We start from the raw sequence: 124,131 nt of genomic DNA on the forward strand, positions 1-124,131 counted from the left end.
TACAATGGCACTGAAAAAAGTGACTTAAAACCATTTTTCATATTTATGACCATTGCAGCATCCCCATTGTCATGTGATTTACATTCAGCAGCTTGATAACTAGTTCATATTTATGATGGTTGCCATGGTCATGTGTTCCCCTTTTGCAAACTTCTGACAAGCAAAGTCAGTGCGGAAGCCAGATTCACTTAACAACTGTGCTACTAACTTAACAACTGTGGCAAGAAAAGTCATAAAATGGAACAAAACTCACTTGACAAATTTCTCACTTGGCAACATAAATTTTGGTCTCAATTGTGGTTGTAAGTCAAAGACTACCTGTACTTTCGGAATAGTCATTCAATCAACTGGGGGTCTTGCCAAAAATGAGAAATATGGATTTACACAATTGTATGAAACTTGGAGCTATATTTTGCCTGGGACTTGCCCATGGGTGACATCTGGAGCAATTGCAGCTTTAGTGTTGAGTACAAATGCAGGTTGATGATGGTGATGAATGTTAGCTTCCAGAAAAGGATAGCAGCCTGAGAAGGACTTAGTGTACCCTTGGTCCTTAGGAGATACCCCTACTGATGCATGGGACTACAACAGTGGTGAAATCTGGCCAGATATATCCGGTTCGCGCAAACCGAGAGCACCAGTGACAGGAGCCTCCGCCCACCTGCCAGGACATCATTAAGTCCCGTTTTTGACCCTCTGCGCATGCGCAGAAGAGGTGCGGGTGCTCACATTCCCGAACCGGTAGCGAAGGTAAGTGCATTTCACCACTGGACTTCAACCTCCATTGGTTGCTGCTTCTGCTGGCTGGAAGGTATTATAGCTATAACCCACACATCTGAAAGTTACTTGGTTGGGAAAGGCTGGTTATCTTTTGGGAATTGGGAAAGTAATTTATTTCCAGAACTGTCTATTCAGCCCAGTTGCTTAAGCTCCTTTCCTTTCTCTTCTCCTCTGATACAAGAATAGTTTTTGTCTGATACATTTATGTTTTATTGTTAATTTCATGTGGAAAAAACTAACTCAGGGACTTTGATTTCTTCCTAAGGGAGAACATGCAAGCATGAAAAAGAACGGAAACAAGAAGCATGACAGTTCCTCCTCAAATAACTCTAGGTACTGATCTGGGACAGAGGTACAGGATGGACATCCCAGCTTTCTGAAACAGCTTCCTCCCAGCTGTTTTAGAAGCTGCGCCTGAATGACTTGTAAGAGTTAAATAGAGATGAAGTCGTCTTTGAGGTTCAAAAACATCTCCTCCCCATGTTCCTTTAAGTGGCCAGGTTGAAGTTATCTTGACTGCCAACTCCCTTGCCATGGGTGTTTTGCTAAACAGAAACTGTGACTTTCTTCTTGGGTTCAATATTTCATCTGGAACTCCTACACCACTTGTAGTCAACCAGTCTCTGAAGGACAGTGAACTGGTGCAGCCATATTCAGAGGGCACCCAAGCGGATGACAACTCTCCGGGTCCAGCAGTTTCCTTAGTGCTTCCCATCATCTATGCCTTCATCTGTGCCTCGGGTGTCCTGGCCAATGGGCTGGTGATGTCAGTGGTCCTGGGCTGCAAACAGAAGGTTGCATCGGACATCTACATTCTGAACTTGGCCACGGCTGATCTGCTGTTCCTGCTTGGCATGCCTCTCATCATCCATCAGCTGCTTCAGGAGCGAGGCTGGGTATTTGGAGACTTTCTGTGTTGGGCTGCAACTACCATTGATCTCAATAACCAGTTCAGCAGTGTTAGGTGTTTTGTGCCAGCCATGGCAGTCTCTTCAAAGGCCACCAGATGGGGGCAAAGAGGCACCTTTGATCCCACTGGTGGGTCAAGGGGCTCCGGCCCCTGCAGCCCCATTGGAGAAAGTTAATGGTTCTCCGGCCCCCTCACACACCTTGTAAGGGAGGGGCCAGGGGCCCCTATAAGAACCCTGCACAGGGGCTGCTCCTTCCCTTTCCTTTTTTACCCTTTCCCTTTTGCCTGCTCTTGTTCTAGTCTCCTATGGGACTGACCCATGGGCTCAATCCAGGCATGGATGCCTCCATGCCTGGGACCTTATTTTACCCCACTTTTACTTCTAAATAAAGACTTAATTTGATTGCATCCTTGCGTGCTGACCTTTTCTTGGAAGCGCCCTCAACGAACCATCATTCTTCGTGAGATCCCTCACAAAGTGGTAGCAGAGGATGGTTTGAGGCAACACTTCCAAGCCAGCAGAAGCAAGATGCCAGGAGGTTCCAGCAAGAACCCCCAAGAGATGGATGGCAGGACTTCCCCGGTCATGACCAGGAGTCTCGGAGCAAGGTTGGCAGCCCTGCATCCAGTCCCTGATGCGAGCTTCGATCCAGAGGAGAGTACAGATGATCTCTATGCCCCCAGAGGACCCAGCGGAATGCAAGGGACCCCTTTGCATGCTTCCTTGCAGCTGCAAGCCACAGAGGAAGGCATGGAAGACCAGCAGTCCACCCAGGACTGCCAGGACACCGGGGAGGAGGCCAGGGACCAGGCCACCCCCAGCATAGACCAGCTCACTGGTGAGGAATGCAGAGAGCTGCTACCCGAGGGACGCCAGGAGCCCAGCCACGTGGGACACCAGCGCAGAGGGCCTCTGGACACCGGGTAAGTCCTTCCCCAGCGCCCAGGAGGCTCCCCAACATGGCGGCCCCCAGGCCACCTACTCCAGCAAGGCTTGGTAGGCCTCAGCTAGGCCACGAGGCCCAGCAATGGATGGCAGCCAGCCAAAGCAGCATGCAAACTGCTCGCCCCCCCCCCCCCCCCCGCATAGGCAAGCCTCGAAGTCTGCCCAGCCGCTCCTGCTGCAGCAGGCATCAGGGCTGCAATCCAAGTCCTGGTCGCAGCCCTGGAGGCCACAATGACCATGGCCTCAACCTCGGGGGCAGCCAGCCTCCCTCAACACCCACAGGGGACCAGCGGGGGGGCGTCTAGTCCGGAGCCCCCCAGCCAGGGCCCAGGCCTCCAGAGAGCCCCAGAAGAACGCCTGGGGGCTCCGGCCTTCCCAACACCCCCACCGAGGCAACGGAGGACTCACCTGGATGACTTCAGGGGGCCTCCCACCTCCCAAGATGGCTGCCTCCTCCGGAGTCTTCATGGCCAGCGGTGGGCCCCTCCAGGCGATCCTCAGCATTTTCGGGCTTTTCCAGCCCCATCCTGCAGCCTTCGCCCCCTGGTAAGTGTTCCAGTACCAGGGGGGCTTCCAGAAGACTCTTCAGAGCCCCACAGGCCTGGGCCCAGGCCTGGCCCTGAAGCACAGAGGGAGAGGTCTGCCCCCATCGGCTCCTGGGCTGGAATGAGATCTGGGCATGCTCAGCAGTTCGCACATGCTCAGTTCGCTCCACCTGAAAAAGAAAAGAATAATCAGAGAAAAATACCTACACCGGCCAGCAGAGGGATCCCTCTCCCATTTACTTCAATGGAATCAAAGCAAAGATACCTTGGACAGCAAAATATATCAGCATTTTCTGCCCCAGCTGTGTCTGTTCTCCCAGATACTTTTCAGAAATTACATCTGGCAGGGGATAATTATAATATATGGAACAAAGAGATTCAAGTATGTCTCTGAAAAGAGGGGACCCTAGAAATGGTTTTAGACCCCCCCCACCTTTCCCTTGGGGACCTCAAGAAGAGTGGTACCACAGGAGAGCCTATACCACTCTACTGAGCTCACTGGATGCTAAATTGTACCCTAGCATACCAGATGGGCTCACAGCTGGTGAAATTTGGGGGGTTGTTATATAGCCTATTTAATAGTGATAGCTTGGGCTCCACCACAAGACTCACAACGGAGTTCTATAACACCAAGCTAAAATTTGGGGCTAGCATGGCTGAGCACCTGGGAAAGTTGAAGGCACTCAGGGCAGAACTGGTGCTCAGGGACTACCCCGTGACTGAGGCCAACATGATCGCTGTCATTCTGGCATCCCTGGACAAAAGTTGGGGCAATTTTATTGTCTCACTAGAGGGAACCAGAAAGGAAGCCATGACTCTGTCCTACCTCACAGGGAGGCTCAATGAGGAAGACAGGAGGCGTAGAGATGCGGGAGAGTACACCAGGGCCACAACTCATCGCATCAACAGAAGGCACCAGAGTTCAGAGCAGGTTAATGCTCTACCCAAGTGTTTCATCTGTGGCTCTGAGGAGCATCTGAAGAAGGACTGCCCCCATTACCAGCAAGGACCTAAACGTGGCTCCAATCAAGGAAGGGGCAGGGGGCAGAGAAGGGGGCCTGGCGGGGGCAAAGGTGGTGCTAAGGGCAATTTTGTGAATACTAGCTATTTCACCCCCGCCACAAAGGCTGATGGCCCTACTGGCCTCTGGTTACTGGCCTCTGGGGCTTCATCTCACATTGCTAACTTGAGGCAAGGCTTTAAGAGGTTAAGGAGAATTAACTCCTCCGTTAAGGTTGCAAATGGTAACAATGCTTTGGTTGTTGGGGAGGGCACTGTCTCTGTACCAGGGCTGGGCAATGTCGAAGGTGTATTACACGCTCCCTCTATAGCCAATAACCTGTTAAGCATAACCAAGCTATGTGATGATGGCAGGGTGGAGGTATTGTTTCGCAAAGGGGGAGGTCATGTCACTCGAGACAAAAGGGTCATTGGGAATGTTACCATTATAAATGGTTTGCCATATCTCTCCCCCGAGTACCCAGCCACAGAAGACAGCTCACAGGGTGCCACCCCAGAAGGGGCCTGCGCGCAGAGAGAGAGAAAGGCTCCACAGCCAGATCCCAGGCTGTCAAAGATGCACAAGACTGAGGCAGTTGTGCCCACGCCGCCTCAACCAGTACCACGGCCTTCCAAGGCCAATGCGGGCAAGAAACCCGAGCCTCAGCAGGCACCTAAGGCAGGTAAGCCCAAAGAAGGGCCTAAGGTGCCAGCATCGCCCAAGGCAACCAGAGCCAAGGGGGTGTCAGTGGGAAAGCCGCTGCATACTAAATGTGCCCACCTCTTACATCGGAGGTTAGGCCATGCGAGCTTCCCAGTGGTTAAAAAGATGGGGGAATTTGCTGAGGGGATTCATCTCCAGGATTGTGAGGTGTTTCTGGACTGTGCCATCTGTAAGAGGGCAAAGAGGAAGGCCGCCCCAATACCTAAGGTGTCACTGCGTAAAACTCAATACCCATATCAATTAATACATGTTGATTTGGTTGGGCCATTTACACCATCCCTAGGAAAAAGGCAGTATTTCCTCACTGCTGTCGATGATTTCTCGAGGTATGGCCATGTGTATACCCTCACAGAAAAGTCTGAAGCCTTTGATGCCATAAAATCATTGTACAACTACGTGGAAACTCAGTACAAGACCAAGATCGCACAGCTGCAGAGCGACCGGGGGGCTGAGTTCATGTCCCGAAAGTTCCAGGACTGGATAAGGCACAAGGGCATACACCATTTTCGTACAGCGCCTTTTACACCTGCACAGAAAGGTGTGTCAGAAAAATGTAACGGCATTCTGCAGACCATGGATGCAGCCTGATTGCGGATGCTGGGGTTGTGGAATCGTACTGGGTGGAGGCGGTACACTACGCCAACTACACCCTGAACCGCACCTGGAGCAGCGTTGTGAACCAGACCCCATATTTTCTGGTCCACGGTAGGAAGCCAAATTTGGGACACTTGCGTGTGTTTGGCTCCTACGCTTGGGTGCACATCCCCAAGCAGCTGCGGAAGAAGGGGAGATCCGTCTCCCAGAGACTGAGGTTCTTGGGCTATGCCCCTGGCTCCAAGGCCTACCGATTCCTGGGAGAAGGGGGCAGGACTGTGATCCCTTCTGAATCTGCCTCCTTCGAAGAGGACTTCAATTGGACCCAGATCCACTCAAATGATCTGGGTCCATACATTAACCGGCCCAGCAAAGCTGCACCAACCATGACACTGCCTGAGACAACCACAGACCCTGCCACCGACGAGAGCGAGGAACAGGATGAAGAGGTCAGCCTACCTGGTCCAGATGAGGAGGATGAGCCGTCCAGTCCTGAGGGGGAAGACACGCCATCTTCACCTGACTCTTCGCCTCCAGCGACGCTCCAGAGGCCCATGATGCCCAACGCCTGGGACCGAGGGCCTCCACATCCCGGTTGTGAACAGCCAGTTGGCGAAGAACCCACAGAGGAAAAGGGTGGTGAGTGGCAGGAGGTCAGAAGGTCAAAGCGGTCCAACAAGGGGGTCCCACCTAAGAGAATTGACATTGGGCACATCGCATCCGTCAACAGCGTCGTGGTCACCCCAAAGACTTTCTCTGCAATCCAAGAGCTGCCCATTAAAGAGCGGGAGAGGTGGCAGGACACCTGCTCACCCTCTCAGACATATTCACTGTCACCTGTCATTGGCTGGCAAGAAGGGGAATTGTTAGGTGTTTTGTGCCAGCCATGACAGTCTCTTCAAAGGCCACCAGATGGGGGCAAAGAGGCACCTTTGATCCCACTGGTGGGTCAAGGGGCTCCGGCCCCTGCAGCCCCATTGGAGAAAGTTAATGGTCCTCCGGCCCCCTCACACACCTTGTAAGGGAGGGGCCAGGGGCCCCTATAAGAACCCTGCACAGGGGCTGCTCCTTCCCTTTCCTTTTTTACCCTTTCCCTTTTGCCTGCTCTTGTTCTAGTCTCCTATGGGACTGACCCATGGGCTCAATCCAGGCATGGATGCCTCCATGCCTGGGACCTTATTTTACCCCACTTTTACTTCTAAATAAAGACTTAATTTGATTGCATCCTTGCGTGCTGACCTTTTCTTGGAAGCGCCCTCAACGAACCATCATTCTTCGTGAGATCCCTCACAAGCAGTGTGGCTATCATCACTCTTCTCTGCATAGACAGGTAAGGGCTAATCTACATCTAAGATGGGATAGGTGGGGCTAAAACCTTTTTCCTGAGAGAGGTAGAACAGCAGGAGTCAGCAGCCACCTGAGTGTGAGGAATGGTTATAAGTCACTTTTTTCAGTGCTGTTATAACTTTGCTCACTAAATGAATGGTTGTAAGATGAGTACTGCCTGTAACCCAGCAGCCACTTACCACCAACTACAGATAGTCCTCAACTTACAACTACAATTGAGACCAGAATTTATGTTGCTAAGCAAGGTGGTCATGTCTGATTTTACAGCCTTTTTGCCATAGTTGTTAAGTGAATCATGCAGTTGTTTAAGGAATCCAGCTTCCCACATTGACTTTGCTTGTTGGAAGCAGGCTGGGAAGGTCACAAATGGGAATCACATGACCCAGGAATGCTACAACCATCATAAATACGTCAGTAGCCAACTGCCTGAATTTTGACCATGTGACGTGAATGCTACAATGATCAAAAGGAAATGGTTGTAAATAACTTTTTCAATGCTGTTGTAGCTTTGAATGGTCACTAAACAAATAGTTATAAGTTGAGGACTATCTGCATATCTTGGATCAGGTCCTTCCAGAAGGTCAGTCTGGCAGAGCATTAGCTAACCTTCCTCTGCACTTTGGCAGCAACCACGTGAAGGAGATGGGAAATGTTCTTGCTGGTCAGAGGAATAAGGGAATGCTGGCATGTCTTACCAACAACATAAATCACATTTTCACAACCTTGTGGTTCTTGAAGTGCTTTAGCACCCTCAATATGATATGTTTGGGGGAAGGCGGCTGACGGGAAAGTTTCTGGCAGTTTCCAGAGGAGCAGGGAGGTCAGAGGAAGGAGGGAAAGATGCAGGGAGGTTGGGGCTGCTAAGTGAGACCATCAGCTCAGATTAATCTGTGCACTATTAATGTGCACAGTGTGCACTATTACCAGCTTTCCAGATGTGGGAAACAGCATATTGTTTTTAAAGAATTGTAAGAAGACATGCTGGCCATATACATTGTATATGTTTCTAATCTCATGAGATAGGCTGAAGCTTAAGAATTGTATGAAGGAAGGCCTCTGCTGTGCTAGAAACCAGCCTTAACCAGAATTTGCTGATATGATAGTTACTCTAGAGACAACCCCTAGGAACTAGGATCATAAAAGGTAATTTGTAAATAAGAGCAGGGGGTGATAGAATTAGAGTAGTGGCAGGGGGTGGAGATAATGTATTCATTTTAGACACTTTGGATAGGTAGTGACATGATTACTGAGCCAATGAGGAAAAGGTGGGAGGTAAATTTGTAACGACACTAGAGAATATAAAGCAAATGTATTGATGATTTAGAGCAGGGTCCTCAAACTTTTTAAACGGGGCCAATTCACAGTCCCTCAGACTGTTGGGCCAGAGTGGGTGGGTGTGGCTAGGTCATGTGATTGGGTGGGCGTGGCCAATTTAACAGTCCATTAAACTGCACACAAATTAAACTTTAATTTGTTTTGCTCCTGGAGGTGTTTTATTTGCTTTTGTTTGCATGCTGCTCTTTTGGTTGACTTTTCTTTTTACTAGATCATTTTTTCAGTTGTTTAGGAATCTAGTTGTCCACTTCAGAAGACTCAGTTTTGCAGCAATTCTTCTCAGCCCCGAGGAGCTTGAGAAATCTCTCTCTGTCTTTCTTCTCTCTCTCTGCCTCTGCCTCTCTTTCTCCCTCTTCCTCTCTCTCTTTATCTATCTTCTGGAGGTGGGGGAGGTGAAAAACAGGCCATTTTCAGAAGTTTTTTGGCCTCCTGGGGCATCTGTGTGCCCCGTTTTTCACCTCCTCCGCCTCCAGCAGCATTCTGCAGGCCAAAAACAGGCAAATACAGCCCATTTTTTGGCCAAAAACTAACCGTTTTTGCCTGTTTTTTGGCCTCCTGTGGCATCTGTGCATCCCGTTTTACACCTCACCTACCTCCAGAATGTCTCTGCAGGCCAAAATTGTTGGCCTTACCTTTCAGTTCCAGCCCACAGGGCTAGCGAAGGTATGAAGGGTAGGTGGGATGATGTGGACAGAGCAGGCTCGTGGTCCTGCGAGGGCCGGATTAATGGCTTTGGTGGGCCGCATGCAGCCCACGGGCCATAGTTTGAGGACCCATGATTTAGGGTGTGTCCACTGTATCTGCGTGTGCGTGGTCCACCGTCTTTGCAAAGTGAAGAGTAAAATTACCATTGTTTTCTCTTGGACGTTTTGGCTGGTTTTTAATTTTTATTTATAACTTTATTTCGAAACTAGACAATGAATCCCACACAGGGTTTTATATAAGCATGTTCCCAGCTTTATTTGAAAATGTCAGAGATTGAATCTGTAACCCAAGCAGGCCTCTAGACCAGTTTCTCAACTCTTACACTGTCTTCTATCTCCAACATTGGTCTCATTAACTGCCCTATAGAAAATGCATGTAGGCATGCAGGTAATCACAAAGGATGAGTTTTCTTATCCAATCTATGTTTGTAATATATATTTAGTCATGTTTTCTATAAGTGATGAGCCTTCATGTCTCTTCTCCAGATACGTAGCAGTGGTGTACTCATCTACCATTGCCCAGAGAAGAACCTTGCATTGCACAACGATGATCAATGTTGGCATATGGGTTGGAAGCTTGATTCTGGCTACTCCCGCTATGCTGTACACCCGGATATTTTGTGACAACAAGACGGAGATCTGCCTTATAGACTTGCCAGGTCCCCATAGCGTATACTGGTACACCCTCTATCAATCCTTAATAGCATTCCTCCTGCCTTTGCTGGTCATTACTGTTGTGATCGCGGCTGCCCGGCAGCTGGGATGCCGCCAGCGGATTGGCTAGAGGGGTGTGGTTAACACGCGCGGGAGAGTTACTGTGTTCTTATTGGTTAGTTCACTGACAGCTCGGGGTATAAAAGAGCTGTCAGTGCAGAAGTTGCTGTTCTGTTCTGTCTGTTTGTATCGTTGCTGTTGAGGTAAATAAACAGTTCTTGTTATGCAACCCCCGTCTCATTAATGTCTCAGCTAAGGACAGAATACTGGCGACGAAGGTGGGATTTAACCCCTGCTGAGACCCTATAGAGAGACTGAGATGGCCCCACCAACGTTTGCTCCCTATGATGCCCTCACAGAGACGTGGGATGCCTATATGGAGAGATTAGAATGCTTCCTGGAAGCAAATGATTTCACTGATCTCTCCAGCGGCAGAAAAAGGGCGCATTTCTTAAATTCTTGCGGCCCTGAGGTGTTTGCAACCGCCCGAGCCTTATTCGCTCCCGCCCCTGTGCACACCGCTTCTTGGGACTCGTTACACAAAAAGCTGAAGAACCATTACTCCCCGGCCCCTTCTAAAATAGCCCGTCAGTTCCAGCTGTGACAAGTTATACAGGAGGAGGGGGAGTCGGTAAACCATTACATGGCTCGTCTGAGAACGGCCGCTCTGGATTGCGAATATAGAGATTTGGACGACGCGCTGGTGGAACAGCTGGTGTGCGGGGTGAGGGACATTCGACTGCAGAGGCGGTTGTTAGCTAAGAAAAACCTAGATTTGCAGACCGCCATAAAAGAAGCCCAGGCAGCGGAGATGTCTGAAAAATCCACCGCTGACATCAGGAAGTCCTTCCCTGCGTCATCCCAGGCGGCTGCCTCAGTTCACCAGCAGGACATCGCCTCAGACGACTCCACGGATGAGGAGGAGATGGGCGTGAGCCGCCTGTGAGCATCAAAAAACCGTCGGAGCAGCCCCCGAGTGAAGGCGGAGCCTCAAGCCGGTTGCCTCAGTTGTGGAGAGGGGTACCCCAGAGCGACCTGTCGTTTCAGGTCAGCTGTTTGCCGCCATTGTGGTAAATGGGGAAATCGCGAAGGTCTGCCGTTCAATGGCAAAGTCGTCTGCTGCATCAAAGCCTTGCCATCCGGGAAAGGAGAGCTGTGTTCCCACCTTCCGTGCATGCTGCGTTAATGAGGTGACCGCACGCTTCTCTGCGCTGAATGGCGCCAAGCTTTTGATGACAGTAAAAATAGAAGGCGCCTCCTGTCAGATGGAATTGGACACCGGGTCTGTGAAATCCATAGTGTCCTGGGGGGTTTTGAGACGTTTGATCCCGACAATTACCAAGAGTCAGCTACAGCAGTGCCCCATCAGACTTCGGGACTATCAGGGAAATTCTATCCGCATCCTGGGACAGGGGCGATTCCTAGTGGAATCAGATGGTTTTGTGGGGCATTTACCTTTAATTGTGGTCAAAGGGGCCCTGCCTAGTTTATTAGGCATGGATTGGTTCAGGGCGCTGGGATTGCAAATATCTGGCGTACACACTACGTCGGTTCTGGGGGCGGAAGGCCTTTTCACTGAATTTGCCGACGTTTTTGCAGGTACATTGGGAAAATATGTAGGGTCCCCCATTTCTTTGAACCTGGATCCTAATGTGGCACCAATAAGGCTTAAGCCACGCAGAGTCCCTCTTGCTCTTAGGCCTAAAGTGGATGCAGAGCTGGACAAGCTCATTGCCCAAGGGGTCCTAGAGCCAACTGACCACTCCAAATGGGAAACTCCCATAGTGGTTCCCATTAAGCCTGACGGCTCCGTGAGAATATGCGGTGATTTTAAATGTACCTTAAATAGGGCCATGCAAGCAAATTCCTACCCAGTACCTGTAGTCCAACATCTGCTACACTCTTTGGGGCCCAGTTCCATATTCGCTAAATTAGATTTGGCCCAAGCATATCAGCAGCTCCCGGTGGACGATGCCTTGGCCGAGGCTCAAACCATCGTCACCTACCAGGGAGCCTTCAAATGCCGGCGCCTACAATTTGGGATCTGTGTTGCCCCTGGTCTTTTTCAAAACCTCATGGAGCGGCTGCTCCATGGCCTGCCAGGAGTAGTGCCCTACTTTGACGATGTGCTCATCTCGGCGTCTTGCCGAGATGAGCTCATCGAAAGAGTTAGGGCTGTTCTACGTTTTCGGTCCTGCGGCCTCAAATTAAAAAAAGTCCAAATGTGTCATCGGGGTTCCCAAAATTGAATTTCTGGGCTATTTGATCGATGCTAGGGGAATCCATCCTACCCCTTCCAAAGTGGCGGCAATCAAACACGCCGCCACGCCCACTTGCCATGCAGAGTTGCAATCCTTCCTGGGGCTATTAAATTTTTATAACATATTCCTGCCCCACAAGGCCTCAGTGGCCGAGCCTCTTCATAGGTTACTGGCCAAAGACATTCCTTGGTCCTGGGGCTGCGAACATGAACGCGCATTTAGGAATGTGAAAGACCTGCTCTCCTCCTCTGCGGTCTTAGTACAATACAGTTCTGCCCTGCCTCTGTCACTAACTGCCGACGCCTCCCCTTACAGGATTGGCGCTGTCTTGAGCCATCGCCTCCCAAACAGGTTAGAGGCACCCGTAGCATTTTATTCCAGGACATTGTCCGCCACTGAACGTAGGTATAGCCAGCTCGACCGGGAAGCTTTAGCAGTGTTAGCTTCAGTGAAAAGATTTCACGAGTACCTTTATGGCAGATCCTTCGAGCTGGTAACCGACCATAAGCCCCTACTGGGGCTTTTAGCTAGTCGTCGCCAGACTCCCCAAGTTTTATCACCCCGTATGGCCCAGTGGGCTGTTGTTTTGGCTGCGTACAATTACACCTTGATTCACCACCCCGGAAAACTAATTCCCCATGCAGATGCCCTGAGTCGCTGCCCCTTACCGGCGCCAGTGTCTGACCCTGCGCCTACCCTACCTGTGCTGTTAGTGAGTGAGGTCGCTTTACCGGTGACCGCCACCGACATCGCCGCCCACTCCTGCCGGGATAGGATCCTGTCCCAGGTTCTTGAGTGGGTGGTCAGGGGCTGGCCATTAGGGCAGGTGCCCAGTCAATTTGACCCATACCGTGCCCGTCAGCACAAGCTTTCTGTACAACTGGGGTGCCTCCTGTGGGGAAATAGGGTGGTCGTACCACCGGATCTAAGGGTTAAGGTACTGGAATATTTATACGCTGGCCACCCCGGCATCGTCCGCATGAAGGAGTTGAGCCGTAGTTACATATGGTGGCCTGATTTAGATAAGGAAGTCACGAACTGGGTGTCGAACTGTCCTGCCTGTCAAGGATCTAGGCCGGCACCACCCTCCTCACCTCCCCGGGAATGGGAAACCCCTAGGGGCCCCTGGTCTAGACTTCATCTAGATTTCACCGGCCCGTACATGGGCCAGATCTTCTTGATTGCTATAGATGCCCTGTCCAAATGGGTCGAATTGGAGATAATGAATTCCACAACCTCCGAGGCGACCATCCAGGTCCTGCGCCGCCTTTTTTTTTTTTTTTTTAATTTGATTTATATGCCGCCCTTCTCCGGAGACTCAGGGCGTCTTACAATGCGTTAAGCAATAGCCTTCATTCTTTTGTATATTTTATACAAAGTCAGCTTATTGCCCCCACAAACTGGGTCCTCATTTCACCTTCCTTAGAAAGGATGGAAGGCTGAATCAACCTTGAGCCTTGGAGAGATTCGAACCAGCAGAAATTGCAGGCAGCTGTGTTAATAACAGGGTGCATTAAACCATTGTACTATCAAGGCTCTTTTTTGCCACCCATGGCATTCCTGACGTGATAGTAACGGATAATGGACCACAGTTCACGTCCGCCACGTTCCAATGCTACCTTGCCAGTTTGGGCATTCACCACGCCCCAGTTTCCCCTTACCATCCGGTGGGAAATGGTTTGGCTAAAAGGGCCGTGCAATTGGCCAAAGAGGCCCTCGCCCGACTATCTCCGACAAACTGGCAAGAAAAGGTGGCCGCCTACCTGACTGCCCAGCATATGACCCCTTGCCCAACTACGCACAGAAGTCCCGCCGAGGTTTTGATGGGACGGCGTCTATGGACAGTCCTAGACCGTATACATCCCAATTATGCCCCGGTGGGGTCCCAGAGTTTGGATAAGGGATCGCGGGTTTTTGTAGAAGGAGATACGGTTTTTGCACGGAATTTCGGGGGGGGGAGCCTCGCTGGCTACCAGGACTAATAAGTGCTGTAACCGGCCCCTGCTCTTACAGGATACTTTTGAATGACGGCCGACTGTGGCGTCGACACGTGGACCAACTAAGGAAGCGACTGGCAACGATCCCAAGCGCGCATGACACGGTGACCCCTCGCACGGCCCCCCGAGCAGAAACTACCCTCCTGCCATCGCAAGCAATCAATCTGCCATCGCCGGCACCTGAACATCATGAGTTGAAATGGGACGTACTGGTAATTGTCATCCCAGCCGGCGAGTAGAAGGGGCCATCCACAGCATCATCTCCGGAAGCTGAACCAGTTCACGTAGAGCCGGTGCCTGCGCTAAGACTTTCAACTCGAGCGCGCAGGTGCCCGGAGTATCTAAAAGACTATGTATGTTATAGCCGGGGATGAAGGAGTGTTGTGATCACAGCTGCCCGGCAACTGGGATGGTGCCAGCGGATTGGCTAGAGGGGTGTGGTTAACATGCGTGGGAGAGTTACTGTGTTCTTATTGGTTAGTTCACTGACAGCTCGGGGTATAAAAGAGCTGTCAGTGCGGAAGTTGCTGTTCTGTTCTGTCTGTTCGTATCGTTGCTGTTGAGGTAAATAAACAGTTCTTGTTATGCAACCCCCGTCTCATTAATGTCTCAGCTAAGGACAGAATAATTACGGTGTTGTATTCTTTGACTCTGCAGCATCTATTCCGTGCCATGCGCCGTGTGCATTGGAAGGCATCCGCCCGCAGCCAGAAGGTGACTCGCATGGCGCTCACAATCATTGCAGTCTTCTTCATTTGCTGGACACCCTATCATGTGCTGCAGTTTAATCTGCAGATTAATCTGACAGCCACTCCTTCAGCAACCTTTTTCTACTTGTACCAAGCTACTATTTGTCTCAGCTTTGCCCACAGTTGTGTCAGCTCCATTCTTGTTATTTTCTGCACTGAGTTTTTCCAGGAGAAGATGGCCCAGTCCAGGTAGGGATAAAGAACTGGAGGTGTCCTGGTGGGAGAGCACAGTCACTAGAGGGTCTCCAGGTCATGATAGAATGGCTTATCTTCCCTCCAGTAATGAGGGATTGCAGCTATATTCCTCCCCAGATCATCCCTTCCTATGCTGAGAATTATAGGTACCATCATCCAATGCATTTGAAAGGTTGACTGTTCTTTCTAGAAATTGATTCATGTATTGTGGAAAACTTCCAAAATAGCAATAGCACTTAGACGTATAGTGCTGTACAGTGCTTTACAGCTCTCTTTAAACAGTTTACAGAGTCAGTATACTGACCCCAACAATCTGGGTCCTCATTTTACTGAATTCAGAAGGATGGAAAGCTGAGTGAACCTTGAGCCAGTGAGAATTGAACTGCCAATCTGCTTGCAGTCGGCAGAAGTAGCCTGCAGTATTGCATTCTAATCACTGCACCACCATAGCTTGTAGGAGTCTGCAGTCTGCATATGTGCAGGAATTTTTCCTATCTTGGATGGCAAACCTCAGATAGGGAAGGTTACTTGCACGTAGGCACCAGGAAATGGCATTAGAAGATAAAGACCCTAACTCTGTAAATAAGAGGAACAGGAGGAGAGGAAATGGGATATGTGTGTTAGAATTTAACCATAGCTAAATATTAGAAGTGCTTAAGCAAGCAATAAATGGTTAACCAAAGATTTTAGTTACCTGGAAGATTCAGTGAGCCAATGATATTCTGCCAAGTACGCTGTAATTTGAAAGTAACAAACTATATAATGTCACTATGTAAGGCAATAAACTACCACATTTATCCTCAACCTTTGTGTGTGTGGTCACTCAACAATAGCTCTTATAAATAAATGTGATAAGCTGATATCTTCTATTTTTTCATAGGTACTGCAAGTGTCTCACTAGGTGGACAGCAATACGGGAACATCTTTCTTTTTCTAATGCAGAAATCACAACTACCATGTATAGTCCACAAGTGAGCTATTCTGTGTCTCCGTACAGCCACCATCACTTTGGGATAGAAATACCATTACGTTCCAGCTACAGTATAGCTGTCAGTGGGAATGGGGAGTGTAATGGATTTTAAGATTGCCCTATATGATTATTGATTATTTGGATGTAAACTCAGGGTATTTTTCCTGAAAATAAATGCTTTTCATATGGTCTTCGTATATGAACACACAAGAAAGTCGTTATTGTGATGAGGAATCATATGAAGAGAAAGCAAAATGGACCATTAGATCCTTGAATTCGAAAAGTAGAGGGGCACTGAGATAATGAACTCCCAATAATTGTATTCTATCAATATGTTGACTGTCTACTCATGGAACTTATAATACTCCAACACATCTTTCTAATATGTTCTTCTTCCAAAAGTGATTTCCCTCTGTCTAAGGGCTTTTCTGACAGACTTTCCAGGCAATCAATTCTTCCATGTCTTGCTGAATATGTATTTTTTCAAGCTGAGATAACAGTTTTTACTTGTTACCTGAAGAAATAAGCTACTTACAGTTGTAAAGAACTTTTCTGTCTGCCTTGTGAAACTGAATTTGTGAAATTAATGCAGTTGAGTTTTCTAAGATCAGGTTAGAAAATTGAAAACCTGTGAAAATAATGATACTGGTTGCCAAAAACACAGTGCTGTTTAGCATCTTTTATGTTTCTCACAATTGGATATATTATGGAAAATTAATGCTACTCTGCCATTTGCACATGAAACCAGCTTCAGTGTAAATCCTTCTTCCTGCTCAGTTCAAAATCTGTTAATGTAGGATGCAAATGCACCATTTTTAAAAAAAAAAATTGATTTACATGCCGCCCTTCTCCAGAGACTCAGGGCGACTTACAATGCTTTAAGCAATAGCCTTCATACTTTTGTATATTTATACAAAGTCAACTTATTGCCCCCATAATCTGGCTCCTCATTTTACCTACCTTAGAAAGGATGGAAGGCTGAGTCAACCTTGAGCCTGGTGAGATTTGAACTTGCAGTAATTGCAGACAGCAGATGTAAGTGGATGTTAATAACAGTACTTTAGTCTGCTGAGCCACCAGAGCTCTCAACCAACAGGGATAATTTATTACCTCCCAAGTTCATGCTGTCTAATGGAGAGATCTAAAGACCTTGAAAACTTGCATATGATTTGGTAATTTGATTAGTAAAGGTGCCGTTCTAAAACAGACTGGAATTTTTCTTATAATTAATATGGATATCTTTATTTTGTGTGGGTATCTGGGTGAGAAATGAAACTCTAAGTATATTATACTAGGAAGTAAAAGGATCAAACCATAAGATAAATAAAATCTAAGAAAATATTAGCTTTATATATGCCTTTCCTCCAATTCAGACACAGTAGTTGATAGAGCAATGTTTATCAGCTTTAACTACATTAAGATAGGTGGATTTCAGCTCCCAGTATTCTCCTACCAGCATGTTTTAATTTGGATGGACTTCAACTCCTGGAATTCCCTTGTTAGCATGCTGGAGGGGGAATTCTGGGAGTTGAAATCCACACATCATACAGCTCCCTACACTGAGAAACATTGATCTAACTCAGCAGGGCTGTCGTCTGCACCCACTTTCATGTTTCCTTCATTCAGCCATGGAGATGCCAAGCAGAAAAGAGCTTCCAGCGGGCAGGGTGCTCAGATTGGGGAAAAATACTTTTTGGCAGTGGTTTACTCTCCAAGCTTGTTTCAATTTAGTTTCTGACCATTTCATTGCCAGATTAGGTAACATAATCAGTGGGATTCTTTTATCCTATTCCCCTAAGCTTATTAATGTATTGTGTGTCAGAATGGACAACCAGATGGATTTCCGGGTGATGTCGCGGCGATATCAGACACAGAGAACGGGGCTCTGTGTTCTCTGTGCTGAAATCTCTCCTGTTTGTGGGTTCTGAGAGGAGCCAAAGCAGGGGTGAAATCCAGCACGTTCTGACAGATTCTGGAGAACCGGTAGCAGAAATTTTGAGCAGTTCGGAGAAACGGCAGCAGAAATTTTGAGTAGTTTGGAGAACCGGCAAATACCAGTCTGGTTGACCCCCAGAGTGGGGTGGGAATGGAGATTTTGCAATATCCTTCCCCCAGGAGTGGGGAGGAATGGGGATTTTGCAGTATTCTTCCCCTGCCACACCCGCCAAGCCACACCACGCCCACCAAGCCACGCCCACAGAACCGGTAGTAAAAAAAATTGGATTTCACCACTGAGCCAAAGTGAGATCACAGAGAGTTGCAGCTGTCCTTTCTGACCCAGGGTTTCTTTTCCCTCTCAGCCATGGCGAGGAGAAGAGGCAGCCTAAAGATGGCCACCACAAAGCTGGGACAACTGAAAAACGATGACTGGTGCTGGAGCGAAGTAGATGAACTGTGACTGGAACTGGGGGAGAGGATTTTATTTAGCCTTAAACCCTTAAACCCCAAGGAATAATTTAGAACTATTGGCTCAGAACTATTTGTTAAAGTGGCATCTAAGCATTCTGAGAAATTACCAGATTGGAAGTGAAAGATGTAAGAGAAAAAATTATAAATTTTGAAACATACAAAAAATTGGACTCTTAAATTGGGAAGACGTGGTACTGGGAAGGCATTTTAAAATGCTGGAATCATTTATTTACAAATCTTATTCTGCTTTTATAATGGATTTATAGCTAAAATGATGATTGACTATTGGCAATACTGAAATTTAAGTTGAGAGTGCCACTTGCTGACAAAAGGAAAAGTAACAAGTCTGGGAATACCTATATGAAGGACTGAAAATATTTACTGGATCATCCCTAACTCTACCCCATGACTACTGGAGACTCAAATACGAAAATAAGGAAGCTATCTAATTAAAGGGACCCCTGAATGTTATGCTAGAAGATTGAACCTGTAAAGGGAACGCAAAGAGGTTTTGGATAAACTCTGGGAATTGATTGTATACCTATGGGATATAAAGAGCTGTGATTAGTGCACTCCTTGAAGGGCAATTTAAGGACTGAAGAAATAATTCTTGGCCTGCTGGATAAAAGTTGAACTGTTAAAAACAAAATAAGATGCTTTATAAGGAAGAAATTAGTGGAATTTAGAAGGCAATGGTGTTATTTTTTCAAAACACAAAGGATATAATGGAGAAAGGATTTAAGCAGATTATGGAAAAAATGGAAAATACTATATGAGGGATGATGAGTAAAGACCAAGATGCCCAGGAAAAGGAGGAGCCAACAAAAGAAATGGAGGAAAAGATTGAGCTGAAGAACCAGAGAACAAAAGAATATGATAAGGAGATAACAATGAAAATAACAGTGACTGATGAATTAAGAGCCTTGCTACTACAGTGGTTTAAAGCACCCTGTTATTAACACAGCTGCCTGCAATTTACTGCTGGTTCGAATCTCTCCAAGGCTCAAGGTTGACTCAGCCTTCCATCCTTTCTAAGGTAGGTTAAATGAGGACCCAGTTTGTGGGGGCAATAAGCTGACTTTGTATAAATATACCAAAGGATGAAGGCTATTGCTGAGCACATTGTAAGCCGCCCTGAGTCTCCGGAGAAGGGCGGCATATAAATCAAATTAAAAAAAAAAAAAAATGAGGGAGAAAACATATTAAAAGAGTTGAAAAGAGAATTGGAGATACAGGAAGATACTCTTGAAAGGGAGATAGGGGCTTGGGTAGAAATTTTGGAAACTAGGCAGTGGAAGAGGGTAGAGGTGGGAGAAACACCTAGATTGAATAGCCAAGAAGCAGATGCAGACAGGGATAAAGATCCAAGGGAGGAATATGGGAGGCAAGTCAAAAAAAAGCATAGCAATTGAAGTATTGAAGCGGACAAGAGATGATGGATAGATGATTTATCCTTTTTGTTGTTCTGATTTGCTTTTCTTTTTCTCTCTCTTTGCTTTTTTTAGGTAGGTGACATGATTAGAAGTTAGGTAGGATAGAAAAAACTTTTTTAATACAGGGTGACATGACTAAATGTTAGAATAAGAGATAGAAATAAGAGAAGAGGGAATATTAGTGTATATATCTTTATATAATAAAATAAAAGTAATGAGAAAACAAAGAATTGGATAATGACAGATTGCAATTTAATGTAAATGTGTATTATTAATAGAAATATATGTTGATTGAATGAAATAACTATGATTAGTTCTACTAGCTTTATTTGTATTAGAATGTATGACACCCAGGTGCCACACTGTTCATGCATTGATGTTTGTAAAAAAAAAAAAAAACCTTAAAAAAAAAAAGAATGGTCAACCAGACCATTTGAAACACCAATCGAGGAGAGAACCTATCAGCTGCTCAGAAATTAAAAATAACTCCAAAGAACAACTAATCACATAACCAATAACCAAACTGGCACAGAAGACATTTATAAGCTAAGAATAGGACAAGAAAATCTTGCTGACGATGTTACCTAGTCTGGTAATGAAAGGTTCAGAAACTAAATAGAAGCAAGCTTGGAGAGCAAACCACTGCCAAAATTTAAAACTCGAGCTACAAGTATTTTCAATTATTTTAAAAAATATTTTTTTTCCTGGGGTTGCACCCTCCTGGAAAAAGGATGCAACTTTGGAAAAAGCGACACGTCTGAGCAATAGACCTGGATCCCTTGCCCTGACTCGGATCCCTATTGCTGCCAAGACCTCCTTTGAATCGCTCTTTGCTCTTCCATTCCTCGACTTTTCAACAAACTCTTGCAACTAACTAATAAAGGAGAATATTTATAGCTCAGGGTTGAAATGAGGGCTCCTTGGTGCCCTCTGAGCTTGGTGATATTTTGGGGGAGACGTTTCATTATCAAACTAGGCAACCTCATCAGTGCTCAGCTCAGCACCTAGTTTTGATAATGAAACGCCCGTAAGAAAACCACCAAGTTCAGAGAGCACCAAGGAGCCCTCTGGCAAATAAACCCGTTCAACAACATTCGCGTGGGAAGGGGGGGGAGGATCCCCTAAAACAGCCCAAAGAGTCCCCTTTTGTTTGTGTGTGTCTAAAAGCGCTTCCTTCTAAAGCTCAGCCAAACCACAGAGAGGCGCGGAGGAAAACTTTTTATCGGGAACGGTAGCTCACACTCAACCGGAAGTTGACCGGGGAAACATTCGGGACAGGACCGGAAGGGGCGTGTCGGTCACGTGACCGCATTGCCTTTAGGGTTAGGGTTGCCCTGACAGCAGAATCGCCTTCGCGGGTTCGCTCAGGCAAGGCGGCGGCGGCGGCGGCGGCGGCGGCGGCAGCGGGGGGGTGGGGGGCAGCTCTTGCCTCTTTCCCGGGAAAGGCGAGTGGGGCCTCCGCGTCCGGACTCGCTTTGTCCCCGCCTGCCTCATGGAGCGCTCCGGGGCCATGACGGACATGTACGACCAGGCGTTGCTGGGGATTTTGCAGCATGTGGGCAACGTCCAGGAGTTCCTGAACATCCTCTTCGGCTTCCTCTACCGCAAGACCGACTTCTACCGGCTGTTGATGCAGCCCTCGGACCGGCTGGGCTTCCCGCCTGGCGTGGCCAAGAGCATGGCCGTTCGGGTAAGCCTGGCTGGGTCCCTCTCCCCGCCGGCCGATTCTGCTTTGGACGCCCGAATTTTGTCCTCTCCTGCCGGGTGTTTTAGGCAGCCTCTCAAATCAAAACCCCAGGACGGCCCCGTGAAGTAGGCCAGGCAGAGAGAGCTGAAGTGGGGCGAGGAATTTAGTTCAAACAGGTTGCGGGAACTGGGCTGTTAAACCGTGAAATAATTGGTTTGGATTGGGCACTCGGTGTGAAGACAGTCATGGTGTTTTATTGATTGAGATTCAGAAGTTGTGGGTTCTCCAACACTGGTCGCTTTTAAGAACAGATTGGACAACCTTTGTTTGAAATGGTATAGGGTCTCCTGCTCCAGCAGGGGGTTAGACTAGAAGACCTCCAAGGCCCTTTTATTATTCTGTATTCAGATTGGAGCATAGGTTTTTACCTATCTTTAATAGTGTTAGCTACCCCCAGTCTTGTATTTCAGATTGGTCGGTGGCTATATAAATCTAATATATAAATATGTGGCCTGGCTGCTGGGTTCATAATGTGCTACATGAAAATGGATTGTACTGTACAATATAGGACAAACTGAGGCAGTTAAGACTTAAGCACAGACCATGGCTTGGGATAGTGTATATAGCAAAAACTGGCTATCGTCAGTATGATTTATGCTGAATACAATAAATGTTTGGATCCAAGTATGCTTATGAAATAGCCATATCAAGTTATGAGTAGCAAGAGATTCTTCAGGGTGGCTAATTTGGTGTTTGGGAAGTGCAGTTATAGGGCAGTGGCAGACCTTTATTAACCTTTTACTCTGCATTTTTCTTTAAATCCAAATAACTCAATTTTCTTTATCCATAATGGACTTTGTCCCTCCTTTACACTCACCATAAAATGCACTGGATTCACTGCTTATGACTGTCAGACAAGTAGATAAATACTCGTTCTTAGAGCTGATCTGACACATAGAGCAATACTGTTATCTCCTTGAAATTGAAATGCAGTGTGTTAGCTAATCTCTAGTGATGGTCTGTAGGTTAATTATTGGGTTGTTGCTTGATTGCTGCATCACTTTCAGGCATTCAAAACCTTTGAACATCTGGCCCGCCAAGATGATGAGAAAAGACAGCAAGAAATTGAGGGGAAGTTGAAGAAAAGAGAGGCGGACATGGTGGCTGCAGGAGAGAGAACAAAGGTGCCTCCTGCTGTTGAGGAGGTTGAAATCACCTCGGCAGTGGAGCAGGACTCTGGATTGGAAAGTGGAAAGGCTGCAGATGCAGAGGAGCCTGTAAAAGCAGAAGAAACCATAGAAGCACAAGTTGCTGATACAACAGCAGAACTTCCGGTATCTGTTGCTGCCCCTGTAGAAAGTGAACAAACAGAATTCCCCAGGTGAGTGGCTCTAGTGGTGCTTGGTCCACGTCAAAGAGTTAGTGACAAAGCGCAGCCATAGTGACCTAGTAAACTTGGGATAGGTTTGCCTTTGCTAAAGAGGAAAGACTATTATGGAAACACATTGGTGAACAAGCCATGGTCTTGCTGCTTTAAGTGACTGATTATGTACCATTGTGGTAGTTGTATATTAAAATGCACAGTACTTCCTACCTTTTTTCTGACCATGTGGCTTTTGTGGGAATTCTAATAATGGAGCTTAATCTATGCAGTAGCAGTCTCTGAATGGCAAAAACAGATCTCAGCAGTCAAAATCTTGGAAATCTGCCTTTTATCTACAGTAGTCAGACTCTGTTCACCTAATCCAGAATAATGTATTCTAATTTGGCAAGCCTTTCTTTTAAATCCATTTAATTTTTGTTTTGCGCTCCCGATTTCTAAAGTTTTCCATTTGCTGTAACATCCATCCCTAGCTTCTGAGATAACATTAACATATTGGGTTTTTATTTCTACAAATACATAGTGACGAAACTGGAAAGCTGTTATGCACATTTAAAGGCAATGTATAAGAGATATGTCAGTAATATGGGTTATTACAACATTGAGAAGCCAACATGTGACAAATATGTTTGCCTGGTAACTGCTTAAAATTGCTGTTCTAACCATATACTGGTATATAATGAAGTTAGCCTCTCAAAATTAGCAAGTGTTGTAAGTGTTGAGATGTATAGCTATAAATCATGTGATTTAGTATCTAACTATTCCACAATTCATGGGGCTGACAATTACTTTAGACATATTGAGTCACCTGAATCTCTGTCACTTTGTTTTCCTTGGCTTGCAGGATTTTGGGGCACTATTAAGAAGGAAGTAAATATCATCTACAGTGTCTATTAATACAACACCCATTATGTGGCTGAGATTTTATGGTTCACAAATCTCAAATCCTGTACTCGGAGCAAAAGGCTTGGCAAGACAAAGTTACTATTTTACTATGAAATTGTTGCTTACATCCAGTTGTTCAACCTCTTTTATGTAATCTGTGGTTTAATGATAATCTGGCTCTTCTCGTGATTTTTAAAAACTAATAAAATGTATAATACTACATGAATGAACAATAAAGGTAACATTGGCTTTAAGTCAATGTTTAATTTATGGTGTTAATAGTACTGTACTGACTTAGTTATTATCAAATTGAAGTAATGAGTGAGACATTTGGATGTCTGGAACAATTCCTTAAAATGCATTATCACTCTCTCCTGCTTATGGATAGTAGCAAGTAATATCAGATTTAAAATCCAAGTTTCAAATAGGCAGTAATATAGTTTGCATTGTGATGTCACTTTATAAATATCTTCCTATCACGTTATCACTTTATTGGATGCATATAAAATTGTTCTAAAGTAGTGTGCAGATTTCTTAAAATACTGGTATTTAAAACAGCCATTTCCCCAATTAAGTTGGAAAACACCTAGCCAAAAGCCTATTTAGCTGAAATTCCATTCTTTAGCATCCAAGCACTATTCTATATTAGAGATGTTTAAAAGGATTATGTGATTGTAGTATTAGACTAAGCGTAGTGAGATCAATGTTTGTTAATTCACCCTTACCCTGGCAGCTCACTGTGATTTTGAGTTGACTACTTTCTCTGAACACAGACTACCAGAGAAGGTGGTTGCTTCAAGAAAAGATTGGAGAAAAGAGCCACTTGAAATGAATATAGGTAAAACAGCTCTTGAAGTGACATGTATACCTGAAAGTAAAATGGGCTTTGAAATGTCTGTAAAACTGTAAAGAAGAGATGTTGCTATAGGAACTGGTTTTCTAATTAAAGAGGGTGGGGCATTTTTGATCTGGAACCATGCTGACTTTTAATGTATTTGTCAAAAGCAGAACAAGATGGCTTCCAAATTTTGATTTAGCTATTGCCTCAACCTGAAAAACATAGTTTGGAATACATGGTGGCTTTACAATCTGTTTTCCAGAAAGTAGAACTCTTGAAATGGTTGGTATTTCAAAAGGAAACTTTTATATCAGAGAAAGTGATAGCAAGACAAAGAAGGCAGGATCTGAAGATTCCAGCGCAAAACGGTTAGGTTAAAAAGGATAGAGACCACTCCCCTCAGTCCAGTGCAGAACAAGCCAATCCCCAGATGCAAAGTTGTTTTGAGAACTTCAGGCTGAGAAGGTGATAAGGAGCTGTTCTCAGGTGTCACTTGCTGAGATAAAACAAATGGCTCTCTAGCCATTTCCTCCCCCCCCCCCCCCGCCTTACATTCCCAGGAAAGTAAATCAAAGTACAGGATAGGCATGCAATAGGAAAAAGGTTATAAAGTGAGGAATGCATCCAGGCCTTCCCCACCAGAACCTGGTGGGGAAGGACCTGACATGTTGTATATTTGAATCAAATTTATAAATTAACAGTACAGATTTCATGAAAAGTTAGGCTAGTACAGTATGTGATTATCTGTTGCCAAAGCATTCATGATCAGGGTTTTTTGATGACTACACACAAATTATCTTTGCTGCATACATCTCAGAATTATAGTACCTTTTTCAATGCCTCCACTTGGTGGTGTCAGTGTCCACTTAATGCATCTTCAAATGCATATTAAAGTACTGTATCTTTGAACTCTTCTAAGCTTCCCTCTAGATATTCAATCTAAAAGCTTGGCTGATAAGATGCTATGAATAATGCATTTTTGGACACAGATTGATGGAAATTGAGATACAGTGTGATCTCCATCTGTTTAGCTGAAGGTAGTAAGTCTCAGTGATGAAAAACAGGAAATAGTTAATAAATGAAGGATGGAATCTTGCCTCTTCCATGTTGTTCTTGTCACTTTGGAAGTGTTAAACAAAATTGCTCATTATTTCTGTATGTCAAGTTCTAGTCCAAATCAAGTCTATATTAAGTGAAAAATTATGCATGATTACTTGAAAGCAAATGCCATTAAGATGGGAGGTACATGGACATCAAGTTCCGAAGTGTTTACATTTTACCTTTTTCAGTATTTGAGATTCAAACATTTATCTTTTTAGATTAACCCCAATATATGATATATTGCAGTAAAGTAAAACTTGATGATTTTCTACCTTTCTACTGGAGATGAGATATTTTTGGATAATTTTCCCAAATATTTTATGACTTTAAGAAAGGCAGTGAATATCTGTTTTTGTGGAGTATTCCACCCTTCAAAATAACTGAAAACATTGTGTGAAGCAACATTCTGAGTGGGAGTGGGCAGGATGGCAAAGGCTGCGCTCATCCACTGTGGGCCCAGCGTGTACTGCAAATCCTGGAGAGATGCTGCAAGTCAGTATAGAGCTGTACTCGGCAACATGGAGAATATTTGTAGCTCAGGGCTGAAATGAGGGGGTCCTTGGTGCTCTCCGAGCTTGGTTGTTTTCTTGCAGACGTTTCATTACCCAATCAATGCATTGGATAATGAACCGTCTGCAAGAAAACAACCAAGCTCAGAGAGCACCAAGGACCTCCTCTTCGGTAGCTTTTGAAAACTAAATACTGTATTCCTCTTTCTGGTTTTGCATTGGACAGCTAGCTCCAACTCAAAAGGGAGCTTGGCTTTTCATTTTATTTACCCTTCCAACACTGTATGCCAACTTTGGTAGATGCACTACAGCTCTTTAATACAGAATCAATATGATCCTTTCTACTCTTTCTGCTTCTCATACTATAATGTAATACTTGAGCACACCAGTTAAATAATGCTGAGCGTTATGAAATTCAATGTGACAATAGATAAATTTCAGTTGCTGAGCCCTATTAATTTGGTTTAACCCTCTGCACCATTCTTCATGGCAATAGACAGTCAGTGGTCCCATGTCTCCAAGTTCTGAACAATGAGGGAAGAGTTGTCTATTTCATTGCCATCTGGTTGGTGCAGAGCTGTTCTTTACACCCTTTCTTCTGGGCTCAGATATTTCCATCTGTTTTGACAAGTAGTTCTCTTCATTCTCTATGTCTGAGCTCATCTGCTTTTTATTTTGAGTGCCCGCCTTCTCACTTAGCCCACTTATAGACTTGATTCTGCATACATTTGCCTGGCAGTATTTAAAATAAAGTTGCATGTGCCGCTGAGCTTCCTGCCTTCTTATTTCTATTTATGTTCCTTGACACGGATTCTAAATTCTTTTCTTTTTAACATACATAGCTGCATTCATCCACTTGTTCTTTTTGTTGGTATAGCCAACACTTGAGAAGAAAGCCCTTTTACCTGATAAATAGATCTGGCCTGGAATTAATAGATTGTGAGGAAGTCTTTGATAGAAAATTGAATAAATGGTAGAATAAATTTGTATTTAATTTAGAAAATTTAAAAAATTTAAATTGTGGAACAGTATTAATAAATTAACATCTGTACCATACAAAGAAAATGCTTATAAACTGTTCTATAGGTGGCATCTACCACCGGCATGAATTTCTAAAATGTTTCCCAGTATATCTCCACTCTGTTGGAAATGTAAAGCGCATAAAGGGACATACTATCATATATGGTGGTCATGTCCCAAAGCTAAAAAATTCTGGAACAATATAAAAATGCAACTGGAACAAATAATAACTCAAAAGGTACCATTAAAACCAGAAACTTACTTATTAGGAATACCTACAAGCAAATATGAAAAAGAAATAATATATTTAATAACACACATTTTGACTGCAGCAAGAATCATATACGCACAAAATTGGAAACAAGAAGAGGTCCCGACTCAAGAGAAATTAATATCCAAAATTATGGAATGCGCTGAGATGGATAGACTCACCAAGGAGATCCAAGGAAAGGAAGAATCTGAATATTATCTGGTCTGGCAAAAGTGGTATAAATGGTTAGAGGGAAGTGAAAAAAAGAGAAGAAGAAAGAAAGAAAAATTAAATAAAAGAAAAGATATCAATAGAATAAAATAAATTTTTACATCAAATGAAATTTAAGAAAGAGACACCAGATATCAATAAAATAATATCATTATATAAGGTGAGAGAAATAATGTATACCAGTGGTTCTCAACCTTCCTAATGCCGCGACCCTTTAATACAGTTCCTCATGTTGTGGTGACCCCCAACCAGGGGTGGGTTCTAAATTTTTTTACTACCGGTTCTGTGGGCGTGGCTTATTTTGTGGGTGTGGCTTGGAGGTCATGTGACTGGGTGGGCGTGGCTAGCTGGTCATTTGACCGGGTGGCCATGGCTATATGTATAGGGACTACTCAGAGGGCTGAAAAATGTCATTTCTGACAGGTCCTCACACTTTTGACTGGTCCTCACACTTATGACCATCCTCACATTTATGCCTGTGCAGCATTCTTAACAACCATGTCACTCATTTCACAACTGCTTCTCTTCAACATGGTATAAGATAGGGCAAAAAACGTAAAATGTGAGGACAGTCGTAAATTCGAGGACTGGTCAAAAGTGCGAGGACCAGTCAAAAATAACTTTTTCAGCCCTTTGAGTAGTCCATATGCATAAAAGGATACAGCAATAGAGAGGGATGAAGGAAGGGAAGGGAAATTAGAGTAGGAGTGAGGGTAAGAGAGGGAGGAAGAGAGGAGGAGAAGGAGAAAGGAGGAAGAGGAGAAGAAGAAGGGGAGGAAGAGAAAGTAAGAAGAAAAGAAAAGAGAGAGGTGGTAGGTTTGAGGAGAAAGATTGCTGTACAATAAAAAAGATGAAAGGGAAGAAAGCCAACCCCAAACAAATATTAAGATATTAAGATAAAGAATGAATTGTTAAACTTTAAAGAATAAAAGAGAACAAATAGCAATAAATAGCAATAATTAGAAACACACATACAAACATACAACGTATTTTCTTTGAACTGAGTATTTGGCCGGTTCACAAATTTAAACAGTTGTAGGAGGTTAGCATCCACCCCTTTCCTAGAAGAATGAAATATTTTGGGAAATATTAAAAAGGCAGAATATTATATTTCCCTACCTGGATGAGAAATGGAAAAGCATATTTTACAGACAAAGCAACTCCCACCTTCCTGCCCCCCACCCTTTGTTAATGGGCCAGAGGCAGAAACTCAATCCTTTGTCAAAGGACATTTGCAACACAATAGCAACAGAAACTAACACAATGGGCCCCATCAAGCCATGTGATCCTGTCCACCATTAAACCATCTTTCCAAGCAGTCTCCATGTTTCCAGTGTCTTTTTCCCCACTTGGAGCAGAACCCAGAAGGATATTTCTTCCAACACAGTATTTAGTCATTTCAATTAAATTTACAATTTTTATATTTCCTTTTTACCATATTTATTCCTCATCTATTTTTTAAAAAACCAATATTACCCTTCATCCTCATCTCTAATCTTAATCAAATTCAATTTTTCCCTTCTATTCTATGTTATACCCCTTCCCATTGTCATCTATTTTTATATCCATCCTCACATTGGTTAATTATGTAATACAGTTGTTTAATACAAATTCAACATTTTAATATAAATCAATTAGTTATATAGCTACCTTTTTTGTATATTAATCAATATGAACATGAATATTCCAATTATTTCCATGCAATCCAATTTCTTACAAATCAATTAATTATATTTACCAATAATAATAAACCAAATAATTTCCCCCCTATATTCCTCCAAACCACAACTTAACCATTTCTGCTTTCAACACAATATACAATTAATAGTATCTCAATTATTACAATTCCCTAGTTAAATAGAGCTTTTTTTCTTCTGTGTTTTAAAATCTTGAACCTCCTCTTGCCCTAAATTTCCCATTGTTTGCAGTTTGCACCTACCTTTTTTGGTGAGGAAAAAGAAATCTCTCTGCCTCATTTTGTCACGTTGCAGCCAAGACCCTGCTTACTTTCAATTTCCCTTTCTCAGCATAGCTAGGGGGGAAAAAATCTGCTCCAGGAATTTACCTCTTTGCAGCTAGCTAGCAACAGAGCCCTCCGCAAAACAGTTGAGAGTAGGGTGGCTCTTTGAAGCCCCGTGGCAAGAATTTAAAGTTTTTTTCCCCTCTAGCCATCAGCTGGGACTCCGGAGGCAGCAATAGATTGGGAGTGGGCGGGGTAAGCGAATGGCGAATGGGCGATCCGGCAGAGGGTGAGGGTGAGTGAAGGCGTGGGGGGGGGCGAGAGAGGGCTTTGGCGACCCCTGGGAAATGGCCGTTCGACCCCCAAAGGGGTCGCGACCCCCAGGTTGAGAACCGCTGATGTATACTGAAGAATATAGGATATTGATATTGTAACAATTCAGATATTATAGGTAGATGTCATTAAGATGATGCTTGTTGTAAATTGTTTTACTTGCATTTATAAATGTATTATGTGGTTTCTTAAATTAATAAAAGTTTAAAAATTTAAAAAAAAGAAAGAAAATCGGAGTTTACTTGGCATTAAATTGAAAATATTTTTAAAAAGAAGTTGAAGTTTCCCAAGATTCTCTTGCTGTTATTGCTTTTTCATCAACCTGTCCAGGAGTCAAACATTATTTATTGGTTTGAAACAATGAAAGAGAAAAGTTTCCTGCCAAACATAGACTCTGAAACTGTAGCAGCTAATCTCCCTCCGCCTTTTTAAACCAATCAGTTGTCTATTCCAAATGACCTTCATATTTATTGGAATTTTTTTCAAAGCAGCGAACATAAATACTCTTTCCTTCTCCCATTGGAAGAGTTGGAAGTACAAGACTCACTTGAAGTTCTTGGAAATAAAAAATAAAATTGCAGCACTAAATGGGACATGGTAGAAGTAGTAGATGTCTCTGAAGACAAGCCAGGGCTAATGATGGCAATCATCATTATAACCACAAGGGATTGTTTGCAAGTAGAGCTCATTTGAGCTCTTCTCTGTGGCAGGAAAGAATAAGGAGGAGTTGATAGATAGAGCAAAAGTAGGTTACATTGGTAGAGTAGAATTAATACACCTGTGAGACCTATTTATGACTTGGTTGCTTCCCCAAAGATTTGTCTGCCTTGAAGTTTTCTGTGACCCAGAACTTAATTGTCCCCCCCCCCCCATGATTACTTGAATTCAAGGACATAGTTCTAGTCTTGTAGTAGGTTCTCAGATTGAAGAGAATCAATTGTGTTTAATTCTTCCCATTTTGTGGCGTTGGAAGGAACACACGGTATGAGGGTATACTTTTTCTGTGACTTTTGCTTAGTTCTTCCTATTAAGTCTTCCACACTCATCTGCTAGGAACATGATGGCAAGGCATATTTCTGTAACACATTTTTCGTGTTGTGTTGTTGAAATAGGCATGCTCCTGATTTTCTTTGGGCATAGAACCATGGTTCATTATGCTTTCAAATGTTGTGTGTGAATTTCAGTCTGTAAATGTTGTAGGGTTGGGACTTTGTAGGATAGATAGACCTCATTGCCCCAAAGATCTGTCAGCAGATTTAGATATTTCACTTGTCCCAATAAAATGAAATTGTATGGCAATTTGGAACCTGTCTACCATTTTTCGTGGATTATTTTGGCAGGTGCTCTTATGTTACATTTATGTTACATTTGTAATCATGAGACCTTTACAGTTGCTGCAGAATCACAACCAGCTTTTTCACTTGTCAAAGGATAGATCTTTAGCCAGATGCAGTTTTCAAAATGCAACTGTAATCATGTCTTTTGTCTTGTGTTATGTTGTTTGGTTGGGAGTTGGGAATGAGGACACGAAAACCATCTGAAACATAGGTTGAATTTACATTGATATTTCCCCTGCTGGCTGCTTCATTTAACTGAGATACACTTTTGGCTGTAAATCAATAAAAATGACTTCTTTGCTTACAATTGACACTTATTAAAAAGGAGAAACTTCTAGAATCGTCACCAGAAGAGCCCCAGTCCTATTGCAGTATTGTGGCTTTGGAAGGGGTTAATTCAAGTTACTTCCTGTTGTGCACGGTTTAGGTTTGTCTAGGCTTGAAAAGGCTTGCCTTGAAATCAGAGCTGGCAGAAAATACATGTCTTTCTTAGGCATTCAAAGCTTATTTTCCTTCCAATATATTCTGCACAACTCTCCCCAACAGCTTTTGCCTGTAGCCATTGTGTGCTCTATTAAGTTCCCAAGCGTTGCTTCCTGAACACAGCAAGTCTTTCTGCTTTTAGCCTTAATTTCTTAAAAGAAGTAAACTTCAGTATCCTGTCAGGGATCTCCTGGAGCTGCTTTGCCTACTAATACTTGCATTTTAATTCTTTCGATATCAGAAAAGGTCTCTTGCTGCAAGCCCTACCATAAATAAATCTAGTAACTCTCACTAGTCCAATTTGAAAGTTGGGTAAAAGACGTGTATTTCTTCTGTCCAGAACTTTTATTGATTTAAAGTGATCGTTTTAAACTTATAAAAGAGTTGATGCAAATACGATGCTCTCCTGTATGTAGGACATGTTAGTACTGGTAAATAGCCCTACCCATGTGCTTTATAGGTCTGACCTAGTTGGTTGTGTAACGTAGGTTGGCATTTATGCCCATTTCTGGAAAATTTTCTCAGTTTTGAATTGGTTGTTTCAAGAATGCTTATCTCATTCTTTCTGAAGGGTATTTTGGGTTGGGAAAGGCTGCTAAAGATTACAGGTAGTCCTAATAAAAAATTTAAAAAAAAGATTACAGGTAGTCCTCAATTTACAACAGTTCATTTAGTGACTCAAAGTTGCAGCGGCACTGAAAAGAGTAACTTATGACCATTTTTCACACTTATGACTATTTCAGCATCCCCAGGGTCATGTGATGAAAATTCAGACACTTAATAACTGATTCATATTTATGACGGTTGGAGTGTCCCAGGGTCATGTTATCATCTGTTGTGACCTTCTGACAAGCAAAGTCAGTGGGGAAGCCAGATTCACTTAACAACCATATTATTAACTTAGTAACTGCAGTTATTCACTTAACAATTGTGGCAAGAAAGGTCATAAAATGGGACAAAACTAACTTAACAAATGTCTCACTTAGCAATAGAAATTTTGGGCTCAGTTGTGGTTGTAAGTGAAGGACTACCTGTACTTTGGGAATAGTCATTCAATCAACTGGGTAAAGAGTTCCTAGAAGCTCAGAAGCTTGCATAAGGTTTGTAAACCTTTGGCTAGCTCAATAAAGCTGTCCTAATCTGGAGTTTAATTTGTTGGAAAGAGGAACCCTGAAATGCAGGACTTCAGCCAGACCTAATTGATGTTGAAATGCTCCTAAAACCCAAGCACTTTGGGTTCATTAATATTTATGAGGAGGCTGTTTGGGTGTACCCAACTTTTTAATGAAATCTACCTTATGCAACTGTAGGGGCAGTATCTCAAGGGCCATACTAGGCATACTTAGTGGAAGCATCAGTTTTCTCGTGGAGTAGACTTTGTTTTGGAAGAACAATTAAGAAATAATTGAGGAAACATTTCATCATTTATTAGATTTTTTGACCTTGATGTTGCTCCAATATGAAGAAGAAATGTGATAAGTGGGATACTGGTCAGTAAATAAGAGATGAGATTTAGCAGGGGAAATCTGCTAGCCAGCCAGCAATTCTTTCCTTTTAGATAAACAATTTTAATTGCACAGGTTGTCTATAACCAGCTCTTCCCAATGTGTTCTGTGCCATGCTATGAGCGAAGCTAATTCCTCTTTAAACAGATAAAGCTAGGTGCCAACTTGTAGCATTTTAATAAGTCAATTATGTACTATTACTTGCATTGAATCCCTTTCTAATTTTGTTGGGTGACCATGTCTTAATATGAGGCAGGAAAAACATCACCTATTTTGTTTACACTGGGTGTAGTTTTGCTCAATGTATGTGTTTATTTTACAGTGTTTATAACCTGTTTGTTATAAGAGAATCTATGTGGGGTATAACTGTAATCAATTTCTATAATTTCTTCTCCCCAAAACAATTAAATTGAAAATACTTAAACTTTCCTTAAAGAGACTGTGCTTTCTCATTCATTTTGATAATTAAAAAAAATACTTTCCAATTCTACAATTACAGCTTCTATTTTGAAATGCAGTAAAATTCATTGTAAACTTGATTAGATTGTTCTTTAGGACTAGTGTCTTGAAATCTCAGCTAGATTTAGGACTTGTGGCTCTGTTAAGGTTTCTAAATTAGATCACCACCATGTGGCATCTAGTTTTGAGCCAAAAATCGACTCAGTAATGTGATTTTTCCTTGGTTCGAGGTTTTCATTTTATGAGTTATTTTTCTTGTGTGTTGCACAAAGGAACATTATTGAAAGTGTTCAGTGATAGAAGTGTTAAGACACAACCTTTATACCGTCTCCTTCTGGAGGGATAGAGACCCTTTTTTTCTTTTTCCAGTGATTCTTTTCTGGATCATGGCTGAATAATAACCATCCTGGTTATTCTTCTATTTACCAGTAGATGGCAGTAGCACATGCTTTTATGAGATCTATGTCACTTTAATTTGTAGCTCACTGCTTCTAAAGTGACTCAGATTTCAAAGAGCAGCAGTGTTTACCCTAACATACCTAAGCTTTTATGGACCAGAATCCCTTTAGCAAATACATAACCTATCTATGTAATTAGCTATGTACATAGAAGAAAACAGATTAGAACAAACAAAATAAATTGAGTCTTAACAGACAAATGGTCATGTTACTCTGTGGTACATATCTCCTTTCAAACAATCATGGCTTTATGCATGTAAGTGGGCTTTGGTACTTTGATATTTGTGAGATAAAATAGAAAAGAATTACAACTAGAAGAAGATAATTTAGCTGCTGATAATTTAGACAGATTTTACATAAATACAGTTATTTCTGTGCTTAGAGGTGAAGTGTATAAAACAGTGATGTTCAGTCTTGACAACTTTTAAGACCTGTGGACTTCAACTCCCAGAATTCCCCAGACAACATGGCTGGCTGGGGAATTCTGAAAGTTGAAGTCCACAGGTCTTAAGTTGCTAAGGTTGGACACTACTGGCCTAAAAGTAATGAAAAAAATGAAAGAAACTTGCTTAAGAATATAACTTTAAAATACTATTTAAATTGGAAGGTGACATTACATAGTCCCGCTTCACCAACCAGGAGTTTTCTGGATATATATGGACTGCAGTTCCCAGATTTCTAGCTAGCATAATCTTTTGGACTATGTAAGGAAATTGGGAGTTGCAATGTCTGTGCAAAATGTATATTGCCAGATTGAGGTTAGCTCAATCTGGGGAGGGATTTGGGGAGGGATGCTATTTTGCTATTTCACCCTGAAGCTATGTTGTATGTAGTTCAAGATCCCAATTTTCAGAGTCAACTTTATTATTCTATTTATGTAATCATAGAAAATGGTGCTAAACATTCCAGCAATTTTGCACAATTGGTTGTTTTATTTAAGAGGGTCATCTGCCCAAGTTTGAGAATTCTTTCATACTGTAATAAAGAAAATAGAAGAAAAGTATTTGTTGTGAAATTTTGGATAATAGATTATGCATGAGGAAAGGTACAAATAGTGTTCGACTTACAACCACAATTGAGCCCACAATTGTTGCTATATCAGACATTTATAAGTGAGTTTTGCCCCATTTTATGATTTTTCTTGCCACAGTTGTTAAGTGAATCATTACAGCTGTTAAGTTAGTAACATGGTTGTAAAGTGAATCTGGCTTCCCCATTGAATTTGCTGATCAAAAGGTCGCAGAAAGGGATTACTTGATCCCGGGACACTGCAACTGTCATAAATATGAACCAGTTGCCAAGCATCCAGATTTTGATTATGTGACTATAGGGATGCTACAAGGGTTGTAAGTATGAAAGACAGTCATAAGTCACTTTTTTCCGTGCTGTTGAAACTTTAAACAATCACTAAACAAACTAAGTCAAGGACTACCTGTAAAATGGAGCAGCAAAGGATGAAATTGTCTTTTCCTCTGATTATTGAAAAGCACTTTTAGGATTCCTACCAGATGCTCAGGATATACATTCATACATTTTATAATCTTGAACCCAGGGCAGATATAAATATGTATAGGAAGTTAGCACCCACCCCTTTCCTAGAAGAATGAAATATTTTAGGAAATATTAAAAAGGCAGAATATTATGTTTCCCTGTATGAGAAATGGAGAAGCATGTTTTAAAGACAAAGCACTTCCCACCTTGCTGTCCCCCCCCACCCTTTGTCAATGGACCATCATCTGCAACACAATAGGACCCATCTAGCAACAGAAACTAACACAATAGGACCCATCTAGCAACAGAAACTTACCACATGGCATCTGGGAAGATTACATCAGCCAGCAAGGCTAGCTAAGACTCCCACCCCCTGGGAGTCTGACAACCAATCAGGATACTTTTTCGGGGCCCCAAGAAGTTCAAAGTCAGAGAGGGCATAAAACCCGGGACTCGCTGCATCTCGCCCCTTTTCTGTTCAGGAACTCAAACCATTTGATCCTGTCCACCATTAAACCATCTTTCCCAGCAGTCTCCATGTTTCCAATGTCTTTTTCCTCACTTGGAGCTGAACCCAGAAGGATATTTCTTCTAACATGTGATTTAAAAAAAGATGTGAGGGATGAAAGTGGGAGAAATCAACTAGGCAAATGAACCTATTTGAACAAGGTTCATTTTGGGATTTGCAGTATGATCTCTCTCTTCAATCAGGTAAAAATCCAGTGGACACGTCTATGGTGATTCTCAGTCATCCAGGTCCTGGTTGTCCCAAAGGTGCTTTTATTTCAAGAGGCAACTGGACTTTCTGGTTTTTCTTTGAAGATGTTTCACTTCTCATCCAAGAAGCTTCTTCAGGTCTGATTGGATGGTGGGGAATGGAAGGATTTATACTGCTTGCATTCAGCTGGTAATTTGCATTCTTTTAGCGAGTTATCAAAGTCACCTGATTTTGGACAAAGAAGACTGCTGGTTTGAAAGAGGGAGTCAAAGAAGCCAACTATGTCAAAATTGAATAGTCCTCTCTCAACAAAGGCGGAGGGATATGACATCATCTATCTCCAGTCTACAACACAGTCCTTTCAACCTTTCCAAGAAGGCTTCACACACTCATTTGCACCATTAAGGTGACTTTGATGACACAGATAAACCTCCAGCTGGCCTTAATGACTCGCTAAAAGAATGCAAATGGACAGCTGTCCAAGGAGTATAAATCCTTCCATTCCCCACCATCCAGTCAGAGCTGAAGAAGCTCTTGGATGAGGAGTGAAATGTCTTCAAAGAAAAACAAGAAAGTTTTTCTTGTTTCGTTGGCACCTTTGGGACCCAGCAGACATGTCACCTTTCCTGTGGGTATATGCAAGAGAATTTCATGTAGACCCATGCTTAGAGCTTCATGCAGATTAGTGTGTAGTTTGGTAGAGACAAGATAGAGTTACAGTAATTGCCCCTTTTATTCCTACCATTGGGTGAAACATCCTCAAAGCCTTGCATAGAAACTAAATCTTTCCTCCAGCTCGTACAATTTTTTTGTAGGCTAGTAATTGCTATGAACCTTTCGGCCTTTTCTGTTATCTGTTGGAGGCATAGCCTCAGGTTAAAAAAATCTAGGTGTTTTATATTTAATAGCATCTCTGTCTTGAACTTAATTTGGGAGGGAAATCTTGTTGCTTGAGGTACTTATTATCACAGTACTGTTCATCTGTAAATGCAAGCGTTGCCTGTAAATTCTTCGTGTCATCTTCACTGTATTGCCCAGTTGTTGCATTGGATTTAAATGATGATCCTGAAAAGTAACTTAGTCTTGGGCCTTTTTTCAGCCCTGGGCAACTGTTAAGCTAATGCTAGAATCCAAGAGAGGGCCACAATGTGCAGGATGCTTCTGATTCCATTTCTGCTCTCTCCAGTTAAAATAATTTTGTATCGGTTACTAGGAGAAGCTCTAATGCTGGGAAAAGCGGAAGAATGTAGAAGATCAGCAGCAAGGTAGATGGACTCAGTTATAATGGCAGTGAAGGCACTGTTGGAAGAGCCAGTCAGAGATAGATCATCATGGGGAAAAAACGCACACAGTCACTAGGAGCCAAAAATGACTTGATGTCACATAATCACTTGGAGAGTTTTTGTGACACTGACAAGTGACAGAGTTCTGAATAGAATGGAATGGAGCAGAACAGAATATTTTGTCACTTTAAATGTACTTGTTTAGTTAGTTAATAGCTTAGTTAGTAGGCAAATGTTCTGTTCTGTCACTATCATCCCCCTTTTTCTCGCCGCTCCCTTTTTTTTTTTACTTAAGACTTAAGTTGCTTTTTTTAAAAAAAAGAACATCTCAGTCCTAAAATTTTGGTGATTATGAACAATCACTTGGAAGTAGCAATAGCAATAACATTTAGGCTTATATACCGCTTCACAGTGCTTTACAGCCCACTCTAGGCAGTTTACAGAGTCTGCACATTGCCCCCAGCAGTCTGGTTTTTACCGACCTCGAAAGGATGGAGTCAACCTTGAAACGGTGAAAATCGAATTGCTGGCAATCGGCAGATTTAGCCTGCAGTACTGAACTCTAACCACTATGCCAACCACGGCTCTTCTTTACTTTAGTATGTAAGTATCAAATATATATCAAATGAGAACATTACATATATTTTTTTAGAAAAGAATTCTTAGATGTTTTCTATCATATATCAAAGATATATTATCATATATTAAATTATGTATTATTACATTCAGGCAAATTAAACCCCAGATTTTAATGTTGAATCTTGATATACAGCCAGTATTTCCATGTATCACTACCCAGTTCTTCTTCCTGCAGAGGAAAGAAGATAATTGTCCACGCTCAAGACAAAAGCAAATGTCAGGGAAATAGTTGTTGAATCACTTCTTAGATATTGACCAGGATTCAGGAAACTGCAAGAAATTGTATTTGTTCTCTGAACATGTAAAGACTAAGCAGACTCCTGGAAAATTTCCCCATTCTTTTCTAGGTTCAGGGACAGTGTGGCAACTCTTCTTAAATCTATTAAGTTAAGAAACAAGCTCTCTAGTGGTGAATTGAATAGCCTATTTGCAGATCCTTGGTAGAAGAAGAAATAGGAATACATACATAACATAGAGCTGCACTGATGTTGATAGGAGTTGATTTCTTCATGCTCATGTTTTTAATGATTTCACTTTCCCCCTAGAGATACACTCGTGTGCAAATAGAACAAGACAAAATAGTGGGGTCCTTCTGTCCGCTAAGCATGAGCAGCACTCATCCCTTTATTTAAAAGCTAATTTTTTCCCTACTGTCTCCCATAATGTCAGTGCCACAGGGTTTATAGCTACTATTGTACTGCTCTGTTCCCATTTAGCTATCCAGCTTTGTTAATAGTTCAAGTGCTAGGACTTAACTTGGTTTGCTGTGACCTTTCTTTTTTGAATCTCCATCTTTTGAGTTTCCCTAAACGCCAAGGCTTTTGTATTGAACAGATTTGTGCTGCTGGGGGGAAGTGGTACAACAAGCTGATATCTGCTTATGTAGATAAACAGGGGTCAGAAAAAAAATAGATTTATTCTCCTGAATTGTTTTTTTCTAAGTCCATCATTTTTTTCAGGTAACTTCCAGGAAAAGTATGCAACCCACTTTGAAAAACCAACACTGTATTATGGAGGAACAAAATGTCTGAAACTGAAGATAAAATTTGAGTATATGTTTTGTTTTTAAGAGGTCTAATTTCAGCATTAACACTGTCTATAGCCGTAAATAAAACACAGATTCAGGTGAACTAAAAATTAACTACTGATCATAGTCTAGAAAAATATTCTTTTAATCCGATCCCAGTCAATACAATTTGCTGCTTAGCATTGGCCAATTCCATAGTCTAAAAGTCACAATCAATCACATTATTTTTAAATTAAGATTCATATTCGGCCAATGTCAGCTTTGAAAACTATTTGGGGCTACATCATATTTATGGGAATTATATGGCTGCCCAACTTATACATAATAATCCTAAATGGCTCACAACCTTCAATAAAAAGAGAAAGATAATAACAATCCACCCTGCAAAAAAACCAGCACACACCATATCATGATGCCACAACCTCCCATCAATTCCCTAGCTCTCATCCTAGCCCAACGCTTGAGGGAAGAGCCAGGTATTCATCGCCTTCTGAAGTTAAGAGGGTGAAAGTCCTTCTTATGAATCAGAAAACAATGTATTTAAAAGGCCAAATGAATCCAGCACCCCGTGTTGCCTCCATGAAATCATTTATATTTCAGCCTTGTAAAAATGTTCTTTCCCAATGGAATAATAAGTGTGGAGCCTGGAGGTAATCTGCAGCTCCTGTGGGGCAGACCAGATCTCTTCATTAAGATATTCTAGAAATTGTTCTAGAATCATTTTGGTTTTCTGTGATCTTCTTTCCTTCCTTGTCCAGAGGAGAAAGCCTTCTCTTTTCAGCTTTTGAGAACGAATGAAAGTTAATTACTTCAGCCATGGATGGGCCTGCAATTTCTTTTTCATTTCAAAGTGTGTGGGCATGTCCAATGTAGCCCCTATATAGCAGAAAATAAGATATGGGGGCCTTTGAGGGTTTATTGACACTGGTAAGGTCTCATATTAAGACCTACCTAGTGGCGATAAAAGCGGCGAAATCTAGCTATTTTGCCGCTCTTATCGCGTCATCAGATAACCGCCCAGCCACCCTGTTTAGGGTGACCCGCTCCCTCCTCCATCTGGGAGCGCGGGAGGACCCCTTGCAGGGCCAAGCTGAGGATTTTGTACAGTATCTGGATGATAAAATAACTCAGATTCGGGAAGACTTGGCCGCCGACTGGGTTAGTTCAGACGAGATGACTGAGGCAGGCCTTGAGAGTGTTATCTGGGAGGAGTTCGATCCTGTGGCTCCCGAGGACGTGGACAGGATCTTGGGACGACTGAACGCAACCACATGTTTATTGGACCCGTGTCCCTCCTGGTTGGTGCTGGCTTCCCGGGAGGTTACACGAGGCTGGCTCCAGGGGATCATTAACGCTTCTTTGAGCGAGGGTGTCCTGCCGGCCGCCTTGAAAGAGGTGGTGGTGAGGCCTCTCCTCAAGAAGCCATCCCTGGATCCGGCTATTTTGGCTAACTATCGTCCAGTCTCCAACCTTCGCTTTATTGCGAAGGTTGTTGAGAGTGTGGTGGCGCGACAGCTCCCCCAGTACCTGGATGAAGCTGTCTATCTGGATCCGCTCCAGTCCGGCTTCAGACCTGGGTACAGCACGGAAACGGCATTGGTCGCGTTGGTGGATGATCTCTGGAGGGCCCGGGATAGGGGTTATTCCTCTATCCTGGTCCTATTAGACCTCTCAGCGGCTTTTGATACCATCGACCATGGTATCATGTTGCGCCGGCTGGAGGGACTGGGAGTGGGGGGCACTGTTTTGCGGTGGTTCTCCTCCTATCTCTCCGACCGGTCGCAATCTGTGTTGACAGGGGAGCAGCGGTCGACCCCAAGGCGCCTTGTTTGTGGGGTGCCGCAAGGGTCGGTCCTCTCGCCCCTCCTGTTCAACATTTATGTGAAGCCGCTGGGTGAGATCATCTGTGGTTTTGGGGTGGAGTTCCATCAGTACGCTGATGACACTCAGCTGTACATTTCCACCCCAGACCATCCCAATGATGCCTTGGAAGTGATGTCCCAGTGCCTGGAGGCCGTGCGGGTCTGGATGGGGAGAAACAGGCTTCGACTCAACCCTTCCAAGACCGAGTGGCTGTGGCTGCCGGCGTCCCGGTATAGCCAGCTGACGCCATCGCTGGTTATTGGGGGCGAATCATTGGCCCCCACAGAGAGGGCCCGCAACTTGGGTGTTCTCCTGGATGCGCGGCTGTCCTTAGAAGGGCATATGACAGCCGTGGCCAGGGGGGCTTTTTGTCAGGTTCGCCTAATACGCCAGTTGCGCCCCTTTCTGGACCGGGACTCCCTACGCACGGTCACTCAAGCACTCGTCACTTCTCGTCTGGACTATTGTAACGCTCTCTACATGGGGCTCCCCTTGGGGTGCACCCGGAGGCTCCAACTGGTGCAGAATGCAGCTGCGCGGGGGATTATGGGAGCGACGGGGCGCTCCCATGTGACTCCTCTCCTGCGCGAGCTGCATTGGCTTCCGGTGGACTTCCGGGTGCGCTTCAAGGTGTTGGTGATCACCTTTAAAGCGCTCCATGGCTTAGGGCCAGGGTACTTACGGGACCGCCTTCTGCCACCAATAGCCTCCCACCGGCCGGTTCGCTCCCACAGAGAGGGCCTCCTCAGGGTGCCGTCGGCCAGACAATGCCGGCTGACGACCCCCAGGAGGAGAGCCTTCTCTGTGGTGGCACCTACCCTATGGAACAATCTACCCCCAGAGATACGAGTGATCTCCGACCTCCGGATTTTTCGTCGGGCCCTAAAAACTCATTTTTTTCAGCTAGCCGGTCTGTCCTGATTTTAGGGTTAGTTTTAAAATTTTAATATTTATTTTAATTGACAAGTTTTAAATTATGGGCCAAATTTATAAATTATTTTAACTTTATTTTTAACTGTGATGTTTGTATAGATGTTTTTTATCTGGCTGTTCACCGCCCTGAGTCCGAAAGGAGAAGGGCGGTATAGAAATTCGAATAAATGAAAATAAGTCAAAACTATCAGAATTGGCCCTGAAAATCTAGAGCAGGCAGATACAAAGGACAGGTCTATCACAAGCCCTTTAGCAGAGAAACTGCAATGTTTAACATAATAGTATATAATAGTTTCTCTATTATTCAGTTATATGAACATTAACCAGTTTCATGCTCTTGAAGTTTTATTTGTTGTCCAATTATATTTACTGGGGGGTGGGGAAATGGGGGGAGAGAAAGATTTGTATTTATTGGAAGCATAATACCTTCCCTCTGCTTTCCTATTTTCTTTGTCGTCCAATCTGTTTGGCTCATGAAATCGCCAAGCATTTTAGGACGCTGGGATCAGCAAGGTTTGTTCTGTGTTGCCATAACGACTGTCTCCATGGAAATGATGATCCAATGAGAGAACTTCTGTAAACTCCGTTATGGCCCCTTCTTTATTTTTGCACCATTACAGAACCTGCTTTTGTTGTTGTTGTGGTTGTTGTTGTGGTTGTTTGATTGATTGTTTTGATAAATGTTGATAGTCAGCAGCAGGGCTTCTGGTCCAGGTCACCCACTTCTCTTCTGCTTTTTCTCTCTCTCTCCCTTTGGAATTGCATTAGACAAGCAAAGGTGAAGCACCACATTGGAGCATATTCCTCAATATGAACGACAGTGTTGCCAATGCTCCATACTTCCTGCCAGCCAGGAAGAGAGTGGGAGACTCTGCACAATCTGGCACTCTGCCTTGGACAGCTTTGAAAAAGCTAGAGATCAGCTGTCTGTCTTGCAAGGCTATCTGAGGCTTGATGCTGGCAAGGAATATTTCCCTGTACTTATTGAAAGGGAGGGTGAATCTGCCAGATTTTATTTCACAACTGAAAAGTGGACTGGAAGCTTGTACATGCATTTTGTCCTCGTGCTAGTAGAGTTCTTCAAGAGAAGATTGCATTGTGATGTTTCATCTTGGCTATAGTGAAGTGTGTGTATGGTAGTAGTGATTGAGGAAGAAATAATTTTGTATAGAGTATGATTTCCTCCATGAGGAATCTTGTTAAGGAGATACCGTAATCAATTTGTCTTGTCTCATAGATAATATATAAACACCTCTAATTCTGTTGCTTACCCATCTGCACAAATATAACTCAGTCTCCATCTGAGGTTTTTTAACTCTTCTGGATATCTCACAAGCAAATCATGTTGAAGAGCCTATCTCCTATTGCTTCATCGGAGTAATGCTGCCTTTGAGCCTGTAGCTCCCTTCCAATCATGTTTGAGTTGCTAAATAATTTGACATTTTCTAGATTTACCTTACATGACTTTGCATCCAACTGAATATATCATCTGAAAAGCACTAGATTGGAGAAGCTGCTATATAAATGCATAATCAAAATTATTGTTATTCTCAGTGTTCAGAAGTGTGTCATTACTTCTGGAGCAAAAAAAGGTACCAACCCACAAACTTACTAAGAGGAATTGCAAAGTTTATAGAAAGTTTTTAATTTTCGTTTTTAGTTAATCTTGAGTACAGGTAGTCTTCTATTTATGACCACAATTGAACTCAAAATTTCTCTCGCTAAGTGAGACATTGGTTAAGTGAATTTTGCTATATTTTATTACCTTTCTTGTCACAGTTGTTAAGTGAATCACTGCAGTTGTTAAGTGAATAACCCAATAGTTAAATGAATCTGACTTCCCCATTGACTTCACTTATCAGAAGATAGCAAAAGGGAATCACATGACCTCTGGACACTGCAACCGTCATAAATATGAGTCAGTTGCCAAGCATGTGAATTTTGAACACATAACCATGGGGATATGGCAACGGTCGTAAGTGTGAAAAATGGTTATAACTCACTTTTTAGTGCCGTTGTAACTTTGGTCACAAATGAACTGTCACTGTTTTTCACATGACCATCGCAACATCCTCATGGTCACACTCATATTTATGACAGTTGCAGTGTCCCAGGGACATGGGATTATCTTTCGCAACCTTCTCACATGCGAAGTCAGTGGGGAAGCCAGATTCGCTTCACAACTTAACAACAGTGATTCTCTTTAACAACTCTGGTAAGAAAGGTGGTACAATGGGGCAAAATTCACTTAACAAATGTCAAACTTAGCAACATAAATTTTGGGCTCAATTGTGGTCGTAAATTAAGGCTACCTGTGATCTATGCTATGCTTTCACTCCACGTATGCTGGTTCCCTCTGATTTGTCATCTGTCAATTTAATTGAATGGCCCTTCATTTTAATACTGTAGGAGGGGAAAATACCCCCCACCTCCCTCATTTATTTGATTGCCCCTTAACTGAAAGGGCTTGGTCTCTTTAGCCTTTCCTCACAGGGATGATGATTAATCTGTGATAATTTTAGTTTCCTCAAACTACTTTTTTTTAGATGATTGCACACCGTATTCTAACTGTGTTTGAACCATTCTGGAAAGACCATTTCTGATATTATCCTTCTTTTCCTAATCTTGACATCGAATTCCTAGTTGTTTCAGTAGCACAGAAAAATGAATTGAATTTTTAATAAATTTTTAATAAACTTACTCCTATGACAAACAACCCTCTTGGACATTAGAAGCCAATTAAATTTGGTCAGTATAGATGCAACCTATGTGTTTTGCACTTCATATTAACTTCAGCCTGTCACTAGAAGTTAACTGAGTTAATGGTTTGGAGCAGATGGTTTGAACATCTTGAACCCGCTGTTTGAGCATTGAGTGTCCTGAAATGCTGATCATTTTAGGGGTAAGCAATACCTAAACATTTCTTCTGGCTTAGCATTTATTTATAAGTGTGAATTCCTGTCCTTGGCAATTACTATGAAAAACTGAAAGATTGAGCTAATTCTTATACTTTATAATTTCAGTTCTCTTTATTTAAGATCCTGGTTTGTATTTCTGCACAAACATGGCTAAATGATAACTTTAATTCCATTGTGTTTATTTCTGTTAGAAGCAATAAAACAAAAGACTTGCTTGACATTTCAGATAAATTGGGCTGGACTTATTAATTTCATCTTAATATTGAACCAAGATCATTAAGGTAAAAATATGGGATATTGTTTCTAACTGGTGTTCTAACTACTGTCTAGAATTAAACCAAAGTATTTCTACCTAATTCCATTATACTGTATCTTGAAGTACATAGCTGTTTTTTATCCAGAGTACTGGCCATCACTGGAGTTTGCCATCCTTGGCCTGGTGCCATTTGGTAGTTTTGGAGTAGTTAAAAATGCACACTATTTTTTTTTATTAAGCATAGGACATATCATACATGCACTAACAATATATATTAATATACACACTATTGTGCCTTCTATCTAATACATTTTGCACATCAGTATTACTTTAATATTCAATTTTATTTGAAATGTTATTCTATGGACATTGATTTTTTTATCCACAATAAATCTGCAGTGACTAAGATTATTTTTAATACTTATAACCTGATAACATTTTACTTACCTTTTTTTTTTTTTTTCTGTTTTGCTCCTTTTCCCTCATTTTGTTTCTCTGATATTTCACAAATTCTCCTCACTGGGTATACATGAATGTATGCGTGCAAACATTACTTGGTATCTAAACTCTGCTCGGTCCCTTAATTTGGAGACCACTTGAGAACCAGTGGGATGTAAATGTAATATTTTTCATTAAAATATGTAATAGGATAATAAACAGATACACTAACTTATATTTGATTTCCAGTGAGAATTGACGTATAATCACACAGATCCCTGTAGCTAGACAGAAACAAAAGGAAATTCCCACTTTAAATATTGCTCAGGTATAATTTATGTAAGTGGCTTATTTTTTTTTCCTGAGCAGTTCAACACCCACAGTTCTTTTGGATTAACCAAGTTAATTTCTTTTCAAAATGTTTGACATTTTAGTTTTGGTAAGCTGAAAAGTGGTTACATACTTCTCTTAGTGAATTTTATACTTTCGAACTTTTCTGTTAATGTAGCCTTACAATTAAGTAGAATTAGCGCACCTGGTCGTGTTTCCTGTCTGATCTACCTGTAAACACTGACGTTAATCTTGCAAGTCTGAAAGTACAAATCTGCCACCATCTCCCTTTTAGCCTGAGAGCTTAAAGAAGGGAGTCTCTTCTAAGATTTTTTCCTCTGCACCTTTATGCAGCTGCGGGCTTTGCCTTCTTTTATCCAGCCATTCCCTAGGCAGGTCTGTGACAACCCACCATGGCCAACTTACTGCAGGAAAACTTGCTGCGGGACAAGAATTGCATTAATATTGAAGAAATTGTGGATTCAAATTATTAAAGAAAGGATGCCAAAGGAGGGACAAAATGAAATGTGAATGACAAAAATTAAAATTATTTTTAAAATTATTTTAAATAATGAATTGTCCCTCAGCAAGTTGTCCCATGTCAAGTTGGCCATGGTGAGTTGCCTGTAGCAAATTATCCCATTCTTTCCCTAGGCAGCATCTCTTCACCCTATTCCTCAAGAATGTTCTCACAAATCCATTACAGGAAGCCAAGGCTACTTCTGTATCGCAGCCCTGGATGACCCCAGACCAAGGAAAGTGTGCCTGGATTTTCCAATGACTCAGAAAAGGCAGGACCAAGTATTTTCTGCCACTGTGATAATTCAGCAAATTTAAATAGTAGAATTAAATACAAATGTCAAACATAGGAAAAAGAAAAACTGAGGGGAAAGTTAGTTTTCCACTCAATTTTTTTGTGGTTTGGGGGGTTCCATTGTCTTATGCTGTCCCCATGTTATGATTCTGCCTTTGGGGAAGAACAGATTTCTCTCCCATGTTACTAAGTCTGACTGCATTACCCTTTTGTTATGCTATTTTTAACTTTTCCTTTTGTCTTGGAGGCTGCCCAGAACTAGACAAGATTTCTGTATGTAGAGGGGGTGGGGAGGGGAAGATAGTGAAGTTGAATAACCTAAAGAGACATAGCCACCTTCTGAATAAAGACAGTTATTCTTGTCTAGCATAATCAATTTCTGTTATTTGTTGCTTTCTGCCACTAAAGAGTGTCAAAACTTGTCTTATTTCTGGGAAAGCTCCAAAGTTCATTTTAAGCTGGCACATCAGCCAGCCTTAATGGAACTTGATGTAGACTAGCTTCTTCACCTTGGATGTTGGATATTAGAATAAAGTTTTGAATCTCTGTCTGTAGCCAGTATAATTCTGCTGCCTAATAATACTGAGAGTCAAAAGCCAATAATGTTTCAGGTGTGCAGAAGGCTGGATGTAAATCGTCATCTAAAGGTGATAATAGGAGCAAGAGTTGCATCTTGGGAAAGGTTTTGGTAAAGGTGGACTGAGAGCCTCCTAGAACTGGTATGTTCCTTATAAGGGTTATTGATGTTCTTATGTCGATCCAATTCATTCTTTTCTCTGTTTTTCCTTAGGAAACAGGAACAATTCCAGGCAAATCCTGACAGTTATAATGGAGCCGTGCGAGAAAACTACACTTGGTCTCAGGACTATAGCGACCTGGAAATTAAAGTTCCAGTGCCCAAGCATATTCTGAAAGGGAGACAGGTAATGAGAGTATGAGAAGTTTTTTGGCCCACTGGCTGATAAGAGTCCCCGCCTCTCCTAATAATATGTCCACTGTAGCTCTGTTTAGAATTCTTCCCTTGCTGCTTTTATGGCTAAGAATAATGATGCTATCCTATAGCAGTCCAAACTTGCAGAATGTTGCAGTCGTTTCCAACCATCCCCCAGCATTAAACAAGCCTGGATTGCCATTAGCCAGATTAAAATGTAAAGGGAAAACCACAGTATATTGATTGCATATCGCAGGTCTCAATTCCTGGTGTCCTCAGTTAGAAGAGGTCTAGATAGCTTCTAGGATTCATACATTCTTGCCAGTTTGTGGAGATTGTGTTGTCAAAATTTGGGGAGAAAAACCCTCCTTCCACTTTTAAATTAAAACTGCAATGTGGAGGCTTAATGGGCTTAATGCTGCTACTTTGTTTCCCTGAAAATAAGACCTGGTCTTATATTTTTTGGGGCTCCAAAATAAGCACTTGGACTTATTTTCAGAGGAGGCCTTATTTTTTCCATGTATGGTATGCCCACTTCTGCTTGCTCATGGCTGCAATGGAGCAGGAGACTAGGGGTGGTGGTGGAGCTAACCGGCTTACCTGAGGGCCCCTACAGCCAGGCCATCCACACCCCGACACCTGCCTTGCCTTGCGATTGTGGCTCTAGCAGCCCCATCTAGCAGGACCCCGTATGGCTACTGGCCAGTTCTGCTTCCTTACAGCCGCAACAGAACAGGAGGCCAAGCAACACACCGGTGAGGCAGGGTGAGGTGAGGCGGGGGTGGTGGAGGCGCCCTATCCACCCCACACCGACTTACCTCAGGGCCCTCGCAGCCAGGCTATCCACACCTCACACTAACCCACCCCCACCCCCAAGGCAACCACAATGCCAAACCCTAACAAATCCCCCCTCTTCTCTCAACCCCCCCCTCCCCCCAATACAGTCATATCATCTTCTGGAACATCATAACTCTCCAAACCTTGAATTCCAGCCTGAATTTCTTGCGACTCCATTTCCTATAGAACCATTGTCCCAATCTCTCATGTCTAGCAAGAGAGGTCTCCTTAAATGAGCACTTCTTGTCCATGTAGCCTGCTTGTATTACATTGGCAACACAGGTGTCAGTCATTTTATCCCATAAATTCTTCACCCAAGTCACAACGTCTAGCAGGCTAGGCTTCACAAAGTTTTCACACTGATTTCTCTCCATTCTATTTTCAATGTAGTCATTGATTTCCATGTGCAAATGGTCCTTGAATGGCTTGTTTATTGCAATATCAAGAGTCTGGAGATAGATTCCTGCAGAATCATTATTTGATCTATTTTTCTCTCTGCAAGGAACTTCTTCATGTCTTTAGCGCAGTGAGTGCTGGCTGAATCCCTGACTAGCAGACCTCTTTGGCCACCTCGCAAAACAAAGTGGCAGTATTAAATCGACCCACTTCCTTTTAACTGCTTTTGTGCACCAGGCTTTTTTGGTTTCAAGAATATAAATGCCTGAAACATTCAATCTTATCTTTCTTGCCCTTAGTGATGATTAGAGGTGGGGCTTTGTTTCCATCCAGACGAATTGCCAAAATACAAGTAACACATGCACTTTCATAACCAGTGGAGGGAATGTAGATTGATGAGGCACCCCTCTGATCAATTGTCGTTTGAGATCCTTGGCCCATAAATACTACAGTTTCATCTATAGCAATCATGTTGGAGAGCTGGTATTTAGAAAAGTCGATGCCATCAACAAAGGACTTGAATGCAAGTGCACTTTTAATAAGTATAGTATCTTCCAGCTTAAACAGTGTTGGCGATCATCTTAGAGACAGTTCATATCAATGAAGGAAGCCATCCAGCCAGTGTTGTGATGCTTTGAATTATTCTGGGGATATTTCTAACTGGTGCCATTCGGGTCAGTTCTACTTACCTTTACTACCAGTTTGCAACGGGAGCGCATGCATGCAGAAGCTTCTGCACATGTGCAGATCATCCATTATGACATCCGGGCAGGTGGGCGGAGCCTCCTGCTGCTTTTACTACCAGTTCGCAAGAACCAGACAGAACCGGGAGCAACCCATCACTGGTGCCATTGCAAGGGCATATGTTTGAATATCAGCCCTGCGCACAACCAAAGCCTTTGCCGTACTATCAGCAATCCATTCACAGATGTTGCCTTCCAATTCAGGAAATAACAGTTGCCGATGTGTTCTCCTGCAAGGTCCCAGGAGTGGCCAAGAATGGGTTGAATCGTCTGTTTCCTGTTGAGACCGAGCTGTCTGTTTCTTTTAGCCACGCCTCCTGCCTCCACTTTCCTGCCCCAGTTTCGGCTCGGTCTTAACCTGAACAAGACATTTCAAAGCATTCCTGGTCACTTCTGATCTTCAGGATCGTGAGCTTTATAAATTTTTTTCTCCTTTTCTATTTTTCTGCCTTTAAGGATTAGAGGTGGCAGCTGGCTTTTAAAGCTGCTGCTTTAAGGACTTTACAGTCCTTGAGGGCCCATTTTCCTCGCTGGAGCGAGAGGGAGTCCCTGCCTAGTTTTGGCTAGGCATACTCAGTGGCAGTGGCCTCAAGAGAGGCGTGGAGTCCCTACCCAGCGGCTGCTGGACATACCTAAGAGCCACAGCCTCAGTGGAGGCCATTGGAGTCCCTGCTTAGTCTCGGCTAGGCACACTCAGAATTCCCTGCTAGCCTGATTGGCTCTAAGTCCCTGCCTGGTCTCGGCTAGGTATACTGATTGCAGGAGGTTTTGGGCTACAGGAGTCTGCAAACAGTTTGTAACGGCTGCATTTTTCAACTTGCAAAATGGAGGGAAGAGCTACTGGGCATAGAGCCAAGAAGCAAGGTTCCAGTAATTTGAATCTGGCAACTAATGTTGCAGTGTTTCCAGAGGCCACTCCCCTAACTGAGGCCCAAGGGAAGCAAAAACATTCCAAAGCTTCTGAAAAAGATGCCAGCAGAAGACATAAGGCTCTGGAAAAACAATTTCACAGAGCAGAGAAAGATCAATCCCAACACATCCATGCTAGGACTGAACAAGGTACTTCTCGCCCAGCTTCTTCATCTTCTTCCTCTGAGAGATTGCTGACTAATCAGCCTGTAATTGCTCCGCCCATGTCACCAGAGGATGCAAGTGAGGCTTCCCTTAACTTGTCTCCTAATACTAATGATTCTCTTGTGCAAGATTGTTTTCTGCCCAGCTTCTGCGGCTGCTCCTATTGCTGCTGCTGCAACTCAACATTCAGCTCCTCGAAGAGAAGTGTCAGCCACCCTCACACCGGCTGCAAGTGGTTTGAGACAAGGTGAGACCTATACTTCTGATTTACCTGCTGATCTCAAATTGCTCATTGCGCAAACTGTTTCTCAGGCAATTGTGGATAAATTGAGCAGTATTCTCAGGCCTATAGCCCCTCCAGTTGAGGCTCTCACCAGTCTTCCCCATGGAGAGCATTTGGCAAGAGACCTGTCTTACAGGCAGAAGTCCCAATCGCAGGATGAATCTTCTGATGGCGAAGATTCACTTACACAAGAAGGGAGTCAAGGAGTGGTGGATTTATCAGAGGATGAAGGGTTAACATCCAATGTTTTCCGGCCTTTCCTCCTGTTTAAATCTCTTCTGCACAAGGTACGTGTGACAGCAGGGATGGGGTTAGACCCTTCTCTCAGCTCACCAGGACCCACAAATCCCAGTGACCTCCTTTTCTCCAAGCCGGCGACCGTACAGGAGAATGTTCCGGCGTCACAGTTTTTCATTGATGTAGTGCAACAACAACGGGTGCTATCAGCATCCTTCCCAACCCCAGGCGGTCTTACCAGCTGACACCAGCATTGGAAAACCAACTGCTTTTGCCCATGGTAGATTCTCCAGTGGCATCACTTGTCTCCCCCTCATTGGTATCTGGCGATATAGTGGAGGGGCTGAAACCAGAGGATAAAAAAGTGGAATTGACATTGCGCAAGGCGCACCAGTCCTCAGCCTGGGCGATTAAGGCCGCATCTGTAGCCTCATTTTTTAATCCCAGTTCGTTACTGTGGTTCCAGCAGATGCAACAGAGGGTTCCACCCAGTGAAACCAGGCTCCACCAGGACTTGAATAAATTGATTGCAGCAATACAATTTTCTGCAGATGCAACATTAGCTGCGGCTAAGTATGCTTCTCGATCTTTGGCCTCCTCCATCACATCAAGGAGGATGCTCTGGCTCTGCAATTGGCAGGTGGATGCCACGTCTAAATGGCAGTTGGCCTCGGCCTCTTATACAGCGGGCTCCCTCTTTGGGGAGGCTCTATAGCCTTTATTAGTTGAGAACAAGGACAAGAGGAAGGCTCTGCCATCCTCCCTTAAGAAGGGCGAGAGGCGCACGGTTCCTTATTATCGCAGGTCTTTGTATTGGCCTGATTCCAGCTCTTCTTTTCAACAGTCTCAATGACCTTTTCCTCAATGTTCTGACCGCCAAACGGATAGGACAGGGTTTCGCACCCAGCCTAGGCAGACCCTCCAGAGCAATCGGCCCTTTTGAGGGGCAGGAGGTCACACCTTTCGTAGACCATGATGACTACATGCCAAGCGCACCCATTGGTGGCCAATTGGCTCTTTTTGCGCCCCAATGGGAGATGATCATGAGCGACTTCTGGGTCCTCAATGCAGTGAGGCTCAGCCTCAGCTTGGACTTCCTCTCCCTTCCTCCGAATCACTTTGTCAGCTGTCCGGTATCCCAAAGCAGTGAAAAAGAAAGACTTCTGGAAGCTGCCATCCAGCATTTGCTGGAAATTCCGGAAATTGAGGCGGTTCCGGAGGACCAGAGGGGTCAGGGGTTTTACTCCACTCTGTTTATGGTTCCAAAGTCTTCGGGGGGATGGAGAGCAATTCTAAATCTAAAAAAATTAAATTTGTTTCTAGTCTACAAAAGTTTCAAAATGAATTCCCTAACCACCATCATAGAGAGAATTCAGGAGGGCGACTTCCTGGCATCGATCGACCTTACGGAGGCTTACCTCCATGTGCCAATCCTCCTGGCACATCATCAGTATCTCCGCTTCTGCTTCAAGCAGTCTCACTACCAGGGCCTTCAGACTAGCGTCAGCACCCCGTCCCTTCACCAAGGTTCTGGTGAACCTTGATAAGCATTAGCAGCTTATCTACGATCAATTCCTATTTGTCTACAATGTTATTTAGACAACATTCTTGTGCAAGCGTCCTTCGAGGAAACCAGGGAGGCATTGCAGACAACAATCACCGTTTTACAATAGCACAGATTCTCTGTGAACTTTCCAAAGAGTCAGCTGATTCTGACCACGAGACTCTTACACTTAGGGATGGAAATCGACACCAGGCTGGGACGGGTCTTCCTGTTGTGGCTCCGTCCTCCGAGCCTATCTTATCGGAGGAAGAAGGCTCCGAACATGAAGGAGAGGAGACGGCCAGGCCTCCCTCTCCAGGACCCTCCTCTCTGGCAATGCCTCAGGTGTCTCTCTAAGGAGAAGAGATTGGCCAGGAGCCAGGTGTTTCCGAGCCGTCGGATAGTGACAAAGAAACATTGTGGTTGGACCCACGCCAGCGTCGGAGAGACAAGCATGCGCAGCAGAAAAGGAGGCGTGCCAGAGATTAAGCTGAGTCACTGGACCACACCCCACAGGCTATAAAAGGGAGTGTGGTGGCCATTCGGACTCTGTGACGGACAAAGCTAATCTCTGGCGAGTTACTTTGCACCTTTGGACACAACGCCTATTTTGCTGTGGATTTAATTACAAACTGGACTATTCAAACTGTGTGTATTTTTGTCTGTGTTATCAGAGTAAAAGTTCTTGGCAGGCAGCCACAGAGTTGCTGCCAAGTTCCTTATCACTGACGTTGAGTGTTTGAAGAGTTTATTTAACCCTCGGCTGGCTGGTTGGGTGTGCACGTGGTACAAGGACAGAATACTTCCTTTCCCAGGACCGCAAGGACAACCTGACATCCCTCCTCAGACAGGTAACAACAGAGCGTCGGGTCCCCATTGCCCTATTAGCACGATTGTTTGGGATGTTTGTGTCATGCATCTCGATAGTGCCTTGGGCTCGGCTGCACGCAAGAACCCTTCACTGGTTCCTGTTCCCATACCAACAGTCAGGCAACAGCAGGTCTCAGACTAAGGTATGTGTTCCCTCAGAGGTGTTGCTCTCCCTCAAGTGGTGGATGTCTCCAGCGCTGGACAAGGGCTGTCTCTTCCGGGAGCCCAGTCACATCACGATAACATCAGATGCCAGCCTCTTTGGCTGGGGGGCTCATCTTCAGGGCCACATGGCTCAGGGCCGCTGGACCCCAGCGGACTTGACCCACAACATCAATTGGCTGGAGCTTTGGGCGGCACACCTTGCCCTTCACCACTTCAAGACCTTAGTACAGGGCCAACATGTTCTCATTCTTATGGACAACGTCACAGCCTAGGCACACACAAACCGTCAAGCATTGTAACCATACAACCGTTACGCATTGTAAGCCGCCCTGAGTCTCCGGAGAAGGGCGACAGGAGGCACTCATTCCAGGAGCCTCATGACGGAAGCGGAGCTCCTGGGGAAGTGGGTAGAAAAGCATTTGTTTTCCCTCAACACAGAGGATATCGCGGGAGTGGCAAACACTCAGGTGGATTGCCTCAGCCGGTCCACAATAGACAATGCAGAATGGCAGTTACACCCCACGCTCTTCCTGGAACTGACAATCAGATTTGGTCAGCCAGTAGTGGACCTGTTTGCCTCCCAACAAAATGCTCAGCTTCCCAGGTATTTCTCCAGGTTCCCGTCACAAGGGGTGGAGGGAACCAATGCCTTACACAGCCCTTGGCCAAGCAGCCTACTTTATGCCTTTCCACCTCTTCCACTGATCCCAGGTGTTGTCAGGAAGGTAATTCAGGAGAGAGCGGAACTCCTCCTAGTTGCCCCTCACTGGCCCAGGCGTCCATGGTTTGCGGACCTGGTGGGCCTCTCAGTCTCCCAGCCCTGGAGGATTCCTCAGGAACAAATATCACTCAGCCAAAGTGCCTTGCAACATCCGGAGCCCCAGTGGCTCAACTTAACTGTCTGGCACTTGAGCGGCGACTCCTGAGATAGCGTGGGTTCTCTTCCAGGGTCATTGTAACCGTCCAGGCCTCTCGCAGAACTTCTACGAATCGTATTTACGATTCCACATGGGCAGCATTTATCGCCTGGTGTGGGGCTAGGGATCTCGACCCCACCTCTGCTACAATTTCACATGTTTTAGAATTTTTGTAGGACAGATTGGACAAAGTCTGTCTCACAACACGCTCTGCAGGCAGGTTGCAGCACTGTCAATGGTCTTGTGGTGTGGGAAGAGGAATCATTGGCCCATGAACCTATTCTTAGGCGATTTATTAAGGGAGCTGCTAATCTCCGACCTCTGGTGGTCCATCGCTACTCCACATAGGATTTCTCTCAAGTTCTTTAGGCCCTTACATCAGCCCCGTTCGAACCTTTGCGTACTGTGTGCTTGCGCCTCTTAACATTTAAGGTGGCGTTTTTGGTGGCTATCACCTCTGCCAGGTGCATTTCCGAACTGGCTACTCTTTCAGTACGTCAGGATTTGTGTATTTTCCATCCTAATAGGGTTGTGCTCTGGATGGATCCATCATTCATCCCTAAGATGAATTCTAAATTCCGTAGGGCTCAGGAGGTCATCTTCCCTGATTTCTGCCCAGAACCTTCCCATGTCCTGGAGCTACAATGGCACACCTTAGATGTTAGGAGGGCTCTTAAGGTTTATATTAAGAGAACATCACAGTCTCGCCAGACAGAAGCTCTTTTCCATCCCTCATCTACAGGTTCCAAGGTGACCCCATCTACCATAGGCCGTTGGCTGCGGGCTTGCATTGCAATGGCCTATCAGGTTCAAGCCTTACCATCTCCTAGGGGGATTACGGCCCATTCCACCCGCAGTGCTGCCATATCTGCAGCATGGGCTACGCAGGCCTCTATTGAGGACATCTGCAGAGCCGCCACGTGGGCTTCCCCTTCACCCTTTATTTGTCATTATAAGGTTGATGTCTATGCCTCAGCTGAGGCATCATTTGGACGAAGAGTGTTACAAAGTGTTCATGGGGAGGCTTCAGGCTCTGGCCAAGCGGCTTCCCACCCATGAATAGGGGGAGGCTTTGGTAAGTCCCATTCTTGGCCACTCCTGGGACCTTGCAGGAGAATGGGCATTGGTCTTACCATGATATGCCCTTTCTTTGCATCCCAGGAGTGGCCAAGCCCCACCCTGCTTCACTTGGCCTGTGATCCAGGAACTAATGCATAGATGGTTTGAGTTGTCTTTACAGATACGCCCTCGCCGAAACAGGGGCAGGAAAGTGGAGGCAGGAGGCGTGGCTAAAAGAAACAGACAGCTCGGTCTCAACAGGAAACAGACGATTCAACCCATTCTTGGCCACTCCTGGGATGACGCAGAGAAAGGGGGTATCACGGTAAGACCAAAGCCTCCCCCAATCTTCACTTGCACTTTTTAACATTTCCCTTGTCCACCTGTTTACTGAGGTTATCATAATCTTCTCACCATTTTCAGACCATACAGAGATCCAACTTCTTCTCTTTGCTGAAAGCCATAAAATTCTTCCCCCAAGAGTCCTCCACGATTCCTTTCTTGAACTCGATGGAATAGCTCTTTCTTTTTGCACTAATCTTGTCTTGTTTGTAATTCCTTTTAAATCTACCATTTAATCAGGGGTGTCAAACATGATTTCATTAAGGGTTAGGGGTGGGTGGCCTTGCTGTGGGGGCCCTGAAATAAGCTGGTGCTGGGCATGTGGGGAACTCCATTCCCCCCTTTCACCTTGTGGCCATGGCACCAGTGCGCTGCTTGGCCTCCTTCTTCGTTTTAGTTGTGAGCAAGCAGAAGTGGGCCGGCAACCACATGGGCTCTTGCTGGACATGGCTGTTGGTGCTGCCGCCGCAAGGCAAGTGTCGGGGTGTGGATGGCCTGACTGCAGGGACCCTGAGGTAAGTTGGTGTGGGGTGCGTGGGGCAGCTCTACACCTGCCTTGCTTCGTGGCCACAGTACCAGTGCGCCGCTTGGTCTCCTGCTCCGTTGCGACCACAAGCAAGCTGAAGTGGGCTGGCGGCCATGTGGGCTCCTGCTGGACATGTTGCCTCACCTTGTGTTGGCATCGCAAGCAACCAGACAGAATGGGCAGCCAGCCAGCTGTGCAGGCTCTTAAGTAGGGCTTACTTTGGGAGTAGGGCTTATATTAGGTGCACAAGTAAAAGGCAGGCTAGGGCTTATTTTCAGGGTAGGTCTTATTTCTTGGAAACACAGTGGTTGCTATTAAAATGCTCTGAACCCCTCAAACATTAAAAAATGGGTCAAAACTTCCTCCTCCAATACCAGCCCTTCAAAGTAGGCCAAGTTGAGTTAACAGAAATATCAGGGATTCCAGGAATTCTCTTTATTATAGTGATAGAGGGCCTTGGAGATGGCGTTGAAGGGAATATTCGTGAACTGTTATAGAAACAAAAACAAAAGCTTCTCCAGCACGCTGCTTGGAGAATCCAAGCGTGGGTTATCTGGCAAATAGATGAGAATCTATTTGCCAGAGACCGAGTGTAGATTTTTTCTTTTTTTGTTAACCACGCCTCCTCTGCTCGGCTGAGCTTCAGTTTTTCCACTCAGTCTAGCTAAAGAGACCTGTGTAGAAGTGTTCTGGCAGTTAGATCAGAGTTGAATTATTCCATCTTGGATTTCCAACCAATGTGAGGAATTGACAATTTCTAATCTTTGTCAAACAGAGGAGTCTGCAGCAGAGTAGCCTTTGGCTGGCTCCTGGCTCCTCCACTGCTGGCGGTGTGCTACTCGTTCCTGGGGATCCAGGCCGATTGTTACCGCCTCTGAATAACAATGAGCAGCACCTGGAGTTCTGTCCTTTATAGGGCAACTCCAGATAGCGGGAAGGCTGATTCCCCGCTTGCATTTGCCACCAGTGCGTGAGCTGGTTCCCCCGGTCCGCCGGCACAACTGCCACCACCTCATCGCTCCCAATTCCCAAGGCGGCTCCTGAGTCACTGCCTGGTGAGCCGCAGCAAACTCTGGGTGAGTGCTGGGAGAGCATTTCGTTCCCGCGCCAGTTAATCGGCTTCTATTGTCTGCAGATGTGCCAGAAGAGTCGATTTTCCACTCTGGCGCCATTTTGCTAATGGTTCGCCGCAAAGGCACTGAGGCATCTCAGTGCCGCTTTACAGCAGACAAGCCACATGGGCATTTTGCGGCTTGATTTTTTTTGATCGCGTGCCCCTTCATTGAGTCCTGCAGCAAGCGGCGCAGAGGGAGTTGGGCTTCCACTCCCATGCCACAGTCACATGCACGCTTCGTGCAAACTTCTCACAGCGCAGTTTGCTTAATAACGGCTGGCAGCCTTGGAGACCTGCGGAGGCACCAAAAGTAAATTGCGCGCCTAATTGCTACGACTGACGGCCTCATCTCGAGGCACGCAGCAGCGGTGCTTGGGAGCTTAATTAGCTCTCGTGCCATAAATTCACCCAGCATAGCAGAGTTATGTCATAATTGTGCTTGTGAAGTTTGATCTGTACTGCAAGTATCATCAACTTCTGCAACCCTCTCTCGTGACCCTGTTCTGCACCGAAGACGTCTGACTGGTCTGTAAACCTTACTAGGGCAGGGTACAAAATGGCAGATCTGTCCTCGGACATTGAGCAAGATGACAGCCCTCCCAGATCTTGCAGGGTACAACCTCCTGATGCTAAGGGCTCCAAGGCAACCACCAGGAGTAATACAAGCAAAGGCAGGCTTCCTACCCGCTGTCTTCAAAGGGGCATTCTGGCTGGGATAAAGACGCTAAGAGATGCCACAAGGCCTTAGAAAAACAGTTTACTAAGGTGCAACAGAAGTCCCAGACTAAAGAGATGGCTAAAGAGATAGAAGATGGCTTCTATCACTGAAGCAATGGTTTCTGGCCCTGAGATATCGATTAATTTACCTAGACCGATAGAGGAAGACCCGCTATGTTGGTCACTAGAAGGGGCTGGGGAGCAACAAAACTCTCCTATCGAGGGCCCCCAGGGAAATCCTTTCCATTTGCCGTGCACTGTAATGCCCATGTTGCATGTGACTCTCTCTACCAGAGGTTCAGTCCCTGAGGCAACCTTTACCCCGACAGCAGCGGGGTCAGGGTTCCGGACTGTCCCTAGACATTCAAAATCTGATTTCTGACGCGATTTTAAGAATCTCAGCAGGGCTACAACAAAGAGGCCATTACCATTCCTTGCAGGCCCATTTGCAGGCCCAGGCCCCAGCTGTTGTGGTCCGCCAGCAGCCTGTGGAGTGGCAGCAGAGTTGGACAGCAATGAGGCTGAGGAAGAACATGGGCCAGTCCTGGAGGCTGGGGAAGGCCCAGATGAGGGCTCTGCGTCAGAGGCAGAGATGGGGCCAGAGCCATCGGGGAGTGATGTGCAGACTTCGGAGCCTCCAGAGGCTGACAGTAGAGAGGCAGAGGAACAGGAGGAGCCTATTCCTAGTGCACGTATGAGAAGAGTTGCCAGAAGGCAGGAGCAGCTAAAGCAGAGAGGATGACTCGGGAGTAGGGCCAAGAGATGATTGGTCCCTCCCAGAAGGCTTAAAAGGCCAGCAACGGCTCTTGGCCTCTTTGCCAGAAAACAACCGTTGAGAGAATTACTTCTTGTTTGGCTGTAGTTAATTTCTTCTGTTCCTGAACTGTTACCAAAAAAAGCCTCTGGCAGTTTGCCTAATTAACCCAAGGTCAGAGATAAACTAAAGACTGGTATTTGAAGGACTTCGTTTTCATTAGAATATGCTGAGAATGAATTAATTCTCAGCTGTTTTAATAAAATCTGTTTGTTTTTTGGAACTGTTTTGCATTTAATATCAACTAAGTGGGCCTGGGTCACAACACCAGCACAGATCGAACCGGTGCCAGGTTCCCCTTCCCCTCAGGATTGGATACATAGCGCAGATTCCTTCCTGGGAGACGATGACCAAAAAGACCTTGAGTTCTCAGATGATGAAGGGCTACTACCTGATAGGCCGGCCTTCACTGGCCTCTTTCGCCCTTCCATCTTCAAGTTGTTACTTCATAAAGCAAAAGTAACAACTAATCTGGGGGTCACAGTGGGTCCCACAGAACATTCCCAGGGGACTCCTAATCCTCATGACAATCTGTTCACGGTGACAACACCTGAACAAGAGTCTATTCCTTGTCCACCGCTTTTTGTTGACATAGTTGAAAGACAGTGGAGCCAACCACTGGGCACAGCCTTGGACAGGACAAGAAGTTATACTGCACAGGGCCAGATCTCGAACGGCTATTGCAGCTGCACAGGGCCAGCTCTCGAACGGCTATTGCAGCTTCCCTCAGTGGACCCCCCTGTAGTGAATTTAACTTCTACCACTATTCTTACCAATGACATAGTGGAGGGGTTAAAAACAGAAGACAGGAAAGCGGACGTTTCCTTCCAAAAGACTCACCAGGCAGCTGCCTGGGCAATTAGAGCTGCAACATTGGCTTCATTTTTCAACCAAGCCTCCCTAATATTGCTTCACCAATTACAGGAGAGGTTGCCACTGGATATCAGGCTACACCAGGATATAAATAAATTGGTGGCAGCCACCAAATATTCGGCTGATGCGTCTCTGGACACTGCAAAATTTGCCTCCTGAGACTTGGCCTCTACGGTGACATCCCACTGCCTTCTATGGTTACGCTATTGGAAGGCGGATATGAAGTCTAAGCGGAGACTCGTCTCAGCTCCGTACAAAGGTTCAAATCTCTTTGGGGATGCATTAGACCCAATATTGATTGAAAATAAAGATAAGAGAAAGGTAAGGCCTGCTACTTATAGGAAGGCAGATCGTAGGTATTCCCCTTATTCACAGAGGTAGCCCTTTCGGACTGACCCTGGGCCCAGCGGGTCCTACTTCCAGTGCTCCTACCCCCAGGGATTCAATAGACAGATCTATCTTTAGGGATCAGGGTAGACTCCAACCTCCAGTAAAGCGCCCATTTCGGGAAACTGGTAGCAGACCTTTCAGGCGAGGCAAGTGACTACCATGCCACCTTTCCCATTGGTGGTTGCCTTCACCACTTCCAACACCAATGGGAATCATCCACAACCAATGTTTGGGTTCTTCAAACTGTGCGGCTAGGTCTCACATTGGAATTCTCCTCCAGCCTTCCAAACGGTTTCCTCCAATGCCCGGTGTCCCGAAACCCAGTAAAAATGGGACTGATGGACAAGGAGATCCAACAGCTGTTGGAGATCTGTGCCATTGAACTGGTGCCTTCAGATCAAGAACAGACCAGGTTTTATTCAATCCTTTTCCTGGTGCCAAAGAGTTCTGGGGGCTGGAGGGGGATCTTGGATCTCAAGCCACTCAACAACTTCACCGTGTACAGACGCTTCAAAATGCAATCCCTCAGATCGATCTTGGGCTGCATAAGGGAAGGCGATCTGCTGACATCGGGGAGAACTTCCGGTTGGCGCCGCGGGGACACAGACGGGGAAATTGGGAACTCCGCGGAGCTCTGCCAAAATCCCGTCTGCTAAACTGCCGCCAACAGGTCTTTGGACCTCCGCTGTCTTGAAGGGACAGGGGGACAAGAATTTGAACAGATGAACTTTGAAATGGAACATTCATGGACAGATAGGAAAAAGAAGAAAAGGAGGAAATAAAGTAGATAAATTTAAATGTAATTAACTGAAATGTAAAGTTTAAAAGCCTAAAGGTATATATGATTTTTGGATAAAAACAGGAAGGTTTCTGGAGTAATAAAAATAGAAAATAAGAGATGGCAATTAAAATAGAGGATGATATATAGGTGGCTAAAAACAATAAAGAAGAGTATATATTAATGTGAGACAACTTTTAGAAAATTTACTGTTTGATGTAATATGTTTTAATTTTAATTTGCAAGCAAATGCTAGATTGATGATTATGCAGGGATTAAGGTTTTATTGAACAAACTATAAGACACACAGATATTAGCGATAAATTGTGTTTTAATTTAATATATGCTGGAAATGATGATTATTATGAAATATAGTGAAAATTAACTTGAAAGAATATGGTGGGAAACTGACATAAAATAGATAATTATATCTAAGGGAAAGTTAAAATAAGAGGGAGGGATACCAACTAGATAAGAGTTTGAGACTCGGAGGAAATACGTTGGAAACTAGTTAAAATGCTGGAAATCAGCCAAACAATTATAGGAGAGTTGGAGGAGATTATGCTGGAAATCAGTCAAACAAGAGTGGGAGCCCTGGAGGAGACTATGCTAGAAATCAGCCAAACATAATATGCTGAAAATCAGCCAATAAAATGCTGGAAATCAGCCAAACAAATAGGAGGAGAGTTGGAGGAGATTATGCTGGAAATCAGCCAAACAATGGAGGGAGTTTAGGAGGAGACTATGCTGGAAATCAGCCAATAACGGTGGTAGGCTTGGAGGAGACTATACTGAAATTAGCCAAAAATAGTTGGTGCTCTGAAGGAGATTATGTTGGGAATTAGTCAAACAGAATACGTTGGATAATAGCTAAACCATAGAGGGAGGTATGGAAGAAAATATGCTGGAAATTAGACTAAATAAAACTGGTTTTTGTGCTAAATCTGTGTAACATGAAAAGTGTAATAGATGATAAGTGGGATAAAATCAAAGATAAATTGATAAAATTTAAGATATTAAGACTCGAGGAAAAGGGTCAAGAGATTAAGAATTAGAACTTTGTTTTATAAAGTGTAATAAAAATGGAGTTGTATTGAATTTGAAATTAAGATTTGTGGTGATAAAATTGTAAGGGAAATAATTAGAATAAGAGCTTAGAATATTGTCAAAAATTATTTTGATATTGATGGTAAAAGATACAAGGTGAAGAACAATATATAATCAGGATTGATATATAGATATAAAAGTGAGTAAAAGTTAATTTGAAATTAAAATTGTTTTGATATAATGGATTTGTTTAGATGAAGATATTAGAATCTATGTTAAAACTTGTTCTTTTTTGTTTTGAATTTTTATTTGTAAATGATGTAATGGGAAATTGAGAATGGAGCTTGTTAAAGGAATATAAGCGTGGTAACCATCTATGACCGGATCGAGACTCTGCTCTTGAAAGTTATATTTTCTAGTGGGTCCTCTGTGAAGAATACAAGGTCATCAGCAAAGGCTTGGACTTTGTATTCTTCTCCTTTTACTTTAAATCCTTTTATGTTTTTATTTAGTCTAATTCTCCTAAGCAGATTCTCCAGAGTTAAAATGAAGAGCAAGGGTGAGAGTGGGCACTCTTGTCGTACTCCTCTACTTATTTCAAAGAAATCTGTTAATTCCCCATTCACTAGTAGTCTTGCCTTCTGATTTGTGTATATTGTAGATATTATCTTTTCAAATTTCTCTCCAAATTTCATGTTTTTTATCTGTTGTGTCATGAATCTCCAATTGACCCGATCAAATGCTTTTTGTGCATCCAGAAAAATCAGCGCTGCCTGTTTCTCTGGATGCACCTCATAGTATTCTATTACGTTAATCACCATCCTTAAATTATTTTTAATTTGTCTTGTCGGCAAGAATCCGTTCTGATCTGGATGTATTCTGTTATTTAATATTATTTTTAATCTATTCGCCATTAAGTTCATAAAAATTTTATAATCGGTATTTAGTAGGGAAATTGGCCTATAATTACTAATTTGTGTTGTATCTGTCCCCTCTTTGGAGATTAATGAAATATGTGCTTCTTTCCAAGATTCTGGTATCTTTGCTTCTTTTAATGCCTCATTGTAAACCTCTAATAATATTCCATTTAGTGATGTTCCTAATCCTTTGTATGGTTCTATTGGTAGCCCATCTGTTCCTGGGGTTTTATTATTTTTTTGTTTCCTGTAATTCCTCCATTGTAATCTCCCTATTTAGCATCTTTTTTTCCTCTTCCGTTATCACGGGCATTTCCTCCTTTTTAAAATATTGGTCTATTTCTTCTACTTCCACCTTATCTTGCGTATATAGGTTTGGGAAGAATTGAATTGCTATCCCTTTTTTTTCCTTCTGGGCTCTGTTGCAATTTACCTTCATTGTCCTGTAGTTGATGGATTATTCGTTTTTCCCTTTCTTTTCTTAGTTTATAAGCCATCCACCTCCCCGCTTTATTTGCCTGTTCAAATTGATTTTGCCTTATGAATTTCAATGTATTGACATATTTTTCTTGTTCAAGTATATTCAATTTGTGTTTGGCTGCCATCCAATTGACTCTTATTTCTTCATCCCCTGGTCTTTCCTGTAATTTCTCTTCCCAATTTTTAATCTCACCATAAATTTTGTTATATTCCTTTTCACTCTCCTTTTTCCTTTTACTATTATAGGCTAATGTTATTCCTCTAATGTAGGCTTTTGTTATGTCCCACAAATTTTGTAAGGATGTCTGGCTTTTATTATTATCCTTGAAGAACCATTTCAGTTCTTCTTCTATCCTTTCAGTATATTCTTTTTCTTTCATTACCTGTGTATTCATCATCCATCTACTTTTCCCCTTTCTCCATCCTCTCCATTCTATTATTAATGGGTTATGATCAGCCCAGTCATTTATCCTTATCTCTACTGATTGAATCTCCTGTGTTAAGGTCTTTGTAGCCCATACCATATCTATCCTCGACCAAGATTTGTGAGGGTTGGAGTAGTATGTATACTTTTCCTCTTTGGGGTTATATAGTCTCCAAATGTCTACTAAATTTAGTTCTTCTATGAGGGATAAAAATGTTTTCGGCAACAAATTTTTCTTATTATTTTTTTTAATTCTGATTACTTCTATAGTCTTTTTTTGGGTCTACAATGGCATTAAGATCGCCTAGCAGGCATACGTTTTCTATATTTTGTTCTATTATTTTTTCATGTAGGTTTTGGTAAAATTCTTTTTGTTCACTATTTGGTGCATATACCACAACTAATAACACATTTTTACCTTTAAGATTAACTTCGATCATCACAGTTCTTCCTATTCTATTTACATATTTAAGTTTGTTTTCTATTTCTTCTTTAACATAAACTGCTATTCCTTTTTTCTTCTCATCTGTTAATGATATATATAATTTCCCTAATTTTTTGCATTGTAGATACTTTTCTTCTTGTTTTCTTATGTGGATTTCTTGAAGGCATACTATGTCTGCTTTTTGTTTGATTAATTTTCTAAATGTTTGATTTCTTTTAACAGGAGAGTTAAGTCCGTTTATGTTTATTGATATGATTTTCAAATTTCTGTCCATTTTAAAAGTTGGTCTTCTTTCTTTTTGTTCCTTTACTTCCTGTCCCTTTTTTTTTTGCTTGGTTTTGTGCTCTTGTCGTTACTCCTTCTTCTTCTTCTTGAATTTCCCCCTCTTCCTCTTTTTCTTTCTCCTTGTTGTTCTCTTTGCGTGGGGTTATTTGGTCTTCTCGTCTCGATGTTGTTTTGCCTCTCCTTCCCAACTCCTCTCCTCTGCTGTCTATTCCTTCTTGTTCCATTACCTGGTCATATAAGTTTTGTGCCTTTTCTATAGTATCCACTTTTATCTTTTTCCCCTTCCACATGACTAATACTCCTTCCGGCAATAACCATCGAAATAATATTTGTTTTCTGTTTAATAATGCAGTGAGGAATCCATAATCTTTTCTCCACTCTCTAATTCTTTTTGGTATTTGTTTTAATGTTATTATCTCTTTTTGTTTATAATATATTGGTTCTTCTTTAGCTATTTTAAAGACAATATCTCTAACCTTCTTTCTTACAAAACGTACGTGGACTTCTCTTGGGAGCCTATGTTGTCTCGCATAGTTGGTATTTACTCTGAACACTTCGCCTATTTCGTTGATAATCTCTTCTTTATCTCTTTGCAAAATCTCGGCTATCATTTCAGCCATGATGGAGGAGATAGAGAAATTTGGCAGGGTGGCAGGGCTAAAAATTAATAAAAACAAGACTAAAATATTAACCAAAAATCTAACAATAAAACAAATAGAAGAATTGGAACAACAATTGGGACTGCAAGCAGTTAAAAAGATAAAATATCTAGGTATAAACTTGACAACCAGAAATATAGCTATCAAAGACAACAACTATGGAGAACTAATACAACAAATTAAAAAAGACCTAGAGAGATGGGGGAAATTTAAATTATCGCTGCTAGGAAGAATTGCGGCGATAAAGATGAATATACTCCTCTACTTATTTCAAACTATCCCGGTTAAATTAGAGAATTTTTTTTTTTTTACAAATTTGAATAAAATAATCTCAAAATTTATATGGGAGGGGAAAAAACCGAGGATAAATTTAAAAACATTACAAGATGATAGAACTAGAGGAGACTTTGGCCTACCAGCCTGGGAAAAATATTATAGAGCGGCAAGTCTGATATGGATTAAGGATTGGGTCAACGTGGATAACCAAAGAATATCGAAATTGGAAGGTCATGATTTATTAAAAGGCTGGCATGCTTATTTGTGGAATATTGGAAACAAAACATACAAACATTTCAAAAACCATATAATAAGAAACTCACTAATTGGCACCTGGTTGGAAATTAAACGTAAGCACTATATGAAAGTCCCAGGCTGGATATCTACATTAGAGGCAACAATGCACCCCAATGCATCAGCTGCTCAAAAAATAATACGATACAAAGAAATTCTGGATATAAATGGAAGACTAAAATCACGCCAAGAGCTTAGGGACCAGGGTATAGAAATAGACTGATGGCCATATTTAATACAAACCAGATACAAAAAAGACAGTGAAGAAGGAGGAGTTGAAATAAAATCTAACCAATTAGATAACTTATTAGAAACCAAAGAGGGAAAATTAATTTCAAAGATCTACAAATACCTACTAGAGTTCGATTTGGCAGAAAATATAGTTAAAGGTCAAATGATAGCTTGGGCTAGGAATATTGGAAGAAATATACAATTGGAAGAGTGGGAAATGATTTGGGAAAATAATTGTAGAATAACAAAGCCAACAACATACAAAGAGAACCATTACAAGATGTGGTATAGGTGGTACCTAGCCCCTGCTAGATTGGCAAAAATGTACGCAAATTGTAATCCAATATGTTGGAAATGCAGACAAACACTGGGAACCTTTTATCATCTTTGGTGGCTCTGCCCCAAAATTAAAAAATTTTGGATGAAAATTAGAACCTGGATAACAGAAATAACGGAAGAAGAGATTGACCTAAAACCTGAAATTTTCTTATTAGGTATACTTAAAAAAAGTAGTAGAAAAGAAATAAAATACATCACGTTACATATAATCACAGTGGCTAGATTAACCCTAGCCCAATCCTGGAAATTAGAACAGTTGCCAACAGAACAACAAATAATTCAAAAGATATTTATATGTGCAGAAATGGATAGATTAACTTTAAAACTAAACGACAACGAAGACTCACAGTATTTCCAAATATGGGACAGATGGTATGAATGGATTAATTGATGGGAAAAAAAAGTAAAGTCAAGTACAGTAAGAAATTAAAGGTAACAAATATACACCGTCATTAAGAAATTAAGGTTAATGTATATATATATTCACATGTTTAAATATTATAGACAGATAATCCTGTTTGTTAGTTTTAGTATGTATGTAATTTAGAATTGTATTTTTATTTTTTTTAGAGTTAAGAACGTTTTGTACAATTTTTATCTTTTTATATTGAATAAAGTTTGTTTTTAAAATTAAAAAAAAATAAAGTTATATTTTATGTTTAAGTTTGAAAAAAAAATTTTGCAAAAAAAAAAAAAACCAACTTCATTGTGTACAGACACTTCAAAATGCAATCCCTCAGATCGATCTTGGGCTGCATAAGGGAAGGCGATCTGCTGACATCGGTAGACCTCAAAGAGGCCTACTTACATGTTCCCATTCATCCCTCCCATTGAAGGTTCCTGCGATCCACATACGCTGGACACCATTTTCAATATCGGGCCATGCTGTACAGCCTCTTATCGGCCCCCAGGACCTTCACAAAATTGTTAGCGGCGGTAGCTGCAACTATCAAATTGATCCCTGTCAGAATACAATGCTATTTTGATGACATATTAATTCAGTCGTCTTCCCAGTCACAAGCCAAAAACGACCTGAATACAGTTATACGGACCAATCCACTTGGACTTCATCTTCACGGCTTTTCCCTAAACCTGGAAAAGAGCCATCTTCAACCGACCACCCGCATCCTTCACCTAGGAGCGGTGATAGACTCAATCATAGGCCAAGTCTTCATGTCCCAGGATCGTCAATGCAGCATCAGGACTTTAGTTACGCAGATTGCTTCTCGCAAGTTGGTCCCTCTGATCCTCCTATCCCAATTACTTGGGAAGATGATATCATGTATTGCAATTGTACCCTGCACTGCCTGCCCACTACAGTGGTGCTTGCTACCTGTTCTGCCCCAACTCCGGATTCCTGAGGATATTGACACACACCAACGGTCCTTATCAAATTTATTAAGTAGCAAGAATAAACCAAAGTCCGGCAAAGGTTGGCAACCAGCCCAGAGAACAAGATACGATAAGACTTTTCCAAAAATGCTCTGATGATAATTACAAGCAAGAAACTTACTAATGGTGTGTGGCTTAAATAGGCTAAGGTGGCCAATTATCCTCAAGCCTTACTCTCGAGGAGACCTCCTCCTCCTGAGTAGCTACTCCTGCCTTTTGGCAGCCCTGCATGCTCGAGCATTGAGGAGAGACTCCTCCACTTTGGTCTCTCCACTTGAAGGAGCCTCTGGAGGTTCTGAAGGCCCTGGCTGAGTTTCTGACTCTGGCACCACATCCTCTTCAGCCTCCTTGCTGACTGATGTGAGCACTGGCTCCGCCGCCTGCTGGCACGACACCACACCAGCCTCCTCATCGAGATCAGCCACGATCCGCGCAAGCCGCTGGCAGGCCACAACACTACCGTACCAGGGAACCGGTCGCTGCAATTCCAGGAGCAGGATCCCTCTACCGACTGGGGTCCGTTGATCTCTCCACTGGTGGACTTCTGCGGTGATAAAGAAGGGATGTGTATTCCAGGAGCCCCAACGCATAACAATAACATCAGATGTGATCCTCTTCGGCTGGGGAGCCCATCTTCTCTCCCAAATGGCCCAGGGCCAATGGTCTCTGGCGGACCTAACAAACAACATAAACTGGCTGGAGCTGAGGGCAGTCCGCCTGGCCCTCCGACACTTTCAGGCCGCCATGACAAGCCAACATGTGTTGATCTTAATGGACAATGTGGCCATGAAAGCACACATAAACCGCAAAGGGGGCACTCACTCCAAATCACTCATGGACAAGACAGAGAAGCTGGTGAGCTGGGCGGAGAGACATACCCTCTCACTCAGAGCAGAACACATCTCGGGCTCAACCAATATCCAAGTGGATTGGTTGAAGAGGACAAAAATCAACCAGTGAGAATGGCACCTCCATCCGGCTCTCTTTCAAGAGCTGTCGGTGAGGTTTGGTTGCCCGATCCTCGACCTGTTTGCTAATCCAAAGAACATGCAACTACCGAGGTTCTTTTCCCGATTCCTGTGTCCAGGGGCGGAAGGGTGCAATGCCCTCCGCTGTCCCAGGCCTCAGGGGCTACTCTACATCTTTTCCCCCTTCCCCTCATTCCAAGGGTGATTCAGAAGGTGTTAGCCGAAAGGGTGGAGGTCCTTCTCGTTGCTCCTCATTGGCCAAGGCATCCCTGGTATGCGGACCTGGTAAGCCTGTCCGTGTCCCATTCCTGGAGGATTCCCCAGGACAGAATTACTCTCAACCAGGGGGTCATAATCCATCTGGAGCCTCAGTGGCTCCAGTTGACCATCTGGCACTTGAGAGGATCCTCCTGAGGAAGGACGATCTCTCCGGGGAGGTGATACAAACTATACAGGCTTCCAGGTGTGCTTCGACAAATCAGATTTACAAGGACACTTGGCCGTCATTTCTGTCTTTGATGTTCCAAGGGGCACGTCAACCTGACTTCAGCATCAGTATCCGAGGTCCTTGATTTCCTACAAGGGGGGCTGGACAAGGGGTTGGCTCCCAACACCCTCCGAAGGCAGGTGGCAGCCTTGTCTACAATACTATCTTGTGACACTCGAAGTCCTCTCACACAACATCTGAAGATTCGCAGTTTTCTCAAGTGAGCCACTAACCTGTGACCTCCAGTAGTGCATAGATTTCCCACGTGGGACCTTGCCATAGTCCTTCAAGCTCTCAGGTCTTCTCCATTCAAACCGTTGAGTTCCATAAGCCTCCGGTTCCTGACTATTAAGGTTGCAATCCTCGTGGCAATAACCTCTGCCAGGAGGATTTCTTTTTTTCTTTTTTTTTTTTTATTGAAAAGTTTTACAAAAAACAAAAATTTTCTTCCCCCCCATATTCCCCCCACCCTTTCCCTCCCCTCGTCCCACCCCCCCCAGACTTCCCAGAGCAAAATACAAGGTGTTTCATTTAACAATCATAAACTAGATTAATCTACTTATCCTTAGACTACTAACTCCCCCCCTGAAACCTTAACTCCACTATAGATAACAAAATACTTCTAATACTTAACGTTCATTCATAAGCTATTTGATATTTTCTTGTCTGATACTTATTTTGAATATAGTCAATCCATCTTCTCCATTCCGATACATATCTTTCTTGTGTATAGTCCTTCAAGTACACTGAGATTTTCGCCATTTCTGCTAGGTTCGTTACTTTTAGTATCCACTCTTCAATAGTAGGCAAAGAGTCCTTCTTCCAATATTGTGCTACCAACAGCCTAGCTGCTGATATTAGATTCAAAATCAATTTAGTCTCTAATACTGTACAGTCCATAGTTATACCCAATAGGAACAATTGAGGAGTAAATTTCAACCTTCTTTTCAGAATATTTTGCATCACCCACCAAATTTTTATCCAAAATGCCTTGATTTTCTTACAGGTCCACCATATATGATAATAGGTTGCATCATTACATTCACATCTCCAACATTTAGCTTGCAAATTACAGTACATACACGATAATTTTTTGGGATCTAAGTGCCATCTATAAAACATTTTATAAAAGTTCTCTCTCAAATTTTGTGCTCGTGTAAATTAAACATTTCTGACCCAAATCTTTTCCCACGTTTCCATCATCACTGGTTCCTGAAAGTTTTGTGCCCATTTTATCATACAATCCTTAACCAATTCAGTTTCTGAATCTATTTCCAATAATGCATTATACAACCTTTTAATATGCATCTGACTTTGATCTCTAATCTGTTTCACCAAATTTTCCTCATTTTGCATAACACCAATTTTTTGATCTTCCCTCCATCTAGCTTGAAGCTGACCATACTGAAACCAAGTATAAATTATCCCTTCTTCTTTTAATTCATCTAAAGGTTTCAGTTGCACCTTTCCAAAAGAAGAAGCTCTTTATAAGTAATAAACTCTGTTTTTTGCTCTATACTTATATTTTCTATTGCATGTCTGGGATTTGCCCATATGGGTATCTTATAATTTAACTTATATTGGTACTTTTTCCAAACCCTCAACAACGCATTTCTAAGCATATGACCCTTAAACACTCTATCCACTTTTTTTTCATATAACAAATAAGCATGCCATCCATATAACAAATCATAACCTTCTATATTTAATATTCTTTCTTCAGTTAAGTTAAACCAATCACTGATTTGTGATAAAGCAGCTGCTTCATAATACAATCTTAAATTAGGCATTTTAAGACCTCCTCTCTCACATATATCCTGTATAATTTTCAGTTTCACTCTTGGTTTCTTCCCACCCCAGATGAAAGTATTAACCCCTTTCTGCCATTCCATCAAATTTCCATCTTTCTTAAGCACTGGTATCATTTGAAACAAAAATAGAAACCTAGGTAGTACATTCATTTTTATTGCTGCTATCCTTCCCAGAAATGATAGTTGTAACTTTTTCCAATTTTCCATTTCTTTCTGTACTTTTTGCCAAAGAGCTTCATAATTATTTTTAAACAATTTCGTGTTTGAGGCTGCAATATATACTCCTAGATATTTAACTTTGTTAACTATTTCAAACCCCGTTAATCTCCGTAAATCTTCTCTTTGAGTTATGGACATATTTTTAGTTATCATCTTTGTCTTATGTAGATTTATTTTAAATCCAGATACTTTACCGTATTGAGCTATTATGTCCAGCATATAGGGAGCCGCCTCTATAGGTTGAGATAAAGTAACAACCAGGTCATCTGCAAATGCTCTTAATCTATAATCCTGCTGTCTAATTACAATTCCCTTTATTTTATCAGAGTCCTGCAACTTATTCAACAAAACTTCTAAAGTTAGAATAAACAACAATGGCGACAAGGGACAACCCTGCCTAGTACCTTTCTCAATTTTAAAGGCTTCTGTTAGGCCTCCATTAACTATTATTTGTGCTGTTTGTTCCTGATATATTGCTCTAATTGAATGTATAAAATACTCCCCAAAGTGCATTTTTTCTATTATCTTAAACAAAAATTGCCAATTCAGTCGATCAAATGCTTTCTCTGCATCCAAAAATATGAACGCTGCAGGGACCTGGTTATTTTTTTCCAAATATTCCAATCAATTAATAATTTGTCTAACATTATATTTCATCTGCCTCCCTTTTATAAAACCTGATTGGTCATTATGAATTGCTTGTTGCATAACTGGCATTAATCTATTCGCTAATATCTTAGCAAAAATTTTATAATCAGTATTCAAAAGTGACATTGGCCTAAAATTTTCAGGTTTGATACAGTTTTGATCTTCCTTCGGAATCAATGAAACAAAAGCTGTTCTCCAAGAGGGTGGAACTCCTCCCACTAATTGAATTTTACAAAATAGAGCTCTAAGCGGTTCTACCATTTCAAACTGTAAATTCTTATAATAAGCAGCTGTTAATCCATCTGTTCCTGGAGCTTTCCCTATTTTTAACTGCTTAATTGCCGTAATGATCTCCTCAGAAGTTATTGGTTGATTCAATCCTTCCCTCTGTTCCAATGTTAATTCCGAAATATTCCCTTCCTTTAAATATCTATCTATATCTATACCTTGTATTGAGTCACTAGCATATAACTTTGTATAGAATTCCAAAAAAGCCTTTTTAATCATATTCTGTTGGTAAACTTCCTTACCTCTATATTCTATCTTACTAATGACTCGTGATTTCTGCTTTTTCCTCAGCATGTAGGCCAACCACCTACCTGGTTTATTGGCATTACAAAATGTATTATGTTTAGCATATTGTAAGCTAGTTGCCACCTGATCAGCCATTAACATATTAAATTGCCCTCCTAGTATATTTATTGTTTCTTTTACTTTCTTATCTCCTGGATTAGATATAAGTAATTGTTCTTTCTTTTTTATTTCTTCCTCTATCTCTTTACGCTTCTTTTGTTGTTTTAGCCTATGTTTATTGTTCATATGTATTAACATACCCCTCATATAAGCCTTACTAGCATCCCAGACCATTTCCATAGGAGTACCCTTATTCATATTAATAACAAAGAATTCTTTCATTTGTTTTTTAAGCTCTTTCACATTTTCTTCATATCTAAATAAGTTTTCATTTAACCTCCAAGACCTCCTTTCTCCCCTCTCCTGTTCGAATTCCACCCAAACCGGACTATGATCAGTTAAAGTTCTTGGACATATCTTCGTCTTCTTCACCCTGGAAATAAAATCATTTGTGGTTAGTATAAAATCAATCCTGGAGAAGGATTGATGTCTATCAGAAAAAAAAGTAAAATCTTTTTCCTCCACGTTACGTTCTCTCCAAATATCTCTCAGTTCTATATCTTCCATCATATAAAAAAAAGATTTAGGTAGTTTTGCACGTGTTGAGATCTTTGATAAGCTTTTTTTATCTTTCTTTGTGTCTATTACTCCATTCCAATCACCCATTAATATAAAAGATTTATAGTCCCATTGTATTATTTTAGTATGTAAAAATTTATAAAACTTGTCTTGTTGCTGATTAGGGGCATATATTCCAATAAAAAGCATTTTTCCAGTCTGTGTTAATAATTCAATTGCAATATATCTTCCTTGATCATCTGCCTCAATTAAATTAGCTGATAGTCCTTTCCTTACATATATGACTAGTCCATTTTTCTTCTCTAGCGCTGATGCCACAAAATCTGTACCTAATCTTGAATTTATCAAATATTTTTGATCTGATAATCTGATATGTGTTTCTTGCAAGCAAATAACATCATTGTTAAATTGTTTCAAGTAGTGAAATACTTTCTTTTTTGTGGTGAATTTAGGCCATTGACATTCCAAGATAGGAATTTAGTTGCCATCTTTAGCCTTTCAAAGCCTTGTGAGCATCAGCTGAAGCTCCTCCTCCACCTTACTCTTCGGCCTAGCCCCCCCCCCGCTTCTGTTTTTTGAACTTCTTGAGATAAACCTTGAGATTGTTGCCTTTTTAATTGTTGTTCTTGAAATTTATAAGTTGATTGGGTCAGTCGTTGTACTTTCGGCTCTCCCTTCTTAGGTGGTTCCAAAGTTGGGGGTAAGCCCCCAAGATCCAAATCTTCTTTCATAATAATTCCTCCAGCTGCAACTTCAGCATAGGTTTGTATCTGTTTTCCATCTTTTTCTTGTTGTAACATCTCCGTTTTCTTCCTTCCCCCCCCTTGGTGAGAGTGGGTATCCAGCCTTTAAAACATTTACATAGAAATCTTTTGCCTTCCAGACTGTGTTTAACCGGTATCTTTCTCCATTATAAGTCACTATTAGACCAATTGGAACGTCCCATCTGTATGCCACTTGTTGATTTCTCAGCTCATTTACCAGGAAGCCAAAGTCTTTTCTACTTCTCAACATCTTTGGAGGAATCTCTTTCAAAACCACCACCTGAACTTTATTCTTGTAAGAAGCTTGTAAAATATCATTTCTGATCCTCCTAGTTGTGAAATAGACCACCACATCTCTTGGCAGCTGTCTTTGTTTTGCCAACCAGGAATTAACCCTGTAAATTTTATCAATTTGGATTGCCACATCTTCTGGTCTTTCTTTAATTATCTCTGCCATAGCATCAGCACAAATATCTTTTAAGTTTTCTTTGCTATTTTCTTTCAGGCCTCTCAATCTCAAAGCAAACTCCATGGATCTGTATTGTAACATTACCAATTCATCATCCACTTTCTCTGTTCTGGTCATGACATCACCCATTTTGCTTTCCAAATTTAAATTGGCTTCATTAATTTCTTCAACTTTCCCATCAAGCTGGATAACAAGGTTTGACAATCCTGATACAGCATAAACAATATCATCTCTTATTTCATCGTGTTTTTCTGCAACCACCTCCTTGATTGAACTGATATCCTCCTCAACTTTCTTTAATTTTCCTTCCACAAGTAGTGTTAGATTATTCATTGCTGTGGCTTGATTATTCATAGCTTCTTTCATTGCTATTGCTTGATTATTCATGGCTTCTCTCATAAACTCTTTAAAATCATTAAGTGCAGCCTCCTGACTCTGAGTCTGAGTCTATGGATCAGCCGGAAGTTGTGCTTTCTGTGTCACCACTGACACAACTGGAGAACCTCCCCCTCCTTTAACAACTCCTGGTTTCACTTGTCTAGAAGCCTTTCCCCCCCCCTCTTTTAAAGTGATCTTTGAAAGCCACAAAGTCTTTTAAACAACTTTAAAATGTTTGTAATTTATAGTCTCCAATTTTTCAGGCAGGATAGTTTTTTTTTTTGGTTTTCCACAAACTCTCACTTCCCAGCAGTTAATAAGCAGCTAGTCACTCTCCCAGCGCAAAGTTCTCAAGCACCTTCGTTTCTGGCTTTCACTTTCAAAACCATAACAAAGACGCCATCTTCAGCCTCCAGCTCAATGAGTTTCAGTTTGAAACAAAGTAACTTCGGAGTTAAGATCTGTACTTTTAAAGCTTGTTCTCCTGTTTTCCGCTCTGCCTGTGCTTGTAATCAGTCAAACTCACTTTTGAAAGCAGGATCGGATCGCGGCTTCTCGCTCTGCTTTTGCAGAGTTGTCCTGGCTCTGGAGCTTCTTGGCGGGCTGGCTGGGGAGCTCTCACCCTCCAAGCCTCTGGAAATGTTCCAGAGGACTTTCGGGAAGCTCTACTCTTGCCCACCGGCTCTCCTCTCCTTCTTTTCCCGAAGGAGAGTTTTTCAGCCACCAGACAGCCGGTTTGTGCTGTCAAAGCGGCTTTTACGGAGACGCAGGGCTGGCGGTCTTAAAAGACCGTCCACGGAGCCTGCAGTGCCGACCGGAGGTCTGCCAGGAGGATTTCTGAGTTAGCGACCTTATGGGTGCGAGGGGATCTCTGTATCTTCCATTCGAACAGAGTTGTTCTGCGGATGGATCCCTCCTTTCTGCCCAAGGTGAACTCCTGGTTTCATCAGGCCCAGGAGCTCATTTTGCCTGATTTCTGCCCAAATCCCAAACATCCATTGGAAGAAAAATGGCACACTTTGGACGTTAGGAGGGCCCTCCACAGGTACATTAAACGAACAGGACCTTTCAGAAGATCGGAAGCACTGTTTGTTTCATCCCACCCATCATCAAAGGGCAGGAAAGTCTCCCCCTCCACCGTGGGTTGTTGGCTGAAGGCGTGTATTACAAAGGCATACGCACTTAAAGCCAAGCCTTTACCAGGATGAATTTTAGTCCATTCAAGTAGAAGTGCAGCAACAACAGCTGCCTGGGCTACCCAAGCCTCCGTTAGTGACATTTGCAGGGCAGCCACTTGGTCTTCGTTGACACCATTTATCCGTCACTACAAGTTAGACAGTTATGCTTCGGCTGAGGCGTCCTTTGGACGACGAGTGCTGCAGAGTACACTCCACCCTGGAACCCCGGGATCAGGCTCCTGCCTATAGATATCAAGCTTGGGTATGTCCCACACTTGGATTCTCCATGCAGCAGAGAAGGGATGTTCAGGTAAGTCAACATCCGATTCCTGATAGAGGCAGTATTAGAAGGAGCCTCAGGCTGGCTGCTCCCTGACTTAAAGGGACATAAGAGGGAGGAAGATAAAACACAAGCAGACTTACTGGGAAGGATAGCAGTAATAAAAATGAATGTATTACCCAGGTTTTTATTCTTGTTTCAAATGATATCAGTGCTTAAGAAAGATGGAAATTTGAGGAAGTGGCAGCAAGGGGTTAATACTTTTATTTGGGGTGGGAAGAAACCAAGAGTGAAATTGAAAATTATACAGGATATACAGGAGAGAGGAAGTCTTAAAATGCCTAATTTAAGATTGTATTATGAAGCAGCTGTTTTATCACAAATTAGTGATTGGTTTAATTTAACTGAAGAGAGAATGCTAAATATAGAAGGTTATGATTTGTTATATGGATGGCATGCTTATTTGTTATATGAAAAAAAAGTGGATAAAGTGTTTAAGGGTCATATACTTAGAAATGCGTTGTTGAGGGTTTGGAAAAAGAATCAATATAAGCTAAACTACAAGATACCTATATGGGCAAATCCCAGACATGCAATAGAAAATATAAGTATAGAACAAAAACAGGAGGTGATTACTTATAAAGAACTTCTTTTTATGGAAAGGGGTAAATTGCAATTGAAATCTTTAAATGTATTGAAAGAAGAAGGGATAATCTATACTTGGTTCCAGTATGGTCAGCTTCAAGCTAGATGAAGGGAAGATCAAAAAATTGGTGTCATGCAAAATGAGGAAAACCTGGTAAAACAGATTAGAGATCAAAGTCAGATGCATATTAAAAGGTTGTATAACGCTTTATTGGAAATAGATTCAGAAACGGAATTGGTTAAGGACTGTATGCTAAAATAGGCACAAAACTTTCAGGAACCAGTGATGATAGAAACATGGGAAAAGATCTGGGTTAGAAATGTTAAGTTTATGCAAGCACAAAACCTGAGAGAGAATTTTTATAAAATGTTTTATAGATGGCATTTAGATCCTAAAAAATTATCATGTGTGTACCCGAATTTGCAAGCTAAATGTTGGAGATGTGAATGTGATGATGCAACTTATTATCATATATGGTGGACTTGTAAGAAAATCAAGGCATTTTGGATAAAAATTTGGTGGGTGATGCAGAACATTTTGAAAAAAAGGTTGAAATTTACTTCTCAATTGTTTTTATTGGGTATAACGATGGATTGTACAGCATTAGAGACTAAACTGATTTTGAACTTAATATCAGCAGCTAGGCTGTTGGTAGCGCAATACTGGAAGAAGGACTCTTTGCCTACTATTGAAGAATGGACATTGAAAGTAGCGAATTTAGCAGAAATGGCGAAAATTTCAGCATATCTGAAGGACTATACACAAGAAAGATACATATCGGAATGGAGAAGATGGATTGATTATATTCAAAATAAGTATCAGACAAGAAAATATCAAATAGCTTATGAATGAATGTTAAATTCTAGCCATAGTGGAGTTAAGGTTTCAGGGGGTGATTTGGTAGTTTAAGAATAAGTTAGGTTAATTTAGCTTATGATTGTTAATTGAAATGCCCTGTATTTTGCTCTGGGAAGTCTGGGGGGGAGGGAGGGATGGGAAGGGGGGTGGGGGGGGGAGGGAGGGAAAGAGGGTGGGGGGAATATTGGGGGGGGAATTTTCTTTGTAAAACTTTTCAATAAAAAAAAAAAAACACAAGCAGACTTGCAAGATTCTATTACTATAACCTACAGTATTTCCATAGTCATCTTCTGGAGTTGATTTCCTGATCTGGTCTACCTTGTAACGTTGATGGTGGAGTAACCTAATTTTGAAAGTCAAGTTCTTCTTTATCCCGTGTTATACCAAATAAAATTAAGGTAGGGTTATTATTAGAGTTAGTTTAAGTTTCTTTCTCACCCTTCCCATTGCATATGAAATGCAGAAAAAACTTGATATGCAGATTTATGATGGTTGCCAACCCCCCACCCCCCAAGAAATCTTTAGGACTCATTTTCTCCGGCATATCTATGCAGTCTTTTTTTTTTTTTTTTGCAAAAAGTTTTTTTTTTTTTCCAAACATACAAATTACATCCTTTTGGAACAGAGCTTTGATCCAGTCAACACTTTGTTCAATTTTTAACAAAATCTTTAACAAAATTTTATCTATACTATTTTGCCATAGCACTTATTTCTAAATCTTATATCACATATTCAACTAATGTCATCTTAAAAAAAATTAACACATATTTACTTAATCAAAACAATTACCCTTCTATTAACCCATCTTAATTCTTAATTCAATTAATAACTCATAATACAACAATTCTTACCCTAAATCCTCACTATTAACTATAATTCAAACATATTGATATATCATCATGCTCATTAAATCTTGATTCCATTATTACTTTATCAAATTTAAATCTTATCTTTTTAATTTTAGAAATATAGCAATTTAACATTAAACATAGTTCTTAGTTCAAATAATGCTTTTTAACACAATTTCCCAATTATCCTAAATTCTATCTATCAAACCATACCATTTATATAACACCAATTAAGTAATTTTTGTTTATAAATCATAATCATATATTGTTTCAGTTTTCTTTTTCACTTAGGTAATAAATGTTCAAATTATCACAATTGTTATACATATTTAAACAATATCCCAATTATTATAGCTATCAATTTTCTAATTTAACCTTTTCTTTTATCCTTCCACTGTTAATCCCAATGTACAAAATACATCTTTATTCCACTGTTAATCCCAGCGTAATCATCTTTATTTTTCTCACTGCTAATCTCAGTGTAATCATCTTTATTCACTGTTAATACCAGTGTAATCATCTTTATTTTTCTCACTGTTAATCCCAGTGCAATCATCTTTATTCACTGTTAATCCCAATGTAACCATCTTTATTGTTTTCTCTGTTAATCCCAGTGTAATCATCTTTATTCCACTGTTAATTCCAGTGTAATCATCTTTGTTTTTCTCACTGTTAATCTCAATGTAATCATTTTATTTATTGTTAATCCCAATATAATTATCTTTATTTTTCTCACTGTTACTTCCAACATAATCATCTTTTACTTTTGTAGTTATATTATTAAAAATATTCAAATTATAACAATTGTTATAAATATTTAAATAATATCCCAGTTATTATAACCATCAATTTCCTCAAATATTATCTTTTGACATCTTAATAAAAAATTGGTTCATTATATCCATTGCTATATTTCTTTTAATGTAATCTATTTTCCATATATTTTAGCTTCAATCCCTATTTCATTTCTAAATATCTGTAACATAATTCTTCTCATATTTGTTTATCTCAATATAGTCATTTTATAAATCCAGGTCCTGGTCTTCTTTAAATTTCTTAATATTTTCCAACCTTTTATTCTTTTATCATTCAGTATTAATCTCCATATAATCATCATTACATCATTATTAATCTCAGTATAATTATCGTGTTATTGTTAATATCAATATAATCTCTAGAGACCTCCTTTTTATTATTAGTATTCACATGTTCAATTATTTGTTCATATTTAATCACAATATCTTTATCTTCTTTATTTTCCACTTCTATGTCTTATTTCTCCATCTTCATTTTCTTGTCCACACATGTATACTCCATTTCGATTTTTATATCCTCAAATTTTGTCCTCTGTGCAATATTATAGTTATTTCTTTTATTTCCATTCTCCAAATCAAATAGTTGCTCCAATTCTAAAAGTTCCATTGTATTCCCTTCTATTTCTTTTTTTATTCCTCCAAAAGTCAAGCTTCTTGTAGACAAGGAAATCCTCCTCCATAAGTTCTCACGTTTATTATCTGGTGAAGTTCACAATTTTCCAAAACAAAGAACCAAGTTGCAATGTTCCTTTTTACTCCAGATGGTGTCTCTCTGCAATCCACAATTTCCAATTGCTTAATAAGTATCCATTTTGTTTCCATTACATCACGATCTTACTTGACTTCTCTTTTTTCTTTTTCAATTTAAAAATATCAAATCATATTTAAAGTCCAGTCCAAATTTATTATTTATTTATTTATTTTTCATATTTGTATACCGCCCTACTCCCGAAGGACTCAGGGCGGTGAACAGCCATAATAAATACAAATACATATAGAAGTTAAAAACTATTAAGAAACAGATTAAGTAATTTAGGCTCAAAGATTAAAAAAACATCCAAATTTATCTAAAGAGGTTTAAAACCCAATTTAAAAGCCAGTTTAAAAGCCAATTAAAAAGGGAGAGTTAGGCCAGACCAGCTTGTTGGAATAGAAATGTTTTCAGGGCTCGGCGGAATATGCGTAAGTCTTGGATGTTTCGTAACTCTGGGGGAAGCCCGTTCCAGATGGTAGGTGCCCCCACAGAAAAGGCTCTCCCCCTGGGGGCCGTCAGTCGACATTGTTTGGCCGACGGCACCCTGAGGAGTCCCTCTCTATGGGAGTGAACTGGTCGGTGAGAGGCTATTGGTGGCAGGAGGCGGTCTCATAAGTACCCTGGTCCTGAGCCATGGAGCGCTCTAAAGATAGTAACCAAAACCTTGAAGCGCACCCGGAAGACCACTGGGAGCCAGTGCAGCTCGCGCAGGAGGGGGGTTACATGAGAGCGCCACATTGCTCCCATTACCACCTGCGCGGCCACATTCTGGACCAGTTGGAGCCTTCGGGTGCTTCTCAAGGGGAGCCCCATGTAGAGAGCATTACAATAATCCAGGCGTGAGGTGACAAGGGCGTGAGTGACCGTGCGTAACAAGTCCCGATCCAGAAAGGGATGCAACTGGCGAATCAGGCGAACCTGATAAAAAGTCCTCCTGGCTACGGCCGTCATATGCTCTTCAAAAGACAGCCGTGAGTCCAGGAGGATGCCCAAGTTGCGAACCCCATCTGTGGGGGCCAACGATTCGCCCCCAATAGTCAGAGATGGCGCCAACTGACTATATCGGGACGACGGAAGCCACAGCCACTCGGTCTTGGATGGGTTGAGTCTGAGTTTGTTCCTCCCCATCCAGATCCGTACGGCCTCCAGGCACCGGGACATCACCTCGAGGGCATCATTGGGGTGGTCTGGGGTGGAGATGTACAGCTGGGTGTCATCAGCGTACTGATGGTACTTCACCCCAAAACCACGGATGATCTCACCCAGCGGCTTCACATAAATGTTGAATAGAAGGGGCGAGAGGACCGATCCTTGTGGCACCCCACATATAAGGGGCCTCGGGGTTGACCTCTGCCCCCCTGTCAACACAGACTGCGACCGGTCAGAGAGAAAGGAGGAGAACCACTGTAGAACAGTGCCCCCCACCCCCAACCCTTCCAACTGGTGCAGCATGATATCATGATCGATGGTATCAAAAGCCGCTGAGAGGTCTAATAGGACAAGGACTGAGGAGCAACCCCTGTCTCGAGCCCTCCAGAGATCATCAACCAATGCGACCAATGCTGTCTCTGTGCTGTACCCGGGCCTGAATCCCGACTGGAACGGATCTAGGTAATTCGATTCATCCAGGTACTGAGGCAGTTGTCGTGCAACCACACTCTCAACAACCTTTGCAACAAAGCGAAGGTTGGAGACAGGACGATAATTTGCTAATACAGCTGGATCCAGGGAGGGCTTCTTGAGGAGGGGCCTTACCACCGCCTCTTTCAAGACGGTGGGAAAGACACCCTCACTCAAAGAAGCATTTATAATCTCCTGGAGCCAGCCTCATGTCACCTCCCGGGAGGCCAGTACCAACCAGGATGGACACGGGTCCAATAAACATGTGGTCGCCTTTAGTCTGTTCAGTATCCTGTCCACGCTTTCGGGAGTCACAGGATCAAACTCTTCCCAAATAATATTCTCAGGACCTGCCCGTCATCTCCTCTGGATCAATCCAGTCAGAGTCTAGCTGTTCACGAATCTGAGCAATTTTGTCATACAGATATTGTACAAAATCCTCAGCTCTACCCTCCAAGGGGTCTTCCCGCGTCTCTTCATGGAGCAGAGAGCGGGTCACCCTAAACAGGGCGGCTGGGCGATTATCTGATGACGCAATAAGAGTAGAAAAGTAGTTACTCTTCTCTACTCTTATCGCCACTAGGTAATTCTTAATATGAGATCTTACCATTACCAAATTTAAATAACTCTTCTCACTTCTTTTTTTTTCTTTTTTCCCTTTTTATTTATACATCCCTTTCTTCTTCTTCTTAAAGCTTATTGTCCATTCTTTTTATTTTTCTTGACGTTTAAAAAAGAAAGGGGGGAAAAAAGGATCTCTTCATTTCTTTCCAATCCTTTAACCATGTCTAATTATTTAAAGTTTCCAATTAGTTTGTTCAGAAATCAATTTTCAGTTGGATTTTTCTCTCTTCCAAATTACATTTCAAAATCCTCTTTGCCCCCATGCTCCTTAGCTGCTATTACACATTAGGGGTCTTATAGTTGAAAGATGTTTCTCTTGTTATTATTCAAGCCTGAGTTGGCTGTCACTCACCCGGCTTCAAAAAGACTCCGTTCCGTTTCTTTCTTCTCTCCAGCTCCATACTTAGCCCAGTTGTCCCAGCTTTGTGGCAACTGCCATGGCTGCCGCCCTCCGCCACTGACTCACAGAGAGTTCCCTCTGACCTCTGAGGAACTTGCCTGTTCCTCTTGGTCATCCGAGGCGCCTCTCTTTCTTCCCCGTCCCTGCAGGACGGTTCCGGTCCGAAGACCCATTGGCAGCAGTTCGGCAGCCAGAATATTTGCAGCACTCATTAGAGCCCGCTATTTCCCTGACTGTCTTGCCGCGACGCCAAACCAGAAGTGATCTACGCCGTCTTTGAGTTAGCTTTCTGTCTTTACTCAGAGCCAATCTTTTAATATGTAAAGTGAATTGAAAGTCTTAATTTTGATTTATGGTTTTTATCCATGAAAAAGTAGTAGAACGAACATCTCTGTTTGGGTGGAGACTCTTTGCACAGGAACATCAACCAATACTTCTTTTGCAGTGATTATTGCCCAGCCACTGTTAAAGCTGATATAATCAATACAGACCAAACATCGTGTAAACTATCTCATTGATTTTGACTAGATTTTCCTGAGGGATGTGATTTACCAGGATGCCTTTTCTATTCTTTTCTGAATATAAAATTTTATATGATTTACCAGGATGCCTTTTGCTTTGCAGAGTTAAGTATTGGTTGTTGCTAGATCTGCTTCTTCCGCAGTGAAGTGGCTTGTAGAAAGGATTTATAAGATGGTTGATGTTTGTTCATAAAGCATCTAGCAGAGGTGGGTATCTTATCATCTGGCTTCCTGGATTGGTGATTCAAAAGAAAGAGGAGTTAGGCTGGATTCTGGTGACTCCTATTTTGGAGGGGTTGTTTGATTCCTTGTTGTGTTACTTCGCCCTCAGACTTCTGCTCCGGAGCAATCAGCAGTTTTCATGCCATGACTTTGCAGTGACAGAAGACAATCATGCTTAGATTGGGAGATCTCTGGAAAGGAAACATGTTTTCCCTGAAGTCTTTCTCATGTTTGCTTAATAGCGAGCCTGTAGTACAGTGGACTAAAGCACTGTTATTAACAACTGCTGCTTGCAATTACTGCTAGTTTAAATCTCACCAGGCTCAAGGTTGACTCAGCCTTCCATCCTTTCAAAGGTAGATGAAATGACCCAGATTGTGGGGGCAATAAGCTGACTTTGTATAAATATACAAAAGTATGAAGGTTATTGCTTAACGCATTGTAAGCCGCCCTGAGTCTCCGGAGAAGGGCGGCATATAAATTAAAGCAAAAAAAAAAAAAAAAAAAGGTGGGATCTGGGAGCCACCATAAAGTCCAAAGGAATAGACTAGAGTGGGGACTTGAAAAATAACATCCCAAAGAAGGCACAATCAATCTACTTTCATATTTTTTTTTACTAGGGGAATTGTATCTCTCTGTGTGTGATGTCACCAGGAGATATTCTTCGCTTGAAGGAGCCTCCCCCCCCCACCCCTCAATTTACAATACTGGTCCTCACCCTTCTCTATCTTCCTACCCTTTCCTTGATTTTCCTTTCCAAGCAACAGAGGGATGCAGTTTATCTCTGTCAGTCTGCAGAGCTCTGTTACAGTCCTCTAAGGAGGAGATGAAAGATGTATGCAGGGAGAGGCAATGTGATCAGAATGGTTAGAGTGTGGTCTTTTTTGATTTTTAATTTCCTCATATCAGAAACACTGTTAGAGAAAAAAAACGTGTAGGCATTTTTTTCCCCATGTGTAAAGTGATTTGTTTTTCTTGTGATTCAGGGCAGCTGAATCAAGCATTCCCTCTTGGTACATCTGTTTCAGTTCACATTAGCTCCACATCAGAATTTCAAGAGAGTCAGCTGACACACACAGGGTAATATGGCTATTTAGCAGAGGAATTAGTACCTACTAAGGTGTTTGCAGCAACACCCACTGACTTCAGAATGGTGGGTGGGATTGGGCAAGGCAAACCAGCCTCTTTTTTACCTGTATTCACTACATACGATACCCATTAAAACAAGTAGATTCTGATTGCCCAGGTGCTCACCATTTTGAAGCCAGCAACTGTTTATTTTATTGATTTGTTTGTATCCCACCTTTATTATTTTTTACAAATAAGGCAGCATATATACATATCCAGCACCCCTTCCTCTTCCTATTTTCTCCACAACCCTGTGAGGTGAGTTGGGATGAGAGAGAGTGAAGGGTGCAAGGTCACCCAGCTGACTTTCCTGTCTAAGGTGGAACTACAACTCATGGTCTGCTTTAAAGCCTGTGCTTCAATCACTAGGCAGCACTTTTTCTCCTGCACATCCTAAGAACAGATAGCAGAAAACCTTGTATTGTGTCCTTCAACCTTCCTTTCACCTCCAGCTTAATTGAAGAAACTTTTGCTTCCGTTTTCCACAAGCTGCATTTTCTTGTTAGATCCCAACTGGGTCAAGGTAGAATAATCAGGAGTGCCAAAGTAATGTAGTGGTTAAGGCATCAGGATAGAAATCGGGAGACTCTGAATTCTAGTCCTGCCTTAGGCACAAAGCCAGCTGGGTGACCTTGGGCCAGTCATTTCCTCTCTGCCCTAAGAAGGAGACAGTGGCAAACCACTTCCAAAAATCTTGCCAATAAAATTGCTTGTCCAGGCAGTTAGCAGGAGTTAACACTGACTTGAAGGCACACACAAAAGGGGTATTTTATGTACAGATTAAATAAAGAACACAATTTTTCCTAAATTATAATTAATAACAGTGCTGGTTCATATGTACAGAATAACCCAAGTTAAATGAAAGCAAAACCCAAGACTTCCAAATCAGTTGTGTCTGTGCCAGAAGAGAAGAGAGAAAGGGCAAGTATATAAACACAAAGTTATACATTTAACATTCAGCTGAGGTTAACCTCTAGCATTATTTGTGAGCTGGAACAGATATCCGAGGGTCAGTCTCCCATGTATCAAGCTGAAGATCAAGTGTTCCCCACTCCGTGTGGTATATCGCCTCCGAACATGAAGCTTCATTAAATGGCCTTAGGCAATATTTATTTATAGCCCTTCCCCTATAAATTTATCTACTCTTGAAATTTAAAGCAGTCTAAACAATTGGTCTTCTTGTGGCAGAAGATGCCATAAATTGTGTGCTGTATGAAAAACTGTTTTTCTTTAAAGCTTGCAGGAAAACTTCAGCCAAGAAAACCGAAAAAGGGCTGCTCTCTCCCTACAGGAAGCAAAGCAGGAGTTTTTCCTTAGATCGTGATTTAGAAAATGCTGTCCAATCTACAGCTTGGAGGGTTGCCCACTGTATCATAACCAGGTTTAGCTTCTCACACCAAGGATTTTAACCTTGATCTCCCTAATGTTCCATAGTCAGAATGGCTGTTTTTCCTGCTATACAGGTAGTTCTTGACTTATAACTGTAATTGACCCTGGAATTGTGGTTGTAAATTGTTGTGGTTTTTAAGTGCGCCACCATGTCAGCCTATTTGCAGTAGCCATTAAGTAAACACAGCAATCATTGAGTGACTCCGTTTATACAATGGTGGAAACCGGAAATAAACACTGGAGCTCCTTGCAAAAAAGTTGAAAATCCCAGTCACATAACTGTAGGATACTGCAAACGGTCATAAATGCGAGCTGCCTGCCAAACACCCAGAATGCAGTCATGTGGCCATGGTATGTGTATGTGCATCTGTCAGAACTTCAAAATTGGGTTTAAACGTGGCTTATTCTAAGAAGTGCATCTTCCTAGTTCACTACAACTCATTCTCCTTCACCTGCTCAGCGATAAAATAATGAGTGGAAAAAAATGCTGTGAAATCCCTCTTCCTCTTCTATGTTTAAGTTGCAATCTTGAGCTCCTCAGTTTCTGGAGTATGTTGAATTATTCACAAATAATTAGCAGTCCATACAAGTCATTATTTCTGCTTGCTTCCATCCTTTATAGTAGCCATCTCAGGACAATGAAGGGGGAGGGAATCTTTGTTTTTAAAGATCTGTTGCTGAGCATTGAAGGAAATGGTCAATGAAAAATTACTACTCTAGACTTAATGGAATAATACTGTGTGGATTGATAACTTTTATCTGCCCAGCATTAGAACTGAGTGATACAAACATTAGAATAGAATTAATAACTCTGGCAAGGGACTTGTACCTGGGACATGTTGATATGGGTTAATCAATTATGTTGTGCATTACATTCCTACAGAAAACACAGTCCATCTGAACTTGTATTTTAGACCAGAAAAAGAAAAGGTTTCTTGTAAATATAGTATTTATGGTTGTAGGTCTGCGTGCGTTCTACATCTTTGTAAAATGACAAGGTTGTAAGCCTTACAACTGAACCCAAGTTTGGCCAATGTCACTTGTTCCCTAAGCAAATGAAATGCTGAGCACACTTGTTTGTTCTGTCCATATGCCATTTATTAAACCAACTGTCTTTCTAGAAAGCAATGACCATACAAAATACATTTTTATTCACTACTAAATTCGAGCAGGTCTATATACCAGAGGTAAGAAACCCATGACCTCCACGGATAGATGAATTAAGATTCCTCAAGCCTAACCAATTCAATCAGTATAAAACACGGGTGTCAAACTCAAGACCTGCGGGGTGCTTAGATCTGGCCCATGGGCCCACCCTGGAAACAGCAAAGGACCGGCCCGTGGTGCCTCTGCCAGCAAAAATGGAGCTCGGGGAGGCTGTGTGCAGCCTGCCCGGGCTCCGTTTTCTGCCGCGACGGCCTCCTGCAGCCCTCTGCCAGTGAGAACGGAGCTTTGATGAGTGATGTCGAGCTGGCCATGCCCACCCTGACCATGCCCCAGCCCCCCCCCTGAGGTGAAACACCCTGATGCATCCCTCAATGAAATTGAGTTTGACACCCCTAGTATAAAAGGAAGATGGGAGTCGGTAGTTCAGAACAAGCTGGAGGGCTCTATTATCTGAATCCCATTGGACTTAATAGCAATTACTTCAGGGTAAACATGTACAATTACATTGTAAAATAACATTTAAATAATAAATTATGCCAGGAGCACTTAACAACAAGAACCTCAAGGACAATAACAAGGAAAAAAACGGGTGATTCAATGGCTAAATGTCTGCTTTCAGATACTCGTTTGTTTACAAGATGAGGACCAGTTCTGAGAAAATGGCTCAGTAACTTTAATTCCTTGTTGAGTTACTCTTAGTTCTGGGACAACAAAGGAATAATATTTTAATGTTGCTAGTGCTATGTCTTCCTCCTGGAAGCAGTGAGGCACCTATACCATATATCTGACTGCATATATTCCTGGGAGGTGATGCGAGGCTGGCTCCAGGGGATTATAAATGCTTCATTGGGTGAGGGTGCCTTCCCCGCCGCCTTGCAGGAGGCGGTGGTGAGGCCTCTCCTCAAGAAGCCCTCCCTGGACCTGACAGTATTGGCTAATTATCATCCAGTCTCCAACCTTCGCTTTGTGGCGAAGGTTGTTGAGAGTGTGGTTGCGCGACAGCTTCCCCAGTACCTGGGTGAAACGTCGTATCTGGATCCGTTCCAGTCGGGTTTCAGGCCTGGGTACAGCACGGAAACAGCATTGGTCGCGTTGGTTGATGATCTCTGGAGGGCTCGGGACAGGGGTTGTTCCTCTGTCCTGGTCCTGTTAGATCTCTCAGCGGCTTTTGATACCATCGACCATGGTATCATGCTGCACCAGTTGGAAGAGTTGGGGTGGGAGGCACTGTACTACGATGGTTCTCCTCCTTTCTCTCCGACCAGTCGCAGTCTGTGTTGACAGGGGGGCAGAGGTCGACCCCGAAGCCCCTCATATGTGGGGTGCCGCAGGGATCGGTCCTCTCACCCCTTTTGTTCAACATTTATGTAAAGCCGCTGGGCGAGATCATCTGTGGTTTTGGGGTGAAGTACCACCAGTACGCTGACGACATCCAGCTGTACATCTCCACCCCGGACCACCCCAACGATGTCCTTGAAGTGATGTCCCGGTGCCTGGAGGCCGTACAGATCTGGATGGGGAGAAACAGGCTCAGGCTCAACCCATCCAAGACCGAGTGGCTGTAGTTTCCAACGTCCCGATACAGTCAGCTGGTGCCATCGCTGACTATTGGGGGCGAATCATTGGCCCCCACGGAAACGGCTCGCAACTTGGGTGTCCTCCTGGATTCACGGCTGTCTTTAGAAGAGCACTTGACAGCCGTGACTGGGAGGATTTTTCATCAGGTTCACCTGATCCGCCAGTTGGTCCTTTTCTAGATCGGGACACTCTACACACAGTCACTCATGCCCTCGTCACCTCTCGTCTGGACTATTGTAATGCTCTCTACATGGGGCTCCCCTTGAGGTGCATTCGGAGGCTCCAACTGGCGCAGAGTGTGGCCGCGCAGGTGGTTATGGGAGCGACGTGGAGTTCCCGTGTAACACCTCTCCTGCGCGAGCTGCACTGGCTCCCGGTGGTCTTCCGAGTGTGCTTCAAGGTTCTGGTTATCACCTTTAAAGCGCTCCATGGCTTAGGACCTGGTTATCTACAGGACCGCCTGCTACCACCAATAGCCTCCCACTGGCCAGTATGCTCCCATAGAGAGGGGCTCCTCCGGGTGCCATCGGCCAAACAATGTTGACTGGCGGCCCCTAGGGGGAGAGCCTTCTCTGTGAGGGCACCTACGATCTGGAACGAGCTCCCCCCGGAGATACGTAGGATCCCAGATCTGCGCACCTTCCGTCGTGCGCTTAAGACTTTTTTATTTCATCAAGCTGGCCTGGCCTAAATCTTCTCCCCTTTTTAAATGTAAATTTTAATTTGTTTTTAAATTATGGGGTATTTTAAATTTGTTCAGCCAAATTATTTAATTCGTTTTTATTCTGTTTTAAATTTTTGTATTTATGTGTTTTATCCTGTAGCTGTTCACTGCCCTGAGTCCTTCGGGAGTAGGGTGATATAGAAATTTAATAAAATAAAATAAAATAAAATAAATAAATAAATAAATAAAGTATATCCTATAATTGCTGTTGCTGATTTGTATGAGGAGCCTGACTTCCCCATGGAGGGAGCAGCTTGCAGTAAAAGGATTAGCCTTCCACCTTGGAATCCTGGACTGTGTTCTATGAAAGAACAGCTATTCTACCTACTCGTTTTCATTTTCCATTTCAACCTTGCTTTACACAAGGCTACTTTAAAAGAGTCCTATACTGGACATATGTAGTCCTTTTCGTCTTCTGCTAAAAGACACACAAGTCAGTCCCACACAACCTGACCCATTCCACATTTATTAATAATCCTTCTATATCTTGTAGAACCTGTGGACTTGGCAAGGTAATAAAGGCTAGCAGTCTATAAATTAGAAATTCAAAAGTGTGATGTTTCCTTTGTACTGCATTGCGTTTGTATTCTAATCTTCTGCTGTAACCCTGAAAGGACTATTAAAGGATGAATCACCTTGCTAATTTATTTTTCTGTGCTTCTTTCAGGTTTTGGTGGACATCAACAGTAGTTCAATCCATGTGTCAGTGGTAGAGGAAAGTGGACACCGAGTGCTCATGGAAGGTGCCCTTACCCACAAGATCAACACAGAGAACTCTGTCTGGAGTTTAGAACCTGGAAAATGTATTCTAGTAAGGACTACTTCATCATTTCCTTTCATGCACTCTTGTGTTTGCACATGTACATACCCTGTAGGTATTCCTCAATTTAGGACCACAATTGGGATTGGAATTTCCATCGACTATTTTACGATGGCTATTAAATCCATTGTTATTAAGTGAATGCCCTGGTTGTAAGTGTGGACTCATTCCTCTGAATGGGCAACAGGCAAAAAAGGTTGCAAATTGTGATCATGTTACTACGGATCACTGCAACCGGTTATAAATATGAACCGGTTGCCAAGAGCCCAAATTGTGATAGCAGTAGTACTAGTCTTAGACTTATACACCATTTCATACACCATTTACAGCATTCTCTGAGTGGTTTACAGAGTCAGCATATTGCCTCTAACAATCTGAGTCCTCATTTTACCCACCTCAGAAGGATGGAAGGATGAGTCAACCTTGAGTTGGTTAGGATCGAACTGCTGACTGTAGTCACAGTTAGCCTGCAATATTTCATTCTAACCACTGCATCACCACATATGATCATATGACTTTAGGGATAATGCAAGAGTCATAAGTTTGAGGACCTTTTTCAGCAGTGTCATAACTTCGAACAATTGCCAAATGAATGGTCATAAGTCAAGGACTACCTATATTATAAATTTGTTGGAAGTATAGATGAAAACACCACTTGTGCTCCTAATTCTTTAATTTTCTTCCCTAGCTGTTTATAATCTCTTGTTATTGTTTTCAGGTTCATTGTTATGTCATTGGTCCCCACATGTAGGGGTTCATTCGTTTTTTTTTTTTTTAAAGTTTGACATCAGCCAAATATTGTTGTTTTATACTAATTCTGTTTTCCTTCTCCTGAAAACGATCAGTTCGTTCTCACAGGGAGGGACTACTCAGGGTACCATCAGTCAAATTATGCTGACTGGTGACTCCCAGGGGGAGGGCCTTCTCTGTGAGGGCTCCAACCCTTTGGAATGAACTTCCCCCTGAGATACGAAATATCCCTGATCTCTGTGCTTTCCGCCGTGCCCTCAAAACCCTGATGTTCCAACAGGCGGGGCTAAACATATGAAAATGTGAATGATTTTTAAAAATGTTATCTAATTCTGGGTTTTATTTAATTGACCAAACTAAGTAATAATTTTAATTAGCAATTTTATGATGTTTGTGTATCTATATTTTTCTTGACTGTACACCGCCTTGAGTCCTACGGGAGAAAGGCGGTATAGAAATATAATAAATAAATAAATAAATAAATAAATAAATGTAGGAGAAGAAAGGGGTAGTAATCCATGGGGTTGATTATTTTAGGAAGGTACTAGTTACATCTTTGATTCTTGTTCCAGAGAGATTATATAACTCCTTAGACTGCCTGCCTGGTCTGCAGACTATAGTTTCTGTTCCCCTAAGAATTGAGCCTCCTATCACCAATATTCGCCTTTTTTCTGCTAGGGAAGTCTGGAATACTTTTCTTCCTGTCGTAGGAATACTTGGTTGTGCCTCTTTTTTGGAAACTATTGATGAATGCTCTTTTGTGAGTATCTATATTTTCTTCCAGGGGGAAACTATGAAAACAATTGTTCAGTTCCAGAGGTGCTTCATTGGAGTGGGCTATGGTAGATAGTAGGGACTTTGCTCTTGGTTGTTTTTTTCTAAGAGTGACCTGTTTCCATTGGTCTTGCTGTTGGGATACATATGTAGGCTTCTTTTTTTATGGAAGTTGTTTGTTCCCTATTGTGTTCTATTTGAGTGTATCGGTTTTCTTCTTTATGTTCATATATGGGGTCATTTTTTTAAAAAGCTGTCTGCTCCCTATTATGTTTTATTTTGGTATAGTCCTCTTGTTTAAGTTGGGATTTCTCATTTTACTCATTGATTTTCAAAGTGGCTAGACTTGTCTCTAAACCTTTTAGTTTGTCTTCTAATAATTCAAGTAGTTTACATTTAATAGATTCATAGTTTGGATCTTCTGTGAGCATAAGCTGAAACATATGGCACACTTTACAAGTCGCTATAGTGTCTATCTCCATGACTTTTTTCTTTGTCTGTTTGCTAAAAAAATAAAACATTCTAAAAATTTAAATATTTTCCGTGTTGCGAAGCGTCAGTTTACAATACTTTACAAGAGTTCTTGACCTTTTGTTTTCTGTCTTTAAAAATTCTTCACTCTATCCTGTTTTAAGTGTCTATCTCTTTTTCTATGGTTTTTTTATTTTTTCTTCTTAGATCATTAAGAAATTAAAATTTCCTAAAGAAAAATAAGTAAATTTTTAAAAAATGTTTATTTGAAAAAAGAAATTGAAAAAAGAATTTTATTAAAAAATTGAAAAAAGATTTTCAAAATTGAAAAAAGAATTTCAAATTAAAATTATATTTAAGAGTTAAAAAAGGAAGATTAAAATTGGAACAAGCAATTTTAAAATTGGAAAAAAAATTAAAAAATGAAAAGGAATTTTTCTTAAGAAAGGGAATTCAGAAATTTTTTAAAAATAAGAATTTACAAGAGTTTTTGGCCCTTATGAAGTAATATGCACTTTTATTGTTGGAAGGCTATTTTCTAGGAGATGATGCTTTGCTCTTAACCCTCTACTCCCTGACTATCCTTTTTCTTCTTGTCCACAAGTGTTTTGCATTTATTCTTTTCCCCCCAGATTTCTTGCCCTTCGGTTGCCTGGCCACTGCCGGGGTTTTCAGGTATGATATGCTAATGTGGGCACTCTATTTAGCTGGTCCACCACACTGTTCTCAGCTGCTGCTGGTCTGCCAGCCACTGCTGTGCATGCTGCTTCTCAGCTGGTCCTCTGCTGCTCTCAGCCACTGCTAGTCTACCACACTGCTCTTAGTCTCTGCTCAGGGCGCTTCACTCCTCTGTCATGTAGCTCTGCACTGCTGCTGCTTAAGGTCTGCCGTGCTGATCACAGCCACTGGTCTGCTGCCACCTAGCTTTGTTTCACCACTACCCAGTGGCCTCCATTTGCACTGTACTGGCTCCGCTCAGGTGGGTCACTGGGCTGCCTCTCTGTCTCTCAGCTCGGCTGTCTCTCCTTCTCTCAGGTGGGTCGCCTCTCAGCTGGGCCACCTTTCAGTTGGGCCACCTCTCAGCTGGGTAACCCTTCCAAAAACATAATATGATGGACATACATTCCTTTTGAAGAACATAGTGAAGGCATTGCTAATTTTTGCTGCAAAAACATCACGTATAACTACATATATAACTCCACAGTTTTGTTTTTAATGTTTGATATTCTTTGCTATGAGGCTTTTCCATGCGCTCTGTCATCAGGACACTAACCAGACCTGAAATGTTATCCTTTAACAGAAGTGCTTCATCTTGAGGTTTCAGATCATGTTCTTCCTTTTACATTAAAAGACTGATACAGACTTTTAACTCTTGCTTCTTATGTCAATTTTTTTTATTACTGGTCTGTTTCTCCTTCCCTTTCTTTTCTCTAGGGCCCTGTAGCTCTTTAAACAGCCTCAGGCTTCTCCGTCCCTCATCCTTACTCTTCTGTCAATGTCTGAATAGAAAATGGGAGCTGGGGAGGACCCTGTATTCACTCTGGAATTCTTGGTGGAGTCATAAAATAAGGGAGAATCTTTAGAAGTCTGAAAGAGGTGGAGGGTTGAAAAATTAACTCTTTCCAAGTGCAAAAATGCCTCTGCTTGGATAGGTAGTTCTCAACTTACGACCACAATTGAGCCCAAAATTTATGTTGCTAAGTGAGAAATTTGTTAAGTGAGTTTGGCCAATTTTATGACTTTTCTTGCCACATTTGTTAGGTGAATCACTGAAGTAGTTAAATTAGTAATACAGTTGTTAAGTGGATCTGGTTTCCCCATTGACTTTGCTTGTCAGAAGGTCGCAAAAGGTGATCACATGACCCAGGGACACTGTAACTGTCATAAATGTGAGTCAGTTGCCAAGCATCTGAATATAAATCACCTGATCATGGGGATGCTGCAACTGTGGTAAGTATGGAAAATGGCCATAAGTCCCTTTTTTCAGTGCCGTTGTAACTTTGAACGGTCACTGTTGTAAGTTGAGGACTATCTGTAGTTTATTAGAAGCATAGGGAGTTGCTGTATCATGTTTTGTCCCCGTACCACGCACACATCCACAGACGGCCCGGAGTTAATAAGCCACACGACAAAACTCTTTGATGATAAAGCTGGCAGCAACCCAGTGACTAGCTGCCAATTCAGACTTTACTCATACAAAACAAAGATTAGACTGCAGCATTCCGATAAAACAGGCAGAGTGTCAATAATACCAGGATTAGTCCAAATGCAGTCCGATAAAGCAGGCAAAATCCAGTAACGCAGAGATCATGGAGTATTTCCAGTTTTTTGCTCGTCACAAACTGAACCGGCCACCACACCCACATTTATACCCTGTGGGGTGTGGTCCAGTGACTCAGCTAATCTCTGGCACGCCTTCCCCTCTGCTGTGCACGCTTCTCCCTGCGCCTCTGTTGAGGGTCCAGCCAGCACTTATCTTCCTCGTCGCTGTCCACCTGTGGCTGCGGGGACGTGCTTGGCTCTGAGCCTATCGTTTGGCCTTCGGTGTCCTCCGGAGGCATTGCCAGAGAGGAGGGTCCTGGAGAGGGAGGCCTTGCCAACTCCTCCCCCTCACTCTCAGAGTCTGCATCTGTCGATAGCCCAGGCTCAGGCAACGGAGCCACAACATATCCTAAGTTCAACCCAATGGTCTAAGTCACAGCTGAAGTCATATCAGAAGTGGGCAGCTGGAACACTCAGGTCCAGGTTGCAACCCTCAGTCCCCATTTATTTTTGTTGAAGTTCTTGAAACTTCTTTAAAAGCATTTAAAATGGAAAACACATTAAAATGGTATTCTGAACCTCAAAATAGTTCTTCCCAAACAGAAGAAAAATCTGGCTCTGCCCACAGATGTGATGTGTTCCCATCAACTTTGCTTTGTTGTTAACTCTCACTTCAACCTTCAACCTTCCCAAAAATATTGAGGTGCTAAGGCATTAAAAAGTAGTTGTTGGTGTCCAGATGGTAAGGCCTTAAGGCAGAGGTGTCAAATTCAAGGCCTGGGACCTGGATCTGGCCCACTGGATGCTAAGATCTAGCCCGGGGGGGTGCCTTGGAAACAGCAAAGGACTGGCCCATGGTGCGTCTGCCAGTGAAAAAGGAGCTTGGGAGGGCTGTGTGTGGCCCTCCCAAGTTCTGTTTTCGCTGGCAGGGGATTGCAGGAGGCCATCGCAGCCGCAAACAGAGCTCAGGAGCCCGTTTTTCCTGGCAGAGCGCTCGGGCCTCCACAGGCGCTCCCAACATGAGTGATGTCAAGCTGGCCATGCCCATCCTGACCACACCTACCCTGGGCCCCCGAGGTCAAACACAACTCTGATGTGGCCCTCGATGAAATTGAGTTTGACACCCCTGTCTTAAGGCAAGAGCAGTGTGTGAATATGCTTTGTTGAGTAATACAAAGAAGACATGCTATCCCTACTCAAATGGGCACATCTATCATTTGCTTTAGAAAAAATTATGTACAGGGAAGAATTAGGAGAAAGAAACACAACTAAACCAAGGTTAAAATAACTATTTGGTTCAGTTTCATACCCTTAATTTGAGTAGAGATTGAGAGAGATGATTTGGAGCGTTGAGTTCATGGATAAGATTCTCTCAGGCAGGCGGATTTGAAGGAGTGGGCAGAAAGATTTGTGGCATTATGAAAGTTGTTTTTGAAGTTATTTGCATAAGTGATAGAATGGTTAAGAGACAGAAAAGTTGATTCTACTTTGCATTTGGGCCCATCATACCTTCCTTTAGATTTAGATTGCATGATACGTTGAGCCAAATCTTACATGACACCAGAATTAAATTAGAATTGAAAAATGGTTAAGGCAGGGTGGTTTGTGGAAGGCTGGCCCAGTTTAATCATAGCTTTGTGACCACATTTCTGACCAGATTTGGGGATGGGTAATGCTAATTTAATACTTGGAGACAGCTCTTCTCCTGTCTCCAAGTATTGTAGTGTCCACTATCCAGACTTCTTTGTCTTTCTTATCAACAGTTTTTATTATATTGCAAACAAAGATATACAGCCTCAATCTTCTTTGCATGGGGCTGTGTCCTCACTTTGATTACTAAAGATGAACCAACAAACTAGGTGATCAAATTTAGCTTCAGCATGTTACAAAAATACACACTTGGAGTTCTGGCATGCTATGTTATTTCTTATACATACAGCTCACTGCTGCAAATTTTGCTGGAGGTGAAAGTTTTCGTGCTGTACTGTATTAATAAATTTAGATTTAATCAGCAACAGTTGATGCTGAAGGCAGGTTCTGCAGTAGTTTTAATCCGCTGTTGTTAGTTCTAGTGTTGGCTGTGGGTGTCAGAATTAGGCAAAGCCTTACCTAACTCTGGTGCTTGATTTTTATCCTGCACCAATGTGATAAAAACACTGTGACGACCCGAACATAAGTCATTACAGATTTGATGTACTTAAACTTGTGTGTTTCTAGATCAAATTTGCTCAGCCTTCAGAATTATCTCGGGTAGTATGGACTAGACTAAAGGTGCTGGTTTATGTCAGAAAAGGAAAATAATAGACTCTCTGTAATGCAAAGCAAGTTGATTGAAATCTTTTCAACTATTTTCAGATATAGGCATTTAACGATTTGTTTCAGTGAAATGAATAGGTTTTAGTAAAGCATTGTAGAAGGATGAGGGATCCTTCTACCCTGGGGAAGGATTTCATCCAATTATATTTAGCAATGCATTATCAAGATGATATCTTCCAGTGACGTTACCTATACATTATTGGTGACTGCTCAAGCGTTCTTGTGATGTGCTGGTAGCATTAAACTCTGCCAGTGAATATGTGCCTGCCATGCATTTAAATGAAGCTTCCTGGAAGTTAGGTAACTTGCTCAGTCTTGGCTTCTACTGTGGACTCCTCATTACTGGATCACTTTAGGGGTTGAACATAGGAAATTCAGTAAACTCTTGGCATATATGGGGAAGTTCTAACATTTTTAGGAGGCTACTACCTGTGTTAAAGAAATCTCAAAAAAGATATTTAAATGTGATGACATAAAGCAGTGGCCAAAATGTCTGCATTCTTGTGGACATCCTAAATATTTCTTTGTGTTGTTTAATCAAGGGATTAAAGTTTGTAATAAAGGTAGTCCTCAGCTACCACTACTAATTGAGCCCAAAATTTATGTTGCTAATTGAGAAGTTTGTTAAGGGCATTTTGCCCCATTTTATGATCTTCCTTTTCACAGTTGTTAAATGAATCATTACAGTTGATAAATTAGCAATCTGGCTGTTAAGTAAATCTGGCTTCCCCATTGACTTTGCTTGTCAAAAGATTGCAAAAGGGGATCACATGACTTTGGCACACAGCAATAGTCATAACTATGAATCAGTTCCAAACATCTGAATTTTGATCACAGAGGATGCTACAAAGGTCATAAGTGTGAAAAATGGTCATAAGTTACTTTTTTCAGTGCCCTTGTAACTTTGAACGGTCACTAAACAAATTGTTGTAAGTCGAGGACTACCCATAGTTCTTCAGGGAGCTATTACTAATTTTCAGCCAATTTCAAGTTCAGGAACATCAAGTTCAGGAAAACTGATTTAACATCTTAACTATCTATTGTCTTTATCTTACCTCCCTACCAATCTCCTTTAATCTTCGAGGGTTCCTGTTTCCTTTGGAAGATCACTTGCCAATTGTTAGTTTTGCTTTGGCCTTCTCAATCGTATGTACACATTTCCACTTTTTTTTATTTTCTAGTTCTATAAGGTCAACCAACTTGTGTTTTTTAAGAATGTACTTATTATTGTGAATTTGATGTTTACTTTTTGGCTGAAGCTCACTATTTTAGTAGCACTTCAAGAATATTCTAAAAACATACTTTTAAAGCAAAAATCAAATGAAACATATGACATATGCTGGTGCTCTCCTTGTCAATCCACCTCCTTTCTTCCATCTGATGGATTCCTGTATCCAGGATTAATTGTTGGAAGAACAGACCATCCTGTCAGGCTGGAAACAATTCTATAATTTTATTTGCCCATCTCCCTCTCCTGGGTTTTAAGATGAGATTTCACACAAGATACTAAAGATCATGAGTGTGATCCTGTAACTCAGGGGTGTCAAACTTGATCGCATCATATGACATATCATGACGTATTGCAGTGTTTTTTCCCTTTGCAGAACTGGGGTGGGCATGGTCTGCATGTGATGCATCTGGCCCATGGGCTGCAAATTTGACATCTCTATTGCAATTAATTGGAATATCTTTATGCTTGATTTTTACTGCATTTAATAATTAAACATTATGTTGTTATTAAAACTTTTCTGTGCAGAAACAGCTAAGCAACCAAAAAAAAATGGGATCCCAAAGGTGCTTTTTCAAGATGCAACTGGACTTTCTGGTTTTTCTCTGAAGATGCTTCACTTCTCATCCGAGAAGCTTCTTCAGCTCTGACTGGATGGTGGGGAATGGAAGGATTTATACTCCTTGCAGACAGCTGGTCATTTGCATCCTTTTAGTGAGTCATTAAGGCTAGCTGGAGGTTTATCTGTGTCATCAGGGTCACCTGAATGGTGCAGATGAGTGTGAAGCCTTCTTGGAACTGTTGAAAGGACTGTGTTGTAGACTGGAGATAGATGATGTCATATCCTTCCCTCTCTGTTGAGAGAGGACTTTTTGACACAGATGGCCTCTTTGATCCCTTTTTCAAACCAGTGGTCCTCTGTCCAAAATGTGGACTTTGCTTTCTTCAAAAGAGTGGCCGTTACCTTTTAAATGCAGATGGACTGCTGAATCTAGTCCTGATACGTTTGTTCTCCTATGTTGTGCCATGCATTTATGAAGTGGTTGTTTACCAAGTAGTTGCACATGGTTCACTGCATTATACTGCATATACCATGTTGCTCAGTTTGTGTCTGGGTGTTTTATCCTTGGGGTGGACAAGCTTCTGCCTTAGTGTATTCTTGGCTTTGAAGTGTGTACATATGTTGTGTTGGCTAAAGATCCTCCTGAGCTTTTCCGATACTTCTGCAATGTATGGAATGACAATGTTGCTTTGTTTATTGACCTCTTTGTTATCTGTTATTGAAGAGCTCCTATAGGGTCTTTTTTGAGATTTGATGAAGGCCCACTTGGGATAGCCACACGTTCTGAGGGCTTCCTTGTTTTAGTTCTTTTTCTTTCCCATCTGTGCTGGTAGGCAGGCCTCCAGCTCGGTGGTGTACGGTTCTGATGACTCCCATTTTGTGCTCCAGTTGGTGGTGGGAATCAAAATGTAAATATTGATCTGTGTGTGTGTGGGGGGGGGGTTTCTGTAAACTTCAGTGTTAAGGCTTCTGTCTTCCTTAATGTGTACTGCATAGTCCAGGAAGGCTAGACTATTTTCCTTAACATCTTCCCATGTACATTTGATGTATCTGTCCACAGAGTTGATATGTTTGGTGAATGCTTCCAATTCCTGTATTTTGATCTTGACCCAAGTATCGTCCATAAACGTATACCAGTGAGTGAGTGGAATTCCTGTGAAGGAGTCTAGGGCTTTGGTTTCTACCTCTTCCATGTAGAGGATACAGGTGAAGCCATGGCGCAGCTGTGTTTTTGTCTGTAGAAACCTTCATTGTATTTAAAATAGCTAGTGATGAAGCAGAGGTCCAGCATGGCACATATGTGGTCTGGATTGAGATTGGTTCTGTCACCTAAGGAGCTGTCTTGTAGCAGTTGTTGTTTCACTACCATGACAGCTTCTGTTGTTGGAATGCAGGTAAAGATGGAAGTCACACCATGGAAACCATGTCTCATCCAGGTCCAGTTTTAGTTTCCAAACCTTGCTGGTGAAGTCCTGTGAATTGTTGATGAGATAGGTAGTGTTGCCAACTAGAGGAGCTAATAAGGTTGTTAGGTGTTTTGTAATGTTGCAGGTGACAGAGTTGATGCTACTAACAATTGGTCTGAGTGGAGTTCCCTCTTTATGGATTTTAGGGAGTCCATATATGCATGGGATGGCTTCCCCAGGGCAAAGACAGTAATATTGTAGCTTGTCAATGGCATTGTCCTTCAGTAAGTGTTGCAAGAAATCAATGATCTTTTTGTTGTAACTATTGGTGGGATCTCTTTTCAGTATCTGATATGTAGCATGAATTTCAGAAGGTTGTTCATCTTGGCCTTGTAGTCATCTGTGTTCAGGATGAACACAGATCTATACATTGGGGAAGCAAAGCAACCACTTCATAAACGCATGGCACAACATAGGAGAACAAACACATCAGGACTAGATTCAGCAGGCCATCTGCATTTAAAAGACAAAGGCCACTCTTTTGAAGACAGCAAAGTCCATATTTTGGACAGAGAGGATCACTGGTTTGAAAGGGGTCAAAGAGGCCATCTATATCAAAATTGAACAGTCCTCTCTCAACAAAGGGGGAGGGATACAACATCATCTATCTCCAGTCTACAACACAGTCCTTTCAACAGTTTCAAGAAGGCTTCACACTCATCTGCACCATTCAGGTGACCCTGATGACACAGATAAACCTCCAGCTAGCCTTAATGACTTGCTAAAAGAATGCAAATGGCCAGCTGTCTGCAAGGAGTATAAATCCTTCCATTCCCCACCATCCAGTCAGAGCTGAAGAAGCTTCTCGGGTAAGAAGTGAAACATCTTCAAAGAAAAAAACAGAAAGTCCAGTTGCCTCTAGAAAATGCACCTTTGGGACAACCATGACCTGGATGACTGAGAATCTCCATAGACAAAATAGTGGGATGTTATTGGGTTGCAGGTGACTTCCAAGTCATTTATTCATCAGCTTTATGAAGTTCAGAAATTTATGATCAGGCAATTCCTAAAACTAATTGCCATAGCTGCTTTAAAAAGCCAGTTTGGTCTAGTGCAGTGGTTCTCAACCTTCCTAATGCTGCGACCCTTTAATACAGTTCCTCATGTTGTGGTGACCCCCAAACAGGGGTGGGTTCTAAATTTTTTTACTACCGGTTCTGTGGGCGTGGCTTATTTTGTGGGCGTGGCTTGGAGGTCATGTGACTGGGGTGGGCGTGGCTAGCCGGTCATGTGACTGGGTGGCCATGGCTATGTGTATAGGGACTACTCAGAGGGCTGAAAAAAGTCATTTCTGACAGGTCCTCGCACTTCTGACCGGTCTTCGCACTTATGACTGGTCATCATTTATGCTCATTGTAGCATTCTTAACAACCGTGTCACTCATTTCACAACTGCTTCTCTTCACCATGGTGACAAGATAGGGCAAAAACGTAAAATGTGAGGACAGTCGTAAGTTCGAGGACTGGTCAAAAGTGCGAGGACCAGTCAAAAATAACTTTTTCAGCCCTCTGAGTAGTCCATATGCAGAAAAGGACTACCCAGAGGGCTGAAAAAAGTGATTTCTGACAGGTCCTCGCACTTCTGACCGTCTTCGCACTTATGACTGGTCATCATTTATGCCCATTGTAGCATTCTTAACAACCGTGTCACTCATTTCACAACTGCTTCTCTTCACCATGGTGACAAGATAGGGCAAAAACATAAAATGTGAGGACAGTCGTAAGTTTGAGGACTGGTCAAAAGTGCGAGGACCAGTCAGAAATAACTTTTTCAGCCCTCTGAGTAGTCCATATGCATAAAAGGATACAGCAATAGAGAGGGATGAAGGAAGGGAAGGGAAATTAGAGTAGGAGTGAGGGTAAGAGAGGGAGGAAGAGAGGAGGAGAAGGAGAAAGGAAGAGGAAGTAGGGAGGAGAAGAAGAGGGGGAGGAAGAGAAAGTAAGAAGGAAAGAAAAGAGAGAGGTGGTAGGTTTGAGGAGAAAGATTGCTGTACAATAAAAAAGATGAAAGGGAAGAAAGCCAACCCCAAACAAATATAAAGATATTAAGATAAAGCATGAATTGTTAAACTTTAAAGAATAAAAGAGAACAAATATGAATAAATAACAATAATTAGAAACACACATACAAACATACAATGTATTTTCTTTGAACAGAGTATTTGGCCGGTTCACAAATTTAAACAGTGTTTAGTCATTTCAATTAAATTTACAATTTCTATATTTCCTTTTTGCCATATTTATTCCTCATCTATTTTTGTAAAAAACCAATATTACCCTTCATCCTCATCTCTAATGTTAATCAAATTCAATTTTTCCCTTCTATTCTATATTATACCCCTTCCCATTGTCATCTATTTTTATATCCATCCTCACATTGGTTAATTATGTAATATTACAGTTGTTTAATATAAATTCAACATTTTAATATAAATCAATTAGTTATATAACTACCTTTTTTGTATATTAATCAATATGAACATGAATATTCCAATTATTTCCATGCAATCCAATTTCTTACAAATCAATTAATTATATTTACCAATAATAATAAACCAAATAATTTCCCCCCTATATTCCTCCAAACCACAACTTAACCATTTCTGCTTTCAACACAATATACAATTAATAGTATCTCAATTATTACAATTCCCTAGTTAAATAGAGCTTTTTTTCTTTTGTGTTTTAAAATCTTGAACTCTCCTCTTTTTCCCTAAATTTCCCATTGTTTGCACCTACCTTTTTTGGTGAGGAAAAAGAAAAGAAATCTGCCTGCCTAATTTTCCAACGTTACAGCAAAGCCAACAGTCTGCTTTACTTTCAGTTTCATTTTTCAGCATAGCTAGGGGGGAAAAAATCTGCTCCAGCAAGCAGCAGAGCCCTGAGCAAAACAGCTGAGAGCAAATCAGCTGAGAGTCGGGAGCCGATCTAATCAAGGGCTAATTATCCTATGCTGAAGCTCCGCGGGCCAATAAAATTACAATAAAACACCGAACCATTTGTTAAATTGCTGGCTTGCCCACCCCTTGCCCACCACTATTTATTGGCAATAAATAGTGGTGCGGAGGGGCGGGGCAAGGGGTGGGGTGAAACTGGCAGAATCCCACCACTGGCTATAGGGCGGCCCTTTGAAGCCCCGCGGCAAGAATTTAAACAGTTTTTTTTTCCTCTAGCCATCAGCTGGGACTCAGGAGGCAGCAATAGATTGGGAGTGGGCGGGGTAAGCGAACGGCCGGCGATCCAACAGAGCAGAGAGTGAGGGTGAGTGAAGGCGTGGGGGGGGCGAGAGAGGGCTTTGGCGACCCCTGTGAAATGGCCGTTCGACCCCCAAAGGGGTCGCGACCCCCAGGTTGAGAACCGCTGGTCTAGTGGTTAAGGCACCAGGCTAGAAAGCAAGAGAGCATGAGTCCCACCTTAGTCATGAAAGCCAGCTGGGTGACGTTAGGTCACTCTCTCTCTCTTAGCCCAACTCATCTCATATGGCTGTTGTTGAGGGAAAATAGGAAGAAGAAATTGTGTTGGATACGTTTGCTGCCTTGAGTTATTTGCAAAAATAACAAAGGTGGGATATAAATTAATAAAATTAATTCCTTTTCCCCCCATTGCAAAGTAGTCCTGGTGCTGCTTTCTGATATGGCAAAAACTCTTATGTGGAAGTAAGTGTTAATACAAATCAAGCGTATCTCAGGAGGAAATTATACTTTTGAATTCTTTAATACTGATCTTCAAAGTCAGCCAATTGGAAGAGTGGTTTTACTTCTGTCTTTGGTTCACATGCACAAAACTCCTGGCCTTATTGGTAATATTTCTCTGTGTGACCCTTCTCCATTACCCTAATTGTCGGAGAACAGGACTAAAATAGATTCACAGGAGCTGTTTTTAGAACCTGTTCTGGGTGCTGGGCTGAACCATTTTTGTTTCTGATTTTACTAACACAATAGCAAGCTGCTTGGATTTTTTTCGACAAACACTCTATTGTTGCTTTTTGGTGGACAATTATAACATGTTTATGTTTTTGGAGAGAAACTCCAAAGGCAAAAGTGGTGAGAATACTCATAATCACAATGGATTGAATGAATAATTGATTTTTAGTGGAAAATATAAGGCTGGAATTTTTCCAGGCAGTTGCCTTGGAAATTCATAAACAGTGTGTCATATTACTGTCATCTTTAGGAACTTGTCTCATGCTTACTATATGTCTGCTTCAAAGGAGTTGATTTGATAGGATGCTTATGGGCAGGATTCGTGAACAAAAATGTTATATGCAAGTTTTGCAGGGAAGGATTTATAATATCCTATGAAATGAGGAAATCAAACACACATTTGAGAAAATGTCTACAGAGCCTTTTGGTTGATGTTGGCCTGGTTCTCTTGGCATTGTGTACAAGTAATCCTCAACTTACAATGGTTCGTTTAATGACCGTTCAAAGTTACAACAGAATTTTTAAAAGTTACGTAGGACCATTTTTCACACTTATGACTGTTGCAGCACCCCCATGATCACGTGCTCAAAATTCAGGCCCTTGGCAACTGACTCATATTTATGACGGTTGCAGTGTCCTGGGGCCATGTGATCACCTTTTGTAACCTTCTGACAAGCAAAGTCAATGGGGAAGCCAAATTCACTTAACAACTGTGTTACTAACTTAACAACTGCAGTGATTTACTTAACAATATGGCAAGAAAGGTTGTAAAATAGGGCACTTAACTCAATATATGTCTCACTTAAGAACCGAAATTTTGGGCTCAATTGTGCTTGTAAGTCAAGGACTACCTGTATTCTTCCTCCTGGGTTTTGCAGGCTCCAGTTCAGTTGAATTCTTCCTCCCCTGTAACCTGTAGTTTGGTTTACAAGAGTGTTATATGTGTCTGGGTGTGTTGGACTGCTCATAATAGCACATAATGACATGCACTATAGAGGAGAAAACAACCCAATGCTCACATTAGAGTAATAGCACTATTAAAATGATCAAAGATGTCAGAGTTCTCTGGAATGTCTTTTTTAAAAAATGTTTAAAGAAAATATACAACCAAATGGAGGGACTGGGAGATGGGAGGCAAAAAAGAAATAGAAATTTAGCATTTGATCAGAACTGTATTCCAGTACAGACTATAGCACAGGGATCTCTATTACGGCAGGAATCTTTATTAGGATAGGGCTTATATTTTAACTTAGTATTAGAAGTAGAAATTGAACAATTATTAATACTTAAAGAAATAATTTATGTACTTTTGATGTCAGTTATGCATGTATTATATCCTAAATATGTTCCGTTTAGTTTTAGAGTAGATCTCTGAGTTTGTTTTTTCAGGGCCATAGAAAAATTTCCATTTATACTCTCATGTGGCTTTTCTGAGCCTTATGCAAATGTTGAGCTTAACACTGCAAAATTCAAAGAAGTTTATTGATTAAAAAATGGTTGGTTCTGTTTTGTCTGGGAAGTGCCGATTAGATCAATTGTTTTACAAATTTTCATCCATTTCTAATTAGAAGTCCAAATTGAATATTAGCTAGGTAGTGGAGATCAAGTCCAGGTCCCTTCTATTAAACATTGTTACGTTGTTGGACTGAGGAAGCATACCTTCCTTGTCTCCCCCCTTCCCCCCCACCTCCCAAGATATGGATGGCACTCATTCTCCTGGGTCTGATTTCAGGCCTGGGGTTAATGTGCTCGAGAGACACCTGTTTGTGTAGGCTGTCTCAATTTGTATTATGTTTTTAACTGTTTTCCTCATGTATTGGATATTGTGAGTTAGTCAGAGTGTCCTGGTGTGTGGGCAGGCTAAATAAATAAATATAAACAAAGCAACCTACACATCTGCACCTGCTCCTTCAGATGTTTGAAGAATACCTTCTTAAACGCTTAAAACTGAGAGGAGAAGCAGTTAGCCAGATCTAAGGGTGCGAGATGAAAATGGAAGAGTTTGCAAAAATCAGGCTTGTGGCATTTGTGCTGCAGATGGGATGGCGTATTATTTGATTGGAATGGTAACAATACCAGCCTGATTTTTTTCATAGTGTGGCATTGCCAACTTCTGCTCTTGATAATTTTTTTTCTTCCCTCCATTCAATCATGTCCGATTCTCAGAGACTGCCTGGACCAGTTCCTACAGTTTGCTTGTCAGAGGTTTTCAGAAAGTTTTTCATTGCCTCCTTCTAGAACTCAGGATCTCCTGGTTTCTAGCCTGGTGCCTTAATCATTACATTTAACTGGCTTTTCTAGACACCCCATCATTATCAGTTATTGTGTGCTTTTTTTTTTTTTTTAATTTAAAACAATACATCAAAAAAAAGAAATAGTCAAACAAATGATCGCGACAAGAACTTTACATGATATTTACACTTTCTACGGTATGTAGGTTTCAGTCAGATTTAACATATATTAAACATAATCCTGGTTATACTTGACTTTTTGGGCGTCTGTTGTTCAACCAAACGTACCATTTGTCCCAACATTGGAAATATACGGAGTCCTTTTGATCTCTCAATGCTTTAGTCAGTCTGTCGGCTTCCGCATAATCCAAAATTTTCTCCAAAATCAAATCTTCAGCCGGCAGATCTTTCCCCTTCCAATGTTGGGAGAAACATATTCTTGCTGACGTGGTGATAAATACACACAGACACCATATATTTGTGCCTAAGTTATTGTGTGCTTTAATAATAACTCTGAAACTACTGCATGTGCTGTGGTGGCCCTGTGGTTAGAATGCAATATTGCAGGATAACTGATCATTACCAGGAGTTCGATCCTGACCTGCTCAAGATTAACTCATCCTTCCATCCTTCCAAGGTGGGTAAAATGAGGACCCAGATTGTTGGGGGCAAGATGCTGACTTTGTAAACTGCTTAGAGAGGACTGTAAAGCACTATGAAGTAGTACATATGTCTAAGTGCTGTTGCTATTGCTACTGTTAAGTTTTTTGAATATAAGAGAATAGAGCCAAGGCTGTTTTATGGTAAATTGTTTTCATTCTAGATACCAGAAATGACTTGCAGACATGAAGTTTGATAGTGTATAAATCAGCTGAATACTTAGGTGAAAGGTATTGTGACAACTCATATTTGATGAGTCAGATAGCATTTCTTGTATGGCATTTGAATTTTGGAAAAAAATTGCTCTACCAAATTCAGTAGAACACTGCATTGCTCCAAAAGACCTATTATGTTTTTAAAATCATGAAGTGCTATTGCGTACAGGGAGAGGAAGGTGAAACTATTAGGGATTGCTGTTGTAAGTGTGAAAACTGATCATTTTGTAACTTCGAATGGTCACTAAATGAGCTGTTGTAAATCGAAGAATACCTGTACTTTTTTGCTTAATTGAGCTCACCAGATGTTTAAGAAAAACTGGGCAAGGGGGCAGCCAGCTGAAAGCCCATTGAGAGGAGGCAAGGTATAAACAATTGTCATGCTGACTGAATGCAGAGCTTACGCACCAGAGAATAGGGAAAACAGGAAAATGGGGCTGTGACCTGAAGTGCAACTTTTCTGAATTTCTAGTGGTCTTCAGTGATAAACCCTGCATTTTTTTATTCTGGGTGCTCCAGAAATTGTCATTAATTTCTGGAAAGTACCTATTTCCCTGACTTTGCTTCTGCCTCATATGTTAGATATATTTGAGAATCTTCAAACTCATTTTTATTTTCATTTTCATTTTATTTATTAGCCACCAATGGGTTGAATTCATATGATATATTAAGCTATAAATTGTGGCTTACTAACCATAGTGGCTGAATTCATACACGCCTAACTTTCTAAAATGGTGCATTCCCCTTCTCTTTTTGACAACTGGAAGCCTTCAGTGATTTAGCCTTTTTCTGATTCAACACAAACCTGATAGTTTGTGTTATATGGATCGAGATGCAGTTTCATCTTCATTTACATGGCAAAAAAAGTAATAAGGGCAGTTTTATAGAGTTTGTCAAGTCTGAATATTTTTAACAAAAAGTGTAAACGTGTGGGATTGCATCAGGAACATTCTGCAAATAATCGATAATGTTTTGAGAAGCAAACTATGGCCCTAATTTTCATGAGAAACAGTTCTCCTTCACTTTGCATTTCCCCTTACTTTTTGTTTCCTTTTAGATTCCACAGACTTATGATTCTGCTATGCATTAAGCTCTCTGAAACCTTGAGTTTCAACCGGGCACTTGACCAAAGTTATCATCTTTTCTATTGTTAATTAAACAATGTGATCATCAATAATTTCTCCTTCTTGCTGCCAGTGGTATTTGTGACTTCTTGGTTTCTCCCCACAGCCTCCCAAAGAGCAGCTCTCTCTTTCTTGCCACATTGCAAAACAGGCCTGTTTCTTTAATAATTATATTAATGGTCACAGAATAGAATCTTCTCCTATAGTTGCCCATTAACTATGCAGTCTATTACACATGAAGAGTGGAGATTCAATGTGTAGCCTCCTCCTCCCCCTTCAATCCCTCCTCCTCCTGTTCGCTTTAATCAAACTAAGTTTCTTTCTATATTGTGGATATATGAATCTTCTTTCTTGGTGTATGCAAACCGATTCATTTCATGAGTATGGCTTATCTTAATTTTCCATTCAATATGTGGAATGTGATACTGAAGGGTTTTTTGTTTTGTTTTGTTTTTTACATTACACATCCATTTTATCTTTTTTTAAAAAAAGTTACCCTATAGCAGAGAGCCAATGCATGCTAAGAAATTATATTCCTTCTTGTGCATTACCTGCCTTCATCTATGTTAATCTAAGTAGTTTAAGGAAATTATTTTCCCGTTCTATTATTTTGTAAACATTTCTATGATGTGGGTATCTTTACTGTCCCAGCTGAAAAAGAGGATTTGAAAAATTACTCAATAGGAGAGACATTTCAATTATAGATCCCTTTGAGGAAACCTTTTTTATATTGAGGACTGCATTCTTTTGGATGTATTCTATAAAAGGCTGCATGTTGTTTTATGATGAAGCATCAGAGCTAGGCAGAATAACTGAATAACAGAGTTGGAAGGGACCTTGGAGGCCTTCTAGTCCAACCCCCTGCTCAAGCAGGAGACTATACCATTTCAGACAAATGGCTATCCAGTCTCTTCTTAAAATCTTCCAGTGTTGGAGCACTCAAAACTTCTGGAGGCAAATCATTCCTCTGATTGTTGTTCTAATAGCCAGAAAAATCCTCCCTAGTTCTAGGTTGGTTCTCTCCCTGATTAGTTTTCATCCATTGCTTCTTGTCCTTCCTTCAGGTTCTTTGGAGAATAGGTTAACCCCCTTCTTCTTTGTGGCAATCCCTGAGATATTGGAACACTACTATTGTGTCACCTCTAGTCCTTCTTTTCATTAAACTAGACATACCCAATTCCTGCAACCGTTCTTCGTATGTTTTAGCCTCCAGTTTCCTCTGTTCTTTTTAATATTGTCTTTCCTAGCCAATAAAATAGGAACCATCCTACAAGATCAGGGATGTCAAACTCGAGGCCCGCGGGCCATATCCGCCCTGCTAGGTACTTAGATTTGGCCCATGGGGCCATCCTGGAAACAGCAAAGGACCAGGCGCTGATCTACAACCTGGTGACAGCTGGCAGTGTGCTGAAGGAGGCCGTGGCAGCTGAAAATGGAGCTTGGGAGGGGCGCCTGCAGCTCTCCCGAGCTCTGTTTTCGCTGTCAGAGTGCTAGCAAAACAAACTACTAGCAAAAGTGGCATTTGATCACAGGGCAAGGAGGCATCGAGAAATGTTTCTGGACTTCCGGTGGCACCGCTGATGTTGCTGGACGCTCTCTCTCGGAGCGCCAGCCCTGTGATCTTGTAAAGCCACCCTGACAGCGCAAATCAGCTGTCTGGCGGCTGGAAAACCTTTCCCCCAGGAGAAGAGGGAAAGGAGAGTAATCGGATGGGGGTAGAGCTCCCCGAAAGTCCCTGAAATAGTTTTGGGGGCTCGGAGGGTGAGAGCTCCCCAGGAAGTCCAGTGAAACTCCAAGATCCAGGGCCCTTCTGCTTTAAGCAGAAAAAAACAACGTGACCACTTCTGCAATCTTTACTGAGATCTAAGTTGATTATCTATGCAGATGGAGTGAAGACAGGAGAACAGACAATCGCAAGTAACAAACCCTTAATTCCATGCTTAAATTGCTACTTTTTGAAGCTGCTTAAAGGAGTGAAGAAAATGGCGCTTGTGCTTAATAGGGTGTGAAAGTGAAAGTTGACTCTCAATAAAGCTGTTAACACCCAGCATTGTTCAAGGTGGATGGAAAAAAAAAAGGCTGGCTTTTTTGAAAGTGATGAAGGCTCACTATTACAAACATCAGTAAATACATAAATATTGATTGAAGATCTCTTTAAAGAAATTTTAGAATCATTTACCTCCGTGTTGGAAAGAATGGAAGGGTTTTTCAACAAGGATTTTATTCAAGTTCGAAACAAAGTTACAAGCGAAGAGACTGTATCGGTATTTCAGTTGCCAAATAATAGTGAGTTGCTGAATGAAGAGGTGAAAGACACAATCCAGTTTAATGTGCTTTTGGAAAATGGAATAGATGTTTTTCAAATTAAGAAGGAAAGGCTGAGAGGTTTGAAGGAGTGTAACCAGGAAATATTGAGAGAGATTTCTCCAGAGGCTTTGATACAGTCAATTGGAAAATTGTCAGGAGGTGTTGGGATCTCTAATATAAGAAGGAAGTTTCAAAGTGGAATTCTACTACTTTTTTACAAAAATGGACTCTCAATCGCAGTTAAAGAGGTGTGTTTAATGAAAGGAATTACTTTGCGAAGAGAACAAGATTATAAGGTACAGCAACTTCAGCTGAAAACTCAAGAACTTATAAAAATAAAAGAAGATGGAGGAATAAGTCTGAAGAAGAAGGTTCGCAAAAAAGTCAGGAAAAAATTGAGATGGAAAAATTACAATCTTTTTGCCTGGGGAGGATAGTAGTAGTAAAAATGAATGACTAGACCTGTATTTAGGGATATGATTTGTTTTGAAAAGTTATGTTATTGTGTAAATGAATGATTTACTTATATTTAGGGACATGATTTGTCTTGAAAAGTTATATTAAGTAATGTTACGTTTGAATTGTTATGGGCTACTGACCAAACTTTCACTTTTGTCCTGAAGTATATTAACACTAAAGTTATATTTCAAGGAATGCTTTGCTGAAAAATTTATATAAGCTTATAAAGAATGTTTTGTTGAAGAATAAATATAAACTTGTGGGTTATAAGGAAAATATAAATGGTGCAAGGGTCGAGGGAAGGTTTTTACAATATTTTTTATAGATATCAAATAGTGAAGATGTTATTTGATTATAAGCAGTGGATTTGTAGAGAATAAGACGAATAAGTCTATGCAAAGCTATTAAGTAAGGAATGTTTCCAGGAAGAATCAATATGAGTTTATAGGGTAAAAAGTAAAAATAAGGTTTTTACAATATAATTTATTTGAGATTGGTTAAAATATTTTGTTAATGTGTTAATATATGTAAGGGTTGGAGATATAATGGTTAATTGTAATTGGGTTCTGATTGTTCAATGCTGGAAGAAAGAAGACTTGCTTATTATTGAAGAACGGACAAGAATGAAGTTGGATTGATTATTTTCAAGCAATAATTGGTTTAAATGGTTATATTCAGATATGAACAAGGAGAGTTAAAGTGCAAAAGGGAGATAAATCTATAGATAGTTAGCTTATGTTTTTTTATATATGTTTGTTAAATGCTATATCCTGTATTTGCTCTGAGAAATCCGGGTGGGGGGGAGGGTTGGGGCAGGAGGGGGGAGGAGGGAAGGGAAAATATGTGTAAAATTTTTTAAAACTTTTCAATTAAAAAAAAAGAGAGAGAAATGTTTCCCCTTTTGCGTTTGCATTTCCATGGCCACCCAAGCCACGGCCACCTGGCATCAGACACAACCCTGATGCAGCCCTCAATGAAATCGAATTTGACACCTCTGTACAAGATGAAACTTCTACAGGGCACCAGGTTGAAGAAAGTTGTTTCAGAATCCCAGGCTGTAATGGCACCAAGGACCTCCTCCTCTTTGATTGTCGCTATCTGCTTCAATCTCAGCTAATGTTGTTTCTGTCTTTTCCTAGATTAACCTCAGCAAAGTAGGTGAATACTGGTGGAGTGCCATTTTGGAAGGCGAAGAACAGATTGACATAGATAAAATCAATAAGGAGCGTTCTATGGCCACGGTGGACGAAGAGGAACATGCAGTGCTGGACAGACTGTCTTTTGATTATCATCAGAAACTTCAAGGCAAACCCCAGAGCCATGAAATGGTACGTTTCATAAAACTCGACTGCCCTATGTTAAAGTGGAAAAATAATTATGGTTTGCTGATTGTTCCTTGTTGCTATTGGAGATGGTTCTTTTCTTTAAAAAAAGAATACTTAATATTGGGTCTTACCATTAGGACCATTCCTAATGGTCCCAATCTACCATTCTAGGTTGGTTTTTTAGCTGAACTGCTAAATAAAATCGATGGTGGTGTTCTTTGGTGGTGTTCTTTCTTAAAGGGCTATTAGAGGGTAAACTCAGTTCATAGCGCTCTATGTGAACTACCAGGATATATCTAGCTTTCATCCTGCAAACTAGCTGAATTCATCAATCAAACAAAATCTTTTGTAGGAACTAAACATTTTTTCATCTTGGTAAATTAAAAAATGGAAACCACTGTTTAAAAAACAGCCACCTGTAAATAGAGGAACACTCCTGAGCATAACCTACAGATACAAGATCCCATTCACATTATTTACCAAAAGTAACAACGTTCCCTTGTACTTTCATCCTAAACCATGATGTATTATGATGGGAATAAACTTTATGTCTCCTTGCTCCTTTATGCTGTGCTCTTCCTGGTATAGCTGCAAATTCATATGCATTTTGGTTTCCATTAGATGTGGCCATATTGGCCAATCTGTACTACTGTACTATTTAACTTCCAGATATGCTTTATCAAACCGTTGCCATCAACTATTAAGAATAATCACAGTTTAGGAAGGGGGAGGTATACCTTGTCTATTCCAACCTGCACTTTCTCAGCATATTGGACCTTCAACTTCCAAAATTCCCAACCATCATGATCAAAACCATCTTCAAGGTATAATTCTATTTTAGTTGAAATTTTGGGAAATGCAGTCCCCAATGTCTGGAAAGTTCCAGGTAGGAAAAATTGCACTAAACTGTTGAAAACTCTTAAACACTCTAACTGAAGGCTGTACTAATGGGTTTGTAGTGATATTCATGGCTTTCACCCCATCAGAATAAAACCATGGGCTGACATTAACTTGAATTGATTTGGTTTCCTCAAATAGTTTAAATATCTGTCTGCAATCCCTTGAAAATGCCTGTCCTGTAATTTAAACCGGGGTGCCCAGCCTTGGCAACTTTAAGACCTGTGGATTTCAATTCCCCGAATTCTCCAGAGAGTCCTGATTTAAAGTATGGGCATTGGGCCACCCTTGCAAAGATAAATTCATCTCTTGAGCTTTTGCCTCTGCCCTGTTTTCAGAAAGTCCATGAGATGCTGAAGAAGGGCTGGGATGCGGAAGGCTCTCCATTCCGAGGGCAGAAGTTCGACCCTTCCATGTTCAACATCTCTCCGGGGAACATGCATTTTTGATGGTAGCAGCAAGTGAGGAGGAGGAGGAGAACATCGTGGCCTTCATCCTTGACACGAACCCGATGCTACTGCCAGACTCTTGCATCTGGTGCAAGAAGGGTCTCTTGTTGTCCCTGCTTGTTCTTTGGGGCTTGTTTGTAAAATGACAAGATTGTTAAAAAATGATTGGCATGTGTGGGCTTGCTTTTGGGGAGGGGGCAGAGAGGGAATTGAAGTGGGAACGTGGGTGTAAGTCCTTCCCTCTAGCTCCAGGTTGGTGCTTTTGATATTTATGTGGGGGAAACCTAGCAAAAGCAGCATTACGTACTGTGTCACCACGGCAACCAGCAGCTGCTGGTAGCATTTCCTTGTCTCCTTAATGGATTCATTTGTTGCTTGGGGGGGGGGAAGAAGAGGAGAGCTTGGTTGAAGGTATTCCTCCTCCCCTTTTCAGAAATAGATGCAGCTGGGTGAAATGGTGACAACTTCTCACTGGCTTCCTTGAAACCGCCTCCTGTGTGTGTGTGTGTGTGTGTGTGTGTGTCTGTCTCCCCGCTCTCCAGCTTTTAGGGAACCCAAACTCCTCAGTGTGCTGGGCAGCGACAACAATCTGCAATCAGTGTCATTTGAGCATGATCTAAATTGTGGGTTTGGTCCTCGAGACCCAAGGAGTGGGAGGGGAACATTGGAGGATCAGGCAAGTCTGTGGAAACGAGCCAGTCCAGAAGGCAACACTTGCACCAGCGTTTCTATGACGGCCTATGAAGCCTGGCCAACAAATAACCATACGAAAGAGGGCACACTTACAGGTTCTTCATGCTGTGGTTTTGCTTGTGTTTGTGATTTAGAGATCACAGAACCTCAGAAAACTGCAGCTCTCTCCCTCTGTGTCTCTTCCCCTCTCCCTCCCTCCCTCCCTCCCTCCCTCCCTCCCTCTCTCCTCCCCGCCACTCTCTCCAAATGCTCTAGCCAGGAAGCTTTCTGAGCTCATAGCCCCATTGTCCTCATTTCCCCACCTATGATTATATGAAGTGCATAATTGTATTTTATGCATTTCTGGGATTTTTATCAACAGGAGATGGGGTAATCAGGACCATCTGGCAGAGGTTTTAAGAGCCCTTTTTGTATAGAACGATCCCAACAAAATTAGCCTCCCTCCCCCCAGCTGCTATTTGCCCCAGAAAGAAAACTGCTATTAAGGCCAATGGTAATTTTCCTCCTAGGGCAGAGCAATTTCCATATGTATGTATGTATGCATGCATGTGGCCATTGTGATTATCTTCTTTATAACTCTTTTTTAAAAAAAAATCAAACAAGGAAAAGTCGCCCTCCTATAGCTGGATAGGCTATGTCCTTTTAGGGACCTTTTAACTAGTTCCACACTTGTGACATTACATAAGAACCCTCTACTGTGTACATAATAAGAAATAAAGAGATGGTACATTTTCATTGGTCCATTTATAACAAAAGCCCCAACCCTGTCAAAATATTAAAAACACACTTTAAGGGAGTTGAATCTGTAAACAGGCTTCTCAGAAACTAAGAGTTGTCTCTTCTGTCCTGAAGGGGAGGGGGTCCACGGATAGAATACATGCTGTTTGGGGGCTCAGTTTCCCTGAGTGAATTATAATTCTGATAACAAAGTCTGTATAACAATGGCAAAGTCTAATTTCACAGAAGATGTGTCCATCCAGAAAGTGTTCCACCCTGTGAAAGCTGGGCACAGAATTGACAAGATTTGCTTTTTCAGAGGTGATCTTTTCATCTTCCAGCAAGCTGATAGACAATTGAAGAAAAGAAAAAATAGAATGACGATGTCATCTAAGGAACCAGAAAGCAACATATAATGTCAAAAAATATGGATGAATATGGATGTAGAGAATGTGGGTTGATTGGAAACATGTTGGTTGTTACCTGTATCATTTTAGACTATGACTGAGTGAAATACTGAAACTGCACAAAACATCCCATTAAAACATAAGACTGGCTTAGAGACAAATGTATTCATTAGGTCTGTCTCTGTGTGTAGGTTGGCTAATGAGCCATCAATGGTTTGATTCGCCAACCTTGGCATAACATGCTAAGGATTCTAGTAAGAAATGAGAGAACATAGCCATGGTTTATTTTTAGTGTGTTGACAGCATCATTCCTGAATTCTGCTAGCAGATGAAGCCAGGGTCATCTTGTTGGATATACGTCCATGATGAGAGAGACAATGAACTGTTGAATCACCTCTTATGGCTTACAGCAAGGGTGTCAAACTCTCATCGTCACAGTGTTGTCATATGACTTTTTTCTCCTTCGCTAAACTGGGCGTGGCCAACATGTGACGCATCTGGCCCACGGGCTGGGAGTTTGACAGCCCTGGCTTACAGGAACACCCTGTTGAATCACCCTGTGGTTCAAATAGAGAGAATATTGGTCCTTGGATTGCTCTGGTTTTTGCAGTGGGGAAGCATCTCATCCCTTTTTGAGAAACATAGTTAAGTCAAAAAACAGTGTGAGCTTTGGGAAGTGACCTAGGCAAGACCTTGGCATTCCACTCACAGACATGCTGTGGCCATGATGGCAAGGCAGTACCCAAGAACCATTACCTTGGCAGAGAGCAGCCATTCTGCTACATGCTTTTTGGTGTATTTCATGCCCCCAGGACAGCAGCTGCTATGCCACAAAAGCAATGATTGAAGCAGGCAAACGTTCAGCTGTTTGGGCAGGGCTGGAATCCCAGTCCCACATGTGCAAGGCGAAGGCTTCTTTGATGTGAGCCTGCACTTGCTTCAGAAGATGGTAGCATCAGCTGCCACTGGAAACAGATAATGCATTTTGTTCAGTAGTGGCCATTCCTCTGCAATCCAAGTTCTGAGGAAACGACAGTGGTATGTTGGTTGTAGAAAGTAGGCCTGGGTAATTTTGCATTCTGGATTTTTAAATATGTTTTTTCCTGCAAAAAAATGAGCTTTTAACATTATAGCCATTTTCTGGTGAATGGGGTAGGTCCTTACTCATGTATTCCATCCATTATATTCCATGGCCCTTGTAGGTTTCCTGGATGCACAGATGAATGCCCATGTCCCAAACAGCACCTAGTGTTAGACCAGCTTCCTTTAAGCAATCAGTATAACTTACAGTACATTTGTTATTCTAGTGCCTAATTTTTTTTTTCCTTAAAGGAAAAGAGCTAAAGAGTTGAGGACTCAACTGCCTGTAAGTGCTTCTCTGTTTTTACATAATTTATTATTTCTAAAGCACCTAAAATCAACCACGGAACAGCTTTTGAGGTTTGTCCAAAGTGCTGTGGGTGGTTCCTAGGAGCACATTATTCTGAAAAACTTCACAAGACCTGCTACTGATTAGTATTTTGTCCCTTGTCCACCCACACATTTCATTGTTGAAAAAAGCCCCTGGATCTTAGAAATAATGTTTGTGAGTTTGAGTTTTTGTAGAAATGCATCACTTCTGGTTCCAGTGTGTTTGAGGGTGACTCTCTTAACAAGTCTGAAGTAGGATAATTCAAAAGGGAGGACAGTTCTCTAGGAGAAATGCATCCTCCTCCTCTTGGAAATAAAAACTCATGGGTTCAGTTCACTAAACAAAGCAATCCAGCAGCTTGGTTAAATTTCCAGCTAAGAAAAAAAACCCCAGGAATTAGCTGATCATTTTGGTGAGTCCGTATAATGGCCGTTCGCAGAACATAAATTATCAAACCTTTTCCAAGAATTGTTTGTCACCGTATAGATTTGTAGCAATACATTTTGGCAAAATAGGAACAGGAGAGGACGTACTAAAAAAACTCAGTGATAATATCAATTTGATTTTAGTCCACAGGTATTCTAGGAAGAAGATAATATGAAGGCAGAAGATATCCTGTCCCACGGAATATCTTCTGCCCAAATAATGAACAGTTATTGAATCAGGAGTAGGGTGGGGAAGTGGGAAGAATCTAAGCTATACAACGAAAGTGGAGCCTTTGAAGAAGTGTGATTTTATTTTTAATATATCTAATCTTCAACCCAACAACAGTATTGTATAGAGTCAGGTCACTTGGCATTCATTTGGTTTGAGATTGCACTGAACTTAGCTTTCTGCTAGGAGAAGATAGCCTCCAGGATATTTAGTTTTTTTAAAAAAATGCCTCTGCTTATTCTGCATCCATTCTGTGTTTTGAATGGACAGGCTTACTTTCTTTTGTCATCAAAGGGACATCCAGACCAAGCCTGTATGTAAAGAATTAAAAAGCTAAAGTTTTACATGCCTTATATGATTTATAAAGATGCAATACTTCAAACAATTGCTACTTACTTCTTGGCCTCATCAGCTTTGATGATAGAGTTCCATAATCAGTTAAATATTTCAACAACTCTATTAAGAGAATTGTTTTTAAGATACTGGTGATCTATTTTTTTACAGTTGTTCATAGAAATTGTGATTGTTTTAACCCAAGACCTGTCCATCAAAATGCAAAAACAATAGCATGACTCAACAATTGCAAAACACAATACTGGAAGTGAATAACATTCTCATTCTCTGGGTATTGTATTAATGTCATAGGTACTTTACCCAGTAATTAGTTTTACTGCTATCATCTCTCTAAATTTAGTCAAAAATGCTGATAATACTGTTAAATTAACTTAAACAGATTCAACAACACTTCTAAGTAAAGTGGTTTATAATATTGTGAATATGTAGACTCGACCTTCATAACACATAAGCCACAGTTTATTTGACCACAGTTTACTGAGGGAATAAAACTAACGGGTTACCCAATTTACAAATCTATAAGCCCTGGTTTGCAAAGTATATTTATAATTTCAGTTTCTAAGGCCACCCACTCACCAACGACTGAACAACTTGGGAGTAAAAACAGCACTACATTAAAAGCATTGAAAATACATTTTGCTTTAATGCAACATGTGAGCCATGGTTCATCTCTCAGTTCAGAAGAAGTGTTAGAAATATTAAGAAAGGACAAGTGAGAAAATAAGCGAACACATCCGTTTTGTGTCAAAAGAAATGCAGAGAGATGAGGCAGGAAAGGGATTCAAACACATCAATCTTGATCTAACTTTCTAGAGTTAGCCTTGCCCTTAAGACTATCCCAATAAGCTTGTTTGTGCCCCAAACCATACATGAAAGAAAATCATGCCTTTAATACTAAGATTAATTTCATTGGACATTGGGAGAATGAGCTACTTTCTAAAGTGGAATTTATAAAAACAGCATCCTGAATTAAGATCTGTATATACTGGAGAGAAAAATGTCTGGTTCAGATGACAGATCATATTAAGGTTTAACTATGTTTAATAAATAACAACTGGCAGGGTTTATATTGTATGCTACCCTTAGACATGATTTGCAAAAAGTAATCTTGGGTTTTACCCAAACCAAACCACATTATGGCTTAGCATAGAACTGAATTCATGGTCCTTCAAAACACCAAAACCTAGACAAGGTGGAAGCATTCAGTTTGCTTTGGAAAGCAGGAGGTGTGGACAGGTGAGGGAGGATATCATTTCCCTCACTGACTGAAAAGGGGAAAAATTGTTCCCAAAGGTTTTCTCCCCCACCAAATGAAATGGGTTGGATCATTTCTCACATTCAGCCTGTGCTTTGCCACCCTAGTTAGCTTACACCCAGCTGCACCACTACTTCCCAGAGCCTTACATGATGATAATTCCTTTATGGTTAGAATAAAAATATCTGTTAGCAAGATGCAGCCCCCACATACGCCCACGGTGCCCATGGCAACAGGCAGACATGGGCAGGCAATGATGCTGGGGGACTTAGTTTGCATGGGCTCAGAGGGTGCCATCATCTGCTCTGAAGAAATCTTAAAACTCAGGAATCCATTCTCCGCTCCTGCTTTATGCTCTGCAGGGCAGGTTCAAAGAGAATTGACTCCACTTTCCCAAGGAGTGTTCTGTTTGAGCAGTGGGATGATCCAACTCGCAATTCCCTATCCCCCTGCCTTATACTGCATGTCATCAAAATAAGATGCTTAGCAAAAGTGAGGACCCATGCTTCTGCCTGTTGTGCAATGCCTTTGTCGCCTGGCCTCATGAAAACTAGCAAGGTGGGATGGGCAGGTAAAGGATTGTCATTTCTTTAACTGACTAAGGCCAAGCTTGGACTCCCAATCACTGTCTTAGAAAGCAAAACAAAACAGCAATACTGATTTGCTGGCTACTTTTCCATCCTGGTTCTTTGGCTTATTTGAAGGGCATATTGATTTTATTGTATGAATGAATTGTCCAGAGCTGTTGGCTCTGTAAACACCTTTCAACTGTTTGTGGTCTGGGTTGTACAGTACTAAAGGAATTTAAGAAGCTACTTTAGAAGGATCCAGCTTGGCTAATATTGACCACTTACCAGCAGCAGTTGTCCAGCAGCTGTCAGTGGGAAATGCTTCCATCATCTGATGCCTGGTCTGTTCATCTGGAGATGAAGATTGCATTGGCACCTGCCGTAGCATAATGCTAACGTTCCTTGATTGGATGAGTTCCCGATCTTGCTGCAGAAACCCATGGGAACAAGCCAGGGTCTTATTTATGGTTGTACCAATAATCTCTGCCACATGCTGATTTATTTTCTTGGTTTGTTTCAGAGCCTCTAATGCAAATCACTCTAAGAAATGAGCTCCTTCTCAAGGGCAGGGACATCTCATAAAATCTGAAAAATCTGCCCTGTGCTTGATGGTATGGAGTAGATCATAGCTCTGGTACTAATTTCTAGGTCTGGCTACCAACATGCTGAACCATGATGTGACCTGGTTGGATTAACATGCGTTGTGTTAACAAGTTATCCCAAAGGTGCTTTTTCAAAAGGCAACTGGACTTTGTTTTTGCTTAAAGACATTTCGCTTCTCATCCAAGAAGCTTCTTTAGAACTGACCTGGATGACTGAGAATCTCCATAGACAGTTAGCAAGTTATGTGAACCACATTTTATGTGTTAGTAGGGGGAACCTGTAACTCATACCATGACTGGTGAAAGCTGGCTGTTCGGTTCACTGCATTTGAAGGTAAAACACATGCAAATGTAAGCAGATGGGGAGTTAAGTAGGGTTTTTGACTGTGTAAAGATGGCTTCTTTCTGGCTTAACTTGTGCAAGCTCACCCTCGCTTATAAAGTGTGGAATGAATGAGCACGTATCACTTATCTTCCCTTGCCTTAAACGTCAGAGGCCTCATTTTGCTCATATTATAGTACATCTTAGTTCTTTTGATCCTGTGAAATGTAGTCACTGAACAAGCCACAAAATACTGACGTGGACTTCTGCTTCAGGTTTGAGTCAATCAGAAGCGCTACTATCCAAAGTCTATCATTGTGGGAGTATGGAACCTTGCTTGATTGCTGAACGCACTCAGAATGTTTAAAAAATGGTGCACACATGTTCACACAATGACTGCCAAACAGTTGCTTTCAAGAGATGGTAAAAATGATCCCTGCCACCTGAAGGGCACCCATAGGAAGGGTGGGATTTAAAAAAAATAAGTTAGCACCTACAACCATCTGATTTAATCGTATCAGTGGTGAATGCCATCTTAATATGTATATTTAGTCTTCTTGTGGGGGGGAGGGGCTACAATCATCCAATTGTACTTGCCACCTTGATTTGTTTGACCAGCCCTGTGGATATGTCTGTCTGCAGTCCCTTCTCTAGACAAGGACAGAAAAGCATGTTATTCCATTTCCATTTACTTTTGTGTTTTTAAATTTTTTATAGGCAAGTGGGAACATTTCCAAAGTGTTGGGATATAGAAAATAGTCTCATTTTCTAAGAGACCTGTCAGGTCTCCATGGGCCTGACAAACTCTTGGAGTAAAAGTGTTGCTGAAGGCATCTGCTTTGCTTTGAAACAAGTCAGTTCCCATGAAATAATATTTTCATGAAAAGAATATTTTTGTCAGGAGAAGAAAACTTCATGGCAACCCTTTCCTACCTGATCCATATCTTGCCTGTCTCCAAAATGTTTCCTGCTGCCATGAAGTTTTACGATTTCTTCTTGAACTGCTTAAGCTTCCTTCCACTCTCTGTTTCTCTAAAATATTTTTGTACTTCCATAGACCTTGGGCTTTTCCTGGCTACAGATCATTTACTTCATTCTGAAGGTGCTTTGAGATAATACAGTCAATCCTCAAAGAATGGTTGAGTTGAGCATTTGAGGCTAAAACAGAGTTGGCTACTTTGTAATGGTACGCTGTGGGAACCCACCCAGTATGGTTAATGCATGATTCCATGTCCTATGCAATTCCAGTGAGTTAATAAACCATGTTTCACCTACAGTTGAAACTCAAAAAATTAGAATATCAGCCAAAAGTTCATTTATTTCAGTAATGCAACTTAAAAGATGAAACTAATATATGAGATAGACTCATTACATGCAAAGCGAAATAGTTCAAACCTTGATTTGTCATACTTTTGATGATTATGGCTTACAGCTCATGAAAACCCCAAATTCACAATCTCAGAAAATTAGAATATTGTGAAAAGGTTCAATATTCTAGGCTCAAAGTGTCCCACTCTAATCAACTAATTAAGCCATAACATCTGCAAAGGGTTCCTGAGCCTTTAAATGGTCTCTCAGTCTGGTTCAGTAGGAATCATAATAATGGGAAAGACTGCTGATCTGACAGTTGTGCAGAAAACCATGACACCCTCCATAAGAAGGGAAAGCCTCAAAAGGTAATTGCAAAAGTAGTTGGATGTTCCCAAAGTGCTGTATCAAAGCACATTAATAGAAAGTTATGTGGAAGGGAAAAGTGTGGAAGAAAAAGGTGCACAAGCAGCCTGGAGAGGATTGTCAGGAAAAGGCCATTCAAAAGTGTTGGGGACTTTCACAAGGAGTGGACTGAGGCTGGAGTCAGTGCATCAAGAACCACCACACACAGACAGATCCTGGACATGGGCTTCAAATGTCGTATCCCTCTTGTCAAGCTGCTCCTGAACAACAAACAATGTCAGAAGCGTCTTACTTGGGCTAAAGAAAAAAAGGACTGGTCTGTTGCTCAGTGGTCCAAAGTCCTCTTTTCTGATGAGAGCAACTTTTGCATCTCATTTGGAAACCAAGGACCCAGAGTCTGGAGGAAGAATGGAGAGGCACAGACTGCAAGATGCTTGAAATCCAGTGTGAAGTTTCCACAGTCTGTGTTGATTTGGGGAGCCATGTCATCTGCTGGTGTTGGTCCACTGTGCTTCATTAAGTCCACAGTCAACACAGCCGTCTACCAGGAGATTTTTGGAGCACTTCATGCTTCCTTCCGCAGACAAGCTTTATGGGGATGCTGACTTTTCCAGCAGGACTTGGCACCTGCCCCAAAGTATCAAAACCTGGTTCAATGACTATGGGATTACTGTGCTTGATTGGCAACAAACTCGCCTGACCTGAACCCCATAGAGAATCTATGGGGCATTGCCAAGAGAAAGATGAGAGACATGAGACTGAACAATGCAGAAGTGCTGAAGGCCGCTATTGAAGCATCCTGGTCTTCCATAACACCTCAGCAGTACCACAGGCTGATAGCATCCATGCCACGCCACATTGAGGCAGTAATAGATGCAAAAGGGGCCCAAACCAAGTATTGAGTACATATGCATGCTTATACTTTTCAGAGGTCCGATATTGTTCTATATACAATCCTTGTTTTATTGATTTCATGTAATATTCTAATTTTTTGAGATTGTGAATTTGGGGTTTTCATGAGCTGTAAGCCATAATCATCAAAAATATGACAAATCAAGGCTTGAACTATCTCACTTTGCATGTAATGAGTCTAGCTCATATATTAGTTTCACCTTTTAAGATGCATTACTGAAATCAAAGAATTTTTGCATGATATTCTAATTTTTCGAGTTTCACCTGTATATCTGAGTATAGCCAATGGATTGGCTGTTCTGTGGAAGTACCTGAGGAGCTACTGAAATCTAACTTTGTGAAGAGGGAGGGAGGGAGGGAGAGAGAGAGCATCTATCCATCATCTGTCTGCCTGCCTGCCTGCCTATCTGTTTTGTCTGTAGGCTCATCTTAGAACACAACCCTGGGCAGCTAACAAC

General features: G+C 41.9%; 2 protein-coding genes across 2 annotated transcripts; both read left to right on the forward strand.

The window, feature by feature from the left end:
* The first annotated feature begins 1,313 nt into the window (after nucleotides 1-1,313).
* LOC139323291 (melanin-concentrating hormone receptor 1-like) lies at nucleotides 1,314-14,798 on the forward strand. The gene is made up of 4 exons (XM_070952595.1): nucleotides 1,314-1,744; nucleotides 6,793-6,828; nucleotides 9,371-9,608; nucleotides 14,475-14,798. Exons 1-4 carry the CDS (start codon nucleotides 1,314-1,316, stop codon nucleotides 14,796-14,798), a joined length of 1,029 nt encoding a protein of 342 aa, XP_070808696.1.
* A 6,229-nt stretch (nucleotides 14,799-21,027) lies between these two features.
* On the forward strand, nucleotides 21,028-116,065 carry NUDCD3 (NudC domain containing 3). The gene is made up of 6 exons (XM_070952312.1): nucleotides 21,028-21,302; nucleotides 22,367-22,680; nucleotides 47,550-47,682; nucleotides 90,533-90,676; nucleotides 112,572-112,760; nucleotides 113,993-116,065. Exons 1-6 carry the CDS (start codon nucleotides 21,105-21,107, stop codon nucleotides 114,101-114,103), a joined length of 1,089 nt encoding a protein of 362 aa, XP_070808413.1. The 5' UTR covers nucleotides 21,028-21,104; the 3' UTR covers nucleotides 114,104-116,065.
* The last annotated feature ends 8,066 nt before the right edge of the window (nucleotides 116,066-124,131 follow it).

The sequence above is a fragment of the Pituophis catenifer genome, unplaced genomic scaffold, assembly GCF_029215685.1.
Source record: "Pituophis catenifer annectens isolate HBS135680 unplaced genomic scaffold, rPitCat1.0.hap2 SCAF_12, whole genome shotgun sequence".
NCBI lineage: Eukaryota > Metazoa > Chordata > Lepidosauria > Squamata > Colubridae > Pituophis > Pituophis catenifer.

What these genes read in the sequence shown, in the direction of transcription:
- LOC139323291 (XM_070952595.1), top strand. Translation starts at nt 1,314, where the DNA reads ATGGGTGTTTTGCTAAACAGAAACTGTGACTTTCTTCTTGGGTTCAAT. An exon ending in AACCAGTTCAGCAGTGTTAG is followed by an intron (nt 1,745 to 6,792) that starts GTGTTTTGTGCC and finishes ATCCCTCACAAG; the next exon opens with CAGTGTGGCTATCATCACTC. An exon ending in CATTCCTCCTGCCTTTGCTG is followed by an intron (nt 9,609 to 14,474) that starts GTCATTACTGTT and finishes GTCTCAGCTAAG; the next exon opens with GACAGAATAATTACGGTGTT.
- NUDCD3 (XM_070952312.1), top strand. Translation starts at nt 21,105, where the DNA reads ATGGAGCGCTCCGGGGCCATGACGGACATGTACGACCAGGCGTTGCTG. An exon ending in ATATTCTGAAAGGGAGACAG is followed by an intron (nt 47,683 to 90,532) that starts GTAATGAGAGTA and finishes TGCTTCTTTCAG; the next exon opens with GTTTTGGTGGACATCAACAG. An exon ending in AACCCCAGAGCCATGAAATG is followed by an intron (nt 112,761 to 113,992) that starts GTACGTTTCATA and finishes CCCTGTTTTCAG; the next exon opens with AAAGTCCATGAGATGCTGAA.